Source organism: Malus sylvestris, chromosome 5 (genome assembly GCF_916048215.2).
Source record: "Malus sylvestris chromosome 5, drMalSylv7.2, whole genome shotgun sequence".
Taxonomy (NCBI): Eukaryota; Viridiplantae; Streptophyta; class Magnoliopsida; order Rosales; family Rosaceae; genus Malus; species Malus sylvestris.
Genome location: NC_062264.1, coordinates 20,222,973 through 20,340,231, shown reverse-complemented (window position 1 = coordinate 20,340,231; position 117,259 = coordinate 20,222,973). Strand labels below are relative to the sequence as shown.

General features: G+C 39.2%; 5 protein-coding genes, 1 long non-coding RNA gene and 2 pseudogenes across 6 annotated transcripts; 3 read left to right on the top strand and 5 right to left on the bottom strand.

Moving 5' to 3' along the window:
* Nucleotides 1-21,084: 21,084 nt before the first annotated feature.
* On the bottom strand, nt 21,085-22,725 carry LOC126622627 (probable LRR receptor-like serine/threonine-protein kinase RFK1). Its single transcript, XM_050291394.1, has 7 exons — nt 22,706-22,725; nt 22,549-22,617; nt 22,324-22,389; nt 21,815-21,877; nt 21,676-21,723; nt 21,517-21,560; nt 21,085-21,249 (listed from the first exon to the last, which is right to left on the bottom strand). The coding sequence occupies exons 1-7, from the start codon at nt 22,723-22,725 to the stop codon at nt 21,128-21,130; spliced, it is 432 nt and encodes a 143-aa protein (XP_050147351.1). The 3' UTR covers nt 21,085-21,127.
* Nucleotides 22,726-23,015: 290 nt separating this feature from the next.
* On the bottom strand, nt 23,016-37,023 carry LOC126622625 (probable leucine-rich repeat receptor-like serine/threonine-protein kinase At3g14840). The gene is made up of 5 exons (XM_050291393.1): nt 36,941-37,023; nt 23,721-23,891; nt 23,393-23,464; nt 23,195-23,266; nt 23,016-23,111 (listed from the first exon to the last, which is right to left on the bottom strand). Exons 1-5 carry the CDS (start codon nt 37,021-37,023, stop codon nt 23,036-23,038), a joined length of 474 nt encoding a protein of 157 aa, XP_050147350.1. The 3' UTR covers nt 23,016-23,035.
* Nucleotides 37,024-46,443: 9,420 nt separating this feature from the next.
* LOC126621881 (disease resistance protein RPV1-like) lies at nt 46,444-51,612 on the bottom strand. Its single transcript, XM_050290495.1, has 8 exons — nt 50,280-51,612; nt 49,097-50,201; nt 48,935-48,980; nt 48,295-48,413; nt 48,003-48,213; nt 47,695-47,920; nt 47,446-47,596; nt 46,444-47,361 (listed from the first exon to the last, which is right to left on the bottom strand). Exons 1-8 carry the CDS (start codon nt 50,759-50,761, stop codon nt 46,954-46,956), a joined length of 2,748 nt encoding a protein of 915 aa, XP_050146452.1. The 5' UTR covers nt 50,762-51,612; the 3' UTR covers nt 46,444-46,953.
* Nucleotides 51,613-56,121: 4,509 nt separating this feature from the next.
* LOC126622624 (zinc finger BED domain-containing protein RICESLEEPER 1-like) lies at nt 56,122-68,406 on the bottom strand (annotated as a pseudogene).
* A 23,790-nt stretch (nt 68,407-92,196) lies between these two features.
* LOC126621885 (uncharacterized) lies at nt 92,197-93,560 on the top strand (annotated as a pseudogene).
* Nucleotides 93,561-97,413: 3,853 nt separating this feature from the next.
* On the top strand, nt 97,414-98,826 carry LOC126621883 (uncharacterized). Its single transcript, XM_050290498.1, has 2 exons — nt 97,414-98,090; nt 98,250-98,826. Exons 1-2 carry the CDS (start codon nt 97,581-97,583, stop codon nt 98,418-98,420), a joined length of 681 nt encoding a protein of 226 aa, XP_050146455.1. The 5' UTR covers nt 97,414-97,580; the 3' UTR covers nt 98,421-98,826.
* Nucleotides 98,827-98,849: 23 nt separating this feature from the next.
* LOC126621886 (mitochondrial outer membrane protein porin 5-like) lies at nt 98,850-100,431 on the bottom strand. Its single transcript, XM_050290500.1, has 6 exons — nt 100,403-100,431; nt 100,229-100,296; nt 100,039-100,152; nt 99,850-99,933; nt 99,442-99,650; nt 98,850-99,297 (listed from the first exon to the last, which is right to left on the bottom strand). The coding sequence occupies exons 5-6, from the start codon at nt 99,534-99,536 to the stop codon at nt 98,991-98,993; spliced, it is 402 nt and encodes a 133-aa protein (XP_050146457.1). The 5' UTR covers nt 99,537-99,650; nt 99,850-99,933; nt 100,039-100,152; nt 100,229-100,296; nt 100,403-100,431; the 3' UTR covers nt 98,850-98,990.
* Nucleotides 99,572-100,180, top strand: LOC126621887 (uncharacterized). The gene is made up of 2 exons (XR_007623216.1): nt 99,572-99,667; nt 99,779-100,180. It is a non-coding gene; the product is annotated as an uncharacterized LOC126621887 (long non-coding RNA).
* Nucleotides 100,432-117,259: the final 16,828 nt, after the last annotated feature.

Sequence of the window (117,259 nt, the reverse complement as noted above, 5' to 3'; positions counted from 1 at the left end):
TAGAGGCCAAACGGATGGGTAATTACAAAAGTTGTAAATGAATAATGCGTTATTCTCTCATCATTATTTTTGCTAGCCAACATCGTATCATCGTGAGGTGGGCTTGGTAATGGTGAGTCTCCCATAACCCGCTAAGAGTTCAATATAACTCTCGAATTCTATTGAGGGATGTGGAATTTGCCAAAAATAGTGGGTGGTACTATTTGATTCAAAGACCCAATCAAATAGTTTTAAACAAACAATCTAATACGATTTCTGTTATGTTATGTAGTGAACGACATGCCTGAAATTATACCCACCATTATACTTGACAAAAGGGGCCTTAAGGGCCAACGTTTCCTTGCTTGGTATCGCCACATTGAGAATGTCTCAAAGGTGAAAGACATATTGTATGTGCTTAAGCAATCCCCTCCTCATGTACCTCCTACGAAATTAGCTTCAAAGGAGGAGTGTCAAAACTATGTTAGACACTATGAGGATGACTTACAAGCCAAATGCTTAATCCTCACTTCACTTAGTAAGGAGCTTATGAAGCTACATAAGCACATGGACACTTCTTGTGCCATGGTTGAAAGTTTGCATAAGATGCATGACATTGAGACTAGTAATGTACGATTCTCAAATGTTTGTAGTCTAATGAATGCCAAAATGGCAATGGGGACATCGGTCCATAAACATGGACAAAAGATGGAAAAGATATTTAAAGATCTTAAAAGTTTAGGAACTTCCATCGATGGGAAAATGGCCCAAGATTTTTTCCTTGCATCTCTCTCGGATGATTTCACTGAGTTTATCGTAAACTATAAAGTGAATAGATTCGATCATTCTTTGAAAGAGATGATTGACATGTGCTGTAAATTTGAAAAAGGTTTCAAAATAGACAGTGGGAGTGAGAATGCAAACATAAGGAAAAGGTTGCATAAGAAGAAGGCAAAGAAATCCAAAGGAACATGCTTTCATTGTGGAAAGGATGAACGTTGGAAGAAGAAATACAGGGTGCGCATTGCGAGCCTTATGACACGAACTTTTGAAGAGACTATTTCTGTCATAGAGAGTGCTTTTACAGTGAGCTCCAGTTCCTGGATATTTGATTCAGGCGCTAGTCAACATATCTGTAATACGATGCAGGGACTAGTGGGGAGCAAATCACTGCGCAATAATGAGATGGTTGTGCGAGTTGGGAACGGCACTAAAATCTCTGCAAAAGCAATAGGCACCTACATGCTTAACCTACCCTCTGGGGAAGTCCTGGAACTTAAAAATTGTTTATATTTTCCTTCATGTATAAAGAATTTGATTTCCATCTCTAAGCTTTTACGAGATGGGCACTCAGTATTGTTTGACAAAATGAGTTGCACTTTATACTTGAACGGTCGTATTATCTCTCATGGTAATATGATAGAGGGACTTTTTCACCTAGAGACGAATAGTGGGATGCACTGTATTGCGAGCAGGAATACCTCAAAACCCAAAAGGGCTAGAGAAGAAGTTAACCAAGAAAAGATGTGGCATCTTAAACTTGGACATGTGAACCTTGAAAAGATTCACAAGATGTCGAAAGACGGATACATCCACCCATTAGGTAATGACCGGATGGGTACTTGTGAATGTTGCTTGAAAGGGAAAATGACCAAATCTCCATTTACTGGAAAAGGAGAGCGTGCCACTGAAATTCTAGGGTTAATCCACACTGACGTATGTGGACCTATGTCTACTACGTCGAGAGGAGGCTTCTCATACTATATCACATTCACCGACGATCACTCTCGGTTTGGCTATGTGTATCTTATGAAGTACAAGTCAGAATCCTTTGAAAGGTTCAAAGAATTCAAGAATGAAGTTGAGAAGCAAACTGGGAAACAGATAAAGATCCTAAGATCGGATCGAGGGGGTGAATATCTGAGTAACGAGTTCCTAGATTACCTCAAAGAGTGTGGAATAATATCACAGTGGACTCCACCGGGAACTCCACAACTCAATGGAGTTTCTGAAAGGAGAAATCGAACCTTGATGAACATGGTTCGTTCTATGATGAGTTCTGCTGATCTACCAGTAACATTCTGGGGATACGCTCTATATACAGCAGCTTACTTGCTTAATAGAGTACCTTCCAAATCAGTTTCACAAACGCCCTATGAGATATGGCATGGAAGAAAGCCAAGTCTTAAACACATTAAGATTTGGGGTTGTGAAGCATATGTCAAGAAGCTTGAAGCTACTAAGCTTGAAGCGAGATCAGTAAGATGCTATTTTGTGGGATATCCTAAAGAAACTATGGGATATGAGTTCTACCATCCTGACGACCAGAAAGTCTTTATCGCCAGAACTGCTAAGTTTCTAGAGGACGAATTCGTTCTCAAAGGGACTATAAGCAAACAGATGGAAATTAATGAGATTAATAATGAACCACAAACAAGCACTAGACATATTGACAACCCTGTTCCTGAACCCCCAGCTCCACGTAGATCTGAACGGGTTAGTAAGCCACCTAAAAGGTATGGCTTAGACAATGACTTTGATGAATTGTACCTTCTAGGTGACAATGAAACAAAGGAGGACCCTAGAGACTACACTGAAGCAATGTCCGACATTGATTCAAAGAGATGGCAAGAGGCCATGAAATCCGAGATGGATTCCATGTATCAAAATCAGGTCTGGACTCTTGTAGACCCTCCAGAAGGTATTGTACCAGTTGGAAACAAATGGGTCTTCAAGAGGAAGATAGGCGTTGATGGGAACGTGGAGACTTATAAGGCTAGATTGGTAGCCAAGGGTTACAGGCAAAGAGAGGGGATTGACTATGAAGAAACTTTCTCTCCTGTAGCCATGATTAAGTCCATTCGGATTTTGCTTGCTATAGCTGCGTACCATGATTATGAGATCTGGCAAATGGACGTGAAGACGGCCTTTCTGAACGGCTACCTAGAGGAAGAGCTCTATATGACTCAACCCGAAGGTTTCGTGTCCAAGTCTGAAAAGACTAAGGTATGCAAGCTTCAAAGGTCCATTTATGGACTCAAGCAAGCCTCCAGGAGGTGGAACATTCGTTTCGACACTGAAATCAAAACGTTTGGTTTTACTCAAAACGAAGACGACAATTGTGTTTATCAAAAAGTCGTTGGGGATGCAGTTGTATTCCTAGTGTTATATGTAGATGACATATTACTATTCGGGAATGACACTGCAATACTTTCTTCTGTAAAAGTGTGGTTGTCCAAAACCTTCCACATGAAAGATTTAGGAGATGCATCTTATGTACTTGGGATAAAGCTCTATCGTGATAGATCCAGAAAATTAATTGGATTATCCCAATCTATGTACATTGATAAGGTGCTAAGTAGGTTCGAGATGGAACAATGTAAGAAAGGCTTTCTTCCTGTAAGACATGGAATTCACCTTTCTAAGTCCATGGAACCTAAGACTCCTGAAGAGATAAGGCATATGAGTAGAATTCCTTATGCTTCAGCCATAGGAAGTCTCATGTATGCCATGATATGCACAAGGCCTGATATCGCATATGCTGTGAGCATTACTAGTCGATATCAATCTAACCCAGGATTAGAACACTGGGCAACTGTCAAGACGGTCCTTAAGTACTTAAGAAGAACTAAGGACATGTTCCTCGTATATGGAGGAGCATCAGAGTTGCGAGTGGAAGGCTATACAGACGCAGATTTCCAATCTGACGTCGATGATAGAAGTTCCAACTCCGGATATGTATTCACTCTGAATGGTGGGGCTGTCAGTTGGAAAAGCAAGAAGCAAAGTGTAATTGCTGATTCCACGACAGAGGCTGAATATGTCGCTACAGCTGAAGCCGGCAAAGAAGCGTTCTGGATGAAGAAGTTCATTACTGAACTTGGAGTGGTTCCAACCATTACATCACCAGTAACTTTGTACTGTGATAATAGTGGGGCGATAGCTCAAGCCAAGGAACCCAGGGCACATCAAAAGAACAAGCATTTTGATAGGCGCTTTAATATCATTAGAAGATATGCTGCCGAGGGGAAAGTCAACATCCTCAAAGTTGCCTCAGCCGATAACGTAGCAGATCCACTGACAAAGCCAATGTCTCAAATCCAGCTTGATCGTCATATGGATAAGATGGGTATTAGATACATGGGAAGATGGCTTTGAGTGCAAGTGGGAGATTGTTGGAAGTATGCCCACAAAGCCACTCATTTGATGTAATAGCTTTTTGGAATACTTATTGTATTAAACTTTTATGTGTTTAATGAAGGGCAAAGCTTATTGTTAATCACTATTTATTGTATCATGTGTTTAAGCAATAAGGGAATCCAAGGAATGTATTTGTTCTAAGAGAGAAGTGATCTAATGAGTTAGATTATCGAGACCTCTCTCTTATGTTCATTCCTAAAACGTTCCTAGCCATAGGATTGCCAGTTGGGCATTGACAATCCGCTAAGGTTAGTATGTGTTATGTTGACTCAAACGTGAGTATGAACTAGTCTCAAGTCATTTGGTGTTGGACACTGAGACAAACACATAGGTGCTCGAAAGAGTAATCGAGTACACTGAACGTCGATCAAAAGAGAGTTCGAACATACATGTCATGTATGAACTCTAAAGTTGCAATATGCAAAGTAGTCCTTTGACCTGAGGCATCATAGATGTCTAATGGTTAGGTCCTTGATCTTTGATCATGTCAATGGCATTCCTTCGGATTGTCCACGGCATTGTTGGGGTCAAGCTATCTAGTCATGTAGGCATATGAATGCACAACAAGGGATCTCTAACCTTCCATGGTGGAAGGAGAATACTCTAAGATATGATTCTAAAGTCTTTGGCCAAAGCATATGAATATGACTTAGGAAGTTTGTTCCAAATCATATTCAAAGGAGTCATATAGGAAAGTATCACATTGGATAGTAGACATGAAACAAACTATCACTTAAACAATGTGATTAAGAGTATTGTATTAGAGAAGGACCGTATTGCATTGTAGTTGTAACTGGATAGGTTCTCCAACCAATTCTACTCAGCTTGGGTAACCATGATATGCTGCTAGGTGTCACTCATGGTTTGTGGAAGCCCTGAAGATTAGCAAACACTAATCTTAAGGGAGAATTGAAATGTGGTTTCAATTCACAATCGATCGTTAAGAGTAACATCGCCCACTGCCTCGCTAATTGGAACCTAATGGATCGCACACCACATAAGGATGTTAGTGAAGAAATTATATGAAATGGATAAGCAATTAAATGGTTTAATTGAAGAATGGTCAAGATTAATTAATTAGTTAATTAATTATACGAAAAGTTCGTATTGGGCTTATAAGTTGGTTTTGGGTTTCGGGGCCCAAAAGTGTTTTGGTCCACAAGGCCCATTATGTTTAAGTTGTATGACAACTAAAACAAAATGGGCAAATTAACCCAATAACAAGGAGAGGCCGGCCATTAGGGTGAATGGGCAAGCTTGCTTAATTACAAGTTTGCCACTCACCAAAGAAAATGTTATAAAAGCAACTTTATAGCAATTTTCTCATTAGGGTTTTCTAATAGAAATTGGGTGAAACATTTTCTCTCTTTTTCTACATAGAGGCCGGCCACTTAGAGGATTTTTACTAGCATCTAAAATCTCTCTAAGTCATCCATATCATCTTCACAATATACAACCTTGGTGAAGAGACTTAGAGACATCAAGCTTTTGATGTTTTTGGAGAACAAATCCTTTTTCCTCTAATCATCAAAGGAGCACTAAAGGGAGGAAAACACAAGGAGGATTCAAGGAGCTTGGAGGTGACTTGAAGGCCCTCCACTTGGGTGAATCCCTTGTGTAAACAAGGATGAGCTTCAAGGGTAAAGAATCACTAAATCTTTACTTCTCTTTAATTTTGTTAAAGAGTTTATTTTGGTTCACCATATACTAGGCTTTGAAAGTCATGGGTTTTATGAATTGTTTTTGGATGCATGCCTACTTTAAAGTGTTGATAGCTTGCATGTGTATTCAAATGTTCATACTTGTTCTTAGCTAGGACAAAATTTTTCCTTCAACCCACAGTCGGTTTTCCTGTGTCCGGGACTGTCGTCCATTCCCCTCAAGACTTTTTCCGAGTGGTTGCATAACTCTTCAGTCTCACCTCCTCTTCTCTAATCCCTACACCAACGTCGGCTTGCATTCAAACTCTTATCCTCAAATATCATGCCCTATTTCTACCACTAACAACTTTGCCTCAAAACTGTGCCATTGACCATCAGATTCCCATTCTTCCTGGCACGGGTCCGATTAATGTCCGGCCATATCATTATAGGCATGCCCAGAAGGCTGAACTCGAGCGCCAAGTTGACGAGATGCTTGCCATGGGCATTATTCGCCTTAGCCTGAGCCCCTTTTCTTCACATGCATTGTTGGTGGCCAAGGGAGACTCCTCATGGCGTTTTTGTGTGGACTACAGCGAAGTCAATTCTGTAACCATCAATGATTGCTTTCCAGTGCTCATTATTGATGAACTATTGGCTGAATTGCAGAGGGCTATGTTTTTTTCGAAGCTGGACCTTCGTTCGGGCTACCACCAAATCCGCATGCATGAAGCGGACATACACAAGACGGCGTTCCGCACTCATGAGGGTCATTATGAATTCACGATCATGCCATTTGGCCTGACCAATGCCCCAACAACGTTTCAAGCTCTGATGAATTCCCTCTTGAAACCACTGCTCCGGAAATCCGTCCTGGTGTTTTTTGATGACATTCTGGTTTTCAGTGCTTCATTGGATTAACATGTTACCTATTTGGCTGCGGTCTTTGACATCCTACAGGCGTATCACCTTCATTTGAAGTTGTCTGAATGCCTATTTGGTCAGGACTCCATTGCTTACTTGGGTCATATCATTTCAACCGCAGGCGTCACGGTCGATCCTTCCAAAATTGTTGCCATTGTGGACTAGCCGACACCCACTAGTGTCCAGGCCCTTCGCGGCTTTTGGGTCTCGCTGGATATTACCGTCGATTTGTTCGACATTTTGGTTTTATTGCCAAACCACTCACCAACTTACTAAAAAAAGTTAGCTTTCTTTGGTCCCAGGACGCAGACACTGCTTTCTCTGCTCTCAAAGGTGCGCTGTCTACCACCCAGTCTTGGCGCTGCCCGACTTTTCCAAGTCTTTCGCTATTGAGTGTGACGCCTCCAATGTTGGTATTGGCGTTGTGTTATCCCAAGACAACCACCCGATCGAGTTCCTCAGTAAGCCCCTCGCTCCCAAACACCAATCTCTCTCGGTGTATGATAAGGAAATGCTTGCGGTCGTCTTTGCGGTCTAAAAGTGGCGTCCATACTTGATTGGCCATCATTTCAAAATCCTTACGGATCATCAGACATTAAAATATTTCTTGGACCAGCGCATTACTACTCCAGCACAACATAAGTGGTTATTGAAGCTTCTCGGGTACAACTATACTTTGGAGTACCGTTCCAGGGCTTCCAATGCCGCTGCCGACGCCTTGTCCTGTCGTCTTGAATTACTCTCCTTAATGGGTCTCTCTCAGCCAATGTTTGATTATGTGACCGAGATACAAGTGGCCTGTGCCACGGACCCTCAAGCCTTGGCCATTCTCACAACATTGCATAAGGACTCAACCAGTCATCGCTCATTTCAGCTCCAAGGCGATCTTCTATATTACAAAGCAAGAATTTTTGTCCCTTCCACGTCTCCATGGCGTTCCCACTTTCTTAAGGAGTTCCACGCCTCCTCGTCTTTGGGTCACTCTGGTTTTTTACGCACTTACAAGCGCCTCACCCACAACTTCAACTGGCCGGGCCTAAAAAAGGATGTCAAGCAATTCGTGGTAGCTTGTGATGTGTGCCAACGCACCCATTATGAGACAATCAAACCCCCTAGACCATTACAGCCCCTTTCCATTCCCACCCAAGTGTGGACAGATATTGCCATGGACTTTGTCGAAGGTCTACCCGTAGCCCACAGCTGGAATGCTATCTTGGTCGTAATGGATCATCTCTCCAAATATGGCCACTTTATACTTAAAAAGTACCCGTATACAGCCCCCCAAATTGCCGATATCTTCATCTAGGAAGTCTTTCGGTTGCACGGGATGCCAGCGTCCATTGTGAGTGACCGGGATCCAATTTTCATAAGTGAGTTTTGGACTGCCTTCTTCAAACATCAACAGACAGTGCTTTGTAAAAATTCAGCCTATCATCCACAATCGGATGGTCAAACAGATGTTCTCAACCGCACATTGGAACACTATCTCAGAAGCTTTGTCATGGACAAGCCAAGTACTTGGATACGCTGGCTTTCATGGGTCGAATGGTGGTATAATACTACTTTTCAGTCCTCCATCAAGATGTCATATTTCCAGGGAGTTTACGGTTACCCTCCCCCCTCTGTGACGTCTTACCTTCCCGGCTCTTCGGCCGTTCACTTGGTTGATCTCACCCTTATCGATCGTGACACTTTACTCAAGCAACTTCGAGAGAATATGCTGATAGCGCAGCAGAGGATGCGTCAACAGGCTGATAAGCATCAGTCGGAGCGTACCTTTCAGATAGGTGATTGGGTCTTCCTCAAACTCCATCCCTACCGGCAGACATCCGTTTCCAAAACTCATTGCCCAATACTGGCTCTTCACTACTACGGTCCCTTCCAAGTGGTCGCCAGAGTTGGACTAGTTGCTTACACCTTGGCGCTTCCCCCTCAGTCACGCATTCATCCCACCTTTCACGTCTCTTTGCTGAAGCCCCAAGTTGGTGCTCACGCAATTACCTCTGCAACTCTCCCACAGGTCTCTTCTGATGGCTCTTTTATGTGGTTTCCGGAACACATCCTGCAACGTGGCATGATCAAACGTGCCAACATAGCGGTCACTCGCTGGCTTATTAAGTGGGCAGGCCGGCCGGAGCATGACGCCACGTGGGAGGACACTGACTCTATCTTGAGTCGTTTTCCAGATTTTGAAGCCTGATGACAAGCTTGTTCTCTAGGGGGTGTCATGTTAGGACCCCGCACTCATTTAACTCATGCATTGGTTAATTTACCTGCCTCGTAGTGGAATATAAGAATGTGGTGACTCAGCACTTGGGTTACCTAAGTCTTTTGTCTGTAGTGGATGATGTGGGGATATACTAGTCCGTTGTAACCTCATTTGAGTTATGAAATAGAACTTATCTTTCTCTGCAATTTTCCTTTTCTCTGCAACTTTTCTCTTTCCTGAAACTTGTTCCTCTTGGAGCGACTGGAACTTACCACGAATGGACGGTGGCATTGGTGAAGAGGCCAAAGTATTGGCTGGTGAAGGCGTTGGGAGGCGAGGTGGAGTTGGAGAGGACGAAGCAGAGGCCGAATCTCGGGATTGATGTAATTTTCGAGAGGACGGAGAAGATGAATGAGGTGGTGAAGGAGGCGACGGAGGTAGAGTTGGAGGTGGGTTTTATGGGAATTTTTGTTGGGTAGAAGACGCAACTGACGGCGAACTGGTTGGTGTTATTTGTGAGGCGAATGGCGGCGTAAAGTCAGGCGTCATTGATGAGAGTGAGGTCGGTGGCATTGGTGATGTTGGAGAATGAGTTAAAGAGGAAGTCAAGAGCAGAGGTGGGGAGAGGAAGAGGTGGTTGAGGAGAAGAACGATGAGGACAACTAAGAAGGATAGATGGGTGGACGGTTCAGGTCTTTGGGAATGCAGTTGGTAATGGGGGGATGAGAAGGTAGTGGAGCAGACTTGGGGAATTGGAAAATGTTTGAGGAAGAGATTATTATTATTATTATTATTATTATTATTATTATTATTATTATTATTATTATTATTATTAAGAGTAATGCTATTCATACTTTGTTTTTGTACCACATTTTCATATCATTTTAGGTGGTATTTGATATGGACAGTTACATCATTTGAAAATCTGATTAATTCAAATGATGTAGCTGTCAACATCAGATGTCATCTAAGGTGGTATAGAAATGTGGTATAAAAACATGATATCAATAGCACTACTCTTTTTTTAATTCATTTTAATTGTTAAATTCATTTTATTTAATTAATTTTTTATTTTAGCTAGGGAATGAGTGGGCCCCACTTCTGCCACGTCATTATTTAACAATCAAATTGACACAAACTTTAACAGAAGTCTGACATTGCAACGAATCCATAAGTTGAGGTATGAAATTGCAATGTTCAAAACATGAGGTATGATATTGTGGTTCGACCCATAATTGAGGTAGTTTTGTGTAATTTACCACCATACTGTTTTTAGTTATTATTTTTATGTTTTTCTTTTTAATATCTTGATCTCAATTGAAAATATAAGAGGAATATAGAAAAGTGGAAGAATGATTGTGGAAAACGTAAAAGGTACAAAAAATGAAAACAAAAAAGCAAAAACTATTTTAAATTATTTTTACTTTTAAGATTTTATTCTCATTCATTCTTTGTTCTCCTCCCTCCAATCATCCTTCTTCAACTCTCCTTTCTCGTATTTGAAGCAAAAAACGTGAAAATTAAAACTTAAAAATGAAATGTTTATCAAGCAAGCAGTAATACACCTCTCAACCTACACATAATCATATAATAAGGGTCCTTGTGTATCGATTAAATAAGAGCATTCATCTCTACACATGTAGTCAGTGATCAATTTTTTTTTATATATATAGTATCAATTGTATTTAAAAAGTTAAATAAACTTTTTAGGTTAAGATTAAGGTCTCTAAACCCTTGACAACAAGTCTGAACCACCTCGTAAATGTTGAAGAATTTAAAATTACAAGTCGGAAATAGGACTTACTAAATTGCAATAACTAACTTAGTACTAACTGTTTATACTACTGAGTACAAAATCTTTTGCAATAAAACCACACATATTGGGGTATCCAAGTGTTTAAGATGAAGGCAACATAAGCACTCCATGCCATGAGCTCACACCAAATTATCAAAATCATTAGCACCGTATATCTAAGTCATGGGGTATGGATAGAGGTTATTGTCAAAATACTCCTTATAGATTACCTCTGCAAATACTCTAGGATATAAAGCCACTTAATATGGACCAATTGAATGAACGGTAAAATGTGCAAATAAGGATCTAACAACCAAGAATTTCGATACTATGATCCAGTTCATACTAAACAAATAACTTTTCTCTGAATTGGACTATGATTAGTTTTCTCGCTCTCAAAAATGAGTGTTGAAGAAAAAAAAAATAAATGAATCTAGGCTTAGCGCAATTAACTAGTAAAGAGACAATAAGCAGAATTACCACAACCAAATTACATATGCATTGCCAAGTGCGAGTGGCAACGTTGGGTTACTTTCTTTACTGATAACATATATATACAAGTTATCTCTAGCTCTTATACGCATGTAAACAATCCCTAGAGCCTAGCGCCCCACATCGGATGTAAAACTTTAAATAAAATTTCGGAGATGGGGGGACAGGGTGGGGTTGTTCTATCGGGAAGTTAGCTTTTTCTAATCGCTCTGAACGAGAATGAAGTAGTTTACTTTTGTAGTTGATAGCCACATTCTGGATCTTGATTCTTTTTGACCGTTCAGTGCGTGTTAGAAAGTAAGAACTCGTTTGGCACGCTGTATAAGGGATCAGATAGGACTAATAGTACGGACCCAACCGTTTGGTGTCCTTTCGTACTAAATAGTCGCCGGATTAATTTAAGTAGTTAGACAGGATAGTCGGGTATACACCTTCTTAATAAACCCTTCCAAATGGAGGGGATTATTAGTCCGGTTCCCTTTCTTCTCTCTCGCACTTCGTTATCCACGACGCCTTCTCTCGCCGTTGTCCCTCTCGTCATTGTCGTTCTCCCGGTCATCTCCTATAGCCGTCACCTCATCTCGCCGACATTGATATGCAATGAGGTGCAGAGAAGAAGAGATGCTAAGGTGCAGAGAAAAAGGGGGAGGTCTGTGATAGTGAGCATTGCAACTTTAGGGAGGGGGAGGTTTGTGACACCGAGCATCTTCTTCTTCATTTCCCCTTCCTTTGTTCTTCCCCCTTATTCCCACAAATCCCAAAACCCAATTCCTCTGCCGGCCACCAACCACCACCACCACCAGGTTTCATCCAACCATCCAGAACAAGACTCTTCTCTCCCTGCATCTTCTTCTGGCTACCAGATCTCCCTCCCTCTTCTCTACCGCTGCCGTTCACTGCTTCCGCCGCTGATTGCAGCTGCGAGACGCTGCTGGTGATGTGGAAGGAGGGGAGACTGGGACATAGCGGGTGGGGAAGAAGGGGCTCTTTGGCAGGTTTGATGCTAACATGTTGCTCTTTTTGACTGGATATGGAAATGTGAGGGGTCGAAGACGGCGGCGGTGCGGGGAGAGAAAGAGAGAGGAGAGAGAGGGGGTGGCTGATGGCTTAGAATATTCAAGGTTAAGAAAGAGATGGTGGCTGGTGGCTGAGAATGTTCATGTTAAGATTATCCAGTTCAGTACCAAACACAGTATAAATAATACGGTCATTAGTTTGATACTGCATCAAACGTCAGACTAATTTAGTCAGTATTGTCCAGTGGCTATTTATCCTATCTGACATAAATAGTCAATACAGTTCGAGCTGTCAAACGAGGCCTAAGGCTACTTTTGTAGTTCAATAACCAATCCTTAAGAGTAGTTTAACTCGCCTAATCCTTCATCATCCTCATTGAATAAAAAAAAAGTATATAAAAAATAAGATATATAGGCTTACATTTGGTCTTCTGACAGTTGAGCCTAATAATGTAGGTTTGTAATTAAGCAAGACAATAAAATGATTAATTGTATGAAAAGGTTGAGACTTGAGTCTAACTCTAAGCCTAATAGGGCACATCCTGCCTTTTACGGAAAGGTTGCAAATAACAAATAATACAGGTAGGTAGCAAATAAGAAATAATTTTAAAATATATTATAATGGTACTTGCGATGCGAAGGCCTTAACGGTTACAAGTCTTGTGCTTGGCTTATCTCTCCTCATTAGTGCCTGCATTTCATAATCAACTTTTACTAATCCGTAATTAGATTGAGATGAATTGAATTGAGGAGAAGTTGAATTGACGAAAAATTAAAATCAGATTCTTATGAAAGTTGTTGACTAAACTGTCTGGAATCAGAGTATGAATAATGCTGATTCTAAATAGTTGTTTACCAAATATCTCTGAATTGCAATTAAAACTAGTATAATTACTAAACTGCCAATGTTTTGAATAAGTTAATTTATGTGCTAGATAATAACTTTAAGGGTAAATTACATTTTACCCCTTCAGATTTTGGGTCGATTTCAATTCCTTACAACATCACTAAAACATTTCACTTTCATATCTCAAGTACTATTTTATTTCAATTTCATACATCTGTTACATTTTTCATCCATTAGTCCGTTAAGAGATGATGTGGCAAAAAAATAATTTTTTAATTTAAAAAAAAAAACCTGAATCTTCTCAAAAAAAAAAAAAAAACAGAAAACTTAGAACCCACCCCCACCCCCACCTCCCCCGTAACCCCTCCCCACCCCTCTTCTCCCTCCTGAGCCTCCCAACCACCTCCCTCTCCTCCACTCTCTTCACCTCCCCTCCCATCCAAAAACCCACCTCATCCCACCCCATCCCACCCCCACCTTCCCCGAGCCCTTTCTCCTCTTCACCCCCACCCCCTTTCTCCCTTCTCTCATCTGCAACCCCACCCACCCTTTTCTCCTCTGCAACTCGCACCCACCTTCTTCCTCTCATCTGCAACTCGCACTTACCTTTCTCCCCCATCCAAACCCTGCTCCCAACGCATCGCCGAGTGGGCTTGTTGACTAGTCGGTTGGTTTTTGTCCCTCAAATTTTGAATTTTTTCGATGCTTGAAACCAACTAAAAAAACCATTTGATTGAAACTAACTCAAAAAACTATTTGATTGAAACCAAATAAAAAACCCCCTTCGCACTCACTTGTATACAAATCAAACAACCCCAAATCAAAACCCTATTTAATTGAAACCTGACAAAAAAAAAATATTGAAAAATACAATCCAGATCAAGAACAATGGTGAAAATGATCAGTAGGTTTTATGGTTATGAAAATATGAAATAGTACCATGACCATCTATACGTCCCTGAGCTCTTCCCTGGAGCTTAGACTGGTCGCTTTGGTAGAAACAGCCGACTTTAATTTGCTTGATAGCATCTTCAAAATACAGAAAAGAAACAAGCACATCAAAATAAAATAAAAAATACTGAAACGGAAATTATCAGAAGAAGAAGGAAGACGAAAAGATGAAGAGAAGGTGTTCGATGAAAGGGAGTAAGGGATGAAGGTGGCCGAAAAAAAAAACCAAAATTCCCAATCATCATCCTCCCCACTCGGGCCCACCCCCTTCTTCCATCTCCCATCACCCACTCTCTTCCCCCATTAATTTTGCACCTCCTTCTCTAACCCAAAATTCCAAATTCCTCGCTACGGCTCTCGTGGACGCCCTTGTCGACAACAATGCTCAAGAAATTTCATGGATTTCGAAACCCAGGTCTGGGCGAGGACGATCATGACGTCGACGGAGAACCGGCCGATTGGGCCACAAACGGCAAACCCAGGTCGCCAAAAGGAGAAAGGGCTTGGGGTGAAGAGGAGAAACGGCTCGGGGAAGGAAGATGTTTTTTTTTTTTTTTTTTTTTTTGAGAAGATTCAGGTTTTTTTTTAATTAATATTTTTTTTTACCATGTGGCACATATTTGGTAGTCATGTGGCACAAATGTGGCAGCCACGTCAGCTCTTAACGGATCAATGGATGGAAAAAGTAACAGATGTATTATATTGAAATAAAATAGTACTTGAGGTATGAAATTAAAATGTTTTAAAGATGTTGTAAGAAATTGAAACCAACTCCAAACTTGAGGTGGTAAAGTGTAATTTACCCTAACTTTAATTTCCATTGCAACATATACTTATAAATTAATGAAACTTTCTAACTCTTTATAATATAATCCATAATTTTTCCCCTTTTCCACCTCTTTAAAATCTGGTTTTTTTTTTCTTTTCCTTCAAACAAGACCTATTTCATTGCAATCTTGTTCTGCAATAAAGCGTTTCTCCAAACTACTAGAAATACACTATAGGCAGACTTTAATTTCTTTAACTGTTTTTGTTTAGGTCATCATCTCCAAACTACTACATATGCACCTTAGGCAAACTTGGCATTTAAAAAAAAATGTGGAGGGTATGAATAGTGGCGAAGCTACATAGGAGCAAGGAGTGGTGGCTGCCTCTCCCTTCGCTGGAAATCAAGCCCAGGAGCGGTGGTTTCACCCCTCTGATCCCGTCGGAAGTGGTTGCTGATGTGGTCGTTTTGTCTATGTTCATTTGGGTTGTTGCTGCTCTGCGTTTGGTTTTGTTTTTTTTTTTTCAAAAAGCCATGCCAAAACGACCTCATTTTGGTCCTGGATAATTTTTTTTTTTTAATATTTCTTTAGTGAAACGTCATCATTTCTGGTATACGATTAAAAGAAAAACAATAATTAAAGGGGGACCGGCCCTCGATTACCTTCAATTTCATCTCTTAACCCCGTTACCTACACTCTTAAAACCAATCAGAGAGTAGTAGCTCGTTGCCCTGCCCCCTAAATCCCTACAAGCAAAACAGATCCCGTTGTGATACAACCATAACTCTGCATCTCACTCAATGTACCGTAACAAAGTATTTCTTATTACAATCAAAAAATCAATCACAACCCTTCTTTTACAATCCTTCCTAATATAGCACTAGGTAGCTTAACCTTTAAGCCACCAACTCCTAATTGCCTAACAGCTTAACAGATATTGCTGACTCAACAATACTATCCGAACAATACTGCCACATCATCAATTCAACATGTTGAGTCATCACCAAGCCCCCAGTATCCTATCAATACCCCCCTCAAAACAAGGCTTGTATCACAAGACTTCTAAAAAAGAAAAAACACAAAAAGTACACAACCAATTCATAAGCAACAGTACAACACAGCAGAACATAATTATAGATGAACCACCATTGGAAACTTAGATTTTAAGTCTGCATAATTCTCCCAAGTTGCATCTTCTTGCCATTGAACTAGCACCTCGGTTATAGCTGAATTGCCATTCTTGACTAACTTTCTTTCCAAAATTCGTACTGGCACATCTTGCAGTATCCCTTCATCAGTGAGTAAAGGTAATTGACTAGTAGGTTGCACAGTAGGTCCCAAATGTTTCTTAAGGCAAGAAACATGAAAGCCTGGATGCAATTTAAATGTCTCGGGCAACTTGAGCTTGTATGCCATAGTACCAATCTTGGTTAATACTTCAAAAGGCCATAGAATTTAGGCTGTAGCTTATGAAATGGGTGAGCAGCTAAGGACAAATGTTGATAAGGGACCAGTCTTAGGTAAAGCTCAGTTCGGTGCTTATTGGCTTGGATAGACATTCTATTCTGGGCAGTAGCCAGATTAGCTTTTAAGAGAGAGAGTATTATATTTCTCTCGATCAAGCTCTTGTCAACTATCTCCAATTTGGTAGTACCAGCTTCATATACTAGAACCTCAGGGGGTGATTGCCTATACACTGCTTCATAAGGGCTTATTTTGTTGCTGAATGATGGGCAATGTTGTAACTCCATTCTGCCCATGGCAACCGAGTTGCTTATTTCTTAGGTTGGAGACTGCAAAAGCACCTAAGATATGTTTCTACGTAGTGGTTAATGACTTAAGTTTGCTCATTCGTTTGTGGATGATAGCCCGAACTAAAACACAGAGAAGACCCTTGTAAATCAAAGAATGCCTTCCAAAACTTGCTCATGAAAACTGGGTCCCTGTCACACACAATTGAAGTGAGCATTCCATGGAGTTTGAAGATTTGCTCCACAAATAATTGTGCCACAGAAGCAGCAGTATATGGATGAGAAAGTGAAAGGAAATGAGCATACTTCGAAAGCCTATCCACCACCACCCAAATAATAGTTTTTCCTTTGCATGGTGGCAGCCCAATGATGAAGTCCATAGAAATATCAGTCCAGATCCTAGTAGGAATGGGTAATGGTTGCAATAAGCCCATTGGAGCAAGAGTCTCATACTTTTGTTGTTGACAAACTGGACAATTGGATACCATTTCCTTGATGTCTTTCTTCATGTCATTCCAATAAAAAGTTTGAGATATTCACTTAAAAGTTTTGAGAAACCCAGCATGACCTGCAATAGGTCTGCAATGATGCTCCTCGAAAACTTTGCATTTCCAAGAACTTGTAGGGCTTAACACAATTAAGTTTTTGTACCTTAAAAAACCATTTTCCATTGTATACTGCAGAGTACTAAGCACTGTAGAATCAGAAGGATATAAAACGTCTTGAATCTTGTTTTTAATCCAAGTATCTTGTTCACTATCACGTCTTAGATCATCTAACCAACTCAAATACGGGTAGAAGATAGTAGACAAGAACTTACTAGAACTCTGAGAGTGGTCATCAATGGGAATTCTGGACAGTGCATCCACCACTTGGTTATCACAACCTTGTTTATATTGAATTTCATAATCGAACCCCAACAACTTAGAGACCCACTTTTGCTGAAATGAGGTATTTGCTCTATTTTGGAGGAAGAACTTAAGCTATGATGATCTGTTTTGATGATAAAGTGCCTGCCAACTAAATATGAATGCCACTTCTTGATGACATGAAGAATCGTCATCATTTCTCTTTCATAAGCTGACAAAGATTGATTCCTCACACTAAGAGCTTTACTCGTAAACGCAATTAGTCTACCTGATTGCTGCAAAACAGCTCCAATCCTAAAATTGGATGCATCGATTTCAATGACAGATGGTTGAGAAAAATTAGGAAGGGCTAAAACCTGAGGAGACAACATAGCTCGTTTAAGTTCATTGAATGCAGTGGTGGTAGCCTTAGACCAATGGAAGTTGTCTTTCTTTATGAGCACTGTCAATGGACAGATTATTCTCCCAAATCTTGGAATAAACTTGTGATAGTAACTAGTGAAGCCAAGGAACCCCCTCAGTGCTTTAATGGAAGTGGGGTCTGGCCAGTTAACAATGGCTTCCAGTTTAGAGGGGTCAGCTGCTACACCTTCTTGAGAGACAATATGTCCTAAATATTCCACAGTAGTTTGACCAAATGCACACTTAGACTTCTTAACAAATAGTGTATTAGCTTGCAGCACTTGGAAAACAGTTCGGAGATGATCCAGATGTGATTCCCAAGATTGGCTATAAACCAATATATCATAAAAATTAAAAATTAAAAATTAAAAAAAAAAACTAGAATGAATTTTATGAGATATGGTTGAAAATTTTCATTAATAAGGCACTGGAATGTTGCAGGAGCATTGGTTAGCCCAAAAGGCATAACCAAAAACTCGTAAAGCCTATCATGGGTCCGAAATACAGTTTTCTCTATATCACTAGGATGCATCTTGATTTGATGATATCCTGATCTCAAATCCAACTTAGAGAAAAACTAAGCCCTAAAAAGTTCATCAAGCAACTCCTCGATCAATGGGATAGGGTATTTGTCCTTGATAGTTATCAAATTTAAAGCTCTGTAATCCATACACATTCTCCGAGTTTCATCCTTTTTCCTGACCAAAATAACCGGTGAAGAGTATGGGTTGTTACTAACTCTAATAAAACCAGCATCCAATAAATCTTACACACACTTCTCAATTTCTGTTTTTTGTAAATGACCATCTCTGTAAGGCCTCATGCTGGGTGGTTGACTACCTTCCATTAATGGAATCCTATGATCATGGGATCTATGAGGAGGCAAGCATTAGGGGGTGAGAAAGACACTGTCATAATTTTGCAATAGATTCTGCAACTCCACAGATTGCTCAGCAGTTAAGACATTTGGTTGTTGAACACTTTCCTCAGACTGTAACTGAAAAAGAAAAGCTCATACCGAAGATTCTTGTTGCAGTAACTTCTCCATTTGAAAGATTGAGACATCTTGAATAAACTCAGTAGGTGTTTTCGGACTAGAGAGATAATAAGTAGTATTGCCTTTTTGAACCTTCATGTACAGCTTGTCGAAGTCCCAAAGAACTGGCCCGAGGGTTCTCAACCAATGCACCCCCAAAACAATATCACATCCCCCAAGTGGCATAGCATATAAATCAATAACACACTGATAATCTTGTACCTTCAAAGATGCAGCCCCTAAGGATCCCACATCATTCACTTTTCCCCCATTAGTAATTTTCACACTAAATGAATGAGAAGTGTCCATTTGACCCTTAACCTTTTTAACCAAAGATGAGTCAATGAAATTATGCGAACTACCCGAATCGATAAGAATAACCACAAAACAAATCTTAATACTACCAACCACATTCATTGTTTTAATAGATTTAGGATCTGGAGTCCCAAAAAGTGCACATGATGTGATTTCAAGTTCTAGATTATCATCCTCAGAATTTTCATCATCACTAGAGGTTTGCACATCAATAAGCAAGAGTTGTTTCTTCTCACAAGAATGTCCCCTAACATACTTGTCTTTACAATGGAAGCATAAGCAATGTTTTCTGCAATATTCTACTTCCTATGGTGTTGTTCTTCGAACATTTTCAATTCTTGGTTTATTATCCCCCATAGTCACATTAGCAACATTCTGTAAAGGAGTACAAAATGAGGAATTACCAGAAGAACAAGAGAAAGGCTTGATCTTTAAATCTGACAATTTGGCATCGAGTTGTTAAGCGTAAGCTGTAGCTTCAAGAACATTCCTTGGCTTCAAAATCTTCACATCATGCCGAATTCAAATTTAAACCCCCAATGAAGCAAAATTTCAGAAGAGGAGGATTGATGTCTGGTGTACGATTGACTAACTTTTTGAATTCCAAAATATAATCGCGTAACGAACCTGTTTGCCGTAATTTCACCAAACTTTCAGCCAAATCCTCGAACTCAGACGGCCCAAATTCTTGACAAAGAGCCCTTGTGAACTCCTCCCATTTGGGAAAATTCACCAAACAATTCGCCAATTAAAACCACTGGAGGGGTTCACCATGAAAATGGAAGGAGGCCATCTTTACTTTCTTGAAGTCTTCGATATTGAAGAAATCAAAGTAGTGCTCCGCTTTTAAGATCCACGCCAATGGCTCATCCCTATCACCGAATCGGGGAAAATCCATCTTAAGAAACGGAGACCTTGAATTCGATGAGTTGGGAATCGAATCGGAGTGAAAAAAAATGAGGATCCAGATTCGGATTCATCCTTTCTTGAAGAATCAGATTGGAATGGATATCTTTTGACGATTCACCGAGAGAATCACTACCATTCGAAGACAAAGAGTGCAACTGTTGAAGAATCAACTCTTGGGTCGCGCGATATTCCTCTTTGTATTCCTTGAATTCATTCCTGGATTCCTTGAATTCATTATGGAGATCAGCGAACATAGATTCGAGCTTCGATACATGAGTATCCATGGTTCTTCTAGAAGTAAGGCGAGTCATACACGAGGAAGGATCAAGTAGAACCGGAAGCCTTGGCTGATACCAATGATACAACCCTAACTCTGCATCTCACTCAATGTACCGTAACAGAGTATTTCTTATTACAATCAACAAATCAATCACAACCCTTCTTTTACAATCCTTCCTAATATAGCACTAGGTAGCTTAACCTTTAAGCCACCAACTCCTAACTGCCTAACAGCTTAACAGATATTGCTGACTAAACAATACTATCCTAACAATCCTGCCACATCATCAAGTCAAGATGCTGAGTCATCACCAAGCCCCCATTATCCTATCACGTTGGCCACCTTCCATTGCTTCCGGACTTTAAGGCTTGAAGCCTTTAAGCCATCCAAGCCGCAACTCGCAAGCATCCAGCAAACCTCCAGCGCCGTTCTGTAAAGTTTTTAATTTCTAAATGTATATTAGCCTTAACCCTAATTGTTTATTCAATACGAAATTTTTATTTAATTGATATAGAATCATATAGTAATTAATCAATATAGTTATTAATTATTGATTGTTAATTATTGATATGAAATTCCATGATTATTGATGAATGAAATTGTTATTTAGCAAGGTTCTAAAAGACGCTATGCGCTAGTCGGGCGGCGGGCTAGGACCTAGCGCCTAGGTGGCTAGGCGGGGTCTAGGTGGGCGCATCATCCATGAAGTCTCCAGTGCTACTAAATCCCCAATAAGATGGATCATTTATAAAAAAATCTGCAGTGCCACCTTCAACGCCTCCTTCTCCTTCATATACACAATATTTCGTTTGTTTCCTTCGACAGTGATGTCATTTCCACCACAATTAACATGCAAACAAGTTGAAACTGGCATAATACGTTAAAATAAAAGTATAAGTGAGAGAACACGAAAGAATGCTGGATAATAACGTACTAAGGATGCAATGCAACTATCTACTAACACATAACAGTGATGAAAACATTAAAGTTTCGAATTATATAATGTTCTATGTAAAACAATTTCAGGCAAAGCGGGTTTCAAACTTCACTGCCAGCATTTTTTTTTATGAAACAAACACTTTATAATCAGAAGAATTTACTTTATTGTGTATATAATCTTAAATATATCCTTACATCGTGGACAGTCGAGATTCTTCAAGTATGGAAGACCTCTCCTTCTACCATAATTGAGTGGAAAAATATGTTAACATGGAATGTACACCTTGCATATATGAACATTTTTTTGATTGCTATAATGCAACAAAAGAAAGCAAGACAGAGAGACAATCTTACAAGTTGTTTTCTCTTGAAGAGCTCCGGAACAAGTTCAGGTTTAGATTGCTAACAATAGGGAAATACGTTAAACAATAATCAGTTTTAATCCTATAAAACCGGCATAAAACATGAATATTTACTAGACAAGTATTCTGACATGTTGTCTTGACAAGCAGGTTTCTGGGGGCCTTGCCATGTGAAGTTATTGTACGAAAGATCACTGCATGCAAGAAAAAAATCGTAAAGGTCACTCTCGGGGCCTAGAAAGATGTTGCTCCACGAGATGCCATTTTGCGGACTAGCATCCCCTCTCCGTCAAAGCCAAAAAGAAAGAGGAAGATCAACTAAGGAAATGAAAAAATGGAAACAGGGGACTGGTAGTCTGGTACTGTACATGTATTTTATAGCAAAGCACATTGCAGATTTTGGAAAATAATATACATCAAGGAAAAGGTGAGACTGAAAAATCTTCCATATGTGCAATCATCGTAAAATGCTAAACTGGTTAGCTCCCAGAATGCCAGTGTTAGTACCAACTTAGTAATAATACACTCATGGGAAAGATCTTGGGTACAAAGAGAAGCATGGAAGGTAAAGGTAAGTTGCAAATATATCAAAAGAGAAAAAGAAATACGATGACGCGTTGAAAATAAGTATCAGACATACACGTTACTTCCATCCTTGAGCACTGAGTCTGGTAAACTTCCACTCATAGAGTTGCCAGTTAAAAATCTACAGAAAGCAACTTCAAATTTTTGGAGTGTTACATCAATATTCATTATTTGATTATATAACGAAAGAAAAAACAATTAAGCATGCAGCAACCTAAAAATCTTAAGTTTCATTCCCAAAATATAGTTCATAGTTAATGTATCAGAAGGTTATACTTACAGGAATCTCAAACGCTCTAAGTTCAATGTGGCTGGAATTTTCCCTGCTAACTTGTTATAACTGACATCCCTATAACAATCAGAATACAAAAATATAATCAAACTGCATTCCCAGTCGACAACAGTGCAATCAGTCCCCAAGTTCACACACTACTTACAACATTTCAAGGGTTTGCATTGTCCAGACGTATGGAGGAATCTCTCCAGAAATGTTACAGTTTCTCAGAACCCTAATATATGTAACTAAATAGCATTAGAAAAACTGGCGTCAAAGGTAAATATAACTAACATCTTCATGGTATTGGATGATACAAATACTCGACGTACAATCTTACTAGGCCTGCTCTGTCCCATTTTTCTCTTCAACGATCCAAAATATACATATTTCACGCATACATGAGACGTTAGAAACAAATAAGTCTGAAGTAATTTGGCTCATCTATAGTGATTTAAACGGCAGGTCTGAATTTTTTCAAAAGCAAAAGATCTTACAATCTCTCGAGTTGTTTCCAATTCTGTATAAAATCAGGTATTGTTCCATTGAAGTTGTTATCGTTTATTCTACTGCATTGGACAATCAAATTGTATCAGGTGACACGGAAGCAGGTTTTTAGACATTAAAAAACAAACACACAGAAAACACTTACAAGTCTGTCAAATTTCTTAGCCCAGAAAATGTCATCAGTAAGTTTCCAGTCAAACGATTGGAGGACAACGTCCTGCAATTCCAATGCCAAAGCAATGAACCATCAATTTTCACCTATCGTTCATCCTTCAAAAAGTGTTAACAGTGTACCAAAAAATATATAAAGAACCAAATTTGTCTAAAAGGAAAATTGCATTACATAGTTCCCAAGTTGATTAAACTCCCAAGCTCAGGGGGAACAACTCCGCAGAATTGATTTGCTTCAAGATGCCTGATTGTCAAAAAATAAAAAGAACATTGAGATTGGAAAGAGCAAGCCAGAATCACTTTCATTGACTGCGAGAAAGTCCAAATTGGAGGGAAAAAAAGGGTTTCACAATGGATGCAAATAGAAAAGCTTCTGCAGCTTTTGAAGTAATAGCAGAATGTAATCCAGGGAGACGGGGATGGAGACCCTGCCAATCTTAGTTACAATAAGTCCATGATCAAAAAATAATTACTGAGAAAAACGAAACATCTAAGCTTACAGTTGTGTAAGAGTAGTAATATTTCCCAACTCCTTTGGAATCTCCCCTGACAAGCGATTCACAAGAAGAGAGCTGCATAGAATTTCTATTTCATTTACAACAAGAAGTACGAAATCAAAATACAACCACAAAAATTGACAAGAGCTCACGTTGAAGTTAACTGCGTTGCACCTATTGATACACAAAATCAGTGAGGACTTTGGTACAACAGAAAATGTTAAGTTTGTGACCTTCGCTAGATTGCTCTGGTCACTAGTGTGGATAAGTATGTAAATGGATAGAGACAGAGAAGCAAACACAAGATGTACGTGGTTAACTCAGATTGGTTACGTCCACGGAGTAGAGGAGTTCTCATTAATTGTGAAGGGTTTACACAAGTACATAGGTTCAAGCTCTCATTTTGTGAGTACTAGTGAATGAATTAGTACAAATGACATTAGGAAATATTGTGAGAGAATGATCTCTATTTATAGAAGAGAGTTTCTAGTTTCATTCTAACATTGACACGTGTCGTGTTGTGATTGGCTTCTGATATTGACACGTGTCGCATTATGATTGGCTTTTGATGTCAACATGTGTCGCGCTGTGATTGGTCTCTTGGTTGAAGGGAAACTCTTCTGGGTCCTTGACGGTATAATGTTAACCGGTGCTCAGTAGTTTCGGGATTGGTCAAGTATGGTACAAACAGTGCTCCCCTAAGCTCTCAAGTGAAGGAAGCTCCACGGATGGGGACTTGCAAGATCCAAGCCATTGAGTAATCACGAAACTTTTAAGTACCGAAGTGTGGTATCATTTTCACTTGCCTTATCTGTCTCATATGTAGATGTGGCATCTTCTCTGGAAGTACTTTTCCTTCATCCAGGGGTGGTATCTTTAACCGATGAAGATGCACAAGGTAATGTATCAATTTCACTTGAAGCTTACTTGTAGTTTCGGGCTTGGTCAAGTGCGATACAAACCCTATAGTAGGAGTCCCCTAAGTCACCGAGTTAGGAGATTTACTGAAGGAGGTAACAGACAAGGTAAGCAATCAGACTTCCAAGCAAGCAACCTGGATCAGAGGTTTGACTTCAGCTTCCGGTTGATTGTTCTCCTTCTCCTTGTGTCGTAAACAGCAACAAGGATAAGGAGAAGCAAATGGAGAAGAGATGATATGAGATACTTTTGCTTTTGAAGAAGTAACTTTCCACATGCTTATTCTTGAACTGGGCTGGAAGGTTTTCTGGTTTCCTCCAAAGTATAAGGCCGACTCAAGAATTTAGGGTCAAAACAAGTCCATCAAATCTAGAGTACGTTTGACCCGTATGATATAGGATACTTTTGCTATTGACAAAGTAGTGGATGTATCGGCACGTGTTTTGTTACGCTTGTCTCCACATGTTTCATTGTATCTTTCTCACTTGCCCTATTTGTTCTTCAGGCATATGTGGTATCTTCTCTGGAAGCATAAGATGTTGAAGATGAGTACTCGAGAGCAATGTCAGGTAAGTAATCAGGCAAGGGGTTCCAGGCAGTCAGTTCCTGACTGGAAGCTTGATTCCAAGTGCTGACTGATTGCTCTCTTTCTTTTTGTCTTGCAGGTAAGAACAATGCCAAAGGAAAAGACAGGGAAAAATCATGATATGACATACTCTTGCTTTTAACCCTGATGATATGAGATACTCTTGCTCTGGTGTGGCTTGTTTGCAGAGGTATTATCGGGAGGAAAAGAAGCTGAGTATTTCGAGAGACTCTGCTGAGAGTGCCCTCTCGGATGTGAAGAAAAGTTGAGCATTTTTTTTATTTGCAGGTCTGCCTGGCTGTGGAGGATGGAGGTCGACATATATAGGAGTCTCCCTAACAACAAGTAGTAGTGCTATTCCTTTACCCTTCTTGGTCATAGCAATGTAGTGGGAGCTGCAAGTTTCACGTGTTTTAACTTTGTCAGGGCACTTTGAAAAAGTGGTCTGTGGTATCTGGAAAGCTGATGTTGCGTGTGAAGATTTCAGACAAGCTTTATCCAAGGAAATCTGGCTCTCGAAGTACGGAGAGCGGTGCATCTTTGGTTTTCGAACAAGCAATCTTGTCGGGGATCTGGCTCTCGAGATTCAGAGAACGGTGCCTCTTCGATTTTTGAGAAAGCAATATTGTTGGGTGTCTGACTCTTGAGATTCGGAGAGTAGTGTCTCTTCGATTTTTGAGAAAGTAATCCTGTTGGGAGTCTAGCTCTCGAGATTTGGATACCGGTGCCTCTTCGATTTTTGAGCACGTAATCCTGTTGGGAGTCTGGTTCTCGAGATTCGGAGAGCGGTGCCTCTTTGATTTTTGAGCACGAAATCCTATTAGGAGTCTGGCTCTCGAGATTCGTAAAGCGGTGCCTCTTCGATTTTTGAGAAAGCAATCTTGTTGGGAGTCTGACTCTTGATATTCGGAGAGCAGTGTCTCTTCGATTTTTGAGAAAGTAATCCTGTTGGGAGTCTGGCTCTCGAGATTCGGAGGGCGGTGCCTCTTCGATTTTTTAGCACGTAATCCTATTGGGAGTCTGGCTCTCGAGATTCAGAGAGCGATGCTTTTTCAATTTTTTAGCAAGCAATCTTGTTGGGAGTATTTTCTCGAATGTGAGTAAAGGTTGGGCATTTTTGCCAGTCTGTCTTGTCACAGATCACAGAGGTTGACACATATTGGGACTTTCTAGTTATCAAGCAGTGGTACTGTTCCTTTAGCCTTGTGGGTAATAGTAGGGTAGCTGGACCTTCAAAATTTATGAGTCTAAACTTTGTCAAAGATCTTTGACAAAGTTATATGTGGTACCCGAGAAGCTGATGTTGAGTGTGGAAAGTGGTGCCTCTTCGGAATCCGAAGAGTAGTGCCTCTTCGATTTTTGAACCAACGGCCATGTTGCCCTTTCTTTTATAAGGGCACCCATTGTGTGCAAGAAGTACATTCAGAGAGTTATTGTTTGTAGGAATTTTCCTCTTACTTCAGAGATTTATTGCACCTTATTTCTCCTTCATCATTTTTGAGAATGTCTGGCTCATCCGACCGTCGTTTTGACTTGAACTTTGGTGAAGAGGCAGTCATGCCTTCTCAAGACAACATATGGTGCCCATCCTTCCTATCCCCTACTGGTCCTCTTACCGTTGGGGACTCTGTGATGAAGAATGATATGACCGCTACGGTGGTGGCCAAGAACCTTCTCACTCCTAAAGATAACAGACTACTTTCCAAACGGTCTGATGAGTTGGCTGTTAAGGATTCTCTGGCTCTTAGTGTTCAGTGTGCATGTTCTGTGTCTAATATGGCCCAACACCTGTTTGCTCAAACCTGCCAAGTTGAATCATTGGCAGCTGAAGTGATAAGTCTCAAACAGGAGATCAGAGGGCTCAAGCATGAGAATAAACAGTTGCACAGGCTCGCACATGACTATGCTACAAACATGAAGAGGAAACTCGACCCGCTGCAAGAATCTGATGGTCAGATTTTATTTGATCATCAGAGGTTTATGGGTTTGTTCCAAAGGCATTTATTACCTTCGTCTTCTGGGGCTGTACCGCGTAATGAAGCTCCAAATGATCAACCTTCGGTGCCTCATATTTCTGGGGTTCTGCCTAGCACTAAGGCTCTGAATAATCACCTTCTGGTGCCTCCTCTTTCTGGGGCTCTGCCGACTGCTGAGACTTCTCATGAGCAACCTTTGTGAAGGCTCCCTATTGTTTGTTTATTTTGATTAATGTATATGTACATATTTGTAACTTATCGGAGATATCAATAAACAAGCTTTGCTTCATTTCAACGTATTGTGTTAAATACACCAAGGTCTTCTTCACTAAGTTCTTTGAATTTTTCCTTTTGTTGAAGCTTGTATGTTGAAGCTTTGTGAGTGAAGCATGTAGGGTGAGGTAGTGCTACCTTAATTTCTCGAGTGAGGAAAACTTCTCGTTTGGAGACGTGAAAAATCTAAGTCACTGAGTGGTCGTGAGACTTCCGAGTATCAAGGTGCAGTAGCATATGGTAAGAGACCCCCAAGTCTCTGGTCGAGGGAGTTGACGAATGACGCATTTCCTTTCTAAGTGGTAGCCCAAAACTCCTTCATATATATTTGTTATGAAAGTTGTTAGGCCCAAAGAATAGGAGACCTAGGTAATTTTTTTTTCGAATTTTTTTTCTTTCGATTTTTCGAATTTTTGAATTTTCAAATTTCCAAAAAAAAAAAAATATATATATATATATATATTAAAGCTTTGTAGGTGAAGCTTTGGTGTTGAAGCTTTGTAGGTGAAGCTTTGAGGTTGAAGTTTTGTTGGGTACAATGAATTGATTTTGCTTCACACTATCTTGATCAAGATAGTGTGAAGCTTTTGTAGGTGAAGCTTTTCTGGGTGAAGCTTTTGTGGTGGGTGAAGCTTTTGTTGGTGAAGCTTTTATGGGTGAAGCTTTCGTGGTGGGGAAAGCTTTTGTGGGTGAAGCTTTTGTGGGTGAAGCTTTTGTGGGTGAAGCTTTTGTTGGTGAAGATTTTGTGGGTGAAGATTTTGTAGGTGAAGCTATTGTGGGTGAAGCTTTTGTAGATGAAGCTTTGGAATTGAAGCTTTTGTTGGGTACCATGAATTGATTTTGCTTCACACTATATTGATCAAGATAATGTGAAGCTTTTTAGAATTTGTAGTTGTCCTCCATTGATGAAGCTTTTGCACGAATTGATTTTGCTTGACACTATCTTGAAGCTTTTGAGAATTTGTAGTTGTCTTCCATTGATGAAGCTTTGTTGAATTTCCCATTTTTTTTGGAAAGTAGAATTTGAAAATGTGGGAGATACAACATATACAAATTTTGCTTCCACACTGTTGAGCAAGAGATTGTGATGCAAGCCACACCTTGTAGTAGTCGAAGGTTTGGATGATCCATATAAATTGAATTTGCTTCGAACAGTCTTGAATTTACTTCAAAAGTTTGAAAATTGTAGTTGCCCTCCATTGATGAAGCTTTTGTTGGCACCATAAATTGGTTTTGCTTCACACTGTCTTGATCAAGAGTGTGTGAAGCTTTTGAGAATTGTGGTTGCCCGCCATTGATGAAGCTTTTGTTGGCACCATAAATTGGTTTTGCTTCACACTGTCTTGATCAAGAGTGTGTGAAGCTTTTGAGAATTGTGGTTGCCCTTCGTTGATGAAGCTTTTGTTGGCACCATAAATTGCTTTTGCTTCACACTGTCTTGATCAAGAGTGTGTGAAGCTTTTGAGAATTGTGGTTGAACTCTTTTGATGAAGCTCTTGTTGGAACCATAAATTCGTTTTGCTTCACACTATCTTGATTAAGAGTGTGAAGCTTTTGAGAATTATGTTGCCCTCCATTGATGAAGCTCTTGTTGGCACCATAAATTGGTTTTGCTTCACACTGTCTTGATCAAGAGTGTGTGAAGCTTTTGAGAATTGTGGTTGAATTCCTTTGATGAAGCTCTTGTTGGCACCATAAATTGGTTTTGCTTCACACTGTCTTGATCAAGAGTGTGTGAAGCTTTCTACGAGTTGTAGTGTTTGTATTGTTACAGAGGGGAAATGTTTGAAGCAGATGCAAGAGGGCTGAATAGCTTGATCTTCGTATGCCATGCACTGAAGTTTTTGTTGGCTTGCAATAAGACTTTGTTGGTGACTATAACTCTTGTTGGGCATAAGTGCTCCTCTAGTTGAGTTGTCAAGCTTGAAGATTTTTGATTATTTGTGAATGCTAGGAGTTCATATGTACAAGTTGTACCACTCGTCTTCTAGTAAGTGGAATGAATGGTGAGTTGCTTTCATCACTTGGTTGGTGGTACGAAGGTGAGTTCCTTCATAACCTTTCATCACATTTCATCACTTAGTTGGTGGCACGAGGATGAGTTCCTTCTTCCCCTGGTTGGTGGCATGAATGGCAAGTTGCCAAATGATATTAGAGTACGGGTTGTACATTTCATCACCAGGTTGGTGGCATGAAGGAGAGTACATGTTGTACATTTCATCACCTGGTTGGTGGCATGAAGATGAGTTCCTTCTTCACCTGGTTGGTGGCATGAGTGGCAAATTGCCAAATGATATTAGAGTACGGGTTGTACATTTCATCACCTGGTTGGTGGCATGAAGATGAGTTCCTTCTTCACATTTCATCAATTGGTTGGTGAGAATAAGGGCAAGGTATCTAGGCACGTTGTAGCAAGTGTCGAATGACACAAAGTATGTTGAACCCCTTCAAAGCACAGTTGGCTTATGTATGAATGTGTTGGAATGTATGATTGAACGAATATACTATGAAGCTGTTCGTTTATTTGTATAGTCTTATTGATATATACTGAGACTTTGTTTCATGTTGGAAGCATTCATGTTGAAGCTTTGAACTCGAGTGTTTCATTGCTAGGAATGAACAAGAATTATGACCGAGTTGTCTAAATCACCTCTTTATTGAATTCATGCCAAATAGTCTTCATTACATAGGATGCCGAACGGCTGAAACTTAACACTTGTACAATGTGAGTTTACTTGTAATAGTACTTTAAGTGATCAGAGTTCCATGGATGGCTAAGGGTCTTGCCATCGGAGCTTCTAAGCTTCTAGGAGCTAGGGCAACTGATGCCAACAACTTCAAACGGTCTATCCCAGTTTGGACTAAGTGTTCCTTCACTTGAGACTCTGTCGCAGAGTAATCTTTTCTTCAATACCCAGTCCCCCACTTTGAAAGAACGAGGTTTGACCCTTGAGTCATAGTAGTTGGAGATGCGTTGCTTGTAGGCAACATTCCTCAAGTGAGCCTGGTTTCTGTGTTCCTTGACTAGATCTAAGTTGAGGGTAAGTTGTTTATCATTTTCGCTTTGCACATAGTTCTGGACTCGGAACGTTGCTTGCTCAAGCTCAACTTAGACAGCTGCCTCTGTACCAAAGGCAAATGAGAATGGGGTTTCTCCTGTTGATGTCTGATAGGAAATGCAGTATGACCAAAGAACTTGGGGTACAAATTCTGGCCAACAACCTTTAGCCTTGTCTAAGCTGGTTTTCAAAGTTTGCTTAATTATTTTGTTGATGGCTTCAACTTGTCCATTAGACTGGGGATGAGCTGGGGAGGCAAAACATAAGTTGATGTTGAACTTAGAGTAGAACATCCTTAACTTATTGTTGTCAAACTGTCGCCCGTTGTCAGTGACTATCGCATTGGGAATGCCGAATCTGCAAAGGATGTTCTTCCATACGAAGTCTTCTATTTTTGCCTCAGTAATGGTTGCTAAGGGTTCTATTTCGGCCCACTTTGTGAAGTAGTCAATTGCAACGATTGTATAGCGAACCTTGCCCTTCCTTGCAGGCATTGGCCCAATCAAATCAAGTCCCCATTGGGCGAAGGGCTAATGGCTGATTATAGGAGTGAGCGACTCGGGAGGGGAGTAAGGAATAGTTATGTAGCGTTGACACTTATCACATGAGCGGGATATTCTAATGGCATCTTGGTGGAGTGTTGGCCAGTAATATCCTTGGCGAAAAGCCTTGTGTGCTAGGGATCGAGATCCAGCATGATCTCCGCAAACTTCTTCATGTATTTCCTGAAGGATAGTTTCCGCTTCTGCAGGCGTAAGGCATCTTAGGTATGGTAGGTTAAAACCCCGTTTGTAGAGTTGGTCATTAATGATCAAGTAACAGGTAGCCTTGTATCGAATCTGCTTAGCTTAGACTTTGTCATTTGGAAGGGTGCCATGAGCAAGGAATCTATAAATTGGGGTAATCCAACAATCCCCCTGTTGTAAGTTGCACACTTCTGCAGCCATGGTGCTTGGTGCTGTCAACAATTCGACCTTAATTTTTCTCCCAATCTTGTCTTTCACCGCTGAGGCGAGGCGAGCCAAAGCATTTGCATGATTATTTACCGCTCGAGAAATTTGGGTGATCTGGTAGTGGAAGTGCTTGAGCAACAATTGTGTTTGTGCCAAATATGCTGTCATGGAGCTATCCTTAGCATCAAAGTTGTTGGTGACCTGGTTAACCACCAATTGGGAGTCACTGAAGATATCAATTCGTTTAACCTCAAGGTGTTTGGCCAAACGTAAGCCTGCTATGAGGGCTTCATATTCAGCCTCATTGTTCGACGCCTTGAATTTGAAACGAAGAACATACTCCGTCACTTTGTCAGGGGTCGTAAGAACTAGTCCTGCTCCACAACCCTATTGGTTGGACGAGCCATCAACATATAGACTCCATGTTGGGGCTGTTGGTTTATTTTCTGAGCTTTAAAGGGTAATGAAACCACTTCTTTAGGCGTAGAAACAATGTCGACAGGATATGTGAAGTCGGCGATGAAGTCTGCCACTGCTTGGCCCTTCTCAACTGGCTTTGGTTGGTAGGAGATGTCAAACTCACCCAATGTTATCGCCCATTTGATCATTCACCCGGAAGTGTCAGGACTTTGGAGTATCTGTCAAAGAGGATGATTGGTAAGCACGATGATGGAGTGTGCTTGGAAGAAAGGGCGAAGTTTTCGAGCAGACATGACCAATGCTAGAGCCAATTTCTCAATGTTGGAGTATCGTGTCTCCGCATCTTGTAAGGCCTTGCTAGCGTAGTAAACAGGCCGTTCAACATTACCATCCTTTCGAATGAGAACGGAACTTTCTGCTGAAGGTGATACCGATAGATAGATAATGAGAGTGTCACCAACCTCAGGTTTGGAGAGCATAGGGGCTTTACTCATGTAGTCTTTGAGGTTCTTAAATGGCTCAGCATATTCATTAGTCCATATAATGTACTTCTTACTTCCCTTAAGTGCTTTGAAGAAAGGAGCACATCTGTTTATGGCCTTAGAGACGAGCCTAGTTAAGGCTGCCACCTTGACAGTAAGGCTTTGGATGTCTTTTGAAGTTACCGGTTCCTTCATGTCGATGATTACTTTGATCTTCTCGGGATTAGCCTCAATGCCTCATTGGCTTATCATGAAGCCTAAGAATTTTCTAGAACCTATGCCAAAGGCACATTTGTTGGGGTTCAACCTCATCGATACCCCTTCAGAATGGTGAAAGTTTTAGATAGGTTGGTGATGTATTGGTCAGCATGTTTGCTCTTGACTAGCATATCATCAAGGTAAACTTCCATGCTCTTCCCAATCTATTCGGCAAACATTGAATTGACTAGTCTCTGATAAGTTTCTCCTGCATTCTTTAGGCCGAAAGGCATGACTTTATAGCAATATAGTCCCCTGTCAGTAGTGAAGGCTGTGTGTTATTGGTCCTGAGGGTTCATGAGGATTTGGTTGTATCCTGAGTAAGTATCCATGAAACTCAAAAGTTCATACCCTACCGTAGAGTCTATAAGTCTGTCTATAAGAGGAAGAGGAAAGCTATCTTTCAGGCATCCTTTGTTTAGGTCGGTGTAATCGACACACATTCTCCACAAGAGCTTTTGGAGCAGGAGACTTTCCTTGGTCGGATTCTTCTTAACAAGGACAACATTTGCTACCCACGTTGGATAATTGACTTCGCGGACAAAGCCTATGCCTTTGAGTTTTTCAACTTTTACCTTCATTGCCTCGTATCGTTCAGCGTCATAAGATCTTCGCTTCTGTCTCATTGGCTTGGTCTTGGGGTTAATAATTAAGCAATGACAGATGATATCAGGAAAGATGCCTGGCATGTCCTCGTATGACCAGGCGAAGACTGCAGTGTTCTCTTGAAAAAAAGAAATCAATGCCAACCGAATGGGTGGTGACAAGGTGGTGCCAATCTTCACCATGCGATCCGGATAATCTTTTGAGATAGAGACGTTCTTTAACTCTTCAGCGAGTTGTGCTTGCTGGGTGAAAGAGTCATCTCGATGATCGTCGGGTTGACTGTTGCCACCGTGAAGATCCAAGTTGGCTTCGTCTGGGCTGGTTTTTAGGACTTGGTCACGTATAGAAAGGGTTTCCTTGGGCACAGGCAAGTGTTGTTGCTTGACCGAAGTGTTGTAACATGATCGTGCACTAAGTTGATCTTCTCTGATGTAACCATTGCCATAGGGGGTTGGAAATTTCATCAACAACATATGTGTGGATACCATGGCCTTGAGATCATTGATGTCTGTGCGTCCGAAGATGACATTGTATATTGTTAGGCAATCAACCATCAGGATGTTAGTGGTAATGGTAGTTGTGTAAGGGCATGTACCAATGGTGAAAGGTAAGTGTATGCTCCCCAAAGGTTGCATGATATCACCGGAGAAGCTTATCAAAGGGGAAATCGAGTGATCGAGCAAGTGTTCGGCTACATTAAGTGCCCTGAAAGCTTCAGCAAACATGATATTGATCGAAGCCTCCGTGTCTACCAGGATTCGTCGTACTTCAAAGTTGGCTATGTGAGTTTCCACAATCAGTGGGTCGTTGTGAGGGTAGATGATACCTCTTTCTTCCTTAGGGTAGAAACATATTGGATCCCAGTTAGGCTTTTGATACTTACCTTCCCTGATGTCCTCCACGTGAAACACTTGGTGTCCAGACCTTAAAGCTTGTTCACTATTTTTCATGGCCCTGTTGGAAGATTTAGATATGGGTGTGCCACCACTTATGGAATATATCACATTCATTAGGCGTTGGTTACGGTTACCTCTTGAAAGGTGAAGGAGGAATTAATCAATTTTTCTTTCACGTGCCAAAGCTTCAATATGATCACGAAGGGTGATACACTTCTCGCCGTCATGGCCGTTATGCTCGTGGTAGCAGCAAAACGTGCCCGTGTTCTTCGTGGGCTTGTAATCTGGGTGCCTCGGCTTTGGCTTCAGTATCAGGTGTGCTATGCTAGAGTAAATGGCCACGCATGTGGCATTCAAAGGTGTGTATGCCTCATACCTCAAGGTAGGGGCTGTCTTGACACGTGCTTGACCCACTGTGTTGACTGCCTAGGGTCGGGGATTATCATGGCAATACCCTAGTTATCGCGGTAGTGTCTCTTACTCCTTTTACTAAAATGAGACTGGTAAGGATGGAAATCTTCTTTTTTTCCCTGAGATTAATATGTTTGTTGACATGGCAAAGTATTAAGTAAGGCAGGGGGAGGCACCGCTGCCGTTTGGAAGGTCGAGGTCTTCTCATTTGGTTGGATCTGGCTTCCACTCCCTACTTGCTGATAAGGGGTGGTTGTGGGGGGTTTCCCTTGATATGTCTTTGCCTCGGTGGGGGCATGGTTGTAAGCATGTGCTATCACCTCAGAGTAAGTCTTCCAGGTGTTGGCATTGATCATGTACTTGAAGAAACAATCACGTAGGCCTGCCGTGAAGGCCTTGAGGGCGGTCTTGTCATCTGCCTCAGCGCAGCGACAATACTCATGGCTGAAACGACCAGCATACTCTCGTAGTGACTCGTCCGGCTTCTGGCGAATAGTGTACAAGTCATCTGCAGAATGCAAGCGATCGGTCTAGAGGATATGTTGAGAGACAAACAGTTTCCTCAGTTCCTCAAATGAGTCTACTGTCTTAGGTGGAAGACGCAATACCCGTTTAGAGCTCCGCCAGAGAGGGTGGAGGGGAAGAGAAGACAACGCTCTTCGTCGGTGTGCATTCGATATGCCATGGTGGACTCAAAAAGGTTAAAGTGTTCAATTGGGTCCTCCCTTCTAGTATAGAGTTGTAAACCAAGCTTTTGTTTTGTCTTCGCTTGAAGGGGGTGTCGAAGATCCTCCTTATGAGAGGGCCAGACCTGGGTTGGTTCCAGTCAGGTATCTCGGCCTTACGTTCGACCTTCAACTTGTTTACTTCCTCAATGAGCTGTAGGATAAGGGGGTCTTGAGTGGAGTCATGTACCACTGGGATTTTCTTTCGTAAGTCTCCATCGCCTCTTGGAAGTAGGAAAGTTTGAGCAAAGGCGTGTGATTTTTCCTTGGACTCGCCGTACTGACTTCTAGGGCGAATCTGTCGAAATACCTCAGAGTCCCCTGTACCTTCATGTTCCTCTAGGACATGTCGTTCCTTCCCTAGATTGGCAGCTGGCCTGGGTCGTGGGAAGGGACCAAGTCTTTTAGAAACCCTTGGGTCATTGATCTTTGAGCATATATGGACGGGATTCTCTCAACGATGCTTTAGGAAATCTCGGCAGTCACGATAAACGGCTTTCGATCCTTCCAACCTTTCTACAATGAGGTGTCTTCCTCCACTTCTCCTGCTTCGAGTCGAAGCAGCTGGGTTGAGAGAAGTCTCATGTTGATCAATGTTTTGATGATTAGCTTGCTCCTCATCAAGCATACCCATGTCAAATGAAGGTGACCCTCTGTGTTGGGGGGCACCCAGATGATGGTTGATGTCCACATGGGCAACAAGCTCGCGTGTTTGAGTACGCATAGTTTCGTGGAGCGTCTTAAAGAGCTTCTCATACTGCTCCTGGAGGACCTCATTCTTCATTGCTATCTTGTTGTTCTGAGCTTCTAGCTCATCGACTTTAGCTTGAAGAGCAACCCTCTTTCCTTTCTTCTTTCGTTGCTTCGCACTAGGTGCAAGAGGGGTGTCATTCTGTGTGTTGTGACTTCCTTCGCTCCCCATGTTGGAGAGGGATGCTTGGTCAAAAGAGAGTGTATGAATGGTGGAAACCAGCTTGACAAAGCTGAAGAGAGTGGGAATAAGTGTCGTTCCCACAGACGGCGCCAAATGTTGATGCACAAAATCAGTAAGGACTTTGGAACAACAGAAAATGTTAAGTTTGTGACCTTCACTAGATTGCTCCGGTCACTAGTGTGGATAAGTATGTAAATGGATTGAGACAGAAAAGCAAACACAAGATGTACGTGGTTCACCCAGATTGGCTACGTCCACGGAGTAGATGAGTTCTTATTAATTGTGAAGGGTTTACACAAGTACATAGGTTCAAGCTCTCCTTTTGTGAGTACTAGTGAATGATTTAGTACAAATGACATTAGGAAATATTGTGAGAGAATGATCTCTATTTATAGAAGAGAGTTTCTAGTTTCATTCTAACATTGACACATGTCGTGTTGTGATTGGCTTCTGATGTTGACACATGTCGTGCTATGATTGGCTTCTGATGTCGACATGTGTCGCGCTATGATTGGCCTCCTGGTTGGAGGGAAACTCTTCTGGGTCCTTGACGGTATAATGTTAACTGGTGCTCAGGAGTTTCAGGATTGGTCAAGTATGGTACAAACACACCCCATTGTTTTGGTATAGTACCATTTAGACAATTGAAAGTAAAATCACTACACAAAGAGGAAGAAAAAAAAAGTGAAGTGATACTTATACTCAGAGCATGCCAAATGGTTTTACCGATCTAGCAAAGGTGACAAGATCACATATACACGCTGCAAAACACACCTGCAAGAATTGATGTACCCCGTGTACGTCACCATCCCGCCTGGGAAGGCTGGACCGTCCCCGATGGTGGGGAGGCCGCACCTTCCACGCGGCACGGTACATTGGTGGCTAGCCAATCATCTGCTCCGACCCTGAAGCGTGGCAGACCCCTTGGTTCAAAGGATTCACAACCCCGGAAGAGGAAATCGGCACCAACTAGTGATCCTAGTTTGAATTCGAACATCGCTCACTCATCTATTCCAACACATGAGGTTATTCTAGTTACGGTGACATCTTAGACGAGACAAATCGGCCTCCTGAGAATCGTGAGATTTCAGTCTACTACGCAGTATTGGATGAGGTTTGGAATAGGAATGAGATGATTGTCGACGATGCATTTACGTACTCAGTAGCTACTGACATCATGCTTAGCGATGACATTGAATCACGTTCCGTTGATGAATGCCGACGTAGAACAAATTAGTCAAACTAGAAACAAGCAATCTAGGTCGAACTCGATTCACTTGCGAAACATAAGGTGTTTGGGCATGTAGTTCCTACTCCTCCACATGTGAAGCCCTCCACATGTGAAGCCCGTTCGCTACAAGTGGGTTTTCATGAGGAAGCATAATGAGAATAATGAAATAGTGCGATACAAAGCAGGCCTCGTAGCGCAAGGCTTCTCTCAGCGCCCTGGGAATTACGAGGAGACGTATCCCCCGGTAATGGATGTCATAACATTCCGCTACCTTATCAGTTTGGTAGTTTCTAAAAACCTGAATATGTAGCTTATGGACGTGGTAACCGCTTATCTTTATAGGGATCTAGATACAGAAATATACATGAAAGTTCCAGAAGGACTTCCAGACTGGTTCAAATAGTTCTAGACCACGGAACACTCTATCTATTAGATTGAGGATGTCACTCTACGGATTGAAACAATCCGGGCGGATGTGGTATAACCGCTTGAGTGAATATTTGACAAGTCAGGGTTATATGAACAACGAATTATGCCCATGCGTGTTCATAAAGAAGTCACATTCCGAATTTGCAATCGTTGCAGTTTATGTCGATGACATTAACCTCATTGGAACTCCCGTAGAGCTTGAGGAAATTGCCGCGCACTTGAAATCGAAATTTGAGATGAAAGATCTTGGGAAAACTTGATATTGTCTTGGCCTAGAGATCAAGCATTATTCTGATGGAATCCTAGTACATCAATTGAACTACACGCAAAAGGTAGTGCGACATTTTAATGAGGATAAAGCGAAGCCTTCGAGTACACCTATGGTCATTCGGACTCTAGATGCTAAACGAGATCCCTTCCATCCAAAGGAGGATGAGGAAGAGATTTTGGAACCCGAAGTTCCATACCTAAGTGCAATTGGGGCTTTATTGTACTTGACTCAATACATTAGACCCGACATCTCATTCGTTGTTAATCTTTTTGTTAGATACAACAATGCGCCCACACCTAGGCACTGGAATTGTGTTAAAGACATTTTTCGCTACCTCAAGGGTACGACGGATTTGGGCTTGTTCTATACCCACGAATCTTCGAGTGTTGTCAGCCTTAGCGATTCTCGGATTGATTCTTGCCTTGTTGGTTACGCAGATGCTGGATATATGTCTGATCCACATAGGGCACGTTCCCAAACGGGTTATGTCTTTACCTTTGGAAACACCACTATATCTTGGAGGTGACACGCTCCGATCCCGATGTCCTCGGGGACATCGGGATGGTCACGTGCTGGCCGACACCCAAGAGGTGACGAAAGCCATTTAGAAATGCATGAGAACAAGAATTAAATAAGACTTATGAATTTAAATATAATGAATATGCAAATAAGGAACGTGTTTAGAGCATACAATTAATTTAGAACACTAATAAGAAAAAAATGTAAAATTGAATGAATAAATGAATGGGTCCTATACCGAGAGGACTCGAAGATGTCGATACGGAAGTGCCTTGACGCCGGGATTGTATGCCTCGATTCTAAGTCCTGAAGGGGGCGCAAAACAAACATGAGTGGATCAAGTTGATATATAATAATACTAAAACAGTTATCAACATACTAACCCCCAGGTTTTATGAAAACTTAATAGTATAATATAATAATAGGTTTTCCGAAACACTAGCATGCCATAAAACCTTTCCATAAAACATGTCTCGTATATAGTGTGCTATTAGTGGTATCAGTATCAGTAATCTTCATTTGCCAAACAGGTATATTTAACACTTGCCAAACAGGCATAGCAGTATCACTTGCCAAACAGGCATATCAATATCACTTGCCAAACATGCATATCTATCACTTGCCAAACAGGCATATCAATATCATTTGCCAAACAGCCATGTATATCATTTGTCAAATAGGCATATCAGTATCACTTGCCAAACAGGCAAAACAGTATCATTTGCCAAACACGCATATATCATTTGCCAAACAGGCATATCAGTATCATTTGCCAAACAGGCCTGATAGAAGCATATTTATGCAACTGAGTTAGCTTGTTCTCATGTATTTATATTGTTATTCCTTAGTTGTTTTAGTGTTTAAAGTCATTTTCGTGCAATTTCAGGTTCTAAGGACAAAGTATGCAAAAAGGTGCATTTTGGAGCCTTTTAGAGCAGTTTTGGGCTTGGAATGAATAACACATGCTTGGAGCTAAGTAGATGGACGAAATTGAAGACTAAAGAGGCTAGGAATGGGTTAAAGAGAAACAATAATTAATTTAAAAAGGACAAAGAACTCAGCAACCAAAGAAGAAACATGAGTCAAGATTACCTTATTTTGATTTAACCTTTCCTAATCCTAAATGTCCCTAAGTGCCAACAACATTGAAGGTCCCCTATGCATTTTAGGACACAAACCAAAGGTTCCTTGCACCATTTAACTCATTGCCGTGCAAGGAGGTTGTTTCTTTCCTATTTTCTTTTTTCTAATTCACATTCCCCTTTTCTTCAAGCAACCAACCGCACCCTACATCATTTCTTGCCTATTTTCTGACCCAAAATTGCATTACCCTTTTGTTTCAATCCTTGCCGTGCTAAGGGAGAAGATCCTTACCTATTTTGTGCCTCAAAACACATTCCTAAATCTATCCTACAATTTCTGCCGAATTTCACACTCCCTTTCACCTTCATGCAATCATTTCATGCACCATTTCATTCACTCATGGCTGCACCACCCTTGTTCCCTCCATCATTCCACTTTAAACCTCCATTCCATGCACTCATGACTGCACCATTCCTTGTTCCCTCCATCATTTCAGATTTCATGTATCATTACATTGAATCATTGCACTCATTCATGCACCATTGCACTTCTTTTGGATTCCCATGCCATGCATCATGACTCTTGCTTCACCCTTGACTCATTTCTGCACCATTCCACCTCCCTTTCCTTTCTCTACCATGTGCATAATCATTTATGTTCCCTAGCTGCAACACCACTCCATTTTACCCCCCATGCTTTGCATCATCACTTCACTTTCACCTTTGAATCATTTCAACACCACTCCTTGCACTCATTGCTGCAACACCACTCCATTTTACCCCCCATGCTTTGCATCATTACTTCATTTTCACCCTTGAATCATTGCACACACCACCAATTCACCTTCCTTGCCTTGCACTTCCTCTATAAAAGGAAGTGTGTGTGGCAGCCATAGAGCTTAGTTTTTGCTAGAGAATTCATCCCCATTTCGATACAACCTTCATCCAAACACTTCCATTCATCCTCACATCCATTCCTCCATACAAACAAACCTTAAAACACTCACCAACACCTTGTGCCGTAGCAAAGGAAGGGAAGGAAAGTGCTTGGATGTGCTTGTTGTCCAACTTGGATCGTTGGAGCGTTTAGGTGTTTTCTTTCTTTTGTTTTCAATGTCTAAATTTGTTTATCTTTGCTTTGTAAGTATGAGAAACTAAACCCCCCTTAGCTAGGGGGGAATTCGAAACCATGTTCATGCTTGCAATATGATTTGATTATTTTCAGTTGTGATTCATAAGTTCTGAATTCAATTTACTTATCCATTTGAATTAAAATTGATTTGTGTATGTTGGTTGAGAGTGCATGCTTAATTTCCATGCATAAATATGATGCTAGGATATAAGGGAGTTTCACCTAATCGTTATGAACTTATATTCACAAGTAGTAAAGGTTGTTCGTCACAACCGTGTTGAGTAAATTCTTGGCATAAGTTTCATGCAATTCAAAGTTACAAGTGTTTCGTCAATGCTTATGATTTTCATAGAACTTAATGATTCTTGCTTGTATCTCTATTATGCAATTCATGTAGGGAACTTGTGGGGAATGCTTTGGGTTGTTGTATGCAATCATCCAATTCAATGAAATTAGGAAAATATGAGGATTAATTTAAGCGTACCTAATTAATCTGGGGTGTTGAGGTTCATGGTTTATTGAAAAGTAACTGGAAATCGTTTTATATGCAAGTGTGTCATGTGTGGAGAAAGACCTTTTAGCTAGCCCATCATCCATTCAAATCACCAAATTCGTCCAAAATCTGTTTTAAGTCTTTAGTTACTTGTTTTTACTTAAATTCATCCAAAACCAAATCCCCTTTTACTTTAGAGTGTCTAATTAGTTAGAATCTGTCCTAGTTGTGTTTTTAAGTGTTTTGAGTTAAGTTAAAACCAATTTTCGTCCAAAGTCATTCTTAGTGTCTAGTTTGAATCTAATTAGTTGTTTTGAGTTCTTTGAGTCTAGTTTAGTGTTTTTAACTTTGTTTATATGTTTTTAAGTCAGTTTAGAGGTTATTAGCAAGCTCTCCTAATCCCCGGTCCAGAACGATCCCTACTTACATTCTTTACTACAATTGATACAAGAGGGTTTAATTTGTGTGTTAAGTTAATTTTCGCATCAAGGCCCAACCTACGCTCGGTTCGAAGCCAATGTAATCATCATTGCCAAACAGGCACATAGTGACCACTAGATACGCACAAAACCATTGAACATATATATATATATATATATATATATATATATATATATATATATATCAAAGTCAACTTTATAGTATAAAGTCATCCATCATCTATACTATAAAGAGGTGCTCAAAAACATGTTTTAAATATTATATCATCATCCATCAGATATCCTATAAAGAACATGGGTTATAGGAAAAATAGTAATAATTCAAAGTAACCTCAGTAAGCATGTTAATCAATTTCTCATAAAACATTCACAAACGTATTCAATAAATCATGTTTTTCATGTATGCATTTCTATTATTAAAACATGCATTTTAGAAGAGGTCCACTCATCGTACACCGTTGGTGCAAAGCCGTACCAGAAAGGAATAACGGAATCGCCGCTATTAATTGCACCTAAGCACATAAATAGTACAATTAACAAAACTATACTCAAACAATTTAATGTGGGAAAACAGACGTCAAAAACAGATTCAGGGTGTCAAATTACCATAAGTAGGGTCTCAATTATATTTCTGAAAAGTCAACAAAAGTCAACAGGGGAAGAATATTCCAAGAATATTCTCTGACGGAATATTCCTTAATAGACGGAATATTCCATTTGGTCAAAGGGTTATTGGGTTGGGTTAGATAAACAGGTTAGGCTTATAGGGTTTTAAGGGGGTTGCGGGTTGGGCCTAAAAGACTAAGGGTGTGTTTGTTTGGCATCACTAGCCTTCACTAAGCTGGACTAGACTATTTAGCAGTGCAATCCCGTGTTTGTTGCAGTCCAGGATTACGTTTAATAAGCTTAGAGGGGACTCGCAGGGACTAACACCTTCTCTAAATGTTCTTGGCGAGGCTTCCCGTATATGGGCGGACTGCTAAGACCATCTTAGACAAAGAGTTGATCGCGTCTTGAAGACCTCGCCGACTGGTGCGCCCTCGTCCTCTTCCTCGTCTGGGTTTGGATCGCTGAGACCTGAATTCAAAGCAGAAGGGGTTACGATTTGGTCCAATTAGGACTTAGGGTTTATCCTTATTGGAATTGAATTGGGGGAATTCGTCCGTTTCCAAAAGAAAAATCCAGACTTTGCATTGTGATTGGCTTCAAGCGATGAGTTCTCACATGCGTTCGAATGTGATGAGAAGAGGCAAAGCTCCTCCGCCTTCAATCGGAATCAGAGCGTTATCGTCGTGAATACAGGAGACTCAGCTGCGATTTCGATTTTGATTTCAATTGAATTTCTTGATTGTGTTGCGTTTTGTGATTTGGAAGCTTTATTATTGAAATGGAAGGAGAAAGTTGTGGAATTTGGACGAAAAAAGAGAGAGGGAAGAGAGATTCTTAGTCCAGAGTTGTGTAATTTGGACAGAAAAAAGGCTGAGGGAAGAGAGAGGTTTCTTAGTCCAGAGAAAGTGTTCTAGAACAAGAAAAAAAACAATATAAAAAAACAGAATTAATTATTATTATTTTCATTATCCTGCTTTTTAGTTTGACACTGCATCAAATGCTTCACATAGATAGTCCAACTTAGTCTAGTCTAAGCTAGTCCAACTTAGTCCTTGAAGCTAGTTCAATCCGAGATAGTCTGATGCAACAAACGCACCCTAAAGGGTTTGGGTTTAAGGTCTTCACAAGTAAGGCCCAAGGCCATTAATTTAACAAACCAAAAATAAAAACAAAAGAAAATAAGGGTTGGGTTGGGCTGCCCAAGGTTTTGGGCTTGGCAGGAATGGCCCGAAGGGCCTGGGTTTGGTGGGTCGTCGAACCTCACAAATAAGAAGGCCGGATTTTCGGTAGGAAAGTTCCTTAACTTTAAATGTTCATAACATTGTCAATAGTCAACGAAATCAAATGATTCAAAAATAAAAATTGTAGTTCTCAAAGAGACAAAGAGAATGGTACCTCGTATGACATCTAACTCGTGGTGGTTTGGCCAAAAAACGCCTCGAAACCCACAGAGGTTGCAGGAAACTAGGTAAGATTCAAATGAGTATAACTTCTTCAATACTCAACGAAATTGGGTGAAATAAAAAGGAAAGTTGTAGTACTCAGCGAGATGAAGAGATTGATACCTTGCAAACCAGCTAACTTGCCGTGGTTTGGACAAAAATTGGCTCGAAAGCATTCGGACTCGCCGGTAAAACTGGGAAAATAAACCTCCGAGTTGTTTCTCACTACCAACCTTCACCAAAGCACCTAAAATGAGTCCTAACTAGAGTTTGATCAATCTAAGAGAAAGATTAGAGAGAGTCCCGAAGCTTACCAAGGTCGAGGGTTCACAGTTGTGGTTCACCGAGCTTACGGGTTCGAAGATTGGTATGTGTTCCTTCCTCCTTTGAGATGGCGTCTAGGTGTAACCATGTGAGTATGTATGTGTGGGTATGTGTGTGTGTGTGTTGTTTTCAAAGAGGAGGGGGACATCGTAGAGAAGGGAGAGAGTTGCAGAGAGTTTTGGGGGAGAGAAAGAAGAGAGAAAAGTGAGGGAAAGAGATGAGTCCACGAGGAAGAGGGGAACCGGGGACACAAAGCAGGGGGTGGGCCCCTTGGGCTCACCAATTAAGAACCAAAAACTATTTAAAAAGAAAAAGATCCCAAACAATTTTTAAAAATGGGGGTGGGGTTTTACAAGAGGTCTACCAAGCAAACGCTAGTTATGACTTCTTCGAACAATGCTGAGATTCTCGCCATGCATGAAGCATCGTGTGAGTGCTTTTCGTTGAGAGCAATCATAGAACATATTCGAAGCACTAGTGGTCTTACTTTCGTCATTGACATTCCTAAGATGATCTTTAACGACAATGCAGCATGTATCGAGCAGTTAAAGAATGGATACATCAAGGGAGACACCACCAAGCACATAACGTCGAAATTCTTCTACTCCCATCAGTAGCAACATCATCAGATCATTAAAGTCAAGCAAATCCGTTCCTAGGACAACCTGGCCGATCTCTTCACCAAGTCATTGCCCAAGTCTACTTTTCAGAAGCTCGTCTAAGAAATCAGGATGAGTAAATTATCTTAGTTGAATCACTTGTAGTTCTTTTATTTAGAAATTATGTCTAACTCAGGGAGAGTATCTAGAAGCATACTCACTTGATCTTAATGTACTCTTTTTCCTACGATTAGGAGCATTTTTCCCACTGGGTTTTTGCTACCTAATGAGGTTTTAATGACGCACCCATCCTGGGATAATCATACTCCATTGAGTTCACCACTTTCGTCCTGTTTGACGTTTGTTTTAGACATTATGCATACTTCTCACTTTTCTCCTTAGTCTATAGGGTTTTCTCCCATCTCGGGTTTTATTATAGCGAGGTTTTGTGAGTTTTACTACCAATGCATACTTTCTTAAATTTGAGACTCGCGTTCACCCGTTGTGCTGCCGACTTCATCAACTATTCTACTTTATCTGCTGAAGATCTGATACGCTGGTTTGTTGAGTATTTACACACTCAATGGGGAGTGTTGCAGTCATATTTAGAATATGAATGTGATTGTGTAAATCCTAATAAATCTAGAAGTATCTCTAGTATTCTTTTTAGGAGTTGATTACTTATTAAGAGTTGTAATCCTAATAGGGTAAGGTTTTTACATATCCTTTTACTATAAATAATGGCACAATGAGGTGATACAACAGACACCTCACAATTAAATCTCTCATCTCTCCCTCTTGCTACCGCTGGCCCTCTCTCTCTATATCCCTTAGTATAGTTCAGTTTAATAGGCCTACAACACCTAATAGTATATTAAAGTAGTTAAAGAACTTGGTTTATAATTATGATGTGGCCGTGGTTACTAATTATGGGGAATGTTATGCTTAGATTGGTTACCGTAAAGGGAATGCATTCGTAGAAAGCACTTTTTGTTAATAAGCATTGTGTATGTTACTAGTGTTTTTGTTATAAACTTAAAGAATGTAGTTAACTTTTTCAACAAAAAAAAAAGACAAGTAAATTTTTTATTAAAAATTCATGTACTAGTGGAAAATTACTTGAAAGTGCATTTAAAAAGGTCATCTAACATGCGTTTGTCTATAAAACGGTTTTATGACTTGAAAACATTTATGTTCTGCTAAACGTAGTTAGAGAGCGTTTGGCAAGAGATCTTTGGACCAATATGCATAAAAAGAAACATTTACGAATACCTACTACGGAATAGAACTAGCAATGGTTAAACAAATAATAAATCGTGTGTCATAAACCACAATTTAGTACACCTTAATTGTCTGCCTAATTAAAATCCGTAGCCAGAATCTAAATGTTCACATCTTCCTAGACTTTTTGTATGAATCTTCCATGTATACAAAAGCAAGAGTTACCCTCTTTTAACAAGAACTAGGACTAATTTTGTAGAGATCTGAAGACGTAGTGGTATCAGAAAAACCAATCCGTGTTGCATCTTGAGCCGGAAAAACCAACTTTGAATTTTCAACCTTTCGTCCCTGCTGTAATTCCTTAGAACTTAAACCATGTCAAGTGGAAAATTGACAGCTTGATCCTGACAATCATATACGTTGAGATTGGACTGAAATTGTATCACTTAAAATTACTGTATTTTTTCTTTCTCCACTTGCTTTGTTACATAAAGCTTCTACTTCGCGAATGTAGCAAACCATTTAGAGTTAGCTCAACTGATTAAGAGCCTTTATTCTTGCATCCTGTAAACGAAAGTACGAAGCTAAAGCTTTGATATTGGAAAGTGAACGTACTACTTATCATTACACGAGAATTTGCATAGTTGAGAGCAGAACAAGGTTTACGTTAAGGGTTGTGATTTTCACACATCCTTAACTACTTTTCCCACACCCTTCCTATTTTTTAATAGTTAATTGATATCCTACTATTTAATCTTTCATATATATCCTTCCTACTTTTTTATGGTAATTAATGAAAGATTAAATAGGGAGGAGTATATATGGAAGATTAAATAATAGGATACCAATTAAGTACTAAAAAAATAAGAAGGGGTGTGGGAAAAGTAGTTAAGGGTGTGTGAAAATCACAACCCTTACGTTAATTACTAAGTAGATGTACTACTACGTTACCCAAAAAAAAAAAAAAAAAAAAAAGTAGGTGTACTACTACTAGGACCAATTTTATAGAGATCTGAGGACGTAGTAGCAGAATTAACACATGTTGCATCTGATAAACCAACAAGGTTCTGAGTTCCACTTGTGCTCCCCTGTGCAGTTGGATCGAACAGGTTTCTCAAGGCTGATAACTTCAGTTCATCGCCGTAAACATTTGGGTTCATGATCGATTCATGAACAAGTGTCCGTCCTTCAAGCATGCTCACTACTGCAGACATGGTCGGCCTGAGAGCTGATGCTGGATTGATGCATAAGAGAGCTACCTTGACCATTGTAATCGCCTCTTCCACTTCAAAATGGGACCCCAAGCTTGGATCCACTAGCTCTATTAAGTTCCCCTTTTGTTGTAAAACAAGAGCCTGAAATAAGCAGATAAAAAAGATTAGCTGAGATTAGCTAGTCAACGTTGACATGTACTCAAGCACTTAGAATGAAGATCTTACCCAATCCACAAGGCATACGACGTTCTCATTTGGTATATATTTCAAGTTGCTCTTTCCAGCAACAATTTCCAATGCAACTACACCAAAACTGTAAACATCTGCTTTACTTGTTAAATAACCCCGCATTGCATATTCTGGAGCCATGTATCCACTGCACAACAAATTGAGTTTCAAGGAGTTAGGCATGACATTAGTTCCAGGGGACATTTCAATAAACAAGCATGTAGAATATAGTAGCAGCACGCTTACAAGGTTCCAACAATTCTGGTGCTAATGTGAGTGTTCTCCTCGTCGTTAAGCTTGGCCAAACCGAAGTCAGAGATCTTTGCGTTGAGGTCTTGGTCTAGCAATATATTTGTAGCTTTAATGTCTCTATGTACAACCTTCAGTGTCGACTCCTCATGCAGAAAAGCCAGACCTCTTGCTATACCTATGCATATTTTCTGCCTTGTAGACCAGTCCAGCTTTAATGGACCTGAAACAAACATGAATTTCCAGGTCCCTTTAATTCACCATTCCTGTGTAATTTTGTTACTAAACTTGATAATTAAGCTTACCAAACAAAGTACGTGCAAGGCTATTATTTTCCATGTATTCATATACCAACAGTAATTGGTTTGATTCAATACACCATCCATACAATCTGACAAGATTTGGATGATGCAAAGCAGATATCATGCCTATTTCATTCAAAAATTCCCGGTTTCCTTGCCTTGATTTTGATGATAGTTTCTTAACCGCAATTATAGTACCATCCAACAATATACCCTGCATTTTACGTAAAAGCCAAATAGTTAATTCAGGACACACAAAAATAGGGGAAAAGACGTAGGTTGGATTAAACGGTACCTTGTAGACAGGCCCAAAACCGCCTTTCCCGATTTCGTTTTCAGGATCAAAGTTGTTAGTGGCAGCTTTAATTTGCCTGAAGGTGAAAAAACCAGTTCGCAGATTCAGTCCTCTTCGAGCTGTCCAAAGAACAAAGTCAGAAAATTGGTAATGTCTTATGCATTTATGATATTTCTTTTGAACTTAGAGCCTGAGAGTGTATTTCCTAGCAACATGGAATTTGACCAAGTGATGCAACGGATAATACAGGAAAAAGGACACAAACTTTAGAACACAATAAACCCTAAATTCTTGTTGATTCGCACAAATGAGAAAAGCAAGAACAAAGAAAATTGTTAATTCCTATGGAATACCCAAGTTGATAGACCAGAAGAGAATAAACTCTTTACTTTTACTTTAACATTCAAAAACTGCCCAGCCATCTAGGCTTACAAGAAAATATAAGGTGAAAAGGCTGAACCCCAATAGTCCCAACACATTGAGCCTAGCCAGGAATTTATTATGACCCTAGGTAATAAAGCCAAACCCAAAATTACTTCCAATTCGATGCATCAATACTTATTTAGATATAAATGCATAGATGAATGCCTCCTATCCAAGGTACTACATCAAACTTTCACAGTAGCTTAATTAGTAGTACCTTCTTCACTCAAACGTAAGACTATGCCCTCAATTGCTTCTGATCCCTGATAAATAAGATTAAACAAATAGTTAATTTCGTAATCAAGTCTCTTATCATGTTAAATAGTATTATAGTGTCCTATCCGAGCTTTGGTATTTCCATTTTCAAGCAACTTCTTACCGTATTCTTTGCAAGCACATGCAAGATATCTTTAGGAAGCCACAACCGACTATGACCACCTGGCTCATCGTAAGACTCTCGTCGAACAATCTCCCATGCCATTTCTTGTATCAAATCATGCACATGCACGTAAGAGTCTGAAATACTTATGAGAGATTTCTCAATAAGAACATCTACCACCATGCGAGCGCCACCAGCAAAGCTAGAGTTTTCTAGTCTTTCAATTATTCGCTCCTTTCCACAAAAATCATGGGAACATGCAATGTCAAGGAAGATTCTCTTCTCAAACTCATCAAGTGTATCATAACTTATTTTCAATGCTTCAAAAGTTGTCCTAAAAGGAGCTTGCTTCAGTTTATCTAGTGCACTCTTCCATTCATCTCGACCTCTTTTGTACAATAAAGACCCTAAAGTTTTAAGAGCTAATGGAAGACCACTTGCATAACTGATGAAACATTTAGACAGTTCTAAAAAATCTTCTTCCAACTCATCATCTTTAAAGGCTTTCCAACTAAAGAGAGAAAGAGCTTCATCTTGGGTTAATGGCTTAACCTCATATACCATCTCTATACCATGTTCAACTAACAAACGTTCATCTCTAGTTGTAACAACGACTCGACTCCCGAAACCAAACCACTCCTTTTGTTTGACCAACTTTTCCAGTTGGTCTAATTGATCCACATCGTCGAGTATGAGAAGAACCTTTTTATTACATAAACACCTACTTATCATAGTGATTCCGCGATAAGTATTCCAAATTTGCATGTTATTTTCCCCTAAGATTTCAGAAAGAAGCTGCTTTTGTAGATGAGCTATACCATCCTTAGAGCACACCTCTCTAACATTAGCAAGAAAGCTGCTACCTTCAAAATCATGAGAAATTCTCTCGTAAACTAATCTAGCTAGGGTTGTCTTACCCACTCCACCCATCCCCCATATCCCTATAAAGCGAACATCGTTTGCATCCGTATCTAAAAGCAAATCTATTTCCTCCAGTTTAGAATCAGTTCCGACAAACCTCTCTGAGGAATCTAACATTGAAAACGTACGGTGCACTTTCTCCCATAGTGTATTGACGATTCCTTGGATAAGCTCTGTATCATACCTACAAGAAGAACAAACGACGTAAATAAAAAATCATCACACCGTAAAATAAACGTCAGTTGCTGAATCCCACGCTTACCTATAATCCTTTGAATTCCACCCAGCGAAATTAGCCACCCTTTTTAACGACTTTCTCCACTCAATTACCTCCTCCATTTGTTCCGGATAATTTACTTCATGTTCCGCAAAGGCTTCCCCAAAACTCCCTCGTTGATGGCGTACATCAGAAGGATCCACGTCATAAAAAATGGGGAAAATTCTCTCTTTCTCTTCCATGCAACGAACAATATGAGTAACTTCTCGCAAACACCAACCTGAAGAAGCAAAGTTTGTCGAAAAAACTATGATTGCAGACCTTGATTGGTCAATTGCCCTCAGGAGCTCTGGATTGATATCTGTCCCTCTTTCAAGTTCTGGTTCGTCCCTGAAAGTCTTGATTCCTCGCGCCTCCAACTGTTTGTATAAATGATTTGTAAAACCCCTGCGGGTGTCTTCACCTCTGAAACTCAGAAACACATGGTATTTCCATGGAAAAACTGCAGGAGCAGAAGCCCGGGCCATTTGGCTGCTCACCGCAAATCGGAAGTGTTCCAAGCAATCCGCTCTACCCACAGAAGCTAGGTCGCACCGACACTCCAAAACTCCGAAGTGTCGACTTCGACACGCCGACAATACGCCCCCGACACGGCTTGGACACTGTCAAGAGACTCGCCAAGACACCGGTCAACGGGTCGGACACGCATCCGATACGCCGACGACACGGGTTGAATTATTTTGAGGCAGTTTTTGAAATATTGAAATCTTTGGGGCAATTTGGAATTACAAAAACTGAAGTCTAAAACTTCAGTCTCTATCTAATCTAATCTTCGCCTCCCTCCTCTTCTCCCTCACCTTCGAAGCGGTGGATGATCTCAAACAGTAGGCTGGTGGAGCGGGGAAGGAAAGGATGAGAGAGGTCGAGGAGAGAGAGAGAGAGAGACCAATGTGAAGGATAGAGAAGAAAGAGGACGACGGAGAAGAGGGGAAAGGAGAGAGGGGTCTGTGGAAAGCTGTGGTTGTGGTGGGCCTTGAGTCCATGACAAATTAATTAAACAATTGTTTTCTTTGTTGTAAGTGGTCATGGGCGGCGGCGGTGCGGGTTCTCATAACAAGGTGATGCAGACAGCGCAGCTCTCGAATTCTAGTTCGATCTGCCACCATGGTTGTCTGAATAGAGACGCCATGGCCTAAGTTTAATTAAACAATTGCTTTCTTTGTTGTAAATAACACTAGATAGTAATGATTAAATTAATCGAGTGTTTGGTGTAATATCAGATTAATGATTGTATTATTTAGGGGTATGATATCCACACATTCATTTTTACTCTCCCATACCTTTTTGGTTTTTGGTCATCGGATCGGATGAATTGAAGAAGATCAACGGACAGAAATTAACAAGAGGTGTGTGAGAAGTAAAAAATAGTGTGTGGATAGTACATCCCATTATTTATATTGTGTTTGGCAACCGGATTCAAAAAAAGAAAAAAAAAATGTTTTTGACAGGAAGCAAATCCTATCTTCAAGATAGGAGGCAAATGAAAAGCCGCCAAATTAGATTAGAACCTGATTTGAAAAAAAAGGTAAATTAAGGATTTTTTTTTGGCAGCGTTTGTCCCCCAGTGGTCTGCAATGGTTCAATGCAATCGGGTCTTGTGCTATGTGGGGGCGACGCAATGGATTTTATGCTTTCTGGGTTTGGGTTCGTGCAGTGGTTCAAGGCGGCAACAGTTCGCAACCATGGGATCTCATTTCAAGATACAACAACAATGGCAGACTCGAGTGCAAGATGGTGATGCGAGCAGTTACAGAGAAGCAGTGGGTCATGGGCGGCGACGGTACAGGTTCTCATAACGAGTTGATTCAGACAACGCAGCTCTCCAATTCTAGTTCGATCTGCCATCATGGATGTCTGAATAGGGACGCCATGGCCTGGGTTTAATTTGCCACCTCTAATTTTCTGTTTATATATGGTTGATGTTGATTGGAGGTGGGGAGGGAGGGAGAGATGGAATATTTTGATGAGCATGTTGCGATGCAAGTAGAGAGGTTGAGAGCACGAGCATGATTTGCCCGACTAATTATACGGAGGTTCCAGGGAGGATAAGTTAGCAGGCGTGAGGGGTATTAAAATGGTGAGACCGGTTTAATTTATCCGGTGCTTAATTAGTACAGATGAGCACCAAACAACTTCTACCGTATTATTAATACTATCTGATCCTTTATATGGCATGTCAAACAAGGCCTATAGTTTAAGTGTAATTGTATAAATCTTAGGTTAGATTTTATTCTAGTTATCATTTCCTATTGCATCTTGTATTCCTTGAGGAAGAAGAAATATCTCTTCTCCTCTTTTACTATAAATAAAGGCATAATGTAGAAGGGATAACAACACGCACATATTCCCCTACATTTCTACAAAGACATCTCTCTCCCTTCTCCTTGCCGCCGGCCACCCTAAATATTTTTAGATAAAATAGACCACAACATGTTATCATCACGCTCCTACCGCTGCGCTTAGGAATCTGACGTTGAAGAATTTTTCTGCATCAAATCAGTTCATCCATATCATCACGCAATCAGGTTTTTTCAAAACAACGGCTTTTAACTCGGTATTTTTGCAGCCCTGATAGCATGAACATTCACCATGATGCATGACCCAACTTTACGTTTTACGAATTTTAGATTCTACATAAATTGTGTATGCCTCATAATCATAATTGTTGAATTATGTGAATTTGATGTTTGCTATGAATTGCATATGCATCAATAAAATTGTATATGAATTGCATCAAATTGAATTCAATTAACATATTATTATTTTGAATATGCATATAATTGAGTTATATTTGAATTAAAATAAAATGAAATTGGGAATCATGGCCTAGGACCCATGACCTCGAGCACTCACCCAAGCCTGCAGCTTGCGACTGAACTGTGCCAAAGCCGAGAGATCTAGGTTGAAACCCAGAACACCCCGACGCCAACCACGACGTCCCTTGCCATCGCAGGATGGCCTGCATGCCACCCTCACACATCGGGTCACCATGTTTGACTGCCTGAAGCTTGTCAAAAAACCCGATTCGAAATTCTAGGGTTTCACAACGAATGTCGAGATTTTTTTTTTCAAATCTCCATTCTTATTTTGAGGTTTTTAACGACCCACAGACTCGTACTAAGCATCCTTGTCCCAACGCCGACCGCTTGACGTGGCACCGTCGACCAAAACCCCGCGTTCTTCCCCGGCTGTACACATCCAGCACGACTGGGTTTGTGACCCACGTCCTTTTTTTTTGGGTTTGAACCCTCCATGGCCTGTTTTTCTTTTGGGCTCCCTGCAGTGACCTAAAAACCCTTTTAGGCCCTTCCTGCAGCGGCCCATATGTTTTTTTATCTGGGCTTACCTGCAGCAACCCACCCCCACTATCCCGTCCTCCCCGTAAGCTTGCAGCCTACAACCGAGTCCAAATCCAGCCCATTCTTGGGCCTGGAATGCACGGCACAAAATTTTTTTAGCCACCCGTGGCTTTATTTTATTTTTTTTTGGGCCCCAAATTTTATTCGCCTAATTATTTTAGGCCCAATGGGTTTTATATTTTTCACCCACATTTTAATTTGGCCCGAAGTCCAAATAAATTAATTCATTTATATTTGTACACCTAAAAGTTATATTTTTGCATATTCTTGTTGCATATTTGCTTATATATATATATATATATATTTGTGTTTGCCTGCAGGAATATATGAACCTGAAGTTCATAATTATTTTTGAAACCCGAAGTTTCTTATAAATATGCCTTGTTTGAAAACCCAAAGTTTTCACTTAAAAACATCACCCATGAAAACCTGAAGATTTTTTTCATGCAAAAATTAAACCAATACATGTCTATTAGAACCTATATGTTTTACTCCTATGTGAATGGATTGATTTTTTTTTCTCCATTACACTAACCACATCTTGTCCATCTATTTTGTGATAGGAACATGTCGAATTTGAACAAACTCGACTTCACCGCTTTGGAGTTCTCTGGAAGAAACTACCTCAAGTGGGTTTAAGATGTGAAGTTCCACCTCACTGCAAAGAACTTGCGTCCTGCCATTGAAGAAGCAACAGATGAACCTGTTGGCGAAGCTGAAAAGGCCACTGTTATGATCTTCATTCGAAGACATATCCATGACGCTCTACAAACTGAGTATCTTGTTGAGGAAGATCCACGTGCATTATGGGTTGCTTTGGCTGATCCTTTTGATCACCAAAATGACATATTCTTGCATGAAGCAAGAAACGACTAACAGCACTTATGCTTCCAACAGCACTTACGCTTCCAAGACTTTAAGTCTGTGAATGAATATAATTTTGAAATTTGTCGAATCTGATCACCTCTCAAGTTTTGCAATGAAACTTTGACTGAAGAGGATCTCCTGGAGAAAACCTATTCGACCTTCTCTGCTTCTAATATTGTCCTGCAGCAACAATATAGAGCTCAAAAGTTCACCAAGTTCTCGAATTTGATCTCTGTTTTACTTCTTGCTGAAAAGCAGAACCAGCTGTTGATGAAGAATCATCAAGCTCAACCTACTAAGGCGACTGATGTGCCTGAAGCACATTATAGCACTAATCAACGCCCAAAACGCCAAAAGAGGCGTGGTAGGGGAGGCCAGAAGCCATCCCACCAAGGTCAACATAGTCAAGGCCCATCCAAGGGAGGAAACAAAGCCCCGAAGTGCTCAAACCTCACTCCCAAGGCCCCGAACTTCAAGAATAAGGACAAAGCACCTGAAACCATGGATGCAGATATGTGCTATCGCTGTGGTTCCAATGATCATTGGTCCCGTGTTTGCCTAGCTCCCAAGAAGGTTGTAGATGAATATCATTCTCGTTGTAAGAAGTTTGAATCAAATTTCGTGCAAGTGGACGATTCAGAGACTACAAAGATGGAGGTTTCTGACTCTCCAGATGATACTTATTTTTTAACTGAAATAAGACAATTGGGGCCGAATTCCACTAAGTGGCCGAACCCCTCCTTTGTTTTTGGTTGATTTTTTGAACAATTTTCCCTTATGTTTGGATTATTTATTGGTGATTTGTTTTTTTGGATATTAAGTTTTAATTAATTACCATCCTTGAATAAATGAAATTATTTAAATTTTATTTTTTAAGTTATTAACTTTTTAACACACATATCCCACCATTTGCGTAGTTACACGTGGTGTACTACTTCGTGTTCCTGTCACACTAAAAATCTTTCTTTAACTTGTCACTGGACTGTGCTGAGTGAAATTACCAACCACTCAAAACTTGCCACATGGTGAGTTTTGAGTATAAATTTTGTAACACATGTCGTACCCAGTACACAAGGCTCCCGCTTTACGCAGGGTCTGAGAGAGGTAAATGTCGGCTAGCCTTACCCCCATTTATGGTATAAAATTGTATAAAATTGTATGGTATAAAATTGTGTGATATAAAATTATACTTAATAATTAGCACATGACAAGTTTTGAATGGTTAGTACTGCCACTCAGCAAAGTTTAATGGCAAGTTAAACCTCAAACAAGTTTTTCTCGATTCGAAGGCATGGCGGTGGAGGGCGGGATACTCCCAGTTCGATTGGAAACCTATTTCTTGCAGGGCGAGGAAATAAGGACGCGTACTAGGCCACATTCAAGTTTAGGGTAGCAAGTGAATGAAAAGAAAAGAATTTTTTTTTTCTTTCTGTTTTTTGACCTTTTTATGAGAAAACAACACTTAAAAGAAAGTGAGAGTACTAGACCTGTTGAACTGGAAGCTTTCTCAACTGATAGAATCATACAGATCTTGAAAAATTTATCAGTATAAACATCTATATAAGAATTGCATCAGTTGCATATGAAAATTGGGAAATCATTTAAAGAGCAAGAGAAAGTGCCATTCTAACTTTAGGAATCTTATCAAGTTCCTTGACGTTGAACTCGCCCGGGAAAGACAAGCACGACTTGGGTCTAATACTATACTGCAGGACAGTCTTAACATCTCCGCGAACATCGAGTCTAGCTTTCACCACTGTTTGATGAGCAACCGCCCACGATCCTCCAACTGTCAAGGTGCTTCTCTTTTTTGAGTGGTTCTTAGTGAACTCTACCGCTGCTGCACTCTTCTTTTCTTGATCAAGTTAATAAAGGTACGATGCTGTTAGCAAGTCACCCTTGTTTGCCCTAAAAATATCACAAAGATAGCATAACAGTAACTCAAATCTGCATTTGGCCTCTACAAAATTTGTTGTTAAATTTGTTGATAAGTTTAGTTTAAATCAGACGCTTTATCCGCCTTCATAGTTATAGGGTTTGTAGATTGAAATGAAACGACTTACAGAATTATTGAAGCATCAGAATTGAGACTCTTCATGCTAATGCCTGCACTACATTTGGAGAAAGTGCTGGAAGCAGTTTTGTATTCTGCCTCCACACCGACGGCAATGCTTGCACTATCGACAGTTGCTGAAACGTTGGTTGCAGGGGACTAGCACAGAGAAACAGACAGAGCTGCGGCACCATATTCTTGGCGTGTTTGAAACCCGAGCTGTGAAATCAAGACAAGTGAGTTGTTTTATAATTTGAATTAAATGTGATTATCATGCAGCTTCAAAAGGGTGAGCAATTTCGGCAACAGAAATTTCTTTTATTTTGTTGTTATTTTTTGTGTCGCAGATTTCATAACAAGAACACCAATTCAAGGAGTTTCCAAACAAAAAAAATTGCTCAAACAATGAGAACAGTACCTTGCCCGATTTGTACTCCAGCAAGCTGAATGAAGCTGCGGTCTTTGTGGTTGACAGAAACTTCATACTTAATGTTCCAGTAACCTGTCATAACAAGGGGGAAATAAAGAAAACCTTGATCCGAACGAAAAACAGCAGAGCTCAAACTTATTAGGCAACCGTAAAACTATATTGAACCAAACCCACTTTTGAATCCATATCTATTCGGCAGTTGAAGGTGGCATTCTTGTATTTGTGTCTGATCCTGCAACAGCTGCACTCAATTGTGCTCCATTCTTCGTGGAGGTTGAACATGTAAGGTTCTGAAAACAAACCAAAAAAAGGATCAACTTTCTGTCTAACGTTTTAGAGGGTGTGCCAAGATACGAACATACTGTAAGTTGTAAGTGTCAAAGAACATGTGCTTACTGTTTCTTGACATACAGTAACTTGGTCAATCCGAGTAGAAAATTATGGAGCCTTATTTGGTTAGGTTAGGAGTCCTTATTTAGTGCAATTAATTATGAAAACCTTATTTAGTTGACAAAGAATTTGTTACCATTTAGGACTATAATGAAATCCTAATTGATTTGGAATATCCCTTTAATTAGTTAATAGGCCGGATTAAAGGGATGAGTGTCTATATATTAGGAGGTCCCTGGACTCACAGCATTATCTTATTCTAGTGCAAAACCCTATTTCTGTGCACAAGGACTCTCGGCTGCTAGAGTGTAGACGTTCCTCCTTGAAACCCTAGCAGTCATGGCTTCTTCTTCCTCCGCTTTGGAAGATAAGTTTATTTCCCTTTAATTGTTTGATTGATTTATTGTAGTTATATTTGTTATATCTGTGATTCTAGTAATCTTACATGTGGTATCAGAGCCTCTCAACTTGTCTAGGATTCAGAATTTCGATCATGGTTGGTTTTGAATATAATGGTAACGATCAAATATCATGCCATAACTTTTTATCCTTTACAATGTGTAATGCTTCCGCGAATAATATGATTCATTGATTTAATTGCTGATAATTCAATATGTGGAGCGATTATCATATTGGCTTTGCAAATAATTATTTAGATGTTATTATTATTAGTTTTTATTTAATCTGACCCATCTGCAGAAACTGCTTCTGCGTGTAGTTGTATTATTTTTGTCTACAGATACGAAACTGCTAGGGAATTTGCAAAGCTTGGGGGTTCAGTTTAAAGGTAATCTGTTTGAACAAATTTTTGACAAACTGAAGGCACAATTAGTTTGTGTTTTAGTTAAAGGTCTTTTACTTATCGATCCTGAGGCTTCCGCTTATTTTTAGAGTATTTTTATAATCACTTTTCTGACTTCATGATTCTCATGTAATTATAAAAAATGGTTTTGTTTTGCTTTCATGGGAAAACATAAAGATAAGTTTTCTTAGCCATGTCGTGATAATGATTAATTAAGAAGCAAATCTGATTGCTTTATATATGGCTATACCTCTAATATATATATCTAATTAATAATAATTTTGCATTGGATTTAAAGTTCGAAGGCTTGACACATATGCATCTAACTAATTTGATTTAACTATTATTATTTTTTTAACATGATTAATATCAAGATTGGCTTTGATCCGCTTGGATGGCATTTGTGTTGCTCCTGGGCAATGGTTAGGGTTCCTTGTTTTGGAATCCCATTTTAAATTAATAATTATTTTGCACGCTTCTCTCTTCTAGTGCACCGTGTCAATGATCAGGTTTAAAATTTCGGTTGTTTTCGAAGGTTTTTCAATGTGAATCACTTGCCGTCAGGAGATCATTTGGGTTAGCCATTGTGATCTTATATCATGTTCACATTTTATGTTTTCTGGGCCTTCAATTCCTAATGCCTAGAATGAGGCTTTGAGGATTTTCCTCAATTGCATTTAATTTCGTTTATTCCAGTCCGCTACATATTTTTGAGTAATGGTTTACAAGAATAATGGTATGGCCACTTTGGTGTATTAGTTGATTAGTTGAACTAATTTGAATATAAAGTCCATCTGCTTTTGGAAACTAACTTTCCCATACATATTAATTAAGTTGATTACGCTTCCATCTATTGTTATGCCTGAAAGAATCCCTCTTCAGTAATAAGAATTTGGTAACTTTTGATTTCCCTTATGCTTCTATCACTGATAGTTGGGACCAATTAATGTTGAGACTTTCTTTGCTACGTTTGTCCTTTGTGACTTTCATCTTCAAACATAAAATTGCAAAGTTGAGACTCAAATGCTTTTGGGAAATTTCTCAAATACACACACTGTTGGAACAAATATGTTTTTATTTAAATATTTAAATATATTTATGTTTTGTTTTACTACCAATATTATATACACAACATTTTGCTTTATTACCAATATTAAAAGTCAAATTGATTTTGGCTTAAGGAGTTATGCAATCAAACCGTTTTGTTTTTATTTCCGGTTTGAATTTACTTATGTTTTGATTTTGTCCCGTTGTGGCTTTTATGACTTGTCCGTTTTGATTTGCAAACGGTTTTGCAATCCCAATTACCCCCTCAACATCTCTTTATATACATAATATATATACACACACACACACACTAGTGATGCTTAGGTTCAGTAGCTAACAGAGAAAGAAAAAATAGTTTTACATATTAATTTAAAAAGCAACATATCGAAAAGGTTTAGTTCGAAGGTTCTTCCGGTGTGCAAGGAAGAATCTTATCAGAAGAAGGTTCTGGGTTGTTTTATCCTGGGGACGACGTGGTGTTTGTGAACTGCTTGCACACTTTGGGCAGAGCCGCGAAACGTCTTAAAGAGAGCGACTTAGTCCGCGACTCATCCCAAGAATCATTCACTACTCAAGGCTTTTACATTTTTTCGGGTAACTTCGTTCCATTATATTTCAGTTTTCAACAATTTTAAGACGTAATCAATCTGCCATGAAATTGTGTTGACTGTATGTTATGTGTTAAATAGAATTCCTAACTCAAAATCGAATATCTCTCCTTATGAAAATTGGAAAAATAAGAAACCAAATGTGTTGTATTTCAAAACTTGGGGTTGTTTAACTTATGTTCGTAAACCTGATCTAAAAAGATCGAAATTGGCTAGTAGAGCATATGAATATGTTTTTATTGGTTATGCATGTAATAGCAAAGCATATAGATTTTATGATTTGAAAAACCATGTCATAATTGAGTCACTTGATGCTGATTTTATGAGAATAAATTTTCTTTCAATCTTCGAAATAGTGGGGGTTCTAATTCTTCTAAAATTTATGAACCTACTGTCAGATACCCCTTTATGGGAGAACAAGCATGATGGTTGAGAAACCTAATGTCAGATACCCCTTATGGGAGAAGAAGCAAGATGGTTGAGAAACCTATTGTCAGATACCCCTTTATGGGAGAAACCGATTCCAGTCATATACGGTCTGAAGAAAATTTGGTTGATCATTTGACGAAAGGACTAACACAAGAAAAGGTTTGAAAAACCTCGAAAGGGATGGGACTAAAGCCCGTAGAAAATTGAGTCATTTGTGATAGCAACCCAACCCATAGACTGGAGATCCCAAGAAATAGGTTCAAAGGGTAATAACAAGTCACAAGTGATATGAGTGAAGTCTTGCTAATTTTAATTTGGAATATTATTCCATGTCCATCCCTAAGAAGCATGACATCTTGAAGCGTTTTTAGGTTGAGATTTTTTCTCTTAATAAGGTCTATACTCTATGTTGAGTGGGATATCAAGCTACATGAATATCTTTGATAGTCTTACCTATGTGAATGTGGAAGTGAGGCCGCTTCCTATGAAATCTTGGGCAAGTTTCTAGAGCGTTCACTATACTGGGATACAAGCACATGGCCGTAATGTGCTGGCTTTTTGAACTTCACCTTAATAAAGTTATGTGTGTGGTGTTGTCAGAGATAGAGTTCAAAACTATAAGTTACTCTAGTATAATCTGGATCACTAACACTATGTCCAGGTTCAAGTTGAGAAACACCTTTACTTATGCATAGCTTTATGATATGTTGTTTGATATATATTTTTTTAAATAAAAACAAGTGGGGGATTGTTGGAACAAATATGTTTTTATTTAAATATTTAAATATATTTATGTTTTGTTTTACTACCAATATTATATACACAACATTTTGCTTTATTACCAATATTAAAAGTCAAATTGATTTTGGCTTAAGGAGTTATGCAATCAAACTGTTTTGTTTTTATTTCCGGTTTGAATTTACTTATGTTTTGATTTTGTCCCGTTGTGGCTTTTATGATTTGTCCGTTTTGATTTGCAACGGTTTTGCAATCCCAATTACCCCCTCAACGTCTCTTTATATACATAATATATATATATACACACACACACACACTAGTGATGCGTAGGTTCAGTAGCTAACAGAGAAAGAAAAAATAGTTTTACATATTAATTTAAAAAGCAACATATCGAAAAGGTTTAGTTCGAAGGTTCTTCCGGTGTGCAAGGAAGAATCTTATCAGAAGAAGGTTCTGGGCTGTTTTATCCTGGGGACGACGTGGTGTTTGTGAACTGCTTGCACACTTTGGGCAGAGCCGCGAAACGTCTTAAAGAGAGCGACTTAGTCCGCGACTCATCTCAAGAATCATTCACCACTCAAGGCTTTTACATTTTTTCGGGTAACTTCGTTCCATTATATTTCAGTTTTCAACACACACTAATGACTGGGCGTTTTTGGTTTCCCTTTTGAATTATGTTCTTATCTTAAAGGGAGATTTTGATACATTATGGACATGCTAAAGGTTATTTTAAAACTACTCATGGTCAATTGTGAATTATTATGTAATTTTATCATGCTATGTTAGTATATGATTTTTATAATTAAAAGTTCTCACGTCATTTTGGCATGACATGAAATCATTGTAAAATTTAAAAAGGAGATTATGCTACTAAAATTTTCAAATTTCTGCAACATTGTCTGTTTGTGATATTATTTTGGTATACCCATTCAATTCCTAAATTCATGAAATTTTAGTATGATATAGATCGATATATCTAGTTTAAATCTGGAAATTGCACGACAATTGGCTGCAAAATGAATTATTGGTGAATTTTGTTTTAGTCTCGGGTATGTAGTTTGGAATTTCTACAGCTTCTGCAGCACATTCCATTTCGACTTTATTTTTAGCCCATTTATAAAATCTCAAAAATTATGAAATTTTGTGATATTTCAGCTTTATGTATCTACTTCTGGAAATTTTCATATACATCGTATGGAAAATGAATGTTTAGTCAATTTTTCATCTCAGTTGTACTGCAGATTTTCTGCACTTTCTGCAGCATATCCCATTTCGAATTTGCCTCTCGTATACTTGTCAAACTTAAAAAAAAAAAAATTATAAACCTTTAGGAAATAGTAGCATTGTATGTCTACTTTATGTCTGGAAATTTTTATGCACATTGAATGAAAAAGGAGTATTTAGTGAATTTTTTAATCTTAGGTCTGCATGCAGATTTTTTTTTTTTTGCAGTTTCTGCAGCACATCTCCTTTCGAATTCTTTTTTTTTTGGCTCGCTTTTAAAATTTTAACAATCATGAAATTTTGCGAAATAGTAGCCATATATGTCTAGTGCATACCTAAAAATTTTCATGACAATCTAAAGAGAAGTGATTTTTTAGTGAATTTGCAAACTAAAGTAGTACTGCTGAATTTTGGTACTTCAAAACTAGTTTTGTTATGTGATATTGTTTTCACTTATTTGTGCACATCTATTGGTACCGATTATTATACAAGTTTATGATTCCAATATGTCTTTATTTAATGCGAATTCTTAATACTAATGACTTTTATTAGACAACACTGATTAAATTATTGATTTAAAGATGTATTTGTTTGTTTTGCTTAAACCAATGTTTTGTTTGGTCATCAATTCTGATTATGATGATAATTGTCTTGTGAAAGAAAATTGGAAAATGGCATCAGTTTACTAATTGATCATTTTGGTCCCTATCGAATAACTGAATAACCATGTTTCCTCTTTCGAGAACTCTATTGTTCAATGTCAAAAATGACATATTTTGTGTCTGATTGAATCTTTTGAGAATCATTGAATATCCAACAAAACGGTTATTTAATATTGTTCTAAAGGATTATTTTGAAAAATCAGAATTCTAATTTATATGGTGAATACTTTTGTCCCAATGGGAATTTTAGGAAATAACTCACCAATTATAAATTAGTATTATAGCAAATCATAAAGTACTTCTAACATATTTTCATCTAGCCAAAGCTGTTGAAGCTATATGTATTTTGTGTATTTTATGTTTTGGCTAGCTATGCAGGTATTTTCTTTGCATGATTAGTTTCTGCCCAAAGGTGTAACAATCATGCAATTTGGAGTTAGTTCGATCCTCCACAACTCGACTACATCCATGATGAATCTTGCAGAATCGAGAATGAGTAGGTAAATTTGCTAATCTTTTGCCTTAATTTTCTGTGAGTTCTAAATTGGATTAAAATTATTGTTGAAAATTTGATGTTGTTGAGATATCTATATGTTTACCTTAATTCTACTTTGTTTTAGAATTAAAACATAAATGAGTCTTCTCTCATACACTAAAATAAATTTCGTAGCCATTTGTTTATCTAATCACTTGTCACTTTTAGATCGATTAATAATGTTGAGATATTGTTCCTTATATAAGCCTAATTTTCGATACATATAGATTGATTTATTATGTCCAAACCAACAATTTTGTGACTCAACAAATTTGTTTAAGGAATTTTAATGTTTTGGGCATATTAAAGGTTATTTATCTAATGAAATGAACCTTTAATTTATTTAAGAAATTTTCATGTTTTGATCATATTAAAGATTGTAAATTGGTTTTATTTAAATTATGATTAAATCTGAAATTTTGGTAGAGCTTACACTATCTTAATTGATTCAACTAGCCTATATTTTGTTATATGAAAATCACTGTCTCTAGTGTTTAATCTTGCAATTTTGAGTGTTTGTCCAAGTGGGAGAAATAATGTATTATGGGCTTCACACTCATCAATTTTGCATGCTTTTAATGGTCATAGTTTTGGTAGATAAAACATAAATTATCATACTTGTTTATATTTTATATATGCAACTAATCTTGTAGGAAATTCAAGAAGGGTTAATGAGTATATTCTGCTCAAAAGTGTTTTTCTTATTAATTCTTGTTTGTTGTTCAAGAAATTGGACTTGTGATTTATATGTTATTGATGGATAATTAATCTGCTCAAAAGTGTTTTCTTATTCAGTCCAACTATAAATCAATGAACGGTTAAACATGGAATTGACAAGATTGTATATACTTCTTCTGCTCAAAAGTGTTGAAACTATATACGTTTGCCCTTGTGTTTTATGTTTTAGATGTGAAAACCTAATATAATCAGATTCTGTCCAAAGATGATTCTGGAATTATATGTTTTTGTTGCAATCAGAAAACGTTCCGTTAAAGTTTTCTATTTCTATCAAATGTTAGATGAATAAAACGGACCAAATGATTTTGTATAATTTTTCAGTCACAAGAGTCACTTCCCTACAAATATCTGGAATAAAGACGTTGAGCTCACAAATTTTATGTTTTAGATCCCATGACTAATGTCTTGCTAATGGGAGTATTTGAAATATATCTGTTTCATTTTGTAGACATTTACAAAAATTTTTTTTTAATCTCTTAATCAGTGGGAGTAATAATAATTTATATAATTTTGTCTCTTTTAATCAGTAGGAGTAAGAGATTACCTTTTGTGTTTAAAATTTGAAGTGTTAGTAGCTGATATTTTAAGAGTTTTTGTTTAAGTTTTGTTCATAAGTTTAATAAGAGGTCCTAATTTTGTAAATAGTATGTTGTATTTTACTTGTCCTCTTATCATATTATAAATTGACAAAAAATATGAGCCATGCTTGCATGAGGCTCAGTTCAGGAGTTGATCTTTTGCTTATCATCCTGAATTTAACAAATGATGTTAGGCAACATTGTGCTCGTAATTTGATATTTGTGGTAATAGAGTAAACATGTAGAAGCAATTACATGTTATTTTCTATGATCCAATATTTAAACTACTAGTGACAAGTTGTTAAAGGTATAATTGCAAATTTTGGTGGGACTCAGTGATCACCTACCACTTAGCCAAATAAGGATCATGTTCTTAAACACTCAAGTGGGAGAATGTAAGTTGTGAGTGTCAAAGAACATGTGCTCACTGTTTCTTGACATACAGTAACTTGGTCAATCCGAGTTAATAGTTGAGAAAATTATGGAGCCTTATTTGGTTAGGTTAGGAGTCTTTATTTAGTGCAATTAATTATGAAAACCTTATTTAGTTGACAAAGAATTTGTTACCATTTAGGACTATAATGAAATCCTAATTGATTTGGAATATCCCTTTAATTAGTTAATAGGCCGGATTAAAGGGATGAGTATCTATATATTAGGAGGTCCCTGCACTCACAGCATTATCCTATTCTAGTGCAAAACCCTATTTCTGTGCACAAGGACTCTCGGCTGCTAGAGTGTAGAAGTTCCTCCTTGAAACCCTAGCAGTCATGGCTTCTTCTTCCTCCACTTTGGAAGATAAGTTTATTTCCCTTTAATTGTTTGATTGGTTTATTGTAGTTATATTTGTTATATATGTGATCCTAGTAACTTGTTGATTTTCAGATTACATTTTACACATATCGCTTCACCACCACTGCGGGATGAGAAACTGAACTTCTGGCCCTTGGAATATCCCGTTGTAAGCAAGTCTACCTAGGGGTGGGTTCGGTTCCGTTCGGTTCGGTTTTTTGCCAAAACCGAAAACCGAACCGAAATTACTGTTCGGGTCGGTTCGGTTCGGTTTTCAATCGGTTTGTATTCGGTTCGGTTTGTATTCGGTTCGGTTTTTCTCGGTTCGGTTTCGGCCCGATTCGGTTTTTTTTTTTTTTTTTTTTTTTTTTTTTGGGTTTCCAAGTAGCTAAAAAAATTTCTATGAAAATTTGAAAACAACTTGCAGCCATTTTGTAATAAGTCCCATTTCAACATAATCATCAAAAGCATTCCAAAGTTAAATAAAATCGTCAAAAACAATGAAAATAAACATTCAATTCAAAGTCCATTATAATCAAGTCTTTCAAAGTCCACCTACTTTTTCAATGACAATTTGCTTGCTACCGCTTGGGCGGCCTAGGGGGCAACATATCACCTTTTTTTGAACTTCCACTTGCCATTTCTACATACAAATAATAAAAAAAATGATACTAATTAAAATGTGATTTAAAATAATCTAACAAAATCAAATGCAATAAATAAAATTACCTTTCTCAACTTCTTCACAAAACTCCATCTCCTCAATGGTTGGCTCATGATGTAATGCAACATGAATGGACCTAAGCCAATTTTGAGTACATATCAAAGCCTCCACCATTTTTGGACTTAAAGAACTACGATATGGATCAATTATTCGTCCACTTGTACTAAAGGAGGATTCCGAAGCAATGGTTGATACGGGAATAGCTAAGATCTCTCTTGCAACACATGCCAAAATAGGGTACTTAGAAACCCCATTCACCCTCCACCAATTCAATATATCAAAGTTCTCATCTTCTTCTCCTTCATTAGGATCGGAAAGATACTTGTCGACATCATTGTGCACAACCCGGGCTCTCTTTGCTTTTCTCATTTCACTTTTTTCTTTCAACTTTCTTTCTATTTCGGTCATACTTGATGAAGAGTCTCCACTTGTCGTTTGAGAACTACCACCACCACTTATACTTTGTTGTGTACTCAAAGACATATCTTCATGAATCTTGTAAAGATCAATCAACAAGTCTTTCACCCCATTTGTGGCACTTTCAACTTTTTCTTCATCCTCACCAAATTGTATCTCAAAATAATCAACAACTTTCTCTAATTTGTGGCGAGGATCAAGCACAAGTGCAATAAAAAGATATCGATTCATGTCCTCAAGTGAACCCCAATACTTGTCATATTTTTCCTGCATCAACTTGGAGATCATAGACAAAAGTTCATCATCTTTGTTTTCATGCAAGAGACTTTTGATCTTAAACAAATCACCAAAAGTAGTATGAACGGTTGGAGTATTAGAACAACATACTTTTAAAGTGACTTCATAAAAAGGTCTCAAAAAGATTGCAAATATCCCCGCCTCACTCCAATCATCTATCGAAGGTGGCCCTTCCCTCATATTATCATGATTGTCTTTAACAAAGTACGGAAGGTAATGACCATCATCTACTTTTAATCTATCAAAAGCCATCTTGAACTTTAAAGCCGATTCCAACATTAAAAATGTGGAATTCCACCTAGTAGGGACATCCAAAATCACAAGCCCTTTGCTCTCTATTCTCACTTTCTCAACACACCTTTTAAAGCTTTCCAACCTTTGAGGGGAAGATCTTACATACCTAACCGCGTTACGAATGCTTTGTATAGCCGTATTCAACAACTTTATCCCATCATTCACAACCAAATTGAGGATATGAGCAACACACCTCATATGCAAATATTTTCCATCATGCAAGAGTGCATTAGGAATCCCCCACCCACTTATTCGGTGCACCAAGTCCCTTAAACCGGAATCATTTGCGGAAGCATTGTCAACCGTAATGGTTAACACCTTCTCTATACCCCACTCCACTAAACATTCCTCCAAAAGTTGAGCAATGGACTCTCCTTTATGATTTGGAATGACACAAAAATTCAAAATTTTTTTATGCAACATCCAATCATCATCAATAAAATGGGCGGTGAGAACCATGTAATTGATTTGTTGAATAGAAGTCCATGTATCCGTTGTTAGACACACCCTAAATGTCTTCAATTGACTCTTCAATTTATCCTTTTCGGAATAAAACAAGCTAAGTACATCCTTAGCAATTGTCTTACGACTAGGCACTCTCCACATAGGACATGCTTGCATGCAAAAACGGCGAAAACCTTCTCCCTCAACAAAAGTAAAAGGCAACTCATCTATAATGATCATCTCAACACAAGCCTTAGTTACTTCCTCTTGACAAAAACCTATAGCTTCCAACCTATCTTTCGTGCCGGCAAATGTTAAGATCTTTTGCCTATTTGCGGCAAATATTTCCTTATTAGGACCGTAGCTTCTACATCTTGCTAGATGGTTTCTTAAATTAGTTGTACCATTTTTATCCGGGTCGGCCATATATGATTGGGCGCAATGCTTGCACAACCCCTTAACTCTACCACTCTCAATTTTTCTATCAAAGTGCTCCCAAACTGAAGACCTTTCATGACTTTTTAATGATTCTAAAAGAGCTTCTTCTTTACTTACTTGGTCACTTGCATCACCTTCTTTTGGAGTTGCATCAGAGGGATTTCCGGATCCACTAAGAGAAGTCGGGGTTTGTCGAGGTGCCACCATGGTGTTTTGAGGCGGAGTTGATTCACCAACAATGTTCATCTAAAATAAGAGAATCATACAATTAATTATTCAAATAAGATGGGATGGTTACTCTTATCATTACAATTAATGAATTAATTATTAAACATAAGGGATAAAGTAATAGAAACTAGAAAGATATGAGTATGACTACTTACTTCCGATGGTATACTCGAAGATGAGTTCGTTTGATCATGAGGGCTAGTTGATTTTGATCTCATTGAGTTTGAACTTGAGCTTGAGCCCTTTGAGACCTTTGACGCCTTTGACTTCATCTAATTCACACAAAATAATAAGAAGATAGTAGTTAGTATTTAACAGTCAGTCAACCAACAACATTTTCAAGTTGATATTTAAAAATTTAAGCTCAAAACATGTTGCTGCTGCTCAACAATTAAAGCCTACAGGGGTTCCAAGAAGCAACCACAGAAAGCAAACATTCAAACAAACAACCACAGAGAGCAAACATTCAAAATAGTTTTCCAGCACATATTTTGTTATGGACACAATATCAATTAGAACAACTTTGGAGACAAACTATCAATTTGGAAGAGCAAACATGCATTTCTTTTAACCTAAGAGCAGGTCAAGGCCCAAAACGCCTACACATAAATGGTTCAAATCCTAAAGACCGCAAGATCCTAAATGCATTTCTTTAGTAAGACTCCAATCCCAAATAACTGGTCTATTCTTGCTGCAGGGTATGTGGACAAGCAGAAGATGCAGAAGGCTTTTGAGTGCATGATGGAAGCTCTGCATGTACGGGCAAATAACACAGCATGTACGAGCATGTATCTGAGTAAAATTGATAAAGACTAATAGATAATCTCAGTTAGTCTCTGGAAATATTAGTGATACATAACAGTATCAAAATGCATAATATAGGCTTACGAACAAAGTCAATCGTGGGGGAACAAGATGAATCTCTAACCCTAGGCCACCTAAGTTTAGAGGTCATGAGCTCAAATTCAATTCAATTACTTTCTAAAGCATAAAAATACCCAATCTCTTATCACAGCTCAATCAATATTTTCACTAAAATACAAATAAAATCTCTAAAAATGTATAAGTAGAACAGAAAATTAAACGTGAGAGTGTGAGTGTGAGACTATCAGACTAACCTTTTGCTGTGATTGAGAGTGAGAATTCGTCGCTGGGAATGAAAGACAGAGAGAGAGGCTGCTGTTGCGACTTGTGAGAGAGACAGATGAGGCTGCTACTACGAAGGGGAATGAGAGACAGAAAGGCTGCTGTGCTGCAAAAGAGCTGCGATGCGAGCCTGCGACTGCGAGGGGGAATGAGCGAGAGCGACAGAGAGAGGTTATTGGGAAAGAGATAGAGAAGGGTGAGTGTTGTGCTGCTGCGTGCGAACGAATTGGGGGTAGTGGGAAAACAGGAGAGGAGAGAGTCGGGAGACCGAGAGATGAGGGTTACGGTTAGAACTTAGGGTTGCAATTTAGGAATAAAACGGCGCCGTTTAGAATTAGGCTTATTAATTAATAAAACACCATAAAACGACGTCGTTTTGAAGACTTCGGTTCGGTTCGGTTCGGTTCGGTTTCCGAACCTCAGAAACCGAAACCGAACCAGACAGCTTCGGTTCGGTTCGGTTCAACAGCTTCGGTTCGGTTTTTTTTTCGGTTCGGTTTTTTTCGGTCTCGGTTCGGTTTTCGGTCCGGTTTTTTTCGGTTTTCGGTTTTTCCAACCCACCCCTAAGTCTACCGGAACCCAAAAGTGAGAAGTTTTAGGAGAATACTGGAACAGGCTTTTTGCGATGCAAGAAACGAAAAACACAGAAATCTGGAGAACAATTAAAGAGAAAACCTTTAGCTTTGCGGCCAAACTCATAGAAAAGTGGAGGCCCCTTGCTGCTGGTTGTGCTTTTGCTCTTGCTCTTGCTTTTATGCTTAGGCTTGGAGGAGGACTTGCTCATTGTTCTTGACGGAGACACCAATCGATCTTACAGAAAGACGACCACATCAAAATATAAAGATTTTGTCTTTTGATCGACTAGAGAGTAGAGACACTTGTATCATTGTTTATTTTAGAGTTGACTGTAAAACAGAAAGCTTCACACCATTTTCTTTCCTGTTGTTTTTACTTTCTACCACAATTACAAATTGTTTTGGTAATTTTTGTCAGCATCAGATCATTTTTTACTGTTAACATATGTACAAGTTGTCTCTCCTTTACAAATTAAACACATCATCTAAAATCCCACATTGGGAAGTCAGTGAAATATAGAATAGTTTATAAGGTCTTGGGATTTGTAATTGCCAAGCCTAATCTCCTGATTTGAGGAAGATTACTTTCCCTATAAAACTCTCAAGATCCTTATAAATACACTAGTTTGGGTATCAAGTGGACATCTCTCTCTCTTATTTCTCTCTATGCCTAATATTCTCTACAATACATATACTTTCTATGCCGAACAGAGGCCCTCACACCGCCGACTATGCGTAGATATGCGTAGACATGTCCATGGAAAACCCATCTCTGCTTCCACTACCACAACCTCAGCAGTCATGATGACAACATTCCCGCAATTCAACTTGAGGGTTACTAGTCAAGGTATATTAATAGAATTTTTACCATCTGCAAAAGTAAGGATAAAAATACTTAAATACTTGCAAAAATACAAGGTAATCGTAGTATAGTCAACTCTAGTAAGGTTGTTATCCACATGGATTGAATGAATAATTTATTTCAAACTAAATCTTAATTGATTATTTAAAAACAAAGTTTAAAAAAGGTTGATCTTATGACCTAAAATATTAAAAACAAATTTAATTAAAAACAATTAAATAAATTGGCAAAGTAAAGAAAACAAAATAAAATAGTTTTGAAAATCTATTTAAGCGTCATCTCATTAACAATCTTACGTAGTTCTTACAATTACTTATGAATTATACATGCATATTTTGAAGGTTAGGTTTTCTTAAAGTATGCTCTATTTGGAACCTCCAACATAGAACGTATATCTAACATGCAACTCATCAATGGTGTCCAGATATGATGTCAACATGCAAGACTCATTAAGTTTTGTGAAAACCTTTTGAAAACCCATATAACCTTTACGACGTGTCGTCTATCCTAAGAAGTTACACATATTAATCATAAGAAGGCTTAGTCAATTTCTTACACATATTAACCATAAGAAGGCTTAGTCAATTTCAAGAACAGCCCTCCGCCAAAATTGCTTCAAATTACTTTTCTAAATATTCTAATGGTGGCCAATCATCAAGACAATTAGATAGTTTCAAATAACAGTGATTAATAATTCAAAACCTGCATGCATAATATCATAAGCAAATTGAAAAGAAACTACATATTCTTACTAAGGGCTTGTGGCCTCGCCTGAGCAAAAGAAATTAGTTACGAACAATCATAAAATAAAATATTATAAATAACATGGATAGAAAACAATTTGAAAATAAACTTGAATTGTCAAAAGCTCTATAAACTGAGTTGTCCAAAGTAGTGATTTTTTTTCCTTCTAACCTAATGGCTTAATAGCCTTATTTATATTACTAGAAAATAAAGCCCTACCTAGAAAACGTCTTAGAAAAACTAGGAAACATAATATAATAAGATAACTAGGAAATACATTCATATTCTAACTTTGGGAAATCTGCTCATCCACAAAGAATCCCACATTTTTGGATCTTCAGGGCTCCAAAACAGGCCCAAAACAATTAGATTATAGCTTGAGATGTCCCGAACATAATTGCAGAAGACCTTGAACCCAAAAGACATCATCTTGGACGCCAAAAAGCCCATAAAGTCCAAAAAAGGTGATTTCTGCAAGAAACACCAGTTATGTGATTCTTCCAGGAAGCACTTTAAGCTTTCTAGAATTTACTTGCATTTTTACTAAGGATTGGTTCCAAAAGCGGTTTTAGTCATTTTAAAAGCACATCCAAACAAGCACATAAAAATCTGAAACTTCAAACAAGACGAGAGACTCATGAACATCCTTCAATTGGAATCACTCTAAAATTCGCCCGTTTAATCACATTTTTTCTCAGAGGAAATCGAAAATCCTATATTGAAAATACAATTCAAAGTATCAAAATTCTCACAAAATAACCAATAAATTAAAGGAAAACTAACGAAAAGTCCAAAAAAATTTTGATTTTATAATGAAAAATGGCAAATAAAGGTGTAGTGAATAGTACCAGGGAATGGAAAAAATGTGGTTTTTCGTTAAAAGTGAACAGTATTGGGACTGTTTCGTTAAAACTTCCATAAATCAATACTAAGACTAGGGTAAAATATATAGTATAATATGGACTCATTATATATTAATGATTGGGTGAATAGTAAAGCTTACGAATGCCGCTACCCCATTTTTATTTTATAGGGGAAATGGTCACCTATTACACGACTCACTAACTCTGCATACGCTGGGGTACCTATTATTCATCGGCATTTACGGGGACGCCAAGCTCCCGAAGATGCTGAACAAAGTCTCCCAATGCCCGCCATACGCTAGTCATCAAGAATGATTTACTCCGTTCTTCTTTGGAACTACACCCATGGTTTGGTTCTCCTTCCCGGAGATATGTAGGTAATCTTATTTGGATTCAACTACACCCCCCAATCAACCCCATTCTTCCTTTATTAGAGATCATGGGCTAGCACGACTGGATTTCACCTCCGTCCGCAAATGTGCGCAAATTGGTTCCAACAATTGGTGTTTTCATTGAGAGTGAATTCATATTCCCCTATCCAAATCACCCGATCGACATGCGAATCTACTTTGGGCAAAAAATGATCAAACGAAGGAATTTTGGAGTAATTCCAATGGAGTGGATTTGTAGTCTTTTAAGATCGTTGTGTCAAAATTTCAGAATTTCTACAAAGCCAATCTTTCCATTTTTACGTATAAAGATAGCCAAAGTTGCATTCCCGTCAAAACTGCGCAGCGGTGAGAAAACGAAGATTTCAAGGCCTTCCAGATTTTTCCAAGTAACATGCCATGTATGCTTGGAAAGATAAGAAGCGGCGCTACAATGTTGTTATTTTTCTAGATTTTTCCAGAAGAAATAACGGTCTCAAAACTGGCACACAAAGCAGCTGAACAAAAAGCCAACACAAGCAGCGCGTCACGACTGCACTTCCAAATTCTGAGGTCAAACTGTACCTGCTCGGGACAAACTGGATTCTGTGGCATATATCATTGCATAGACACAGCAGTCAGCTTTCTATGAAATTTTGTGAAACTCAATTTCGAGCTACGTAGAAGACTATATTGCTGTGTTGTTGCTGGATATAAGTCAACAATCTGTAATAATTTATATATGCTAATAAATAATAAATGCAATAGAAACTTAACAGAATATAAACTAGAATATGAATTATAAAACAGACAACTTGAAGATCGAGGCTTGCGTACCGCAATGTCCTTGAAACAGAAATTTCATCCCTACTCTGTGCTTGTAGTTCTACAGACGTCTGCTTCACTAGGATTCAACGATCAAGTTAAAATTCCAGCACTGGAAAATTTAACTTCTGGCGAATTTAGTGTGGTTCTCTCAGTAAGAAGGTTTAGGAATGTAGAAGATGAAGTTGATTATTTCTGTGTTCTAAATGCTATGCAGATGGATGTATATATAGCAGATGGATGCCTGTTTGCAACAGGTATGAGAATGGGGTTGACTGTTGGGAGACATCTCTTCAGATGGGTGCTTTGCTCTGTGTTTAGAAAGAACTCTCAGACTTCATCTGAAAGGATGAGTCTTTTCACAAAAAATAAATAATTAATTAAATTCGAATTTAATTAAAAAATAATTAAGTAAATCAGAAAAATAATTAATTAAATAATTTAATTATTAGAGCCCAAAGGCCCAAGGCCCATCTTTTGACAATTAAATATATATTAATTATATATTAATTATAATTAATTATATATTAATTACCAAATAATTAATACACACCAAAGCCCAACCCCAAGGGTAAGCCCAATTTTAGTCTCCAGGCCTATTACTCCAATCACTTTCTTTAAAGGACAAAGCCTTATAAAGTGATAAAATCTTTTGGGATGGCCAATGTGGGACAAAGATATTTCTACTCAAACTACTTAAGTTTCCAACAATACCCCACATTTGAGTTGAAATTTCATTCAAACTGCAACAATGACCCCACATTTGAATGCAAATGTAAATGCAAATGTTTGACTAGGCTGCATGACTAGGCTGCCTAAAACTGAGAGAGAATAGTCATGATATGCATCAGGTGAAGTGTCTTTTGGACTTGAACTTACCCTAGTGAATACATATCGGGTTTACTTGGTGACGCAGTGGATGTGGAAGATCTTGAACTGTTCACCGCAGTAGTAAACCAAGACAATATGCTACACACATATCATGGCTGCCACACGTCAATTCATACGGTTGTGTTCATTTTGGCCCTGAACAGATCCCGGATTTCGTAGGAGCTTTAGAGAATTTGGCCATGTCAATTCTCATAAATGTGGCCCCATTTACTCTTATATAGGTGACATTAATTAAGAATAGTCTGCCATATTCCTCTTGATAACAAGATATTAATGTCATTAAATGTATAAAACATAACCCCTCAAACGTCAACAGACAACACACATTTTATCATAAGAATGGGTAAGTTGTGTGTTCAACTTTTGAATCAAACTCAACCAGTTTGCCTATTGAACCTAGACCATGGGATCTCCAATCAGCTAGGTTAGGTTTCCGCCCAGTTCGATTCATTGAATTGGCTTAAGACCCATTCCCCTCGATGTAAATAATATTTGCTCTCTTGGTAGGCCTTTTGTCAAAGGATCAGCTATATTTTCCTTTGACTTCACATAATCAATGGATATTATTCCATTGGAGAGCATCTTCTTAAGATTATTGTGTCGACATCTGATGTGACGTGACTTCCCATTGTATACATGACTTTTGGCCCTTGATTGAGCAGCCATACTATCACAATGTTACATATAGCCGTTACCGGCTTTGGCCACATTGGAATATCCTCCAGAAAATTTTTGAGCCACTCGGCTTCTTCACCAGCCAAGTCTAAAGCTATAAACTCGGACTTCATGGTGGACCGAGCTATACATTTCTGTTTAGAGGATTTCCAAGATATTGCTGCACCTCCCAAGGTAAAAACATATCCACTTGTCGACTTAGATTCTGTAGTGTCAGAAATCCAATTGGCATCACTGAAGCCTTCTACAACAGGTGGATATTTTGTGTAGTGTAATCCGTAGTTAAGTGTATTTTTCAAATACCTTAACACTCTTACTAAAGCATCCCAATGCTCTTGTGCCAGATTACTTGTATATCTACTAAGCCTACTTACTGCATAAGCTAAGTCGGGCCTAGTTGAATTCATCAAGTACATTAGACTTCCAATTACTTGAGAATATTCAAGTTGAGATTTGGCATCGCCTTTATTTTTCTCCAACTTGCATCCAGCATCAAAAGGAGTCGCAGCAAGTTTGCAGTCAAATTGACCAAACCTTCTTAATATTTTTTCTGCATAATGGGATTGTGTAAGGACATATCCTTCACTATTTCTCTCAATTTGAATTCCTAAAATGTCATCGGCTTGACCTAAGTCTTTCATGTCAAAACTTGAATTCAACATTTTCTTTGTTTTATTTATTACATCTTTATTGCTTCCCATTATGAGCATATCATCCACATACAAGCAGACAATAACACAAGTTTTATCATTACTCTTAATGTAGACACATTTATCAGATTCATTTATTTTGAACCCATGTGTCAACAAAGTATGATCAAATTTCTCGTGCCATTGTTTTGGTGCTTGTTTAAGTCCATATAATGACTTAACTAATTTGCACACTTTGCTTTCTTGTCCTTTAAGCACAAACCCTTCAGGTTGTTCCATGTATATTTCTTCATCTAGTTCTCCATTTAAAAATGTTGTTTTTACATCCATTTGATGTATATCAAAGTTGTATACAGCCGCTATCGCTATTAACGTCCGAATTGACGTTATGCGAGAAACTGGAGAATAGGTGTCGAAATAATCAAACCCTTCTTTTTGGCGATAACCTTTGGCTACTAAACGTGCCTTGAACTTGTCAATGGTTTCATCCGCCTTGAGTTTCTTCTTGAAAATCCATTTATGACCAATTGGTTTACTACCGGGAGGTAAATCAACCAATTCCCATGTGTTATTTTCCATAATGGATTCCATTTCACTTTTAATTGCTTCCTTCCATAAAGGAGCCTCAGAAGAAGACATTGCTTCTTTAAAAGTTCTAGGTTCATTCTCGGACAAGAAAGAAATGAAATCTGGTCCAAAGTTTTTAGAAACTTTGATTCTTTTTCCTCTTCTTGGTTCCACATCATTTCCTTGGACACCAGAAGAAGAGGCTTCATCATGACTATGATCATGAACCCTCTTTGTATTAGAACCAGATTCCTTTTCTTTGTAAGGGAATATATCCTCAAAGAATTCTGCATCCGCTGATTCTAATATAGTGTTAACATGTATGTCAGAAATCGAAGATTTCACAACAAGGAACCTATAAGCAGCACTATTATTTGCATATCCAATGAATACGCAATCAATAGTTTTAGGCCCTAGTTTCGTTCTTTTTGGTAACAGAACTTGCACCTTTGCTAAGCAACCCCACACTTTGAAGGTTTTATAAGTGGGTTTATGTCCTTTCCATATCTCATAAGGTGACTCGTCAATCCTTTTTAGAGGAACCTTATTCAATATGGTATTTGCAATAAGTAAAGCTTCACCCCACAAACTGTGTGGAAGCCCAGAACTATTTAACATGGAATTAATCATATCTTTGAATGTTCTATTTTTTCTTTCGGCAACACCATTTTGTTGTGGTGTGTATGGAGCCGTTGTTTGATGTATAATTCCATGTTGTGCACAAAAATCTGAGAAGGCAGTAGACTCATACTCTCCTCCTCTATCAGATCTAAGTGCTTTGATTTTTCTCTCAAGTTGATTTTCAACTTCGGCTTTATATGTCTTAAACATATTCAAAGCTTCGTCCTTGCTATGAATCAAATAAACATAGCAATACTTACTGCAATCATCAATAAAAGTGACATAATAATTCTTTCCTCCACGAGTTGGTGTGGATTTAAAGTCACAAAGATCACTATGAATTAATTCAAGTAATTCATTTGATCTTTCCAGAATTGACTTTCTCGTTTGCTTAGCAAATTTCGATTCTGTACATGTTTCACACTTATGATTAAAATCAATTTCGAATTTAGGTAATAAGTCTAATTTAACCATTCTATGCATGGAACGAAAATTAACATGTCCTAATCTAGCATGCCGAATATTAGAAGACTCAACAATATAAGTAGAAGCATTTATTTTATTAGCATCATCAATGACAATTACATTGAGTTTCACAAGGCCATCAGCCACATAACCCTTTCCAACAAACATCTCACCCTTGGTAAGTACAAATTTGTTGGATTCCATTACAAGTTTAAAGCCCTTAGCAATTAGAATTGGTCCAGAAACCAAGTTCCTCCTCATTTCAGGAACATGCAGCACATTCAGCAAGGTCAAACTTTTCCCAGATGTGAATTTGAGTACCACCTTGCCATATCCCTCCACAATAGATGTGGCAGAATTGCCCATATACAGCTTTTCTCCAAGGGCAGCAGGGTGATATTCTGTGAACAGATTTTTGTCAGCGCAGATGTGCTTTGTAGCACCAGTATCCATCAACCATTCACTCACATTTGAGACCATGTTAACCTCGGACACAACAGCAGCCAATTCTTCATCGGTGGTTGCCATGTTAGCATGGTTGTTGTTGTTTCCGTGGCCATGATTTCCATCCTTGCGATGATAACAATCTTGTGCCTTGTGACCAGATTTGCCACACACATAGCAAGCGCCCTTAATCTTCTTCAGATTCTTGCCTTTAGGAGCAATGGCAGATTGCACAAACTGCTTGGTTTTCGAAGCAGGAGCCTTATTCTTTTTCGGCTTAGCTTTGGAGTTTCCTCCCTCAACATAATTCGCATTGGCTTCAATGGCTGCAAACCCTCCAGAACGGTCTGCCTTTCTGTGGTCTTCTTCCACATGTAGCCTCAGAATCAAATCCTCCATATTCATCTCACGATGCTTGTGCTTGAGATAAATTTTGAAGTCATTCCAGGAAGTTGGCAATTTCTCGATTATCGCCCCAACTTGGAAATGCTCATTGGTCTCGCATCCCTTAGAATGCAGTTCATAGATCAACTTCTGGATTTCTTCGACCTGAGATACAACAGATTTTGAATCCACCATTGTATATTTGAGAAACTTACCGATAACAAATTTCTTTGAACCGGCATCATCAATTTTATACTTTTTCTCCAGGGATTCCCACAACTCCTTCGCTGTCTTGCACAGAGAATAAATGTCGTAGAGATTGTCATCCAAACTATTCAGGATATAGTTTCTGCAACAAAACTCGGAATGATTCCAAGCTTCAATTGCCATGACAGTCTCTCTCGTCATTGGATTCTCATTAGACTTCGGAGCTTCTTCCTTAACAACATGAGCGAGATTCATTATTGTCAGGAAGAACAACATCTTCTGTTGCCATCTCTTGAAGTCCAACCCTTTGAACTTCTCAGGCTTTTCTGAGTATTTTGGCACAGCGCCATTCACATTCACAGATTGTTGATCCATAATTTCTGTTTCAAGATTGTTGGATATAAGTCAACAATTTGTGATAATTTATATATGCTAATAAATAATAAATGCAATAGAAACTTAACAGAATATAAACTAGAATATGAAATATAAAACAGACAACTTGAAGATCGAGGCTTGCGTATCGCAATGTCCTTGAAACAGAAATTTCATCCCTACTATGTGCTTGTAGTTCTACAGACGTCTGCTTCACCAGGATTCAACGATCAAGTTAAAATTCCAGCACCGGAAAATTTAACTTCTGGCGAATTTAGTGTGGTTCTCTCAGTAAGAAGGTTTAGGAATGTAGAAGATGAAGTTGATTATTTCTGTGTTCTAAATGCTATGCAGATGGATGTATATATAGCAGATGGATGCCTGTTTGCAACAGGTATGAGAATGGGGTGTGACTGTTAGGAGACATCTCTTCAGAGGGGTGCTTTGCTCTGTGTTTAGAAAGAACTCTCAGACTTCATCTGAAAGGATGAGTCTTTTCACAAAAAATAAATAATTAATTAAATTCGAATTTAATTAAAAAATAATTAAGTAAATCAGAAAAATAATTAATTAAATAATTTAATTATTAGAGCCCAAAGGCCCAAGGCCCATCTTTTGACAATTAAATATATATTAATTATAATTAATTATATATTAATTACCAAATAATTAATACACCCCAAAGCCCAACCCCAAGGGTGAGCCCAATTTTAGTCTCCAGGCCTATTACTCCAATCACTTTCTTTAAAGGACAAAGCCTTATAAAGTGATAAAATCTTTTGGGAATGGCCAATGTGGGACAAGGAAATTTCTACTCAAACTACTCTAATTTCCAACAGTTGTCACTTAGATCGCAGACTGAAATTCTTTGCGGGGATTCCTCATGTCAAATGATGTACAACGTACCGCAACAACCTATGTGTTTGGGATACACACAGTAATGATCAAGTCAACAGTTAACTTAAAGGTTCCAACCAATTTAAGTCCGCTGTGACAAGCCAAAAACAAAGGTAACTCCCATAGCATTGCGTGACAACTCCACATTTGTCCTCTTCCACTACTAGCTTGTAATGAGAAAACTAAGGGATGTGTTTATAATATCCTCTAGCCATTTCTCTCTTTCTTGTTTGAATCAAACTTGCACTCCTAATTTATTTAACCCTCTACTTAAGATAGACTTGCAAGACTTGCCGACATACAGGCAAGGGTAAAAGATCTGGAGGAAGCTGCTTACAACTTCAAAGAGGCATTGATCTAGGCAATAAAAGTTGTTGACATGAGCCCCGAGGCGCCGCCTTGGTGTCCTGCTCTTGAAACACGCATCGAAGATGAAATCTCGGATTATGGAGAATGATCATTGGGCTAGCCCACGATCTCTGATGGGGGGAGAATGAGGTTATTGGGGTTGTGGTTGAATCCGATTAGGAATGCCTACATATCTCTAGGAAGGAGAATCAAAATACAGGTGTAGTTTTAAAGAAGAATGGAGTAAACCATTCTTGATGAATAGCCTATGGCGGCGTGAGGAACTCTGTTAGGCATAGAAGGAATATATGTACTGTAGAGAATATTATGCTTAAGGAAAAATTAGAGAGAGAGATAGATAGATAGTCCCCTTGATAAATACCCAGGCTAGTGTATTTATAGGGATCTTGAAACTCTTTGTAAGGAAAGTAATATTCATCTAATTGAGAGACTATCTAGGGGAAATCTAATATAAGATACCCAGCCTCCTAGAATCTTGATTATGTTGCCTAGTCTCTAAGATATCATAATTTAACTTTAATTATGGTTTCCTTATTTGGGAGACAAGTGATATCTTTAATAAGCTTAAGCCTAGCTTGCCGGACTACGCTCCATGGTCTTCGAGTATTCTGGTCATTCTTGCTATCAATCATGGGCTCAGAAAATCATGGTCCCATAATTGCCCCTAACTATGCTTATGAGAAATGCGCTCCTCTTTAAAGATAGATAGTTACCAACATACGATGAGTGAATCAACCTAGTTAACCTTTTCAGAATGCGTAACGAAATGACCTTTGAACTTCTTGTTGATCTGAAGCTAGCCCAATCTGGCTAGTCTTGCTCGCTTGTCTTTCAACGGTTTGACTTTTCGGATTTCCGAACCATATTGTAAACTCCTAATCGGAGTTTCGGATGCATAAATGAAAAGCTGGATGCGAGGTAGAATGTACCTTTATATTCCTAGAATGACTTAGATGCTTTAGGAATATACTACTAAGTTTATTTCATTCAAGTCATTAAGCTTGTTAGAATAAAACACTTAGAACTTTTCATCATTTGCTGATAATCTTGTAGATCCGTTAACCAAGACCTTGGCAAGAGAAAGGGTCTGGAGTACATCAGAGAAAATGGGATTAGAGCCCGTAAAATCATGAGCCATGTACGAGCACAACCAACCCAGTAATTTAGAGATCCTAAGAACTGGTTTCAATGAGAAAAATGAATCACATGATGGTCGTAAGAGATGCACTATTATTTTTACTCATTCCTATGGTGTAAGTGCATTTATCCTGTAATGTATTTTGGAGTTAAGTTTATTTAAACTCTTAATAAAATATGTAGCTCGTTTTGAGTGGAATGTTATATTACAGGAGCATCCTTTACATATTTTACCTATATGAGTGCGAGAGTGGGGCCGTTTTCTATGAGATTTGGGCTTGTTTTCAAATACACTCATGAAAACCGGGATTAGCACAAGGCCAAAATGTGCTAGCTATTAATGCTCAAATTAACACCTGAATTATTGTGTGTGAGTAGTAATTCTTATTTTCCCTTGAGCAGTTGTAGTTCAAGTCTGAGACCACTATCAACTCTGGAGTAGGAGTTATCGTTTCAATAATGGAGGTTCAATGCAGAGTCACACCTTCATGATGCATAATGATTCGTCTTTGGCAAATAATTTTTCTTCTTTTCTCCTCAATTAATATTAAAAATGAGTGGGGGAATGTTGGTGCATTTTTAATATTAAATAAATAAATTATATTATTATTAATTGGTTGCTAGTGGGAAATTAAGTTTGTTTGTCATTATTTGTTATTAGTGGGGAATTAAGTGGAGTCTGTTAACCTTTCATCTATTGTAACTCTTTTTGTTGTTAATTATAAGTTTATTACCCTATTCATTAGGGGTGACAATAAACCTATAATTAGTAGCATTTTTTGCATCATCTTTTTGTTCATCATCCCACCAACATTTTCTCTAAAAAAAATATTATTCTTCATTCCTCCATCTTTTCCGTCTTTTACTTGCTGGCCAAAGAAGAGTGTTCTTTTGATGGAGCTTTGGATTCTTCTTCTTTTTTTTTTTTTTTTTGTGCATATATGTTTGAGTCACACGACGATTCAGTTAGGCTATTGTATCCTGGAGATGACAAGTTAAGAGATATATTGTAGCATCGGTTTGTAAACTTTTTTCAAAATGCAGTGGACTTGAATCTCCTTAAAGAAAACTAAATACCACGTCTCAGCCCAATTATCTACGCACTTCTTCTTGAAATAATATCTCAATTTACTTGTAAAATTCCCTACAGGGTTTAATACTGAAGAGATCTTATTAACTTTTGAAAATTAGATTCAAATCAAACAAATTGGTATTCATTAATTTTGACTGACAAATGGCATTTACAAAAGCTTTTTATTCAAAATGGTCCCTGAGATTTGTATCATCCATAAGTTTGGTCCCTAAGATTTAAAATCAATAGAAGTAGTCCCTGAGATTGTCCACCATCCATGATTTTGGTCCTTCCGCTAAAGCTTTTGGCCAGAAGTTTGGGCAATTTTCAAAGCTTCGTAACTCAATCGTTTCTTAACCAAATTCGACCCATAATATATCAAAATGAAGATAGGAAAGTGTAGGATAAGATTATATTTATTTGGAAGCCCAATGATTGCCAGAGATGGTCAGAAAATAACCTCAAAGTTGACTGGTCCGAGGGAAAAGTGGAAAACTTGCCGGAAACTCGCAGAAAACTGGGTAAACTTTAAACGTTCATAACTTCTTCAATACTCAACGAAATCAAGTGATTCATAACGAAAATCATACTTTCTCAACGAGAAGAAGATAATTGTACCTTTTTCAATGGCTAACTAGCCGTGGTTTGGCTGGAAATCGGCTCGAAACGTGTCGAAACGCGTCAAAAGAGTGTGGTTACAGATTCGAAAAAAATATGGGGTTGAAGAAAACCAGAGCCAAATTTGACGGGAAGGAAGAGGAAGGAAGAAAACCATGGAGGTGGAAGATGGGAGAAGGGAAAGATCGAAGACGATCAGTGGAAAATACCCAGGAAAATTGACCAGAAGAGGAAAAGAAAGCAGGGGAAACCGATAGCCATCGACCCGGGCCAGAGCTAGAGCCGACGGCAGAGAAGGGATGGTTGAGTTGGAAACTACCACACACAAGTGATAAGAAACTCTCACAGTAAAGGAGAGAAGACCTCTCACGAAGGAGAGAAACCTTTTTTATGATTTGTTTTCATTAGTATTTCATGGGCAACTATAGAAATTGAATTAAGAACACTCTAGAGAAGAGTTTCTACACCTTAGAGATTTGTACGCTAATAAACCTTAAACTCTAGACCAAATTTAAGAATATGAACAACATCAACAAGATAACCACCAACTCATTAGAAGGCGAATGAAAAGAACATATAGCAATTACATCGTGTAATTCCAGTGGCGCAAGAAAATGTAAACCCTAATGCCAATAAGAGGAAGGGTACTCCACTCACATCCTTTCGATACCAATCGAATGCCTGAAACGGTATTGCATCTTCACAATGCCAAAATTCATAAATTACTCAATAAATGTGGTATTTGAGTATCACTTAGGATCATAACTATATATTTCACTCACCATATTTGAGTCAAACGTTAATTTTTAATGTTAGAGATGTTACGAGCTTGAGTCACTTCTCTCTTCATTCATTTAAAGATGAGCACGAATCCAGAATATGACTACACTCACATGTAACATATAATGCCATTGATTTAATTTTCTTTTTTATACAATGATATATTTACACTAAATGTCAGAGCCCGTCCCAAAATAATATTATCGATGGCTTGGAAATGACTAAAGCACCCTTGGACGCTTTGTGTGGTTTTGTGGTTTAAGTTAGGTTTTGGACCAATTAAGTTCTTTACTAATTGTTTGGACCCAATTAGGACTAAGTTTTCTTTTGTTTTGATTGGTGACCCAAACTGGACCACACACGCCCAATCCTGTTGACCCTCTCTCTCTCCTCTCTCTCGATTTTTCTGCAAATTCCGTAGAAGTTGTACGGACAACCCTTGAACCTTCCATTTCACGCACGGATCGAGCTCGTGGTTAGCATCATCATCTTCATCTCATCGTCACGAACTCATCTAGACCTTTGGTTTGACGTAAAAGCTTCGAAAACCCGAGAACCCATATTTGAGATACTGTTCATGCACTCGTAAATGTGGAGTTTTTAGAAGGTTTTAAAGTCAAAGGAAGCTTTAGAATTTCTTCACGAAGCTCAGAGAAGAAAAACAAAGTGTTTTGGACGTCGGGAAGCCAAATTTCGACAAGTTGCAGGTTTAGCTGGATTATCGAGGGATTTTCCGGTGAGTTCCCGTCGGTTTTAGGACTTTTGAAAGGTAAGATCTTGTTCTACTAGTCGAGAGCTTCAATTTGGTACAAATTTCATGGATTTTGGTTGAGAAATGAATAAGATATGACAATATGAAAATGTTCTAGTTTTCGGCAACGACGACGTCGACCGGCGATTCGCCGGAGAAGAAAGGAGAATATTCTGTCAACGTTGACGGAATATTCCTAACGACAGCTAACGGCGTCAGGTTAGTTTTAACGAAATATTCTAATTTTTAGCGGAATATTCTCTAACGGCGGTTAAGGATTCCGTCAGGGTTGGCCGCGCGTGGGAGCATGTCTAGCAGTGCCTTGGCCGGTGCGTGAGTGGTCGGAAATTTTTTCTAAAAATATGGGGATGTTCGTGAAGTTTTGTAGATCACGGTGGTATATTCAAATATCCCATTTAAGCAATGTTTGAGAAGTTATTAACTAGTTTTGTCTATGTGCTTTAAATAACGTTTATTCAGTTATTTCGCATATAGGTGAGACCTATCCAGAGGACGAGCGCAGTCAAGGACGACTCGGAGGCTACGACCCTTCGACATACCAATGAGTGGGCTTTTGGTTTTCAGTATATATTTATATACTTGATATATTTTCCAGAAAATGTGTTTAAATGCCATGCCTATTGAATTATGCTTAAACCATGAGTTAGAATTGTATGCATAAATGTGATTTGGTGTTGTAGATGCTCAAGTAAGTTCCAGGTGAGTTTATGATTAGTGGTTGTGAATTTAATGGTTGTGATTAACTGAGAAATATTAAGCTCATAAACATGCACCCCAGTGTTTGTGATTTTGCCAAGGGATGGCACATGCATGTTATTAATGTCACCTCCCGCACCAGATACTCACATTGGATCCAATTTAGGTGTACAGTCTTGTCGTACAGACCACTACAGTGGTTCCGACTCGTAGGTGACTAGCGATTTATCGCACATATATCATAAGAGCGTAGCATTAAGCATAACTATATTACACCCAGTCTTGTCGTACAGACAACTATAGTGGTTCCGACTCGTGTGCAGGCGTGATGCCGTATAGGTCACTTGCGGTGACTCCGACTAGATTGATTGATGAGCTATGAATTCAGCCGTACAAACCACTGCAGAGGTTCCGGCTAATATGTCATTTCCATGAGCTTATTTTCACCTGAGTTGCTTATTCTATTCTATATTTGGCTTGGCATACTTATGAATATGGATATGTGAAGCATGATTTGAAATATATATATATATATATATATATATATTTATATATATATATATATATATATATATTTATATATATATATATATATATATATATATATTTATATTCTATTTCTGGGAAATTATACATGTTTTACGATGAGGGGTTAGAGCATTTGATAAATTAAATGGTTTTGAAAAGCTTTGTTTTTGCCCATTCACACTTTCTGTTTTGCGCCCCTCCAGGTTCTAGGTAGAAGTGTTTGTTGGTGGCATTGAGGAGTCAACGGTAGTTCTGATAGTTTATATCATTGTAAGACATCTTTGGGTGTCATTTAATTAGTACATGTTTTCTGGACTGAACTTAGGCTACTTATGTTCTGATTTGTGTATTCACACATATTCTAGCACTTATCTTAGCTAGTACTCTTATGAAAGGGTTTTTATTTATTTGTATTTCCTTATAATATTATTGCTTCCGCACTGTGCACATGGCTACGTCACCTTCACGTGATGGTCAGTATGCCTCGATCTCGGTCAGGGTGTGTCACTAAAGGATGAGAAATAATTATTATTGAATTCACTATTCATATAATTAGTAATTAAAATTTCTCATTTACAAATAATAAAAAAATAAAATTACTAAACTATAGTACAAGGGACTAAAAGATTATAAAAGGTTCATGAATTTCTCAGTTTGGGCAGCCTTTTTCTTGGGCCTTGTTCTTTGTATTTTTAAATAAACATATATGGGCCCAAGGCACATCAACCTTTTTCTACTCCCTAAGGTCATCTCCAACCGAATAGTCCATAGGTCCAGATGGTCGAAAATAGCCTTAAAACCGTCTCCAACCGAGGGCTAGGCCAGAGGGCTCGGGAATTTGGGAGGGCCCCACGGAATTTCAAAGGGCCAAAGGGCCAAAGGGCTGGCTATTTTTTTTTATAATTTTCACATTATTGTCGGTTATAACCGACAGCATTAAAGAAGGATTTTTTAATACGGTCGGTTATAATCGACAGTAATAGGTATTCATAGGCAAATTTTTTTTTATTATTTACTATTAGTGTCGGTTATAACTGACACTAATAGTTTGAATTTTTTTTTAATATAACGGCTAGCTGAGTCAGCTAGCTGTTGGGTTATTTTTTTTTATTTTTAATTTAAACATTTCTTTTCTTCTATAAATATGGTGAAGTTCTTTCAATTCTTCACTTCATTTGCAATATTTCCTTCTTCAATATTTTTCAATATTTCCTTCAATATATTTCTCAATATTTCCTTCAATATATTTTCCAATATTTCCTTCATCTATAATATTTGTTTCAATTTTTCAATAATTTCCTTCAATATTTTTTCAACAATTTCCTTCATTTTTTTCCTATAACTTATATTTCACAAAATTTGTTTCATATTTTTTTTAAATTCCATTTTTTTCCTATAACTTCTATTTCACAAAATTTGTTTCATATTTTTTTTAAATTCTATTTTTTTTTCTATAACTTCCTAAGCCATTATACAACATTAATTTAAGGCTTATTATATTAACACCCCACAAATTGTTGAATAAACCCCACATACTTAATACACCCCATATTTTCTTTTTCACTTAAAAATTATCTTAATACACCCCACATACTTTCCCATAATACCCCCACACCCCACATTCTCAATATACATCTTATATTTTGTACATACACCCCACATTTTCTTTACACCCCACATTTCTCAAATCTTATAACACTCATTTTTAATTTTTAGGAATTGAATCTAACCATTTGAACGTTTAATTTGTCGAAATATTTCAAATCATCTGAGCATTTAGTTTACCGAATGATTTCAAAATGATGATTTGAAATCATCTTAGTATAGTTTGAAATCATCTTATTCAACTTCTAAAAAGCCTTAAAAATGACTCGTGGTGCTGAGTCTTTCCGAGTAAAAAAAAAAAAAAAAAAAAAAAAAAAAAAAAAAAAAAAAAAAAAACTCTCTCGTTACTGCTAACAAATCATGCTTCTATATATATTTCACAAGTCTTTAGACTTAGTCTTGAACAAAATAAATAAAGACCCTTTCTCTGCTAATGATCCAGGTGTAGAAGTTAATTAATAAATCAAAACTGAATCGGTCTCAGATTTCTTTAAATATAGGCCATGTCTCTCCTCATTTTCCACTGATCATCTCCTAGTGACAAGAAAAGAATAAGAAAAAAGAAAGAAAAACTCACAATGAGAAACGTACGTCAATCAAACGGCTAAAGATTGAGAGTACGAGTTCATGTGGAGAATGGCTATCCTCAATTTGTAAAAGTAGTATATGACTCTAGCACTAATACGACTCATGTTACTGGGTATGCAAGATTAATATGAACCCTAAAAGATGAATATGAATATAGAAGTTTAAATAATGCAGCAAACGCAAGATTAAATAATTATTGATGTCATCGAAATCACTAAAATAATGAAAAATGTGAAGTCTTATCTCATGTAAAGCTTCAGAAAAATCAATTTTGTATTCCATTCGTCAAAAACAATTTTTCTCAATCAACACGTTTGTAGTTTTATTAGTTAGAGTTTTATTCAACAATAGAAGATGAGAGGGTTTTGATAGTTGAGAAAATAAATAATATGCTAAAAGTGATTTGGGGTGTATTTATAATTTTTTTTTAAAAACCTAATAAGGTCAAAATTGTCATTGCATAGTGGAGTAAATAAGTCATTTAATATTAAATTTTAATATGGGGTGCATTCAACATTTTGTGGAGTGCTAATATAAAAAGCCTAAATTAAATTAAATAACATGAAACAACATTAAACAATATGAAACAACATTAAATAACATTAACCAACATAAAAATTATACAACATGAAACTTAAACAACATTTTTAAAAACATTTAAAAACATAAAATGTAAATGCCTACTCCATGCTTCTTTGGGCCCAAAGATGTGCAACAAGATCTTGTTGTAGGTACTTGTTTATGGCACGAGAACGTATCATTCTATAGCGCCTCATGTACTCATCTATAGAGATACTACCAGTTCTTAGATTGAAAGGCAAATTAGGCTCATCATATATTTTTGCACGAGCCCTTCTTGACCTATTTGGATCTTCTTGGTCGTCATCGGACTCTCCATCAATATACCCATCTTGCTCATCCTTCACTATCATATTGTGTAATATGATGCAAGACATCATGATAGAGTCCAAATTTTCTCGACTCCACCCTCTTGCTGGTTCGCTGATGATCTTCCACCGTGCTTGTAGAATACCAAAAGCTCTCTCAACATCCTTCCAATATGCCTCTTGGTGTAAGGTAAACAACTTTTCCGCATCATTCCTAGGGTTTGGAATTGCTTGAACAAGTGTTGCCCATTTTGGGTAGATGCCATCTGCCAAGTAATACCCCATATGGTATTGACGGTCGTTGATGTAGTAGTCAAGTTGAGGTGCTTTTCCTTTCGTCAAGTTATTGAAAAGGGATGAACACCCAAGAACTGCAATGTCATTTTGGGATCCAGGGACTCCAAAGAAAGCATGACAGATCCATGTGTCATATGAGGCAACCGCCTATAACACAACAATTGACTTTCTCAACCTTCCGCTAAAGCCTCATTGCCATTCGGTGGGACAGTTCTTCCAATCCCAATGCATGCAGTCTAATGACCCTATCATGCCCGGAAACCCACGGTCTTCAGCTTTGCGAATGAACCGATTCAGATTTTCTTGATTTGGCTCGCGGAGGTACTCGTCTTTGTAAAGCTGAACAATTGTGTCACAAAATTCTTGAAGAATATCAAGGCATGTAGACTCAGACATACCATGAGTTTCATCAATCGAATCAGTTGGGGAGCCATAGGCCATCATTCGGAGTGCAACAGTAACCTTTTAATGAGGTGAGAAACTAGAGCGGCCTGCTCTGTTCCGCTTCTGTCGAAAGTACGGATTAACCTGCTGGACATCACAAGGTAAACGCTCGAAGACATGACTCCCCATCCAGAAGCGACGTCTGAAATCTTCTTCTATGTACACCGAGTTGGGGTCGAAGTAGTTATTCATCAGATTGGCATGCGTCATCGCTCTGTTTCGTGGTTTGTAAGAGCGACCAGCAATAGAGCCACCATATTAAGGTTGTTCCTCAGTTGGCTGACACACCATGGCCGCTAGGGGTGGGTTCGGTTTAAATCGGTTCGGTTTTTTGCCAAAATCGAAACCAAACCGAAATTTCGGCTCGGTTCGGTTCGATTTAATTTTTTTTCGGTTCAATTTTTTTTCGGTTCGGTTTCGGTTTTTTGTTTTTTATTTTTTCAAAAAAATGAAAAACATTGAAATTTTAAATTTTAACATATCCAACACAATCATAACATAAACATTCTAACTAGAATCAAAGACAATGAAAATAAACATTTAAAGTTGAACTAAAATCATCAATCAAGTCTTCCAAAGTCCAAACTAACAATCTCACAACACAAAAATCGTACAAATGACTTAGAAAAGTTAAATTGTATGATGTTGTTCAAAGATCAGGGTTGTTTGCGTGTAACTGCATGTTGACAACTTGATTAGTAAAAGTAATGCGTGGGTGGATTTATTTAGTGTGTGTTGGATTTTTTTCCATCACAAATTACCCAAGTAATCTACCCGAAATAAATGTTTATGGATTCTGTTACATGTTATATGAGAGTAGATTTGGAAAAGGAAGTTGGGGCAGAAGTAGACAGTGCTATGGAGATAGATGTAGGTACTTCAGGAGGAGGTTTGGTTTCGGAACCTTATATGGGGGAGAAATAATAGGTTAGGGTTTAGAGTTTTTATAGGCCTTTTTTTAATATTTTGAGCTTTAAAGTTTGGAAACACATTGGGTTTAGCACATTTTAACTTAAAAATTGGGTTTAGAAAATAATACCCAAAACAAATAATTAAATGAAAAAATTAATTTAATTAATTCGGTTCGGTTCGGTTTGGTTCGGTTTCTAGATCACTAAAACCGAACCGAACCAAAAGACTCAAGGTGAGCCATTTAAGACCAACCTGAATGGGCCTATCTGGATGATACAAACCTGGCTTCAATGGTACTTTCCAGAGTTTCGGGCTGCTAATTTGGAGTTCCCGGAGGGTGTGGCCCCTGCCCGAATCCTGGCTGAAGCTGCCCCTATAGATCATTCCACCTTTGCCTGCTTTTACTTCTTCAGAGTTTGTAGGACTCGATCAAATTTAGAATGGGGTGCATCGGTCTTGAGGAGATATCCTTGGTTTTCTGACCAAGTCTTTCAAGATGCCCCTGGCGAAGATGCTACCCCTTTTTGCAGGGAGAAATTCATTAGCTGCATTCAACCGAGAGACCTGGCCTGGGGAGTTCGGGGTAATAGATATGACCGAGGTTTGGAAGTGTACCATCCTAACTTTTGTAGCAGGCAGTTAGGATTTAGGCAGGCCATTCCTGTCCCGTTCTTCGACTTTATCCATTGTGGCACTTCATTCCGGTTACCAACTCCACCTGAGGTGATATTCCGAGCTGCCCGACACAGTCTTGACGTAATGAGTCAAGCGGCCCGAAAGTCCATCGTTCTCAACTTTGAATGTACTTCGCTCTTCTCTTCTTGGTGGGAAGACAAATGGACCAAGAAATATGGAGGAGATTTGAAAGAGACTCATGATCGCCTTTTCAACCAACTTTCTCTTAAGTCATACCCCGGCTCAGGCGAGCTTGAAAATTGGAAGGAGATGATCCAAGAGAATAATCGGTCACTTCTGATAGGTACTTCTCTTTTAACCCGATTCTGTTTCCCTTATGAAGTCCTTCTATCCTTATTTTTGCTTGACCCTGCAGCCCCAGTGGATGTTGAATCAGAAGCCATTGAGTCCAAGGATGACTCAGCTGATGCTGCAGTTCTCCATGGAGCTGCCGCAGAGGCTGAAAGACGAAAAGCTGGGGAAGGTGTGGATGTTTCAGAATCCTTTGGGGATTCAGGAGCTGAAGAAACACCCGAGGTAATTATTAAAGCACCCAAGCGAAAGAAAGCGGCTGTGATTAAGACTTCAGATCCTGATCCTGCACTTTTACCCAAAACCACACGACCAACTCTTACTAGAAAGAGTAAGAGAGCAAGAACTATTGCTCCTCCTAAGTTATCAGCCCCATCTGCTCCAGTCCCTGAGGCAGGCAGAAAGAAGCAACAATCTTCAAGTAAGTTTCTGTTTTTCTTTATCAAACTGCTACCTTTCTCCTTTATCTAATTGTTTCTTGTTTTTCTCGAAAAACAGGACCTCAAGCATCTAAAAGACCAATTATTGCTTCTAAAGAGGAACCATTAAGAGCTGCTATGCTAAATAAGGCTGAAGAACTGCAAAATACTGCCCTCAAAGAACTCGAGGTATGATTTATATATTTTTTTTTTGTACACCCCTTCTTGCTTTCACAGAACTCTAAATCTGATTATTTTGAATCAGGCCGCAAGAAAGGAAAAGCTTTTTCCGCCCTAGGCCTCTCCATAACTTGCCCGAGAGACAAGTCTCTCTCCTTCCTAGGTTAACCCTTCAGAGGTGCTTTTTCTTCCTTTCTAACTCTTGGATAACTCTCCAATTTCTAGACCTAATGCTTGAATCTTTCCTTTTCTTCTTATTTGCATTTAGGCTGGGGCATCTGCCTCCTTGCCTAGTCATGGCCCTCATCTGAAGTCTGTGATTTCTTCTATTGCTCTGGATGCAACTCCTTCCTCTCAATTTGATCCATCTACAGGAGTTATGTTGCACTTCGTGGATAAGGACAGTAACTTGGTAAGCCACTATTTCCACATTGAAATCATGTACATTACTTCCAAATTAACTCTCACTCACGTTTTCTGCATCCTTCTCCAGTATATGAGCCACCCTCTCCATCAGTGGTATCAGATAATGAACCCATAGTTCCTGAGATTCCTGTAACCTCAGAGGTAGCAATCTCGCGGGCATTTGCTTGCCCGACAGTTGATATTGATGAACCTCATTCTCCTCCTCAAGACCAAACTCAGGTATGAGAGTATTTTCTTCTTGGTTCCCTCTTACGATCTATTTACTAACAATCACTGCTGTCTTTGGATATCTCTAGGGCACTGGTACAGGTTCAGGTGCAGCTCTTTCCTCTCCTGCTGGTGGTGAAGAATCGTCCCCCCAACAAGGGGTTAGTACTCTTCCTGGTGAAACCCCAGGGCTGAGTCAGGTACATTTCTTCTCTCCAAAGCCTCTTTTTGCCTCAAACTGTATTCAGATTGTCTTGACCTGGTCTTTTGGCTTTTTGCAGCAAGTTCCAAAAGAAACTTCCCCCCCTCATTTGGTCCGTAAATCAAAGCGCTCTCGTCCTCATTTATCTTCTGGAGGTACTGAGATTCCCCCTTCTGGAATTGAGCAGATCGGGCAGACAGAAATTGCCCCCCAGTGGGCATTGCTCCATTAGAGGGAGCTGCAGTGCAGGATCCTCCTCCTTTCCCATCCTCAAACCCTGCTAAGTTGCCCAAACTTTTTGAAGCACTCGGGCGACTTGAGACAAGGTTGAAATCTTCAAGACATTCTTCAGCAACCTCCGTTTCTTCAGAGCAACAACGAGTCTTCCAAGAATGGGCAAGGAAGGATTTCACCGCTTCATTCAGCCTCAAGGCTCTTTGTGACCAAGAAAAGGTCATAATTGAGTCTTTCAAAACTGGTCAGCTATCAAAACCCCATCATGATTCCTTTCTCTCTTTCTTTGAGAATTTGTGGGCTCTTAGGGAGCAATACCAGAGAGCGGACAGACAAGCTAATCGGGCAAGGTGCTTTATGGAGAAAGAGTCAAGCACATCCGCTCAAGTTGATCGGTTGATGGAAGAAAGCTTGCAGACAAAAGAAAGGGTCAGAGTTGTTACTTCTGAGATTCAAAAGCTGGAGGAACAACTGGTTGCTCTTAAAGCAGAACAAGCAACTCTTCTGGATACCCTTGAGAACCAAATCGAGGGAGTAGAGAAATCAAACTTGGAGTTAGAGCATGCCAGGTCTCAACTTGTAAATAGCCATACTGTTTTGGCCGAACCCAGTAGGATATTTGCCATTATGCAAACATATCATTCTCGAATAATCACCCTATGTGAAGATGTAAATTTTTTAGAATAGGATGATTTGTAACTCTTTTCTTATTGGAATGAACATGTGTTTTGCTTCCTGCTCTGCTTTTGGTACTATTTGAATTGACTTCGGGCAACTCTTTGCCCCCTTGTTTACTTTCTTCTTTCTTCTACTTCCCTCGTAATTTTTTCTTTCCCCTTCTCAGCCCATGCCATATTGATCATATTTATAGGGGCTTCTGAGAAGGGAATTGCAGAATTGTCCACCATCACCTCTCCTGACTGGCTGGTGGAGGCTTTCTCTAATCTTTGCAACATTTGCAACAATGTGGTTTGCAAATCTTCTGGCATTTTTGTCATATATCTTCTGATCAAAAAGGGGATCTCACCGGGCGTGCCAAAACTATGTTCGCGTCAAGAATTTCCATCGGGGATGTTTCCTGGCCGACGAGCACACAGCTCCCCGGGAGGTTGGCGCCGGTTGAGGGCTGCTGTCGGGCTTCTGCTTCACTGTCGGGCTTTGTCGGGCAAGTCTCGTCGGGCAAGACTCTTCAGGCAAGGCTCGTCGTGCAAGGCTGAAAGAGAATGACAGAGTTAACTTTGAGAGGTGCCTTTGTGGGGCCTTAGGTGTAGGCCTTGAGGCTCACAATCAAGATTAACTTTTAGGTGCTAAGGCGTGCCACTGCCATCTTCAGCATGGCAGATGTAAAATGGATGTCGAGTTTTAGTTGTATATATGTATATACCCGCGAAACTGTGTTAGTTATAACAGGTGCCTTTGTGGGGCCTTAGGTGTAGGCCTTGAGGCTTCCTATCAGTAACTAAACCAGTGCTCGAACATATCATATTTGTTCTCGTGATTGTAGGAATCTTATAACTATTATACTTCTGATTACCCGAGTCCGATAGGTAGAATGAACCCAAATAGGTGCCTTTATGGGGCCTTAGATGTAGGCCTTGAGGCTTCCCATTAGAATTCGTTCTTATACTCAAACGTTCTAGATCGCAGAACAGAATGAATCCAAATAAGTGCCTTCGTAGGGCCTTAGGTGTAGGCCTTGAGGCTTCCTATCAGAATCCATTCCATGCTTAAGCGTTCTATGATAATCATAATATAATAGAAATAAAACTAAGAGGTAGGTCGATTACTTACGCCCCAAGTAACTTCAGACTTCTCGTTTATCAAGGACTGTCGTGGATGGGTTAAGTCCACATAAGGTTCTTTTTTATGCCTTGAGGCCAAGGACTTTTAACTGATCAGATTTGCATGCCCGAGGGCTTAGGACTTGGATCTGGTTTGAACACTGAAGATATATTCAAATCGGATCCAAATACTGAGAAAGCCTTTTAATAGTCATCTTGCTAGAAATAACTTGAATACAACTGGAAGTATACAACATATTGCTAGGCTAATGAATGAAAAGACAAAAACAAAGAAGGTCGGGCAAGGTTTAACCTTGTCGGGTAAGGCTGATCGTCTTGCAAGTTCCTATCTTTGTAGTTTATCAAGGGTCTGAAAGCTTTAGAGAGAGAGGGGGAGATAGAGAGAGATTACAAAAGATGAATCGATACTACAGCAAGGTTGAACAGGATAGCAGAGCTATTACAAAGGTTTGAGTGAAGGTTTATCCCGCGAGGGATGAAGGCTTGTCCCGAAAGGGATGAAGGCTTGGGCTGACTACAGCTTCGTTTTGAAGGCAAATCTAGCTTTGAGCAGAGTTTGTGCTTGCATTTGTTTGTTTGATTAAGTGTCCTTATTCCTGGTTTCTCTTTCTTCTTATATAGACAACTCGGCTGTAGCTTCAACCTTGCCCGAATGCGGTTTGAAGGGTGATGACTTATCAGCTATTTTACATGTACTGCCACCATAAAGTACTTTATGGGTTGTGTAGCTGATCAGTCTATACCACTTGGCCTTTGGGTAGGTGAGCAATTGGTCTTCATGAGCTGCACCAAGTCAGAAAAGGCCTTTTCTGCTTTTCTGGGTTTCGGCTGGGCCTTGGCCAACTCTTTCTTTCAGGCCTTCTTTTGGGCCAGCTCCTTTCTTGAGCCCAAAGTTCAAGTTTTGATCCAAACAGTTACACTTTCATTTGCTGCTATTATTTGCTCATACCCATCAGCTACGAATCTTCTCTAAATGTACAATTTTGAGTTGAAGTATGATGTTAAGCGGTTGACATTGTTACTGATAATCCGCACTCGCCTGATTACAAGAGAACATGGTTTGCATCTTTAATCTAGTAAAAAGTTTGTTTTCGTCCATAGATCTTGTCTATGCTTGCCATCGAAATAATTTATTTTATTTTATCGACAACGACCTTATACGTTGAGTTTCCAACTTTCCTCTCTCCGTAATCCGTTTTTTCTTCTCTTGATAAGTTAGTTTTACCTAATATTTTTGGTTAGAAACCTTGTCAGAAATGTCGAGAAGGATCATCGTACAAGCCAAAGGAAAGACAAAAGGCCGAAGCTGTCCCAGAAAGAAGGCAAACATATAGCTATCGATTCATTTTTCGTTGGGAGCAACCAGAACTTCTAAGATTATACTTTATTTGTTATTGTCTGTATATCTCTACATGTCCCTGTGTTTCATTTATTTGGTAAATATCAGCCTATTATGTAGATTAATTAAGAAGAGGGGAAAGGGTTCGAAACTATTACGATAATTTAGGAGATGAGAAAGTTTTGAACCCGGTATCCACCAGACTATTTATGTGAATGCAATCACAGAATGTGCAATCTGTAAAAATTTGGGTTCTAAATGGATCCGTCAAGAAAAGTTCCTTGTGTTCCTTATTTGTAAATCCACAAGCTTCCTACAGAACTTTGCACGTTACTTCCGTTCTCATCGTGAGCTTAGCCAACCATCACACTCCCTTAGTGTAGTCCATTGCGAATCTAAACCACATTATTACTAATCCAGGTGAGGCTTAGCCTCCTCTCCTTAATGTAAATAACATTATTTGTTAAAAAAAAATACACAAAAAAAAGCCTCTAAGGGTTTTCCGTTCAAATCTCATGAATAGAAGTTTGTATCAATTCTTACTCCGATAATGATGTAAGTTTAGGATTTCATTTAAGTTTCCCTCCATAAATCACGTACTCACCTTCTAAAGATGTGTATTTACATTTTTCGACGGAGATAAATATTTTTATATCTTGTATTAAAGAGCTTTTCAGCAAACAAGAAATGTAAAATGTCAATTTTAAGGCGTTTTGCACCCCCCCCCCCTTCCCTAAACTCTAGAGCCACATGAAAGAAACTTCATTAAACTCTCTCTTTGAAATAAGATTATAAAGACTTTTGCTGCATGTGGTCTAATGTTTCAGTAAATAAGGTGGAATATTCCCTCTCCTTCCCTTGATATGAATAACTATAAAAAAAAAAAGATTATAAGCACCTGCTCAAGATAGGACACATGATGGTGGTGGTGTAGCCACGTGTAGCTTATCTAAACACCAAGGATGAGAGAAAGGATCTGTAAAACCAAACTCCATCACGGTCCGCCAGAGTCTCCAAGCTTTGAGATATGAAACTGAAAGAATCCAATTCTTCATACTTCTGAATCACTTCACAAACATTTCTGTAAAAGAAAACCCCAAAACCCTAATCCCAAAAATTAAATCAGAAAAATATGGAACTATCATCCGTATCAATGATTTCAACTTCCAACCTCTCCATGCCAAATCCAACTGTTCATTTTCGCCGCACCATAAGCGTTTTAATCCGAACCAGAACCCGAATTGTTTCTTCATTACTCACCCCCACTACCCTTACCAAGAAAAGTAGAGAGGCCGGCACCGGACCCACAATGCCAACCATGGCTGAGATACTGGACTCATCAAAATCCCAGAAGCTGGACCTGCAGATCCAAACTGTGGGACCCTTTTTCAGAATCACGGCCAGAAGCTTGTGGACGAAGAAAGAGCTCGGAAAGGCCGAGGGGCTCATAAGGGTCTGGCTGAAAGGGAGGATCCTTCACTTGGAGTCCATCAGACTCAAGAGAGAGACTCTGGGGATGGAGAAGTCGATATTTGGGATCGGTTTGTTTCTTGGAGCTGTTGCCGTTCGGTATGGATACGATTGCGGTTGCGGAACGGCTGAGCTGCTGGCTATCAATGACTCCGATATTTACCACCACAAGGTTCGTCCTTTTATTTTCTGTTTACAGTTGACGTAGTGAAGAAGCTCTATTTCTTATTGACGGTTTGTAAAAGGTTCCGTTTGTGCATATTTCCCTTTCCGTTTTATACTCTCATAACACAAATAGCAAAATGGTGAAGCGTCTAATTTTTTTGTTCAGCTTGTGCGGTTCTATTCGAGAATCGGATTCAAGGCTGTACATGAAGTAACTGGTTCGACATTTGGAGACTTCGCCCATATGCTGGTCTGGGGAGGAATCGGGACCCGAATGGATGCCAGTGTTGAAGCGCTACTGATCAAATGGTGCACCAGGTTCAAATCTCCAAAGTGACCATTGGACCGCACAACCTGTTGTTACTAATACATTTGCAGACTGCTGAATGTGATGGCTGTAGTACTGAAATAGAAATGTTCTCCATACACATTGATTTTATTGAGCGACGGAAGATTTTCATGCTTTTGCTGAACATCCCTCTGCGTTCAAGTCTGCTCTCAAGCGACGGAGAACTTCTATGGCGCAGGTTAAACTGGATAGAGCGAAAAACAAAAAGTGGATGCTGCTCCATAAACTACTGAGTAGACGGGAACAAGAAGTTCCAAGCCATTAGATAAAATCAGTGGGAGATGCAATACTAGTTTGGAGTTGATTTGTAAGTGTGTCAAGATTTATTTTTTGGGAATTCCCAGCCAGTGTGCAACTAGATCATATAAGTAAAATCCTTCGGTTGTCGCTGAAATGATTTCGAATTTCAGATGCAGATTGCTTTGAAACACTAGCACTAGATCTGTTGAACCGGCAGCTTTCTAAACTGATAGAATCATACAGATCTAGAAAAACTTATATCAGTAGAAACATCTATCTAATAATTGCATCAGTTGCATATGAATATTGCGAAATTGTTTAAGGGGCAAGAGAAAGTGCCAGTCCAATTTTAGGAATCCTGTCAAGTGCCTTGGTGTTGAACTCGCCGGAGATAGACAAGCGCGACTTGGGTCTAATACTGTACTGCAGGAGAGTCTTAACATCTCCGCTACCATCGAGTCTAGCTTTCACCACTGTTTGATGATCAACCATGCACGATCCTCCAACTGTCAAGGTGCTTCTCTTTGTTGAGAGGTTCTGAGTGAACTCCACCACTGCTGCATTCTTCTTTTCTTGATCAAGATAATGAACGTACGATGCTGTTACCAAGCCACCCTTGTTTCCCCTAAACATATCACAAAGATAGCATATTAGAAACTCAAATCTGCATTTTGGCCTCTACAAAATTTGTTGATAAATTTATTTTTAATCAGACGCTTTATCCGCCTTCATAGTTATAGGGTTTGTAGATTGAAATGAAAAGACTTACAGAATTATTGAAGCATCAGAATTGAGACTCTTCATGCTAATGCCTGCATTACATTTGGAGAAAGTGCTGGAAGCGGTCTTGTATTCTGCCTCCATACCGATGACAAAGCTTGCACTACCGACGGTTGCTGAAAGGTTGATTGCAGGGGACTGGCACAGAGAAACAGACACAGCTGCGGCACCATATTCTTGGCGTGTTTGAAACCGGAGCTGTGAAACCAAGACGAGTGAGTTGATTTATAGTTTGAATTAGATGTGATCAGCATGCAGCATCGAAAGGGTGAGCAATTTCGGCAACAGAAATTTCTTTTATTTTGTTGTTATTTTTTCTATGGCAGATTTCGTAACAAGAACACCAGTTCAAGGAGTATTTCCAAACAAAAAGATTGTCAGACAATGAGACCAGTACCTTGCTAGACTTGTACTCCGGCAAGCTGAATGAAGCTGAAGTCTTTGTGCATGACGGAAACTTCGTACCTAATGTTCCAGTAACCTGTCATAACAAGGGGGACATAAAGAAACGCTTGATCCGAACCAAAAACAGCAGAGCTCAAACTTAATAGGGAACAGTAAAACTACATAAAAGAACCAAACCCACTTTTGAATCCGTATCAATTCGGCAGTTGAAGGTGGCATTCTTGTATGTGTACGATCCTGCAACAGCTGCACTTGATCGTCCTCCAATCTTCGCGGAGGTTGAACATGTAAGGTTCTGAATACAAACCCGAAAATACTCTCAACTTTCTGTCCAAGGTTTTAGAGGGGGTGCCAATATAAGAAGAACATACCACTCCGCCATCAATGTGGGATGAGAAACTGAACCTCTGGCCCTTGGAATATCCCGCTGTAAGCAAGTCTGCCGGAACCCAAGAGAGGTAAGTTGTAGGAGAATCCTCGAACAGGCTTTTTGCGATGGAAGAAACGAAAAACACAGAAATCTGGACAAGAATTAGAGAGAAAACCTTTAGCTTTGTGACCGAAGTCGGAGAAAAGTCGGCGAATCAAATGAATCGAAGAAAGTAAGAATAACAAATGTGTGTGTAAGGTAAAAAAAGGTGTGAATAGCACTACTATTTTAGATAGGCTAAATCGTCAAAATAGTTCATGAGATTCCAAATTGATAAAAGTGGTCCCTGAGATTGTTCACCATCCATCATTTTGATCATTCCGTTAAAAACTTCGTTAAGTGTCCCGAAGGAAGTTTGGGCAATTTTCAAAGCTTCGTAACTCAATCATTTCTTAACCAAATTCGACCCATAATATATCAAAATGAAGATAGGAAAGTGTAGAATAAGATTATACCTATTTCGAAGCCCAATGGTTGCCGGAGATGGCCGGAAAATAGCCTCAAAGTTGACTGGTCCAAGTGAAAACTTGAAAACTCGCCGGAAATTGGGTAAACTTTAAACGTTCATAACTTCTTCAATACTCAACGAAATCAAGTTATTCAAAAACAAAAACCATACTTCTTGATGAGACGAAGAGAATGGTACCTTTTTCGATGGCTAACTCGCCGTGGTTTGGCCGAAAAACAGCTCGAAAGTGGCTAACTTGAGACCAAGACAGCCACTTTAAGCCGTTTTCCGGCCAAAACATGGCGAGTTAGGCATTAAAAAAAAGCTACCATTCTCTTCTTCTCATCGAGAAGTATGATTTTCATTTCTGAATCACTTGATTTCGTTGAGTATTGAAGAAGTTATGAATGTTTAAGGTTTATTCAGTTTCGGGCGACTTTCCAAGTTTTCACTCGGACCAGTCAACTTTGAGGCTATTTTCCGGTCATCTCCGGCAACCATTGGGATTCTAAATAGGTATAATCTTATTCTACACTTTCCTATCTTCATTTTGATATATTATGGGTCGACTTTGGTTAAGAAATGATTGAGTTACGAAGCTTTGAAAATTACCCAAACTTCCTCCGGGACACTTAAACGGAGTTTTTAATGGAAGAACCAAAATGATGGATGGTGGACAATCTCAGGGACCACTTTTATCAATTTGGAATCTTAGGGACCAAAGTGATGAGTTATGCAAATCTCAGGAACCATTTTGGCGATTTAGCCTTTTAGATATAACATGTCTTAGTGCTTGAGTCATCCCTTCATCGACACACCCTACCTGCTGCGTGAAGGCCCTAAGGCCGTGAGAGTATGGGTCTTTTGTGTGCTTGACTTGACTCATTCTCTTGTCTCACAATCAACTTTTTTGTTTTTTGTTTTGTTTCTGTTTTGGTTGAAAAACTGGGTTAAATGCTAATAACCCAAACAAAATTATTCAATAATAAATCTAGACTAGAACATCACATGTTGATCCTCATGAACAAAACTAAATGAACGTAAAGGAGAATTATCAAAGTAAAAAGTTGTGTAAATCTAAATTAAGACTGTAGGTCGTTAAACTATTTGCTACAAAATCTTTGTGAATGGTTGAAGTTTAATACTCACAAGATTGATAACCCCATAGAATCGAATATTTGCCCCATTTGTAAGCTTCTTCGTATTTGTTTAAGCTTAATGTTGATGGTTGCAAGAGCGGAAATAATAATTTCTTGTAAGTGGTGTTTTAAGATATTTTTATGGTAAATGAATTTTTGGGTTTTGTGCCAAATTTGGGCACAGGCGAGATTCTCACTGCTGAGCTATGAGAACTTTATTTGGATTTACAATTGGCATGAAGATTATGGATTAATAAATTACTGGTGGAATTAGACTTTGCACTCATAATTCATTTGATGTTGCAAGTTGCTGGCAATCATCATCCTTTGGGTCCTCTTATTTTGGTTTGTCGAAAGGTTGCTTTCAAGATCTTGGCAATGCGAACTTTTTTTATTTTTTATTATTACAACAACATTTTTATTAGAGATTAGAGACATTGGAACGACTTGAGACGATGTTAGAATAGAATCTTTATCTCCAAAATCTTTTCTATAATTATCAAATTATTATTAGTATATGATTCTTTTCACAGTAGAGATTGTTATAACTGTATATATTGTACTCTCTTTAATAATTAATACAAGGAGAGTCATAATTTACATACAGTTGCATTTGTTTATTTTAGAATTGACTCCAAAATAGAAAGCTTCTTGGTATGGGTGGGAAAATGGGTATAGGAACCACAGGTAGGGGCGGGTAATTCAGGTTCGGGGCGGGTCCAAAATTTCTAAACACAAAACGAGGTAGGGTGGTTCAGGCCCCCGGCCCGACCCGTTTCTAGCATGAAATAATAGAGTTGAAATTTTTTGCTCATCCCAGTCTTCTCGATATCTCCTCCCGACTCCTCCCGACTCCTCCCAACTCCTCTCATTTCACTCATACCTCAATCTCTCCTCCTCGATCTCTCATTTCATCATCAGAAGCTGCAGAGTGCCGGTTTTGGTTTGCATGCTGGCGATTCCAGTTCTGGGGTAGAAAACTTGTGGAAATTGATATAGTGGAAGTGGCAGGTCTTGATTTTGGTTTTGATTTGCGGGAGATTGGTTTTGGGTTGGGGGATTAGGATCATAGTGTTTTTTGTGGAGAGGAATTTCTATCTGTGGAAGAGAATTTTGTATTTCGTATATGGAGTTCGAAAGGCGGTGCAGAACTGCCTTTGGCTTGGCCACATGACATTTCATGTTTGACAAGAAGGTGGAGATGGAGACCAAGAGTGAGTTGCTTTGTCTCTTATTGGAGTGTTGTTGTGGCTTGTGAAGACGTTGATCTCTCCTCCTGACTCATAGTCCTCTTCAGTTCTAAGGTATTACGTTTTAGGGATTTGGGATTGAAAATTAAATTAGGTTTCTAGATATAGGGATTTTTTTGGGTTCTTGAACCTTGACCTCTGTTATGTTCCAATTTCAAATCTTTTATTGAATTGAATTTGAATCGACTGAGTTTGAAACTTCTGTTGAATTAAATTGAATTTGAGCAAAAGAAGAAGCAGATTTGAAATACATGAGTTTGGCCTCGGAAAGGATCTTGAAGATGGCGTTAAAGGTGGCGTGGGTGTGGTGGAAGTTGGGCTGGCGGTCGACCCAATCGAAGAACTTGAGGCAGGAGAGGACATCATGGTCGTTGCTGCCGTACCTTAGGACCCATGGGGACCCATAGGAACCGGCCCGTTTCAAAAGGGCTGGGTCAAGTCCGAATCCTATTTTGAAAAATCCAAAACCCGCCCCGTGTTATTTACAAATTGTTTCGGTCCGGTTCCTTCAATTTTTAGCCCGGCCCAGCCCCTGCCCACCCCTACTTCTTGTTCGACCAAACTTTTCCTATTGTTTTGTTAGGGATTAGATTCTCTCGCTCGTGCTTTCTTTGTTTCGAAGTCAAGAGTACCTTGCATTTTGGGTTTGGTCTCACTTGCATACTATAGAAGTCCGTTTAATAGTCACTTATTACTATGGTCTTGTGGTAATCATCTTCATTTGAAAGGTTTTATATTCGATTTTTGTTAAAGATAAATATAAACCACATTATTGCTAGTACATTATGAGGTTAAGCCTACCCCCTCGCATTCGTGTAAATGATATCGTTTGTTAAAAAAAAGGGTAAATTACACAAAACTACCTCAACTATGGGTCGAACAACAATCTCATACTTCATGTTTTAAACATTGCAATTTCATTCCTCTACTTATGAATTCGTTGCAATGTTAGGCCTCCGTTAAATTTTCTGTCAATTTGGTTGTTAAATGATGATGTGGGAGAAGTGGGGTCCACTTATTCCTCAACTAAAATTAAAAATTAAATTTTTATTTAACAATTAAAATGAATTAAAAAAAATATTTCTTCCTCAAATTTTTCCATTCCCCAAAATTTTCCAGTTCCTCAATTTTTTCAAAAAAAACCCCTCGAGACCCTCACCGATTCCGTCCACTCCCGTCACCTTAGGCGTTTCAATGCCGGCGAGGACTACCTTGTATTTGATGGCCTTTTTGATATCTGCCAGGCCTCCGCCAGCAGCTCAATCGACGTCGTCGGTTCTAATGTGATTCCCATTTGGGTGGTTAAATTTTGGGTTACGACCCGTGTTGAACTCGCCGGCGAGCAATGGGGCGACGAAGTGTTAGGACCCTGCACTAATTTACTCTTGCCTTGGTTAATTTACCTGCCTCGTAGTGGAATATAGGAATGTGGTGACTCGGCACTTGGGTTACCTAAGTCGTTTGTCTGTAGTGGATGATGTGGGGATATACTAGTCCGTTGTAACCTCATTTGAGTTATGAAATAGAACTTATCTTTCTCCGCAATTTTCCTTTTCTCTGCAACTTTTCTTTTTCCTGAAACTTGTTCCCCTTGGAGCGACTGGAACCTACCATTTGGTATCCAGAGCCCAGGTGTGCATCAATGGGCAAGAGCAAGGCCTCAGTTATGGTCGCCGACATGACGGCGGCTGAGTGGGATCGTGAGCTTCAGCACCAGCAACTCCAGGAATTTCAAGAATCCTTGTCGATGGTGAACAGCCGCTATGAAGACATCCAACATCACATTGCAGACCTCCAGCACTCCATAGCAGATTTGTCCGTCCACCACCTCCGCCAAGACCAAGTTCAACAAACCATCCTTGATGAAGTCCGTTCCCTCAGGCAGCCACCCCACACCCAACCCAGCACCCAAATACCCATTGGCTCCATCCCCATTTCCCTCGGGTCCACCCCCTTTTCCTCCATTACTACTCCTATACCAACACCCTAATGGGGTTTCTCTCCCTCCTAACCGATCACCAACACCTACCTACCCGGATCCCATTTAGCCGCGAGTCCATCTTTCATTCTTTTCACCCTGCTCTTTCCTGACCCACACCCCTCTCTTAGTCGCCATTCAACCTCCAAATATCTTCCCCCTTCCTCCAGTGGCCTGCTCCTTCCTCACTTAACTCTAGAGCCGTACGGATTTACACCCAACTTACCTTTTTCCCCCACCGTTTCTGGACCTCGACATCTCAAGATTGAATTTCCTCACTTCTTTGGGGACTACCCTTATGGCTGGATCGCTATGGTGGAAGTATTTTTGGAGTACCACGAGGTTGACAACCACCCCTGTGTCACCATAGCGGGCCTCCATCTCGGCGGCGAAGTTGCCCACTGGCTCCGTTGCCTACTGGCTCCGTTGGTTGAAACTGAGATATCCCTTCACCTCGTGGTCCACCTTCACCACCCAGTTGCTTCACTGGTTTGGACCATCTAACTCCTTGAATTTCAACATGGCTTTCTCTCACATCCAACAGACAACCATGGTTAAGGCTTACGTGGGGCATTTTATCCGGCTCTCATGCCGCACACCTGATTGGACCAACGCTCAACTCTTAGAAGCATTCTTAGGGGGTCTCAAGGATGAACTTCAAGATGATGTGGTTGCCCAGGTGATAAGAGCATATTTATGTGACTGAGTTAGCTTGTTCTCATGCTCTTATGTTGTTATTCCTTAGTTATTTTAGTGTTTAAAGTCATTTTCGTGCAATTTCAGGTTCTAAGGACAAACTATGCACAAAGGTGCATTTTGGAGCCTTTTGGAGCAATCTTGGGCATGAATTGAATAACTTATGTTTGGAGCAATATAGATGGACGAAATTGAAGACTTAAAGAAGTTTGGAACCTGCCAAAGAGAGGAAGAAGATGGATTGACCAAATCAAAGTTTCCTAATCTTAGTGCATAAGAATTTCAGCTACAAAGAAGGAGTCCTAAACATTTTTAGGATACCTATGTCTTTGTTCTAGGAGGTTGCCACACCTTTCCCTTCATTTTCCTATCCCTTGCAACACAAGAAAACCCATTCCCTTTTAGAATTAGGGCATAGCCGCACCTTATGTCCTTATTCCCTTGGGATTTTGGTTTTAACTCCTATTTTCTCTAAGTTTTGGATTTAATTCCCTAACCTAAATTAATCATTCCACCACACCTTCCTTTGCCGTGCATAACCATCCAATTTCTGCACCATCCCTCACTCTTCCTTCCACTTCCTTGACAAAGTTGATGCACCACTTACTCACCTTTCCACCAATGCCATGCATCACCATTGTCCTCTTCATTATTTCATGCACCATTCCACCACACCTTCCTTTGCCGTGCATAACCATCAAATTTCTGCACCATCCCTCACTTTTCCTTCCACTTCCTTGACAAAGTTGATGCACCACTCACTCACCATTCCACAACACCTTCCTTTGCCGTGCATAACCATCAAATTTCTGCACCATCCCTCACTTTTCCTTCCAATTCCTTGACAAAGCTGATACACCAGTTACTCACTTTTCCTTCCACTTCCTTGACAAAGTTGATGCACCACTTACTCACTTATCCTTCCACTTCCTTGCCTTGGTGCACAATATTCTTGTCCACTCATTTGAATCATTACACACACACTCCATGTCCCCCTCCATTGCCTTGCACTTCCTCTATAAAAGGAAGTGTGTGTAACATAAATGGGTTCATACTTGGTTAGATCATTCACTCTCATTTTAACACAACCTTCATCCAAACACATCCATTCATCTTCACATCCATTCCTCTATACAAACAAACTTTCAAACACTCACCAACACCTTGTGCCGTAGCAAAGAAAGGGAAGGAAAGTGCTTAGACATGCTTGCTGTCCAACTTGGATCGTTGGAGCGTTTATGTGTTTTCTTTCTTTTGTTTCTAATGTTTAAATTCATTTCCTTTCGTTTTGTTGTAAATATGAGTGACTAAACCCCTTTTGGCTAGGGCTGATTTCAAAGCCATGATTATGTATGCAATATAATTTGATAAATTCCAGTTATGAACTCTTGAATCGTGAATGCAATTGGCTTAACTATTTGATTGATAACTTATTTGTATTTGTTAATTAAGGGTCGACACTTAATTGGCATGTATAAATCCGTTGCTAGAATATAAGGAAGTTTCACATAATCGTTACAAACTTATATTCACATGTAGTGAAGGTCGCTTATAAACGATCGCGTTAAGTTCAATTCCTAGCATGAGTGACATGATGTCATAGTTGCAAGTACTTTGTCAATGCTTATGATGTTCATTAAACGTAATGATCTTTGATTGTATCTTTATTATGATGTCATGTAGGGAACTTTAGAAGAATGTTTTGGGTTGTCGAATGATGTCATCCAATCCAATAAAACAAGGAAAATCTGAGAGTTAACTAGTGATGTCACAGTTAATTTGGAGCATTGTCGTTCATAATTCAATGAAGTAGTAACTGGAAATCGAATTGTTTGCATACATGTCATGTGTGGAGAAAAAGCCTCTAGCTATCCCATCCATCATCTTATTTCTCACATTCGTTTTACAATCTGTCTAGTTTTTCATACTTGTTTGTTTGTTTCAACTTCATCCAAATCAAAACCCCCCTTTTAGTTTCTTGTTTCAAAGTGTTTCAAATCTGTTTTAGTTTGTGTTTTTAAGTGTTTTGATTCAAGTAAAAGTCAATTTTCGTCCAAAGTCATTCATAGTGTCTAGTTTAAGTTTATTTATTTGTTTTAAGCTGTTTTGAGTATTTTAAGTTTGCTTTGAGTCTTGTGAGTCTTGTTAAGTATTTTTTTTAGTTTAGTTTTATGTTTTTGAGTCAGTTTAGAGGTTTTTAGCAAGCCCTCCTAAACCCCGGTCCAGAACGATCTCTACTTATACTTGTACTACAATTGTCAAAAGAGGGTTAAATTTGTGTGTTAAGATAATTTTCGCATCACCAGGCACCTTCATCGCTTGCACGTGCCATCGAACTAGCTCGGATCTACGAGCACAAACAGGGGTGTCGAACCACGGTGCGCTCCAGGTTTTCCCGTGTCCCCACCTATACCCCCAAACCTATTTCTTCCTCTCCCACCAACCCATTCCCCACCACCATTCCTTCCCGACCCTCTCCCATCCCATCCCATTCCACACCCCAACCCACAACACCCACAACACCTAAGCCGATCCTTCGGCTCACCCAAGCTGAAATGCGCACCTGTCGTGAACAAGGCCTCTGTTTTAACTGTGATGAGCAATATCATCCGGGTCATCGTTGCTGACAATCACATATCCTACTTCTCCTGGCGGAAGATGATGCCACGGATCTTGTCCCAGAACTAGATGATACTGTTCCCCCACCCCCGACCGTGGTTGAACACCCTGAACATCTGATTGCCTTCAATGCCATATCCGTCGCTAAGCATGCCCGTGGTCAAGCTATGCGTTTGGAGGGTTTCATTCACAAAAAACCACTCCAGGTGTTTATCGATTCTATGGCAGACCAAAGCTTTCTTAACCCACACATGGTGGCTCGTTTGGGGTTGCACGTGGATCCCTCTCGCACAGAAGCCGTAATGGTGGCAACGGGCCGCTGTTTTCATACAAAGGGCGTGGCGCACCAGGTGCCTGTGTGCCTTTAGGGGTATACTTTATTAATGACTTCCATCTCCTCGCCGTTGTGGGCTGTGACATGGTCTTAGGAATCGACTAGTTGGAGACTTTGGGCTTTATTGGGTGGAATTTTCTCCTCCGGATCATGGAATTCTCGATGCATGGGATAAACTATCGTTTGGTGGGCTCTTCCACCTCACCCACAGTCGGTTTTCCTGTGTCCGGGACTGTCGTCCATTCCCCTCAAGACTTTTTCCGAGTGGTTGCATAACTCTCCAGTCTCACCTCATCTTCTCTAATCCCTACACCAACGTCGGCTTGCATTCAAACTCTTATCCTCAAATATCATGCCCTATTTCTACCACTAACAACCTTGCCTCCAAACTGTGCCATTGACCATCAGATTCCCCTTCTTCCTGGCACGGGTCCGATTAATGTCTGGCCATATCGTTATAGGCATGCCCAGAAGGCTGAACTCGAGCGCCAAGTTGACGAGATGCTTGCCATGGGCATTATTCGCCTTAGCTTGAGCCCCTTTTCTTCACATGCATTGTTGGTGGCCAAGGGAGACTCCTCATGGCGTTTTTGTGTGGACTACAGCGAAGTCAATTCTGTAACCATCAATGATTGCTTTCCAGTGCTCATTATTGATGAACTATTGGCTGAATTGCAGAGGGCTATGTTTTTTTTGAAGCTGGACCTTCGCTCGGGCTACCACCAAATCCGCATGCATGAAGCGGACATACACAAGACGGCGTTCCGCACTCATGAGGGTCATTATGAATTCACGATCATGCCATTTGGCCTGACCAATGCCCCAACAACGTTTCAAGCTCTGATGAATTCCCTCTTGAAACCACTGCTCCGGAAATCCGTCTTGGTGTTTTTTGACGACATTCTGGTTTTCAGTGCTTCATTGGATCAACATGTTACCTATTTGGCTGCGGTCTTTGACATCCTACAGGCGTATCACCTTCATTTGAAGTTGTCTGAATGCCTATTTGGTCAGGACTCCATTGCTTACTTGGGTCATATCATTTCAACCGCAGGCGTCACGGTCGATCCTTCCAAAATTGTTGCCATTGTGGACTAGTCGACACCCACTAGTGTCCGGGCCCTTCGCGGCTTTTTGGGTCTCGCTGGATATTACCGTCGATTTGTTCGACATTTTGGTTTTATTGCCAAACCACTCACCGACTTACTAAAAAAAGATAACTTTCTTTGGTCCCAGGACGCAGACACTGCTTTCTCTGCTCTCAAAGGTGCGCTGTTTACCACCCCAGTCTTGGCGCTGCCCGACTTTTCCAAGTCTTTCACTATTGAGTGTGACGCCTCCAATGTTGGTATTGGCGTTGTGTTATCCCAAGACAACCACCCGATCGAGTTCCTCAGTAAGCCCCTTGCTCCCAAACACCAATCTCTCTCGGTGTATGATAAGGAAATGCTTGCGGTCGTCTTTGCGGTCTAAAAGTGGCGTCCATACTTGATTGGCCATCATTTCAAAATCCTCACGGATCATCAGACATTAAAATATTTCTTGGACCAGTGCATTACTATTCCAGCACAACATAAGTGGTTACTGAAGCTTCTCGGGTACAACTATACTTTGGAGTACCGTTCCAGGGCTTCCAATGCCGCTGCCGACGCCTTGTCCTGTCGTCTTGAATTACTCTCCTTAATGGGTCTCTCTCAGCCAATGTTTGATTATGTGACCGAGATACAAGTAGCCTGTGCCACGGACCCTCAAGCCTCGGCCATTCTCACAACATTGCATAAGGACTCAACCAGTCATCGCTCATTTCAGCTCCAAGGCGATCTTCTATATTACAAAGCAAGAATTTTTGTCCCTTCCACGTCTCTATGGCGTTCCCACTTTCTTAAGGAGTTCCACGCCTTCTCGTCTTTGGGTCACTCTGGTTTTTTGCGCACTTACAAGCGCCTCACCCACAACTTCAACTGGCCGGGCCTAAAAAAGGATGTCAAGCAATTCGTGGTAGCTTGTGATGTGTGCCAACGCACCCATTATGAGACAATCAAACCCCCGAGATCATTACAGCCCCTTTCCATTCCCACCCAAGTGTGGACAGATATTGCCATGGACTTTGTCGAAGGTCTACCCGTAGCCCACAGCTGGAATGCTATCTTGGTCGTAGTGGATCATCTCTCCAAATATGGCCACTTTATACCTAAAAAGCACCCGTATACAGCCCCTCAAATTGCCGATATCTTCATCTAGGAAGTCTTTCGATTGCACGGGATGCCAGCGTCCATTGTGAGTGACCGGGATCCAATTTTCATAAGTGAGTTTTGGACTGCCTTCTTCAAACATCAACAGACAGTGCTTTGTAAAAATTCAGCCTATCATCCACAATCGGATGGTCAAACAGATGTTCTCAACCGCACATTGGAACACTATCTCAGAAGCTTTGTCATGGACAAGCTGAGTACTTGGATACGCTGGCTTCCATGGGCCGAATGGTGGTATAATACTACTTTTCAGTCCTCCATCAAGATGTCATATTTCCAGGCAGTTTACGGTTACCCTCCACCCTCTGTGACGTCTTACCTTCCCGGCTCTTCGGCCGTTCACTTGGTTGATCTCACCCTTATCGACCGTGACACTTTACTCAAGCAACTTCGAGAGAATATGCTGATAGCGCAGCAGAGGATGCGTCAACAGGCTGATAAGCATCAGTCGGAGCGTATCTTTCAGATAGGTGATTGGGTCTTCCTCAAACTCCATCCCTATCGGCAGACATCCGTTTCCAAAACTCATTGCCCAATACTGGCTCTTCACTACTACGGTCCCTTCCAAGTGGTCGCCAGAGTTGGACTAGTCGCTTACACCTTGGCGCTTCCCCCTCAGTCACGCATTCATCCCACCTTTCACGTCTCTCTGCTGAAGCCCCAGGTTGGTGCTCACACAATTACCTCTGCAACTCTCCCACAGGTCTCTTCTGATGGCTCTTTTATGTGGTTTCCGGAACACATCCTGCAACGTGGCATGATCAAACGTGCCAACATAGCGGTCACTCGCTGGCTTATTAAGTGGGCAGGCCGGCCGGAGCATGACGCCACGTGGGAGGACGCTGACTCTATCTTGAGCCGTTTTCCAGATTTTGAAGCCTGATGACAAGCTTGTTCTCTAGGGGGTGCCATGTTAGGACCCTGCACTCATTTAACTCATGCATTGGTTAATTTACCTGCCTCGTAGTGGAATATAAGAATGCGGTGACTCAGCACTTGGGTTACCTAAGTCTTTTGTCTGTAGTGGATGATGTGGGGATATACTAGTCCGTTGCAACCTCATTTGAGTTATGAAATAGAACTTATCTTTCTCTGCAATTTTCCTTTTCTCTGCAACTTTTCTCTTTCCTGAAACTTGTTCCCCTTGGAGCAACTGGAACTTACCACGAATGGACGGTGGCATTGGTGAAGAGGCCAAAGTATTGGCTGGTGAAGGCGTTGGGAAGCGAGGTGGAGTTGGAGAGGACGAAGCAGAGGCCGAATCTCGGGATTGATGTAATTTTCGAGAGGACGGAGAAGATGAATGAGGTGGTGAAGGAGGCGACGGAGGTGAAGTTGGAGGTGGGTTTTATGGGAATTTTTGTTGGGTAGAAGACGCAACTGACGGCGAACTGGTTGGTGTTATTTGTGAGGCGAATGGCGGCGTAAAGTCAGGCGTCATTGATGAGAGTGAGGTCGGTGGCATTGGTGATGTTGGAGAATGAGTTGAAGAGGAAGTCAAGAGCAGAGGTGGGGAGAGGAAGAGGTGGTTGAGGAGAAGAACGATGAGGACAACTAAGAAGGATAGATGGGTGGACGGTTCAGGTCTTTGGGAATGCAGTTGGTAATGGGGGGATGAGAAGGTAGTGGAGCAGACTTGGGGAATTGGAAAATGTTTGAGGAAGAGATTATTATTATTATTATTATTATTATTATTAAGAGTAACGCTATTCATACTTTGTTTTGTACCACATTTTCATATCATTTTAGGTGGTATTTGATATGGACAGTTACATCATTTGAAAATCTGATTAATTCAAATGATGTAGCTGTCAACATCAGATGTCATCTAAGGTGGTATAGAAATGTGGTATAAAAACATGATATCAATAGCACTACTCTTTTTTTAATTCATTTTAATTGTTAAATTCATTTTATTTAATTAATTTTTTATTTTAGCTAGGGAATGAGTGGGCCCCACTTCTGCCACGTCATTATTTAACAATCAAATTGACACAAACTTTAACGGAAGTCTGACATTGCAACGAATCCATAAGTTGAGGTATGAAATTGCAATGTTCAAAACATGAGGTATGATATTGTGGTTCGACCCATAATTGAGGTAGTTTTGTGTAATTTACCACCATACTGTTTTTAGTTATTATTTTTATGTTTTTCTTTTTAATATCTTGATCTCAATTGAAAATATAAGAGGAATATGGAAAAGTGGAAGAATGATTGTGAAAAACGTAAAAGGTACAAAAAATGAAAACAAAAAAGCAAAAACTATTTTAAATTATTTTTACTTTTAAGATTTTATTCTCATTCATTCTTTGTTCTCCTCCCTCCAATCATCCTTCTTCAACTCTCCTTTCTCGTATTTGAAGCAAAAAACGTGAAAATTAAAACTTAAAAATGAAATGTTTATCAAGCAAGCAGTAATACACCTCTCAACCTACACATAATCATATAATAAGATTAAATAAGAGCATTCATCTCTACACATGTAGTCAGTGATCAATTTTTTTTGATATATATAGTATCAATTGTATTTAAAAAGTTAAATAAACTTTTTAGGTTAAGATTAAGGTCTCTAAACCCTTGACAACAAGTCTGAACCACCTCGTAAATGTTGAAGAATTTAAAATTACACGTCGGAAATAGGACTTACTAAATTGCAATAACTAACTTAGTACTAACTGTTTCTACTACTGAGTACAAAATCTTTTGCAATAAAACCACACATATTGGGGTATCCAAGTGTTTAAGATGAAGGCAACATAAGCACTCCATGCCATGAGCTCACACCAAATTATCAAAATCATTAGCACCATATATCTAAGTCATGGGGTATGGATAGAGGTTATTGTCAAAATACTCCTTATAGATTACCTCTGCAAATACTCTAGGATATAAAGCCACTTAATATGGACCAATTGAATGAACGGTAAAATGTGCAAATAAGGATCTAACAACCAAGAATTTCGATACTATGATCCAGTTCATACTAAACAAATAACTTTTCTCTGAATTGGACTATGATTAGTTTTCTCGCTCTCAAAAATGAGTGTTGAAGAAAAAAAATAAATAAAAAAAAATAAATGAATCTAGGCTTAGCGCAATTAACTAGTAAAGAGACAATAAGCAGAATTACCACAACCAAATTACATATGCATTGCCAAGTGCGAGTGGCAACGTTGGGTTACTTTCTTTACTGATAACATATATATACAAGTTATCTCTAGCTCTTATACGCATGTAAACAATCCCTAGAGCCTAGCGCCCCACATCGGATGTAAAACTTTAAATAAAATTTCGGAGATGGGGGGACAGGGTGGGGTTGTTCTATCGGGAAGTTAGCTTTTTCTAATCGCTCTGAACGAGAATGAAGTAGTTTACTTTTGTAGTTGATAGCCAAATTCTGGATCTTGATTCTTTTTGACCGTTCAGTGCGTGTTAGAAAGTAAGAACTCGTTTGGCACGCTGTATAAGGGATCAGATAGGACTAATAGTACGGACCCAGCCGTTTGGTGTCCTTTCGTACTAAATAGTCGCTGGATTAATTTAAGTAGTTAGACAGGATAGTCGGGTATACACCTTCTTAATAAACCCTTCCAAATGGAGGGGATTATTAGTCCGGTTCCCTTTCTTCTCTCTCGCACTTCGTTATCCACGACGCCTTCTCTCGCCGTTGTCCCTCTCGTCATTGTCGTTCTCCCGGTCATCTCCTATAGCCGTCACCTCATCTCGCCGACATTGATATGCAATGAGGTGCAGAGAAGAAGAGATGCTAAGGTGCAGAGAAAAAGGGGGAGGTCTGTGATAGTGAGCATTGCAACTTTAGGGAGGGGGAGGTTTGTGACACCGAGCATCTTCTTCTTCATTTCCCCTTCCTTTGTTCTTCCCCCTTATTCCCACAAATCCCAAAACCCAATTCCTCTGCCGGCCACCAACCACCACCACCACCAGGTTTCATCCAACCATCCAGAACAAGACTCTTCTCTCCCTGCATCTTCTTCTGGCTACCAGATCTCCCTCCCTCTTCTCTACCGCTGCCGTTCACTGCTTCCGCCGCTGATTGCAGCTGCGAGACGCTGCTGGTGATGTGGAAGGAGGGGAGACTGGGACATAGCGGGTGGGGAAGAAGGGGCTCTTTGGCAGGTTTGATGCTAACATGTTGCTCTTTTTGACTGGATATGGAAATGTGAGGGGTCGAAGAATGCGGCGGTGCGGGGAGAGAAAGAGAGAGGAGAGAGAGGGGGTGGCTGATGGCTTAGAATATTCAAGGTTAAGAAAGAGATGGTGGCTGGTGGCTGAGAATGTTCATGTTAAGATTATCCAGTTCAGTACCAAACACAGTATAAATAATACGGTCATTAGTTTGATACTGCATCAAACGTCAGACTAATTTAGTCAGTATTGTCCAGTGGCTATTTATCTTATCTGACATAAATAGTCAATACAGTTCGAGCTGTCAAACGAGGCCTAAGGCTACTTTTGTAGTTCAATAACCAATCCTTACGAGTAGTTTAACTCGCCTAATCCTTCATCATCCTCATTGAATAAAAAAAAAAGTATATAAAAAATAACATATATAGGCTTACATTTGGTCTTCTGACAGTTGAGCCTAATAATGTAGGTTTGTAATTAAGCAAGACAATAAAATGATTAATTGTATGAAAAGGTTGAGACTTGAGTCTAACTCTAAGCCTAATAGGGCACATCCTGCCTTTTACGGAAAGGTTGCAAATAACAAATAATACAGGTAGGTAGCAAATAAGAAATAATTTTAAAATATATTATAATGGTACTTGCGATGCGAAGGCCTTAACGGTTACAAGTCTTGTGCTTGGCTTATCTCTCCTCATTAGTGCCTGCATTTCATAATCAACTTTTACTAATCCGTAATTAGATTGAGATGAATTGAATTGAGGAGAAGTTGAATTGACGAAAAATTAAAATAAGATTCTTATGAAAGTTGTTTACTAAACTGTCTGGAATCAGAGTAGGAATAATGCTGATTCTAAATAGTTGTTTACCAAATATCTCTGAATTGCAATTAAAACTAGTATAATTACTAAACTGCCAATGTTTTGAATAAGTTAATTTATGTGCTAGATAATAACTTTAAGGGTAAATTACATTTTACCCCTTCAGATTTTGGGTCGATTTCAATTCCTTACAACATCACTAAAACATTGCACTTTCATATCTCAAGTACTATTTTATTTCAATTTCATACATCTGTTACATTTTTCATCCATTAGTCCGTTAAGAGATGATGTGGCAAAAAAATAATTTTTTAATTTAAAAAAAAAAACCTGAATCTTCTCAAAAAAAAAAAAAAAAAACAGAAAACTTAGAACCCACCCCCACCCCCACCTCCCCCGTAACCCCTCCCCACCACCTCCCTCTCCTCCACTCTCTTCACCTCCCCTCCCATCCAAAAACCCACCTCATCCCACCCCACCCCACCCCCACCTTCCCCGAGCCCTTTCTTCTCTTCACCCCCACCCCCTTTCTCCCTTCTCTCATCTGCAACCCCACCCACCCTTTTCTCCTCTGCAACTCACACCCACCTTCTTCCTCTCATCTGCAACTCGCACTAACCTTTCTCCCCCATCCAAACCCTGCTCCCAACGCATCGCCGAGTGGGCTCGTCGACTAGTCGGTTGGTTTTTGTCCCTCAAATTTTGAATTTTTTCGATGCTTGAAACCAACTAAAAAAACAATTTGATTGAAACTAACTCAAAAAACTATTTGATTGAAACCAAATAAAAAACCCCCTTCGCACTCACTTGTATACAAATCAAACAACCCCAAATCAAAACCCTATTTAATTGAAACCTGACAAAAAAAAAAATATTGAAAAATACAATCCAGATCAAGAACAATGGTGAAAATGATCAGTAGGTTTTATGGTTATGAAAATATGAAATAGTACCATGACCATCTATACGTCCCTGAGCTCTTCCCTGGAGCTTAGACTGGTCGCTTTGGTAGAAACAGCCGACTTTAATTTGCTTGATAGCATCTTCAAAATACAGAAAAGAAACAAGCACATCAAAATAAAATAAAAAATACTGAAACGGAAATTATCAGAAGAAGAAGGAAGACGAAAAGATGAAGAGAAGGTGTTCGATGAAAGGGAGTAAGGGATGAAGGTGGCCGAAAAAAAAAACCAAAATTCCCAATCATCATCCTCCCCACTCGGGCCCACCCCCTTCTTCCCTCTCCCATCACCCACTCTCTTCCCCCATTAATTTTGCACCTCCTT

Excerpts from the sequence above, each read along its gene's own strand:
- LOC126622627 (XM_050291394.1), bottom strand. The coding sequence starts at position 22,725 with ATGCAAACCCTTGAAATGTT. Across the intron at positions 21,724-21,814 it reads CCTGCTTGTCAAGACAACAT|CAATCTAAACCTGAACTTGT; the intron begins GTCAGAATACTT and ends CCCTATTGTTAG. Across the intron at positions 21,250-21,516 it reads GAATCTCGACTGTCCACGAT|TTTCAACTTGTTTGCATGTT; the intron begins GTAAGGATATAT and ends GTATTATGCCAG.
- LOC126622625 (XM_050291393.1), bottom strand. The coding sequence starts at position 37,023 with ATGGTGACGTACACGGGGTACATCAATTCTTGCAGGTGTGTTTTGCAG. Across the intron at positions 23,465-23,720 it reads ATTACTACTCTTACACAACT|GCATCTTGAAGCAAATCAAT; the intron begins GTAAGCTTAGAT and ends TTTGACAATCAG. Across the intron at positions 23,267-23,392 it reads TTAATCAACTTGGGAACTAT|GACGTTGTCCTCCAATCGTT; the intron begins GTAATGCAATTT and ends TTGGAATTGCAG.
- LOC126621881 (XM_050290495.1), bottom strand. The coding sequence starts at position 50,761 with ATGGCCCGGGCTTCTGCTCCTGCAGTTTTTCCATGGAAATACCATGTG. Across the intron at positions 48,981-49,096 it reads ATGTGCTTGCAAAGAATACG|GGATCAGAAGCAATTGAGGG; the intron begins GTAAGAAGTTGC and ends CTTATTTATCAG. Across the intron at positions 48,414-48,934 it reads CTTACGTTTGAGTGAAGAAG|CTCGAAGAGGACTGAATCTG; the intron begins GTACTACTAATT and ends TTCTTTGGACAG.
- LOC126621883 (XM_050290498.1), top strand. The coding sequence starts at position 97,581 with ATGGAACTATCATCCGTATCAATGATTTCAACTTCCAACCTCTCCATG. Across the intron at positions 98,091-98,249 it reads CCGATATTTACCACCACAAG|CTTGTGCGGTTCTATTCGAG; the intron begins GTTCGTCCTTTT and ends TTTTTTGTTCAG.
- LOC126621886 (XM_050290500.1), bottom strand. The coding sequence starts at position 99,536 with ATGGAGGCAGAATACAAGACCGCTTCCAGCACTTTCTCCAAATGTAAT. Across the intron at positions 99,298-99,441 it reads TCTGATGCTTCAATAATTCT|GGGAAACAAGGGTGGCTTGG; the intron begins GTAAGTCTTTTC and ends TGATATGTTTAG.